Here is a 144179-nt window from a genome sequence, read left to right on the forward strand (position 1 = left end):
ATAAGTTAAATAATAGTGAATTATAGATCAAAAAATCATTCCAGTCATGCCCCTTGAATTAACCAACACACTTTGTAGTAACATATAAAAGTCTCCATACCCAACCTTCAGTTCCATTGAAAACTGTTGCAACTGACCGTGGAATAATGCATGCAACTTCAGAAATGTTGCTACTCATACCACCAATTTCTTTACATGCTGCTTGTCTACAAATTTAGCACTTATTGATGCACAGAACAATGAACCCCATCTGTTGACCATTGTAACTTTTTGCTCTTTTATTATCAATTAAATCTTTCAATTCTTTCAGTGCAGTATTGTAATATCATTTCATTGCAAATTTGCAGCACCCATAGCTTATACAATTTCGTATATGCTGTCATTCCCATGTGAAAAATAGATCACTAGACTGCCTTTATTTGTGTAAACAGCCACTGGCGCTATAAACGTACTTCATACCACAAAAAAAGAAAATAAATAAATAAATAGGGAAGGGAAACAGTGTTGACGCCATAATTCTATTGAACTGAAGAGAGTTGTGCTAACGAAAAAATCCCACACAACAATATTAAATTGCTGTTAGCACAATGTTAATGTTGTTTAAAAGTGGCACCACTGTTTTTCTTTTGGTTTGTGTTAACTACCACTTTTTGGATGCCTTTCCCCCACTCCCCTCTTTCTTCTTTTAAAATCCCGTGTGCATTATTATCACCAATATTAAGGTTACTTTCATGCATCAAACAAAATACACTACAGGAGTGGAATGTACCACCATCACTCTGCTTGCCATATCCTCCAAAAATTGATTGTAATGAATTTCACATGAGCATCTGCAACTACTTGGAGTATGATTGAATAAAAATGTGATAAAACATTGTGCCAAATGTTTCTGGACATTTTAGACAAATATGTTTCTGTCAACAGCACTGAGCGCATTTCAGAACTTCCATACATTATAGAAATCATTTGTAGTCTTTAGAAATTCCTAATCAGGAGGTAGTCTCTTGTGGAGTGATTGGAGCAGTCCCACAACACTCTGGTAGCTGACTGCGCAACCTGACTGTAAATTCTAATTTGAATGTCAGAGCCATGTCTCGATATTTTCTCCAGTTGTTAGGAGTCTGCAAGAATGTACTATTAATTTTAAATAATAATATTGAGTAGTGGTAATAATATAAGTTTGTCATCATAACCTTCAATATTAATTATTAATTTTGTTTGGGTAAATATCTACAAATACGGCAAAAATTTCGTAGGAAAAAAAAAAAAAAAAAAAAAGGAAAGACAGAGGAATGATTGCCAGAGAACAACAGATAAGAGAGAGCATCATGTATTTACAAGAGTGGTGGCAGCTCTATTAAGCTCTAAGTGGCCATTTTTCAACAGCCTTAACTTTTTGACAGTCAGTTCACACAACAAGGGAATGAAGACAACTTGTGATCAAATAAACACAATTACATGGAACTTGTTGAGGCTATACTAGTTTGTATACAATATTTTTTGGAAGATTTAATCTTTTTCAGCAAATCCTTTTTTCCCCTTTTATATAGTTATAAAGCTGCATGCAAGTCAGGCTGTAGTTAAAGTGGCATTGTAAGATTGATTCCACAGTCGTTGGCATCAGTCAAATCCTTTCATCAGTCTACTGGGCTGACATCAGAGAAAATACTCTTTCCACAATGGCATTTTGTGTGGGAATAGAAAACAAATACTCACAGTTTTAGTAGTTGGCATTTGCATCCAGGATTTTCAGCTTCCTTAAGAAAGTAAATCCACCTTCCTTCCACAGAGTGTTTAGACTTCCATTCTTCTGAGTCATGCTTTGTCTCTAAAAAGCTGTTCAGATACAAATACTCCTGAGTACAATAGTCGCATGAAATCTTCACACCATCGTTAGGTAGATAATAGTGTTTTCAGTCATCTCCCAATCTGGAGTTTCAGATAGCATTATCCAAACAAATATTTAATACTTATTAAAAGAAATAGCCTATTTCTCTAAGTAATCAAATCCTATGGTGTGGATATCAATTCTCTCTTCCTCAGATTTCAAAATTAAATCAATTATTTCCTGGTTAGGGTGCTCATTCTTTAATTTGTTCATATTCATTTTGATTGCATGCCAATAAAATTGGGAGTCTCCCTCTCATTCAGAGACCTTTGAGTGTCAATTAATACAGCTCTTATTTCAGTTACTGAGACTTTATTCTTATCCCCCATTTTTTATATTTTTTTCCAAACACAGCCAAGTTTGACTGTAGAAACATGAAGTAACAATATTAGGAAAAGGATAGTTGCTACTCAGCATATAGCGGAAATGCTGAGTCACAGATGGCACGACAAAAAAACTGCTGGTCTTTTTGCTGTCTGTAATATTGTTACGTTCCATCCTGGATTTTCCATTGCTTGAAACATGGAGTAAATTTCACTGATTGGACTACTGAAAAAAATCTGAAATTATTTAAGGTGGCCTTTCTTCAACATCAAAAATTTGTTTTAATGGAATTCAAAACTTAAGAATTCTCTCAACTGCAAGCTTTAATGACAACCACCTTGTTTTCGAGTGAGGTAGGAGAGTCTGATGATTTACATCAATGTATAAGCAGAACTCTTTCATATTCTCTGTCCTTACTGTATATATTGAAAAATAATTAAATATTTTCATGACGATTATTACTATGTTGACAGGTAAGACTCCAACAGTATAGCTGATATAGTATTGTGGAGAATATAGGCAGCGCATCTAATTCTTTCTATATTTTTTCCTAGTTCTTTTTAATATGGTGAAACACATTCAGCTGGCTGCGTCGATGAAGTCCTCTGAAGTTGGTATTGGTACTGGTATTGTCTCCACAAAAAGCGATTAATTTATCTAATGGAATTTGAAGTTTTCTTAAACTGTCTATACAAAACTTTGCAGTTGTCTCTGATGTTTCATTATTCAGTGAATCAAACTTCAACAGTCTCTGTTTCATTGTCGGTTTCAGTAAAGTATTGAACAAGTAAAGGAAACATTTTTTCAGCCTTACGGTTTGATGCAGCGGTGCCTATGTCATAAAATAAAACTCCTTGCAATTGGGTTTTATGCATTCAGGCATGGAGCATGGTGCCAGAATATTTTTAACAGTTGCTGTAGCTTTCATCCTGGCTGTATACTGCTTTACAGTGACTTTGGAGTCAGGATACATTGTGGTATTCAGTTTTACACAAGTCAAGACAACTGAAGGATTGACAATGCTTGACAACTTTATAAGCCATTGTTAGTTCTGCATCAGCACTGAGCAATTCTCCCTGGGCATCTTTTTTAATAATGAATGTAGAAATAGGCTTTAACGTCAGTGGTACCATGAAATGTGATGCCTCACATCTGCCTTACCTCCGTGAGTTACTGAGATGAAAAAGCCACAAATCTCATAAAATGCTTCCTGATCCATATGTCCTTTCTTGACAAAAGACCACTCTTTTGTGTAATCATCATCTTGCCATCCATAGGCATTTTTGTAAGCTGTAATAAGTTTATTAGATGGTAAACAGTTGGCAATACCACTTTAGTCATTGAAGTACACATCACTATATACTTCATGCCCTGTGTACCCACAGTAAACACTTCAAACATTACTAATTTGAATTCACTGTTTATATTACATTTAGAAAGAATCGTCTTATCAGATCGCTATTCAAAGGGTAACTGCCCAATTCTTCAGTGTGGCACCACTTAAATAGTTCCACCCCCATACTACTGGAGAAGTCTAGTATTTTCTCAAATGAGGGCGCTAGACCAAGTCGGTACTTACATCATAAGTACAGGATACACAACATGCAATGCCATCTGTGAGATGCAACATAAACGTGTTGACATAAATAAAAATAGTTGAGACTGGATTTACAGGCTGCACTAACAGATAGCATTACTTCGACACTGGAGCCAGGCTTGTAACAGTATTTTGCAAAATTGGGACAAAAAAATGGTTCAAATGGCTCTGAGCACTATGGGACTTAACATCTATGGTCATCAGTCCCCTAGAACTACTTAAACCTAACTAACCTAAGGACATCACACAACACCCAGTCATCACGAGGCAGAGAAAATCCCTGACCCCGCCGGGAATCGAACCTGGGAAAATTGGGACAAAATTGGGTCTTATTGGGATATTGGGAAAAGAGGGCCATAACAATGATGGTCCCAATATATCAGAATGGAGGGCAACCCTAGGAACACTACTATGGATGATGTGGGTGGGATTTTAGTGAGGATATATCTCATCTCAGAGCATGATGAAAGATAGCCAAAGTCCTGGTGAAGGATGTGGTTGAGCTATTCAAGACCAAGGTGATACTGAGTGATTAGAAGAGCACTTCTGGTGGCTGGTTAACAAGATTACTGATGTCAGAGGAGGAGATGACATGGAAGATCTATTCATGGATGAGCTGGATAGGACATCGTCTGTTAACAAACAAATTTCCTCCAGCAGCAGAAATAGCAACAGGCAAGCATTTATTGCTATTCTTTGACTGAATTACAGCTGTACCAGTCTGTAAGCAATCTCTTACTATGAGTATTAGTTTTGTTTGACTTCATAATTAGTAGCTCCAGTAGCTTAGTGTTCTGCATTACATCAAAATTGAAATTTTGTGCCTATTTGATTAAAAGTGTATTAAACATATTGAATTCTTGTCAACATTTATTTAACAGGGTAACTGTTTATTTGAAAGCAGGATCATGGATTATGATAATATCGCAGGGTAAATATTTTAAAATGGAGTGTGACCATGAACCACATTTGAGGTTTCTAGTGAAGGTGAACCATCTGTGTCCACACAGATAAGGGGGATGGGCCCACTCACTGAAATTCCTAAGCACTTGAAACTGTTAGCTAACAGACAGTCACAGATGCTGAAGGCTCAAGCTGAGATGTCGAACATGGTATCAAATACAGAATTGAGACAGTTGCATCTGTCGACCACAGTATCAGATATTGAGTCAAACAAACCCAAATCATCCCTAAAAGTTGAGAATGTGGTTACAGAACAAGACTTAGAAGCAGTGACGGCTCAGGTTTTGAATATAGCTAAAAGCAGGAAGGATTTTAGAATGAGCTTGTGCAACTGCACCTTACTCAAGAAAATTTTTCTAGCGAAATTTCAAAGGTTACTCAAGAATTTCAAGACCTGAGGACCAGGCAGGATAATCAAATAAGTAATATTATTGGTAACATTTCTTCAGGAGCCACATTGCTCAGTAGGTTGAAAATGTATTGCAAGACTCAGAAGAGATCTGAAGGGTGACTGAAGGCTGATAAAGAATGCTTGCTGTGCTATCCCAGCTGATGAATTACTGCAGACCTCAGGCACTGACTCTGACCACAATAATGCACGAGCATATGAAACATTTACAAAACAAAATCCTGAGTTAGCACAGGGTGTTCTCTCTCCAACAAGCTTACAACAGTTTCTGCCATTCTCATCAGATAAAAGAGCAATAATCCCCCATTGTTTTTATAAGAGGTTTCAGATGAGTACTGCCGAGAGTGTGGACCAGGCACCAAAAATTTAGTTATGTTGCAGGCTACTTCCAAGGCAATGCCTCTTTGTGTGCCACCGACATGATGGATACATGCAAAATGTACACAGTAACCAAGAGCGCATTTCTTGCAAATTATTGGTAATGAAGTGTATAGGAGAGATTAAAAAAGGTGGTGTTTAATCCTGAGCCATTCTCATACCAAAATGGTAACTTCAGGAAGTATTTTGAAAGTTATATGAACAGAGCACAATTTTGGGAAGAACCAATTATTCACAAAGATCTATTAAGGATATTGAAAGCCAGATTAACACAGGAAGTCAGGGAGAAGCTTATACATATGAATGAAGAAAGTGTAGAAGACTTTATGTCCACACTTGATTTCATAGACTTAATCTAAGAAGATTTTAAGTCTAAAGATGCACAAAATAATGGAAATCACCAGGCCCAAGCACTTTGGATGAATGAGCATGTAACCAGAATCAGGTGCACAATTCATATGGAAATTGACAACAGCATCACTCATATAATAATAACTGTTACAAAGGGAATAGACCAAATGGTTATAAAAATAATAAACAGAATAGCAATGGATTGAGCCTCCAACAAAATCAAGAGAGAAACATTCAATTAGAGGGAAGGTTTAACCCATTTTATGATAACAATGCAAACCAGAATTAACAACATTGGAAACGATCCAATAATTCAGAGCCACAACCCCAGAATAGTGACAAGAATTAGGGGGGGGTCGACAACTGTGATTACTGAGGTAACAGACGAACATGCTCCACAGCAGGGACCTATCTCATTAAACTAAGGCCGACCATTAGGTGCTCTGGAGGAACAGTCAGTGGTAATATGAGGAGCTTGAAAAAAAGGACAATTTCTTCCAGTACAAAGATGGGTAAAGATTGTTGACATCTACATCTACATAGATACTCTGCAAATCATACTTAAGTGCCTGGCAGAGGGTTCATTGAACCACCTTCACAATTATCCTCTACTACTCCAATCTCAAACAGCACATGGGAAAAACGAACACCTATATACAGGGCTATTACAAATGATTGAAGCGATTTCATAAGTTCACTGTAGCTCCATTCATTGTCATATGGTCACGACACACTACAGGTACGTAGAAAAACTCATAAAGTTTTGTTCGGCTGAAGCCGCACTTCAGGTTTCCGCCGCCACAGCGCTCGAGAGCGCAGTGAGATAAAATGGCGACAGGAGCCGAGAAAGCGTATGTCGTGCTTGAAATGCACTCACATCAGTCAGTCATAACAGTGCAACGACACTTCAGGACGAAGTTCAACAAAGATCCACCAACTGCTAACTCCATTCGGCGATGGTATGCGCAGTTTAAAGCTTCTGGATGCCTCTGTAAGGGGAAATCAACGGGTCGGCCTGCAGTGAGCGAAGAAACGGTTGAACGCGTGCGGGCAAGATTCACGCATAGCCCGCGGAAGTCGACGAATAAAGCAAGCAGGGAGCTAAACGTACCACAGCCGACGGTTTGGAAAATGTTACGGAAAAGGCTAAAGCAGAAGCCTTACCGTTTACAATTGCTACAAGCCCTGACACCCGATGACAAAGTCAAATGCTTCGAATTTTCTGCGCGGTTGCAACAGCTCATGGAAGAGGATGCGTTCAGTGCGAAACTTGTTTTCAGTGATGAAGCAACATTTTTTCTTAATGGTGAAGTGAACAGACACAATGTGCGAATCTGGGTGGTAGAGAATCCTCACGCATCCGTGCAGCAAATTCGCAGTTCACCAAAAGTTAACGTGTTTTGTGCAATCTCACGGTTTAAAGTTTACGGCCCCTTTTTCTTCTGCGAAAAAAACGTTACAAGCACGTGTATCTGGACATGCTGGAAAATTGGCTCATGCCACAACTGGAGACCGACAGCGCCGACTTCATCTTTCAACAGGATGGTGCCCCACTGCACTTCCATCATGATGTTCGGCATTTCTTAAACAGGAGATTCGAAAACCAATGGATCGGTCATGGTGGAGATCATGATCAGCAATTCATGTCATGGCCTCCACGCTCTCCCGATTTAACCCCATGCGATTTCTTTCTGTGGGGTTATGTGAAAGATTCAGTGTTTAAACCTCCTCTACCAAGAAACGTGCCAGAACTGCAAGCTCGCATCAACGATGTTTTCGAACTCATTGATGGGGACATGCTGCGCCGAGTGTGGGAGGAACTTGATTATCGGCTTGATGTCTGCCGAATCACTAAAGGGGTACATATCGAACATTTGTGAATGCCTAAAAAAACTTTTTGAGTTTTTGTATGTGTGTGCAAGGCATTGTGAAAATATCTCAAATAATAAAGTTATTGTAGAGCTGTGAAATCGCTTCAATCATTTGTAATAACCCTGTATTTCTGTGTGAGCTCTGATTTCCATTATTCTTTTAGGATCATCATTTCTCTCTATATATTGTATTGTACTGTGTGGTAACTGGGGACCTAGAAACGATGGAGAGGCTCCGTCCTCGCCGCAGCCGCAGTGGTCCACAACCCCACGACAGCTACCGCACTCCATTTCGCCCCTCCGCCACCCCACATTGAACCGCTCTTTCAGGGTTATTGTGTGGTTTGGCCCCCAGACTGGGCCATGAATTTTCAGACAAGGGTAATCAATGGTACTCCCACATTCAATCTGACTGCATTTGCCTTAACGTCATGCAAAAGATCATACACCAGGACTGAGTCATAGGCACTGGCTGGAGTATGGGATTTCGATAAATTTAGTTACTATTTATACGGATTCCAGACGTGTATATTGTTATCATCAAGCATTAATGTTTCTGCAGAAATGTAAACTCCTGCACAAATGACTAGCTCAACAGGCACTGTCACTTCAGGAGCACAATTTTAAAATCAAATAGTTCACCAGCCAGGAGAATGTTATTGCTGACGATCCATCAAGTTTGCCAGAGGGTTTTAATCAAGAAACAAGTTCAGAAGATTGAACACAGAAGTTCCCTATTTTGCTTATGCATGGTCAGACCAACAGAAAATACTGTCTTGAGTTATTCAGAAATTTCTCTGCACTATAAGAGCAAGATCCATGCTGGTCAACAGTAACTAGAACCTGGACCAGAACTGAGATCCTAAACTTCACCATTTCTTCAAAATTAGTAAGAATGTTCTGTTCCATAGAAAAGCAGAGAATTGGCGTGTCTGCATTCCACTAGATTATGAACAAAAACTCAGCCAGTGCACATATTTTTCATAGGGACATTTAAGACTACCGATAAGAGCATACTGGTATTTCCCCAGCAATAGGAGAAAAATGCAAAATGAAATTACGACTTGTCAGATATGTCAAAAGAACAAACCAAACAATCATGGTAGCAAAGGACCATGACAATCTGTCATTTTGGAAAAGCCTTTATTGCTTGTGTCAATGCTTATGGCCCTGTACTGAGAGCACGAGGCAGCTGCAAATATATTATTCCATTTTTTAATGTATTCACCAAGTATGTAAAACTATATCCACTGAAATCTGCAACTTGTTCACCTATTCTGAAGAATCTATTAAACGACTTTGTTCTGTGCATTGGGAAACCACAAGCAGTGTTATCTAGCAATGCAACCAAATTTACATCCTTCTTGTGGAGGAATGCCTTACCACGTTACATGATTTGTTGAATCCTTATGTCCTGATACCATCCCAAAAGTAATCCTGTTTGGAGAATCTTCTGGGAACTCAACAGATTTATGAGGACTTACTGCCAAGCAAAACAAATGAAATGGATTGATTATCTAGCAAAGTTTGAGGAGAACATCAATAATCTGCTGCATACTACAACACACTTTATGCCTGTGGAACTAACGTAGAAGACTAAAGAACAAAACAAGTGGATAAATAAGGTCCCAAAAGTTCCTATCAAGGAGAGTGCCTGGGAAGAGAAAGTACGAACTGTACATGTAAACCCCACAGAAAGACCTGTCACAGAAAAAAATTGTAGATAATAAAAGACTGAGAGTACAAACCTTTAATCGTGGAGTAAGTGCATCCCAGATCCTCAGTGCTGCCTAAAAATAGTAACTGGCAGCTTCTGTGGGTAGGGCCTTGACAAAGGATAGGGTCTCTGTCTTCATTCCCTCACAACCTCAACACCTTCTCTCCCAGCCCTTCACCTTGCCCTCCTCAACCCAGCATGACAATATCCAGAACTTTGATCATGTCCTCTCTGATGCCTCCATCCACACCACTGTCCACACTAAAACTGTCAATAGTACCTGCAGTTTGAAAGATGTCATCTCCTCCACACCAAAAAATACTTCCTACACATCCTGGCCACCCAGGGACTGTGTATCTGCAGTGACAAATTCCTTGCTCAGTATGCTGAGGGTCTCACAAAGGCCTTCACAGACAGACACTATCCCCCAGACCTGGTCTGCAAACAGAACTTCAGTGCCTTTTCCCTTCACACCTCCAATCCTTCCACCACCCCATAGAAAAGCAACAAAGGAGTGCTCCCTTTGTCAGCCAGCACCACCCCAGACTGGAACAACTGAGCCACATACTTCATGAGGACTTTTATTACTTATCATCAAACCCTGAAAACAAGAACACCCTACCCAAGATCCTTCCCACCCCTCTAAAGTGGTGTTTCATTGTCCATCCAACCTTCACAGCATCCCTGCCCATCCCTTTACCACTTTCAATCCCAGCCCCTTGCCATAGGCTTCATACCACTGTGAAAGAATCAGGTGCAAGACCTGCCCAATCCACCCATCCAGCATTTTCTATTACAGCCTGTCACAGGCTTACCCTACCCCACCTGCAAAAATGACATGGAAGACAGGTTGTTTTCTGATGATGCTGTGGTGTATGGGAAGGTGCTTGAAGTTGAGTAACTGTAGGAGGATACAAAATGAATAGACAAAATTTATAGTTGGTATGATGAACGGCAACTAACTCTAAAAGTAGAAAAATGTAATTTAATTTGGATGAGTAGAGAAAACAAACCCGTAATATACAGACACAGCATTAATAGTGTAGTAGTGTCTTGCTTGACAAAGCCACATCATTAAAATTCCTGGGTGTAATGTTGCAAAGTGATATGAAGTGGAATAAGCATGTCAAGCTTTTGGTAGGGGAGGCGAATTGTCGACTTCAGTTTATTGGGAGAATTTTAGGAAAGTGTGTTTCATTTGTAATGGAGGTTGCATATAGGATGCTAGTGACACCTATTCTTTAGTACTGCCCGACTGTTTCGGACCAGCACCAAGGCAGTTAAAGGAAGACATCAAAGCATTTCAGAGGTAGGCTGTTAGAATTGTTACCAGTAGGTTTGAAGAACGTGCAAGGGTTATGGAGATGCTTTGGGAACTAAAATGGGAATCCATGGAGGAAAAGTGATGTTCTTTTGAAGGACCACTATTGGGAAAATTTAGAGAAGGGCATTTGAAGCTGACTGTGGAGTGACCCAACTGTTGCCAAACACATTTTGCGTAAAGACAACAAAGTTAAGTTACAAGAAATTAGGGCTCATTCGGAGCCATATGGACAGTCATCTTTCCCTTGCTCTACCTGTGATGGGACAGGAAGGGAAATGACTAGTAATGGTACAGGGTACTTTCCACCATGCATATTATGGTGATTTGTGATGTATGTATGTAGACGTAGATTTTCTAATGTTCCTTTCACTGATAAATCTTATGTTTTATGTATCTGTGTGTACTATTGATTATCTATTGATAATAAGTTCATAAATGTCCAAGATCGTCATTAGGTGTTATTAAGCAATTTTATGAATACTATCTTAAATAACTTTCATATTACATAGTGTTAAGTTTTATTTCTTTTCCTAAGTGATGATGTTCACAGGAGAACTTCTGTGAAATTTGGAAGGTAGGAGACAAGGTAATGGCAGAAATAAAGCTATGAGGACAGGTTATAGCCTGGGTAGCTAAGTCAGTAGAGCATTTACCAGCGAAAGGCAAAAGACCCCAAGTTTGAGTCTCAGTCCAGCTTGCATGTAGTTTTAATCTGCCTGGAATTTCATATCAGTACACATTCATCTGCAGAGTGAAAATTTCATTCTGAAAAGATGTTCAACTTTATTAAGCAGAGAAAGAGATTCACTTCAGCATTTAAGTTAAGTTTTCTTAAGAATATCAAAGTATTAATGAAATTCAACAATATGATAAAGATCTGATGCTATTGCAAAGGCAAGACATTTCATCTCCCTTCTCAAGAGATGTAAAAGAGTATGTACATGCCTGTAGGATGGTAAAAACTAGTGCAGGTGGCATTTAGTTGGAGAGTAGTAGTAGTAGGTATCTTGTGCTGTAGATTTATTCACTGAAGGAGCCCTGCGCTCTATGTTTTCAAGTACAAACACCATTATCTTAATTATTTTGTGTTGCTAAACTGAATTTTTCTGATTTGGAAGGTGTGATCTTTTATTTAATTATTATGTAAGATGTGAAATGTGACTAACGAATAGTAAGAATGATTGAGTAAATAACAGCACACAAAGCACTTCAAGCCTCTGAACAATTAAACTGAAACTGATTAAAGGGTGTTACACAAAAATTTGAAGGAGTCCAGTACCTGTGGATGATCTACGGCTGTAACAACTATAAAGTGTTTTGTTGCTGATAAGTTAAAATGAGAATGTCATACAGCTTAACTGTTGTGTGACAAATATTTTGTGTGTGATTGGAATCATTCTGAGTACAATCAGTGACTATGGGACAGTTCATCTCCATTTCACTGATTCATATGTAATGTCTCTGATGGTTGATAAGAGTAAAAGGCATATCTTCAGATGAAACAGTAGGAATCCTGAGGTAAATTATAACTTCCGAATTTGAGAGTTCAGACTGGAAACAAAGAATTTCTCAATGTGGACTAATTCCTTCTTTCTCTCATGAAACTAGCCATTAATTATTGCTGATAAATGTTTTTGACTGATCCACGTAACAAGTGCACCTTGTCCTCCCTTGAATATCTATTGCTTTCCTTGAACACCACATGGTTATATAGCTGTGAAGGGAATCTCTATAATACTCTGTCTGAAAGTGAAGATCATGAAATTTGCATCTGGTATTGTCGCAGAATTGTCTGAGCCTCTGGTTTACACCTTCCACTCTACTCCAAAATAGAGGGCCATGATTTACCCTAAGTATGATGGTATAAATAGTGAGCTTAGCCAGCACCCTGTGTGCGACACTAGTTGCCCTCACTAAATCAGACATCTGGCTAGAGGAAACTTAGACTACACATGGTAGGAGTAATTTGTCATTACATATCCCACTATATTGCAGCTGGTTGCACCCACTGTGCTCGACAGTCGCCAGCAAAGCCTCCTCCACCTCTGACAAATGCACACACAACATAATGAGTGCGCCCTGGCATTCTTTCCTACCCTACATTGTATTTCCCTAAGAGGCTCCATTACCTGCCAAATGTTGGAGCTCCCAGTGACTAGCATATCCAGCCTCTGCACCTTCCAGACTGGGCAGGAAAATCGGCTGCTGGCCGAACATGAGAGGTGTCCTGTGCTGTCTCAGAAGTGTTTCCGAAAGTGAGTAGCACCTCATACATGTCGCTAAAGTGTAAGGAGCTAGCTCTGCAGCCTGCTCCCTGTTTTGTCTTCCACCTTATGAAGCATAAACCCATCATTGTCTGCCACTCACTCTTGAGTGAAGACAGACCATTCAGATGTTGTGGATCAGAAGATGCAGCGACAACAAGGTCACCAGGGATTCCAATGGCACCAGTGGTGTTGCAGATCTCGTCACTGGCATCCTGATGTCACTGCAGATTTTAGCGGCAGCCAGAAGCCTGTCGACTGTGGCCAACACAGCTTGCAGCAGTTTACACACAGCAGCCCATTCCCCTTGAGTTTGTTCATAATAAGCACAGATCATACCGAAATCGTACTGTGTAAAAGAATTAATACGATCTTTTTTTTTTTCAAAAAAAAAAAAAAAAAAAAAAAAAAAAGGGCAGCAGTCAGGAGTAACTGAGGAAGTACAAACAGATCTCCTACTAATGAGAAAATTACTAGACTTGCTACCGAGATTGGAATACACATAAATTGGACCACAAGATATCACTGATAAAGGAGCAATTTCAATTTCGCACAAATGACGCTTTATAAATCTGTGTTGATCTGTCTTTGTATGGTTTTCTCCCACAAGGAAATTTAATATACTTTAACTCTGAATATGCTTAGGATTTCTGCAGCAAACTGATATTAAGGATACTGGTTCATAATTTTGCAGGTCCATTCTTTTACATTTGTTAATCTCACACGAGAGTTGTTTGTGAACATATTTCAAATAAATTAAAATTTTCACAAAGACTGAAATTCGAACCTAGGTCTGCCACTCACTTGGCAGATGCACTAACTACAGTCCACCCTGCCACTGCATTTAACGTAGCTGCATGGATTACCCTCCCTAATACAAACTGTAATTCACACCTCAGCCCATCTTCATGTTCCCCATCTTAATTCATATCAGTATTGCAAAGACTCTCCAACACTGGAATAGCACTGAATGAAATGGGGATAATCCCACCGGAACCTTAGATAAAGTTGAGACTTAATATGTCTCTGGAACATCCAATGGCAATAGATACTTTGTTAAATCTCACTAAGGAACAAGAGTGGCAGGACGTTTATAGTGCCGATAATATAGATGCCAAATATAATGATTTCCTTAACACATTTTTCATGCTCTTTTACAGTTGATTTCCATTTGAACATTCTAAACATGGTAGTAGCAGTAAAAGGTAGCCTGGGTGGCTGACGATTGGGATGAGGATATCATGAAAACAAAGTGGGAATTACATTAACATGTTAGAAGTAGTCACAATCATCTACAGTATCCCATTACAAACAGTATTGTAGGATGCTTAAGAATGTTATTAGGAAGGTAAAGAGTACATAGTGTCACAATTAGAACAGCTGATTCACAGGATACAATTACAGCCATGTGGTCAGTTGCGAAGGAAGTGCGGTCAGCAGCACAAGGTCGATAATATAGTCAGTTCATAGTAAAAATATTTCTGTTAGTATTTAACATCATTTTCTGAGCATTGCTGGTGAATTAAATAAAATCTTAGTTTCTACAGGGAATCATATAACTCTTTTGGAAATTCAAACAATGGAAAATCCAGGATGGAACGTAACAATATTGTGAGAAGGAAAGTTGCAACTAATCACATAGAGGAGACACTCAGTTGCAGACAGGCACAGTAAAAAGACTCTCACAATTATAGCTTTTAGCCATTAAGGCCTTCATCAACAATAGACAGACATATGCATGTGCGTGAGCGCGCGCACGCGCCCGCACCCACACCCACACGAAGGATATGTGGTTTCAGTTGCCTGAGACTGCAGTCGAGTGTGTGTGTGTGTGTGTGTGTGTGTGTGTGTGTGTGTGTGTGTGTGTGCGCGCGCGTGCGAGCGCGTTCAAGTGGTCGTGCGTGAGCGTATGTCTGTCTATTGTTGACAAAGGCCTTAATGGGCGAAAGCTATAAATTTAGTGTCTTTTTGTTGTCCCTATCTGCAACTCAGCATCTCTTGGTAATTGCCTTTCTGAGATTGATGTCCCAAATACTCCTCTGTGGTACCGACAATGGGGAGATTGAGTCAATAATTAAATCACTGAAGTCTAAGGACTCTCATGGATATGATTAGAGTGCCTAGCATGATATTAAAGTATTGTGCTGCACATGTTAGCACTATACTTAGCCATATTTGTAATTTCTCCTTTAAGAATGGTCAGTTTCCTGAATGATTAAAGTACTCAGTAGCAAAGCCACTTTATACAAAGGGAGAAAGGGATAATGCAGACAATTTTGACCTATTTCTTTGTCATCAATGTTTGCTAAAGTTATCGAGAAGGCTGCATATGTAAGAATAATTGATCATTTTATTTCACATAATTCGCTATCAAATGTACCGTCCGGTTTTAGAAGTGGTTTAACAACTGAAAATTATATTCTCTTTTCTCTGTGAGGCACTGGATGGATTAAACAAAAGTTTTCGAATGCTAGTCATCTTTTTTGAATTAACTGAGGTGCCTGTGTGTGTGTGTGTGTGTGTGTGTGTGTGTGTGTGAATCAAAAAATATTGCTCCAGAAGTTGGACCATTATGGAATATGGGGAGTAGCTTACAATTGATTCACCTTTTGCTTTAACAACAGACATCAAAAGAGCATTATTCAGTGTTGTGGGGTCTGAGTGAGGCACGGTTAAATGGGGGTTGCCCAGGGATCAGTGCTGGGGCCACTCCTGTTGCTTATTTATATAAATAATATGCTATCTAGTATAACAGGTAATTCCAGAATATTTCTGTTTGCTGATGACACAAGCAAGCTTGGTAGTAAAGGATGTTTGCAACATCGGCTCCGTTTCAAAAAGTGCGGTTCATGACTTAAGTCCATGGCTTGTAGAAAATAAATTAATGCTTAATCACTGTAAGACTCAGTTTTTACAGTTTCTAATACATAATTCAACATAACCAGACATTTTAATTTCAGCAAATGGGCAGACGATTAGTGAAACTGAACAGTTCAAATTTCTAGGTGTTCAGTTAGACAGTAAACTGTCGTGGAAAGCCCACATTCAGGATCTTGTTCAAAGACTTAATGCTGCCATTTTTACTATTCAAACAGGATCTGAATTTGCGATAGTTTGACACGAAAAGTAATCTACTTTGCTTATTTTCCATTCGCTTTTGTAGTATGGTATTATATTTTGTGGCATCTTCCCATTCTCAAAGGATATATTTGGCTCACAAACGGGCAATAAGTGGTTTAAGTTTGCAAACCTCTTGTGGAAACCTGTTCACTAGTCTGGGTATTCTGACACTGGCCTTCAATATATACATATTCTGTCGTTTTTTGTTAACAATAACAGGTTATTCCCAAGAATTAGCACTTTTCACTCAGTTAATCTAAGCATAAATCCAATCTGCATTTGGATTGCACTTCCTTGACTCTTGTGCAGAAAGGTGCGAAGTACACTGCTGCATCCATTTTTAACAAGCTACCACAAGAATTCAAAAATCTTAGCAGTAATCCACATGCTTTCAAATCGAAACTGAAGAGTTTCCTCATGGATCGCTCCTTCTATTCTGTCGACGAGTTCCTTGAAAAATTAAGCTGATTCCTATGTTACATTGTTGATTGTCTTTTTTGGGGTTAATAAACATTTCATTTTATCTGTTTTTGCTTTTATGTTGTAATTTCATGTACTGACATGTACCATGACCTTGGAGATTTGCTCCTCAATTTGGTACTACGGAACTAGATGTGTAAAATAAAATAAAATAAAAATAAAGCATATAATTCATCACTAAATTACATTAATACTTGTTCCATATATCATGAACATATCTTAAAATTCATCTATTGAATAGGAGTTGCCATTCAGAAATTCTTTTAATTTGTTTTTAAATGTTGGCTGGCTATCTGTCAGACTTTTAATGCTATTTGGCAAATGACTACAAGATTTTTGTGGCAGCATAATTCATCCCTTCCATGCCCAAGTTAGATTTAACCCACAATAGTGAAGATCATCCTTTCTTCTAGTGTTGTAGCAATGCACATCACTGTTATTTCTGAACTGGGCTGGCTTATCAGTAACAAATTTCAAACTTATATGTATTGTGAAGGTGCTGTGAATATCCAGAGTTCCTTAAAAAAATGTCTTCTAGGTGATCTTGGGTGGACTCCGGCTATTATTCTGATTACATGCTTTTGTGCGATGAATACTTTTTCCCTTAATGATGAATTACCCAAAATTTGATGCCATATAAAAGCAGTGAATGAAAGCAGGCATAGTAGGGTAATTTACTTATATGTTTATCACCAAAATTTGCAATAACCTTAATAGAATAGGTAGCTAAACCTAACCTTTTCTTGCACTTCAATTTCTCATCAGTGCACACACTCAGATATTTTGAATATTCTACCTTAGCAACAGCTGTTCAGTTTATATTTATCAATGGTGTCATGCCATTTACTGTATATACTGTGTTTTCTCAAAATTTAGTGAGAGTCCATTTGTAGAGAACCACTTAATAATTTTCTGGAAGACGTTATTTACAATTTCCTTGACTAATTCTTGCTTGTTAGGCATGAATACTACACTTGTATCATCAGCAAAAAGAAATAGTTTTGCATCTTCATCAAATAGAGTGGTACGTCATTAATATATATTAAGATCAAAAAGGGACCCAAGACTGAACCCAGTGGGACATCATTTTTGGTACCTCCCCAATTAGAGACTCTGCTGCTTTTTGCAGATTGCCTGTACTGTTAATTTCAAACTTCTGCATTCTTCCAGTTAAACATGAATTAAACCATTTTTGCACTGCCCCACTCATACCACAATACTTCAGCTTATCTGATTAATTTCAGACAGATGACACTCATCCATTATGGACCACGCAATACAGTCAACTACATCTGCAAAAAGATCATGTTAAAGATCAACTGAATAGTTATTATTTCAAGCTATTATACAGATCAATTTTCACTACCATCTTCAATTAAAATGCATGTACTGCAGTTTGGTTTCAAACTTTGAGGTAGAGCACAGTCATAATCATATAAGTCAGAACAGTTTTGCGTGTGCGCGTGGGAAAAAAGTTTTGTATCACCCTAGTTCCCAGAACTCCTGAAGATAGATGTCAACTGTGGACATTGTATCACAGACAGTCCGACTTTTCAGAGGTGTCACTAAATCTGCCCAAAGATGTAAACAACCATGCATGAGCAGCGTCTATTAGACAGAGGGGGTCCAACAGCTGACCAGTTCCTGTCATTCAACCAGGAAGGAGGTACACGGCTCGTGTTGACCGTAGTTCAACTATGCTTAGATGGTCAATACTGCGTTTTGATCACGTCTGCATTGTTACTTTGGGCCAGGAAGGGCTCTCAACAAGAGAAGAGCCTCCTTTGCACAGATACATCCAGTCCTCCAATTCAAGACAGCAGGGGGGAGTGGAACACTACTTCTCTTCACTGAATTTTATTCCACAAATGTCCAGTGTGAGAGATCGTATCGAGAAAAAAGGCTGTTCATGAGAAGAGATCCGACCAGGGGTACATAAATGATTTTCACAGTATGCACTCACAGCATTGAGATCACTTTTAGTGTAATTTCATACAAGGAGAGGTTACGATTGGACGATTTTTCCTGGAGAAGGGGAAGGGGGGGGGGGGGGGGGGGGGAATGTGGATACATATGGCCCTGAAGTGTAATATGATGCGTTTTAGGGGATATTTACATTTGCTCAAGGGTGTTGTCACAGATGTCCTCTAGTAAATTGCCCCATGACTGTATTTCCATTCTGTAGTCACATCTTATGCGACAGAACTCTACAGTCACGCTCTCACTGAAAGACGATTTTGGTCTGTACCAGCATTTCCAATGTTTGTAAAGCCACTGTACTTGTGAGAAGGGTGTAAGGAGATATTTGAGCAGCTTTCCACTTGGTGCATACATGTGCACTGTAGAATAAGTAATGCAATTTCTCTTAGGAGGAGATTACTGAGAAGGGATGCAGCAATACAGTGAAAAATCACATAATATATTAAAACACAATTTATAAAGTCCTGTGCAAGAAATTAAAAGATTGCCTGCTTTATATCTTTGCATGATAAAGTAATTATTGAAGACTTTGTATGACCAAATACGATGGGCAGAAAATGTAACTAGACACAAATTAATGGTGTTCTACCAACAGAAAGATTATAAAATATGATTAAATTAACTATATGTGTGTGTGAAAGTTTGTGACATTATGACCTTCATATGTTACAGTTTTAACACTGAAGGTAAAACTGGCTGTTCAATATTCATAAAACATTTTATTTTACATCTGCATGTAACTTTACACATACTGTATACAAAATTATAGCTGACAACTTTCTACCACAATAAATCTGGATGTTCAAAACATATTATAAAATTTGTGAGACTGCACTTAAATAAACTGGGAATAAAACATATCACGTTATGCTGATAAATACTACACATGTGATTATGCAAAATAATTATGCATTACTTCCCACTAGTCCTACTACCTGAAACACCACTCTCTCCATTTGTCAGGCCTGCATCATCCTCCTCCTCATTATAATGAAGGGAAATTTCTGAATCACGGCGTACCTTTTTTATCAATGGTACATTGTCACTATCATTACTGCTGTCATCATTTGAACATGTTCTTTTCCTGGATGATGGGGAGTCTCTGCCATCCCTCGACTGCTCTTTTATGACATCAGTACGATCTGCAGTCCTATCTGCACTAATGGGCACACTCCTGTCTCTCTCATTCACACTGTTACCCACTTTGTTGGTTTCAGCTCCAGCATCAGAACTCTGGGGATCCAAATCATCATCAGCGATGTCTTCAGATTCAATCTTAAGTATTAATTCACTTGAGTCACTAGAAGAGTCATCTTGCTCAACGATAACTTTTTGCCAGTTCCTCTCACTATTCTGAGACGTCCTAGGGGGGATGCTGGAATGTACATTCGTTGAATCGTTCGATTCCTCATACTGACTATGAGGTCTACGCTGAGGGGACAGACGGGTATCTTCTGGGGACCTAGCATCACAAGACACACTGTCTTCCTCAGGAGGTGGCTGCTGTGGTGGATGAGACCCATCTCGGCCTGCCGGACGGTCTGCTGCATTTTCAGTACCTGGTGACTGGGATGAGGATGTGTCCCTGGTTAGTGGCCTATCTGACCCTTGAGTCCGCTCATCCCAACCTCTAGAGTCATCCTCCCCTTTCTCCCTTATCCCATTATGACACAAAGGCGTCCGTGGCCTCGATTCCCTTCCCACCTCACTTGTCCGTAAACCAGTATTATGCTCTGTTGTTGTCACTCCACCAGATTTCAAAGCAGAATTCTCTTGCTGTAGGGCAGCATTTGATTCCTTTGCTTTACGCAGTTCCTGTTGTAAAAAATATATTGTACCCTGCATTCCTTCCACATCTTCATCCAAATCTTGAAGAAATTCATCTAGTTCTGGAAAAATGCAAAAAAGAGAATATTAGGAACAAAACAATCGGGAAAAATGTGGAAGTGGGTAAATTGGATGGAGAAAAAATAAACAATAAAACATCAACTGGCATGAACACTAATTAAGCTGTATGTTTGGTGGTACAGTAGCAATTAAGCTAGTTTGAAACACTAAAATGAACACAACTGAAGGGATACCCCTGCATATCTCACAAATCCACAAGGTTTCTGTTGCAGATAAAACATTCATCTGACTCTGTTCAGCTTATATACGCCACGCAATATAGTGCTCTTTCAAAAGAATCAGCACACTTACAAAAGTGAACTGTGAAAAACTAGTCATTATACACACATTTTTCCCTATGTACTGTTCTTTGCCAAAAATAATTATCTCACTATTAAGAAAAACATTCCTAATATTACATAATACTTCCACACACAATTGCATTTTCAAGTTAAAAATATTAATTAGTCACAATGGCCTTTTATATAAAGAAATAATATTATACAATAAACCACCCAAGACAGTTGAAAGATAACTGAAACAGATTACATTTATTAAAGCAACTAAAACACAGTTCAATAATGGTTACAAGATCTAATACAGTATGTATCCGAGAGTAAGATGACCCTGAATATAACACGACCCTCTCCCCTTTTTTAAGAGGCTCCTTGAGAAAAATTAGTTTTAACATATTCTGATTAATCAGAATTACAAATTTTTATTGACATATCAAACTAAAAAGTTAACAATGCATCTACTCTAAGCTTATGCCTTTATTCACTGTCTAAATTTTGATAATACAAGGAGAAATAAAATAAAAAGAAATGGTTTACATTATCTTCACAGCCTTTTTTGTTTGCTGGCATCTGTCGTATCATTATTTTTAATCATAATCAACGTCATCCCAACACGACAGCTGTGAAACATATATCTCCATTGTCACAAATATTTGGCCATTTCTTCCAAATATGTTGCTATTTCTGAGGTTATGGTTATGGTTGGACCTGAGGAAACAACACGTTTTTTCTGAACACACAGCAGATTTCGCTTCTATACTCCTCTGAGAATGTTACTCTGTCCCTTGTTCCCAAACATACCATCTGCCAGCTGCTGCCTCATTAGCTGCGTATAACCAGTAGCTGACATACCCCCCATTGTTCTCATCATACCTAATGGCGAGTGCTGATACCATTGCTACATAAAATACGCAAGCGCGCCACTGCACCCAATCTAGACTTTTAGCATCTCCTGGAGAAAAGTATGCTATTGTTGACTATTTGTCGAATTTTACAGTCAATTTGATTACAAGTACAAAGTGATTCAGACAAACTAAAGTTTAAATGTGGTAGATGCTCGCAAAAAGCCAAAGTAAACAATATAGATTCCCATGGTTGGCAGCACGATGAAATTTGCTGCCCGTTCATCACTCTGCTCCCCCTGCTCATTACAGTTCTCAGCCAAGCTGGTGTCACTGTTCTCCTTCCAACCATTCCATAGTAAAATGCTTGAACAATAGTGAAACGTGCAGGTCGTACACAACAACAGCAACTAGTACATAAACAAAAGATCACAATCATGATTCAGTCCAATTTAACTTCGCTCAGCCTGCGATCTAGTGACGTCTGTTGGTACTACCTCCACAACATGACTTTCCACTGTAATTTATTCTTCCGATAACAACTGTAGTCAGTTCAATGCGATTTATTTCATTTGTTAGCAGTCAATTCTGGATTAATTTTCTTTCTTGTTTCATCTGTCACCATCTTGATCTAAAGATGATTAAAAGCTGGTGACATTTTTCCCCAGTTTCTACTATGTGAACAACGGCAGAATTTGTCACTTGCAACCCACATGCAAAATCATTACACTTTCTCATACCCAAATAAAATACTGACTTGGGTTCAGAATCAAGTAATGGTTTTTGGAGAACAAGATTTTCCCCTTTGAATGTTACCTTTACTTAAAATCCAGCGTAAATGTATGTATATGGTATCCACACATGTATGAGGACCTTTATTGTAAACCTGTTCAAAGTGGCTAGTTCATAGTTTCATGTGTATCCTTTGTCGTACCACTGCAAGTCAAGTGTCACGCGATTATCTGAGCGAGTACGATACTGTATCGAATGCTTCTGCATATCGAAAAATCTCAAGCCTATCGAACAAAAGCATTGTTTGCTAAGCTCTACCCTTGAGAATTCTTCAAAATAAATTTGTATGAAACCTCAGTAGACAAAACTTCAATTGTAAATATAAGATGCCCCTTAATTAACCTATTACACAATTAAAAAAAAAATTTAAAAAAATTTGTCTCAGCAGCCATAATTTAATCTGAAAATGTAAGACGACCCCGTATTTTTCGAATGACAAATTTGGGAAAAAACCTCATCTTATAATCAGGCAAAAACAATATACCAACAAAAAGAATCAATTTTTGAAAACATAATGTAACTGTACTGACAAAAAAGAGTAAATTCTTTATCTATTCAGTTACATTATATTTTAATAATGGTTAGCAGGACTATTTCAGTAATTTGAAGTACAGGTTAATTTAAAAACGACTGAAATAAAAAATGAATAACAAAATACATTTTTTGTTCTCAGGCACATTTGTACATCTTAACCCTATCTTTGTCCAGGATGATATCAACATTTTTATCTCATGATGTACAAAATCTTCACTATGAAGGAATGCAGACTCATTTTTAACAGGCAAATGAGAAGATGTGTTAGATTTGCGCGTGAACACATTGTGGTGTCACAGACACCAGTTTCTCATTAGTGGAGTTACTGTTTCTTCCTTTATTAAGCTCTTGTCAAGAATACATTATTTGATAAATGCATTTTCATTTAGCGTCATACATGTCACTACTAAATGCTGATGAATATACAGGGCGAAGAAAAATTCATGCACTCTGACTTCTTAGCGCAATTTCTCACATCCTACCAATACAAAAATGTCTTCCTCAAATTTTGCCCTGCATATATTTCGAGAAGTAAATGGATGTTAAAGATTGGCAATCTGGCAACACTGTAATCACAGGTACAGTAGCTATCACTGTCAGCATATAGCAGCAGTGCTGTGCAATTGGTTTAGTGGCTGGTGTTTTGGGTTAGCATGCAGGAGGTCAAGGGTTCGATTCTGAGTCGAGGCATATTTGTTTTTATTTGGTAAATATAGTCTGCATGGTGCGGTATCTGGCATATTAATCATCGTACAGTGATTACAGCATGTCTTTTACAAAATATTTGCAGTTGCGTACTATGAACACAGAAATGGAAATACAATTGTTTTCATTGGCAGCTTTTAAAAAAACCTTTAGTACGTTGTAGACACAAATTGTTTCACACCCGTGCATCTACTAGATTCCAAACTTGTTTTGTGTGTACCCTCCTCCAATGGTCCCACTGATTAATACCAACTATTACTCTTGCCATGTTCAGAACCATTACATTTCATTAGAGCCTTACGTCGTCAAGAGGGCTAGCAACGTGCTTTGCACATAATTTTGATGGGACCATTTGGGGGAAGGTACACAGAAAACAGGTTTGGAATCTAGTAGATGCAGTGGTGTGAAACAATTCGCATCCATGACATGCAAAAGGCATCTTTAAAAGCTGATACATGAAAACAATTGTACTTTCATTTCTGTGTATGCAGTATGTAACTGCGAATGTTTTGTAGAAGACCCATTGGTCATCACTGTATGACGACTAAGGCACCAGATACTGTACCACGCAGACTATTTTTAGCAAATAAAAACAAATAAGCCTCGACCCAGAACTGAATCTTTGACCTCCTCCATGCTAACCCACTGCACAGCACTGCTCTATATGCTGACAAAAGTAGTTAGTATACATGCGATTACAGTGCAACCAAATTGCCAGCCGTTAATGTCCATTTACTGGCCAAAATATGCACATGGTGAAATTTGGTGAGACATTTTTGTTTTGTCAGTATGTGAAGAATTGCACTGCAAAGTCCAAGTGTGTGAATTTTTCTTCACTCTATATAGCTACATATTCATTATATATAAAAACAAAGATGAGGTGACTTACCGAACAAAAGCGCTGGCAGGTCGATAGACACACAAACATACACACAAAATTCAAGCTTTCGCAACAAACTGTTGCCTCATCAGGAAAGAGGGAAAGAGAGGGGAAGACGAAAGGAAGTGGGTTTTAAGGGAGAGGGTAAGGAGTCATTCCAATCCCGGGAGCGGAAAGACTTACCTTAGGGGGAAAAAAGGACAGGTATACACTCGCACACACGCACATATCCATCCACACGTACAGACACAAGCAGACATATTTAAAAAAAAGGACAGGTATACACTCGCACACACGCACATATCCATCCACACGTACAGACACAAGCAGACATATTTAAATATGTCTGCTTGTGTCTGTACGTGTGGATGGATATGTGCGTGTGTGCGAGTGTATACCTGTCCTTTTTTCCCCCTAAGGTAAGTCTTTCCGCTCCCGGGATTGGAATGACTCCTTACCCTCTCCCTTAAAACCCACTTCCTTTCGTCTTCCCCTCTCCTTCCCTCTTTCCTGATGAGGCAACAGTTTGTTGCGAAAGCTTGAATTTTGTGTGTATGTTTGTGTGTCTATCGACCTGCCAGCGGTTTTGTTCGGTAAGTCACCTCATCTTTGTTTTTATATATAATTTTTCCCACGTGGAATGTTTCCTTCCATTATATAGCTACATATTCATTGATATTTTTCTGATCTTGACTCATGGTCAAGAACTCCTCCACATCTTGCAACAGCTAAACTCACTTTTCTCACTCCAAATTCACCTGGAGCTTACTGAAACCCGAAGCCACCTTCCTCGATATTGACTTCCAGCTTACTGCCTTCCACATTACATTCTCCCTGCCTTACAGCCTAGACATCCATGGTGAATTACTCTGCTCCGCCACTGAATATCTGAAGAACTACATTAATCATCTCAACCAGGCTTTCCTTTCACACAACAAGTGCACAAACCACCTCTTGCCCTAAAACTTGTAAAAAGTCTTAGAAGCAGCCACCTTGTCACTCAGAACCACCAAGGCATCAATAATCTACTTCGACAAGTCTATGATTTTCTCAAATCAAGCTCTGACATTAAATTCCCTCTCCTTGATATATTTCCCACATTACCCACTGTCGCCTCCTGTCACCCCATCTGACATTCCCAGATCTTGATTCCTACCCCAGGAACTAAAATGTGGGACAAGACAATCAATTTTTTGACAAAGTTCAAGAGAAATGAATCACCAGTCAATACAAGAGACGAAGACATGAAAATAGAATAAAAAATGAAAGATAGCTGATGATAACTTTACAAGAAAATTACCACATAATCAAAACAAAGATAGAAAAGAAACAACTACTAAAAGATCAAGCGAATATGACGAAGTACTCAATGCAAACACCAACACAATACATAACTGATAAACATCCTACTAAATGATCACAAATAACATTTCCCTCATAAGCATATAATTAAAAAGAAATGTGCATATATATATATATATATATATATCTCTCTCTCTCTCTCTCTCTCACACACACACACACACACCAGAATCAGGAAAGTTGGCAACACTTACAAAAGCAAATGACATAAGACATCAAAAATGCATTGAAATGTTGTTATAAAAAACATGGTGACTACACAAAAAAGTGGAGGCTTTCAATTAGTTTCCTACATGAAGAGAAATTGCATAGTTTTTAAATAATGAATTATGACATTTTTACTGTAGGTATTTCTCTAGTTTATTATAAAGAAAGTGCCATGAACTGGTTTTAAATGTATATCCAATAAGTGACCCAAAAAACCCACATAGTACTTCAGGACACACAATGAAGATGCCTTGTGAAAAAAAAACCAAAAATAGCTGGGTGGATAAATAAAACAAAAAAGTAATTAGCACCATGCAAACGGAGTTTTTCTTGTAAATACTGTAATTTATACACAGCTGCTGTGAATAATGAGCACCACAAGACACTCAGAATATGAAATACTTTCTGGAACATATCACTAACTTTGCTCCTCAGGATTACAAACTGGCGTTACCACCCATCATTGCTTCTGTATTAACTTTTAAGCATTTCACTCTGGTTTTAAAATTAGTACTATTTATAATGTCAACTCTAATAAAGGGAAGAAAGTAAGGAAGATTAGGGTTTAACATCCCACTGATGTTGAGGTCATCAGAGACAAAGCACAAGCTGAGGATGTGGAAGGATGACAAAGCAAATCATATGCTTCTTTCTCAAATGAAAACATTTTCGTATCTGCCTCGAACAATTTATGAAAATGAATGGATGGCTGGATTGGGATTTAAGCTGCTGTGCTTCTAAATGTTATTCCATTGTCTTACCACAGTGCCACACATTTCAGTTGCATAGAGGAGTACCAGTACCACCTAGTAGCTTGGAACATCAGTATCTGGATGACCAACAATACTAGCATAACAAAAGGAATTTGCGACCTCCAACACTAGAAGTTAGAAATGGGGAAAAAAATGAATATGGGCTCTTGTCTGGCTGTGACGAAGTGAAGGCTATTTCTGTTTAACAACTGTCAGATCATGCAAAACACACCACTGTATTATCAACGGACACAAACTACATCGCAATTCAATGACAAAAAGTTGCAAATGAGTTGCTAATTTTACTGGTTAGTGTAAATTGTTCTAAGAACTGACAAAATTTTAGAAGAACTTAGAAACACTTTCAAGTGCACTACATTAGCGACAAATAAGAGTAACGAAACAAAGACATGCTAATAAGAATCCAATAGGGAAAACCAAGTGCAAGAGGCTTGCTGTCTGATGAAATGCTGTGCAACTAGTCTGTATATCACAGAGCAAACACACACACACACACACACACACACACACACACACACACACACACGCACACAATGGAAAACATGAAACAGGAAAACATTGGTATCATACATTTCTTGGACATACCTAATGACAGACACTACACATGCCTGTAGTTCAAGCAAGCAATTTAAACCACAGTGTATGTAAAATTAGCATTCTGAATTTTTGGAGAAATGAAATGAAGACTATTTTAGCCAAGGAAATGTTGAAATGTGAAACTAGTCACATCACAATCATGCCAAAGGAAGCAGTATGTGAATTGTTGAAATCAATACTACTTCAGACAAAGAATGAGTAATCTAATAAGCCAATATGATAAATTAAAGAAAACTTGTCCTTTCTAAGAAACATCTGGCAAAAAAGTCATACTCTCACCAAACACGGAGAAAAAACTATCATCATGCCTATCTTAAGAAACTATTTTTTAAACCAAATAAACAAATAATTTTTTCCTAATGAGCTTCGAATACACAATGTACCATTCAATGATCAGAAAAGTCTCATTGTGTCTGAATATAGCATCCAGTCTTAATGTAACATGAAACTTGAGTTTATCACAAAACCTACATGCTGATGCAGAAAACAGCCTCGGAGAGGTAGGTAGGTAAACTCATGCTCATAAATTAAGGATAATGCTGATACATGGTGCATTTGACCTGACATCATCGCACGGTGGTAATGGCAGCAGTCCACATACACAGAGGTGTCTTGGTGCACGTCAGAGTACGGTGCAGTAAGTGTGCAGACATTTTCAGACGTGCTAATGGTGACTGCGTGTTGAAAATGGCTCAAAGAACACATGTTGATGATGTTATGAAGGGTAGAATACTGGGGCGACTGGAGGCTGGTCAAACACAGCAGGTCGTAGCATGGGCCCTCCGTGTGCCACAAAGTGTGATCTCAAGATTATGCCAACAATTCCAGCAGACAGGAAACGTGTCCTGGCGCTACAGTACAGGACGTCCACAGTGTACAACACCACAAGAAGAGCGATATCTCACCATCAGTGCCCTCAGACGGCCACGGAGTACTGCAGGTAGCCTTGCTTGGGACCTTACGCCAGCCACTGGAACAGTTGTCTCCAGACACACAGTAAAATGGACGAGTCCAGGTATAGTATGAACAGTGATTCTTGCCGGGTTTTCACCTGACATGAACCAGGAACCAGATACCAATACCGTAACGTCCTTGAAAAGGACCTATATGGAGGTTGTGGTTTGATGGTGTGTGTGTGTGTGTGTGTGTGTGTGTGTGTGGGGGGGGGGGGGGGGGGATTATGATTAGTGCACGTACACCCCTGCATGTCTTTGACAGAGGAACTGTAACAGGTCAGGTGTATCGGGACGTCATTTTGCACTAGTATGTCCGCCTTTCCAGGGGTGCAGTGGGTCCCACCTTCCTCCTGATGGATGATAATGCACGGCCCCACTGAGCTGTCAACGTGGAGGAGTACCTTGAAACAGAAGATATCAGGCGAATGGAGTGGTCTGCCTGTTCTCTAGACCTAGACCCCATGGAGCACGGCTGGAATGCTCTCGGTCAACGTATCGCTGCACGTCTTCAAACCCCTACAACACTTCAGGAGCTCTGACAGGCACTGGTGCAAGAATGGGAGGCTATACCCCAGCAGCTGCTCGACCACCTGATCCAGAGTATGTCAACCCGTTGTGCGGCCTGTGTACGTGTGAATGGTGATCATATCCCATACTGATGTCGGGGTACATGCACAGGAAACAGTGGCGTTTTGTAGCACATGTTTCGGGACGGTTTTCTCAACTTATCACCAATACTGTGGATTTACAGATCTGTGTTGTGTGTGTTCCCTATGTGCCTATGCTATTACCACCAGTTTGTGTAGTGGCACGTTGTGTGGCACCACATTCTGTAATTATCCTTAATTTATGAGCATGAGTGTAGATATCTCATGGTGAAGGTAAAGGTATCAGTCGCTGCTCCTCCAACAAAAATTTCTCTCTCTCTCTCTATCTACCTACACACACACACACACACACACACACACACACACACACACACACAGAGAGAGAGAGAGAGAGAGAGAGAGAGAGAGAGAGAGAGAGAGAGAGAGAGAGAGAAACTTTGCTGGAGGAGCAGCGACTGATACCTTTACCTTTACCGCTACACATTTAAAGATGCATAGGAATATTATTATTTTTCAGTTTCAGGTAATGATAACAATATACCTGCTCTTCTAAACGATATACATACATTACGTTATTTTATCTCTCATTAAGACAAATGAGAAAAATCTAAGGCTTGATCATAAACTATGATCTGATACAGAGCACATGGTGTTTGTTGTCAACACATGCTGCCACAATCACTTTCACAATTACAGACACATTCTTCTTGTGTATTCATTTTGATCTTATGGTTTTGTCAGTAAACCATTAACACTTGGAAATGGAAGATCAAGATCACATCAGCAATGACTTTATTAGGTATGGAACAGCAGCTTGGTTTAAAGAGAAATGGAACAGGAATCTATGTGGTCTTGCAAATTAACCATACCAGCACGTGCCTGCTAAATTTAAGAAACAATGGAAAACCTAAATCTGGATAGAAGCACGGAATTTGTAAGCCAGTCTAGCATTCTTAAAAAATAAGACATCTCAATCAGTACATAGTGTATTGCAACAATAAACATTTTTTTATTCTACATCAAGAGGAGCTTACCCACAGATAATGTAGAAGAGAGGTTTTAACTAGCTATGAGGGTGCATATGGAGGAAAGATGTATTTCCAAGGATGTGTTTGCTGCTAGTAAATACTTAGGGGAAGTGTGCTGTTCTCAGTTATACCGGGTGATCAAAAGGTCAGTATAAATTCGAAAATTGAATAAATCATGGAATAATGTAGATAGAGAGGTACAAATTGACACACATGCTTGAAATGACATGGGGTTTTGAAACTTCCTGGCAGATTAAAACTGTGTGCCCGACCGAGACTCGAACTCGGGACCTTTGCCTTTCGCGGGCAAGTGCTCTACCAACTGAGCTACCGAAGCACGACTCACGCCCGGTACTCGCAACTTTACTTCTGCCAGTACCTCGTCTCCCACCTTCCAAACTTTACAGAAGCTCTCCTGCGAACCTTGCAGAACTAGCACTCCTGAAAGAAAGGATATTGTGGGGACATGGCTTAGCCACAGCCTGGGGGATGTTTCCAGAATGAGATTTTCACTCTGCGGCGGAGTGTGAGCTGGTATGAAACTTTCTGGCAGATTAAAACTATGTGCCCGACTGAGACTCGAACTCGGGACCTTTGCCTTTCGCGGGCAAGTGCTCTACCAACTGAGCTACCGAAGCACGACTCACGCCCGGTACTCACAGCTTTACTTATGCCATTACCTCATCTCCTACCTTCCAAACTTTACAGAAGCTCTCCTGCGAACCTTGCAGCGCGCACTCCGCTGCAGAGTGAAAATCTCATTCTGGAAACATCCCCCAGGCTGTGGCTAAGCCATGTCTCCGCAATATCCTTTCTTTCAGGAGTGCTAGTTCTGCAAGGTTCGCAGGAGAGCTTCTGTAAAGTTTGGAAGGTAGGAGACGAGGTACTGGCAGAAGTAAAGCTGTGAGTACCGGGCGTGAGTCGTGCTTCGGTAGCTCAGTTGGTAGAGCACTTGCCCGCGAAAGGCAAAGGTCCCGAGTTCGAGTCTCGGTCGGGCACACAGTTTTGATCTGCCAGGAAGTTTCATATAAGCGCACACTCCGCTGCAGAGTGAAAATCTCATTCTGAAGACATGGGGTTTTATTAGAACCAAAAAAATACTAATGTTCAAAAAATGTCCGACAGATGGCGCTTCATCTGATCAGAATAGCAATAATTAGCATAACCAAGTAAGACAAAGCAAAGATGATATTCTTTACAGGAAATGCTCAATATGTCCACCATCATTCCTCAACAATAGCTGTAGTCGAGGAATAATGTGAACAGCACTGTAAAGCATGTCCAGAGTTATGGTGAGGCGTTGGCGTTAGATGTTGTCTTTCAGCATCTCTAGAGATGTTGGTCGATCACGATACACTTGCGACTTCAGGTAACCCCAAAGCCAATAATTGCATGGACTGAGGTCTGGGGACCTGGGAGGCCAAGCATGACGAAAGTGGCGGCTGAGCACACGATCATCGCAAAACGACATGCGCAAGAGATCTTTCACGTGTCTAGCAATGCTCCCCCCTCCCCCCCACCCAATAAAACCCCATGTCATTCCAAGCATGTGTGTCAATTTTTACCTCTCTATCTACATTATTTAGTGGTTTATTAAGTTTTCAAAATTTATATATCACCTGGTATATTTGAATCCCAAATCTACTGAAATTCATACGCTCAACATTCTTCTGAATGTTAAAAGAAACCTAAAAAACAAACTTCCACTAATTCTCAGCACAATTCTAGTTATGTGAAAAACTTCAACATATCGACTCATTTCTCCATAAATAGTAAGTCTTGCAAGGTATGCAGGAGAACTTCTCACAAGTTTGAAAGTTAGGAGAGATACTAGTGGAAGTAAAGCTGTGAAGGTGGGTTGAGTTGCACTTTGACAGCTATGTTGGAGGGTATTTGCTCATGAAAGGCAGAGATCCCACATTCAAGTCCTGGACCAGCACACAGTTTCAATCTGTCAGGAAGTTGCAACATGTTGATGTCCGAGATACAGAAAGAAAGCAGGTTTTTGTCGACCCTTAGTTTTAAATTTTTTGACACTGAAAGGGGTGCTTCAAAACCAGAAACAGTTTTCCTGTGTGTGTGTGTGTGTGTGTGTGTGTGTGTGTGTGTGTTGTGGAATAGGCGTATTTTGTGTTTTAAACTTCTTTGTTCACAAGAAGTATATAGGTGTCGAACAACACTTTAACAGGGTGTAATAATGTGAATTTTCATATCAAATGTAAGTAATGTCTAAATGAGTGGCTTTTCTTTACTGAAAGAACTTATACAAATTACACATACCACCAACACCACCACCACCAACTATATTAATGTTATAAGAAACATTCTGATGTCAATTTCATTTCAGGAAATTAAAAATACTTACCAGACTGGGATTTTTTCACTTCTTCACTAAAGCTTTTTTGCAGTGCTAAATCTCCCTCAAGTTTTGCAAGTCTGCCACTAGAAATCATACGTCCCAGTTCTTCATTCTCTTGATAAAGAAGCCTGCATTTGGCCATTAGCCTTTTACCAGTATTGCTAGAACCAATAATATAAATAATTAATTAAAAAGAAAAAATCTGGTTTACAAGTATGGCATACATTGTTATAGACTAAATTTTAAAACTTTCCCTTATGCACTCTGGTCATTAGTACATGTTCGATCACACACACAGATAGTTCACAAACAAGATATGAGATATAGGTATTAAACAATGTCATATATGAGTCCAAGTCAGTTGTAATATGCTTCAAAGGAAAGCGGATGGATTTGCTGGACTGGACAGTCCAAAATGGTGACTTGAACCCCCATCAAATAGCTTTAAAACAAATTAGAGCACAAACGGGTTGTCACATCAATTTCACTGAGAATCTAGGAACTATTTACAAAGTTTCAGGGTGAATGGAAATAAATTCCTCCACAACTTCCCTTGAAATTCGAACCATCTAACACCAGCAAAATAAGAACCTACCTGGAATACGCAGGACACAGTGAAACGAATGAATGTAAACTGTTCTGCAGACTGTGTATGCTGTGATCTATTCATTATCGTAAGTATCTCCTATTGTCAATAATTCTATGGGGACTCTAACATGTAGTGAATTAAATACATTTTATGACTACAGTAATCTACACGGAAGTGCCAAAAAACTGGTACAGGTAAGAACTTTCAAATACAGAGAGATTTGAACAGGCAGAATACGGTGACGTAGTTGGTAACACCTATGTAGGACAACAAGTGTCTGGCACAGTTGTTAGACCGGTTACTGCTTCTACAATGGCAAGTTATCAAGATTTAAGTGAGTCTGAACTTGGTGTTATAGTTGGCACATGAGCTATGGGAGATAGCATCTCCGAGGTAGTCATGAAGGGGGATTTTTGCCGTATAACCATTTCACAAGTGCATCGTGAATATCGGGAATCTGGCGAAACATCAAATCGCCGACATCGCAGTGGCTGGAAAAAGATCCTGCAAAAATGGGACCAATGACAACTAAAGAGAATTGTTTAACATTACAGAAGTGCAACCCTTCCACAAATTGCAATGCTGAAACACCAACAAGTGTCAGCTTGCAAACCATTCAATGAAACATCGTCGATATGGGCTTCTGGAGCCGAAGGGCCATTCGGTACCCTGATGACTGCACAACACAAAGCTTTACGCTTCATCGGGGCCTGTCAACACTAACATTGGACTGTTGACAACTGAAAACATGTTGCCTGGTCAGGCGAGTCTCATTTCAAATTGTATCGAGCGGATGGACGTGTATGGGTATGGAGACAACCTCATGAATCCAGGGACCCTTCATGTCAGCAGGGTACTGTTCAAGCTGGGGCAGGCTCTCTAATTATCTGGGGCATGTGCAGTTGGAGTGATATGGCACCTCTGATATGTCTAGATATGACTGACAGGTGACACACATGTAAGCATCCTGTATGATCATATGCATCCATTCATGTCAATTGTGCATTTTGATGGACTAGGGCAATTTCAGCAGGACAATCCGATACCCCACACATCCAGCATTGCTACAGAGTGGCTCCTGGCACACTCTTCTGAGTTTAAACATTTCCAGTAGGCACCAAACTCCGCAGACATGAACATTATTGAGCACATCTGGGATGCCTTGCAATGTGCTGTTCAGAAGAGATCTTCACCCCTCGTAATCTTACGAATTGATGGACAGCCCTGCAGGACTCATGGTATCAATTCCCTCTAGTACTACTTCAGACATTAGTCTAATACATGCCACGTCATGCACTTCTGCGTGCTCACAGGGGTCCTACACAATATTAGGCAGGTGTACCAGTTTCTTTGGCTCTTTAGTGTAAATTTCATGTGGGATGATTATGGAGCAAGAAGTCAATGTATTTTAAATTATTTGAGCTCAGTGATTTTCTGTCATTTACTTATCAAGCTGAGAGATGTTTATAAATGATGATGGCAACTATCTTTAACATTCTGAAAAAATGTCAACAATTTCATTTTGTTCAAGATATTGGATATTTTATTAATGATATCAATATAATGGAAGGAAACATTCCACGTGGGAAAAATTATATATAAAAACAAAGATGAGGTGACTTACCGAACAAAACCGCTGGCAGGTCGATAGACACACAAACAAACACAAACATACACACAAAATTCAAGCTTTCGCAACAAACTATTGCCTCATCAGGAAAGAGGGAAGGAGAGGGGAAGACGAAAGGAAGTGGGTTTTAAGGGAGAGGGTAAGGAGTCATTCCAACCCCGGGAGCGGAAAGACTTACCTTAGGGGGAAAAAAGGACAGGTATACACTCGCACACACGCACATATCCATCCACACATACAGACACAAGCAGAAATATGTCTGCTTGTGTCTGTATGTGTGGATGGATATGTGCGTGTGTGCGAGTGTATACCTGTCCTTTTTTCCCCCCTAAGGTAAGTCTTTCCGCTCCCGGGATTGGAATGACTCCTTACCCTCTCCCTTAAAACCCACTTCCTTTCGTCTTCCCCTCTCCTTCCCTCTTTCCTGATGAGGCAACAGTTTGTTGCGAAAGCTTGAATTTTGTGTGTATGTTTGTGTTTGTTTGTGTGTCTATCGACCTGCCAGCGCTTTTGTTCGATAAGTCACCTCATCTTTGTTTTTATATAGGATATTTTATTAATATTTATTTGTATCAGAAAATGTAGATCTATTGAACGTATCTGGAAAGTAATACACTATAAAGGTCTAATAAAGAGCTTTTGTATAGAGTATGTCTGTAGCAAACCTAACCTGTCTGGTGTGAATTTCCAAGCACTGAGCTCATTCTGTGTCTCTTCCAAGCGTGCCCTTGTGGACAGCAGTTCCTGGCGCAGCCGCTGAAGTAGCAGATTCACTGAAGGATCAAGAAGTGCAGTGCGCAGAGCCGTTGCTCCTGGAGCTTGGGCAGCTTTCAGCTCAGCAATCTGATTCTGGAAGATTATTATTATTATTATTATTATTATTATTATTTAAACTGATGGTATAATTATCATGCACTTGTAAAAATGAGAATGCTCATTGATTTTTATAGTTTTTTCTTGCTAAGCATGAATACACTACACAATTTCTGAGACATACTCGAAGTTTTTACTAATTAAAAAGCAAAGCAGACAGGTCTTCAAGAACCTTACAGCTGCTTATGCGATTTTCTCGAATATATTGTTTTAAGCAAAATCGAGTGGACTGGCATGTACTTATTATAGATGATACTTCAATATCATTAAAAAATATTTAGACATTTTAAATCAGCTGTCTGAAATAAAAAAAGGTATATACTGTTATATCATCAGAATGGAACCTCAGTTCCTTTCCTTCGTGGCAATAAGATTAGTTACAATTTCTCTAAGTTTTGTCAAAGCCCTAAAGAAATCAATTATTTCACAAGTTATGATTACAACCGTAAATCGAATAAAAATTTGTGACTTTGTTTACAATCTCTACAGCTTAAATTTATGGTTTACTTCAGTATGAGGAATTCTACAGGTTCTTTACATATATAAGTATCAACTAACGAGCCATTTGTGTGCACATCCACTCCAGTTACATAGCTAACAGAAATTTACACAATGTCAAATGTTGACAACTTTACTTATTCTGTTATACTCGATTAATTAGGTCTCATGGTGTAGCAACAGGATGCACTCCTGGCTGCAAATTCAATTGTAAAATCACAGTGTTACATGTGAGTATGGCAATATGGCCAATTGCATGGCATCAGAATAGAGGAGGGTAGTTGTTTTGATGCACAGCCTGAGTGGCACGGAAATTAAGATCAGGGAGATAGCCCTGGACAGAATCGAGCAACAAATGAACTATGGTACAGTACGCAACAATATGGACTTGGATACAGTAACTGAAGACCAAAAAGTTATGAACAGCAGGCAGAACAAACACGATACACATTAGAATATAAGGACAATCAAGAGAAAACTGAATTTCGGCCACAGGGAAAATAATACGAGTAGAAGGACCCTGTAGATATAGTCAGCATAGGAATTGGGAGAATGTATCTTAAGATATGATTGATTCAGTACCATGGGAAACTGATGGAGTATTAACTTCTGGTTGAACCTGAGCAGAAGTCTACACAAAAGAGTCAGTGATCCTTAGTAAGACAAATGGGATTCTAACTAGTGTAGCAGGACAAAACTGCCTATCTCAGCATCATTTTTTGGGAGTTTGTTACCAAACTACCAGGTATTGTGGAACAGTGGACTCTGAGTATTATTATTATTATTATTATTTTTTTGGGGGGGGGGGGGGGGGGGGAGGGGGGCTGAGCGGGGAGTAAGACAAAGTCTGACTTTATCCAAGGACAAATAAATGGTTTGAGGTTAGGTGATTGCAATCTTGTGATCAAATTATTGAAACCCACTACTGGACATGGGCTGCAACATAAGCAGGTAAATTACAGGTGGTATGGACCCCATCACAGATGTGCGCCATTTGAGAATAAAGTACCACTATGGATTCATAAGGTAATTGGGACAAAATTGGTAGTGACACCATCTGGATGCCCAATACAGAGATGACTTAAAGAAATTACTGAGATAGTATTTTGAGGTCTTTGAGAAGAGACCAGGTTTCTGCAATAATTTTTTGTGGCTAAAATCATGTTGTACGTATGTTTGTGTATGTATTCATACCGCTTTTATTTAGTTACGTTTAGACTGTGTTTCTAAGTGGTTTTTTTCCATATTCACTATTGTGATATTTATTTCTGTGTAAGTTTCACCTCACATATTACATTAGTTTTTAACACTGAATATTACAGAAATTGTACTAGTACCTGCAGCCACAGAAGTTGTTACCTGAATGTTAACACATTACCTCCCATCTTGTCCCTATTTCTAGATAGTGTTTCCCACATACTCCTTTCCTATACAATTTTGCTGTGAATGTCCTCATTCTTAACTTCATTTTCAGCATTGGCCTAGAGGACCACATGTCAAACACTTAAGTCTCTTCTTTTACAGTTTTCCCACAGTCCTGGTTTCACTTCCATACAATGCTGTAATCCAGACACACATTCTCAGAGATTTCTTTCTCAAATTAAGGACTATGTTTGATATTAGTAGACATGCTCTGATGAAAAAGCTTCCTCTGGCTGTGCTAGTCTAGTCCTTATGTCCTTGCTTCATCTGTAATTCATTAATCTGCTTCCAAAGCAGAAGAATTCCTCCAATTCATGTTATCTCCAATTTGTAGGTTAAGTTTATTGCTACTCTTATTTTCTTCATTGCTTCTACAAAATACAGTTGAGGAACAGGGGAGAAGGACTGCATCCTTACTTTACGATCTTTAATCTCTATTGGTGCCCTGTTACTATTGTTGGTTGGGGGTATAAAGGGACCAAACTACTGGGCCATCAGTCCCTTTTTCCTGATGCAAGCAAGGCTCAAGGTACAAAAACACCCAAAGTACATTTGAGAAAATAAAAGGGGGAAAAGGAATGGGGAACCACACCTAAAAAAAAAAAAAAAAAAAAAAAAAAAAAAAAAAAAAAAAAAAAAAAAAAAAAAAAAAAAAAACGGGTAAAACATACACCACAAGGAAAAGTAGAAGAAGGTATTAAAAACATAGATCAGATAGTCTGGGCTGGCTGATCACAATAATAGAGGATGAGACAGCCACTCTGAATCACATTAAAATGCCCACCCCAAAAAGACAAGGCGAGATGAACATATGATGGGAAAAAAGAGACCACCAAGACAAACAAATGCAAACGAAGTGTGACAGAGTTAAAATGGAGGAAGGGTGGCAGCTTCTGAGAGAAGGCTAAATGCCCACCCTTCAATGGTACGATAAATACCCCCTCATGAATAAAACGTAAAACTAAAGCTGCTGTTGAGGCATTGTTGCCCAACACCGAAGGTAGGGTGCTGGAAAGGTTAAAGGTCTGCCACATAGCGGCTAAAAGTGGGCAGTCCAGCAAGATGTGGACGACAGTCATATGTGAGCCACAGTGGCACCGAGGTGGGTCCTCACGATGGAGGAGGTACCAATGTATTAGGCGCTTATGGCCAATGCAGAGCCGGCAGAGAACCACATAGTCCCTGCGAGAGGCCTGCATGGACGGCTTCCATACATTCGTTGTCCCCTTAATGGCACACAATTTGTTGTGTGTACTAAGATTATACCATTCCGTCTCCCAAAGCTGAAAAAACTTGCGGCGTAATAATGATTGCAGGTCAGTTACGGGGATGACGATCTCCAGAAATGGTTTCCGTGTAGCCTGTTTGGCCACCCTGTCGGCAAGTTCATTTCCTGTTATTCTGACGTGGCCTGGGGTCCACAAAAACACCACGGAACAACTGGACTGTTCCAGGGCATAGGTGAACTCCTGGATGGTCGCTACCAAAGGATGGTGGGGGTAGCACTAGTCGATAGCTTGTAGACTGCTCAAGGGGTCAGTACAGAGAAGAAACAGCTCGCCAGGGCATGAGCGGATGCGCTCAACAGCACGAGAAATGGCCACCAGCTCTGCAGTGAAACGACTGCAGCTATCTGGCAAGAAGTGCTGTTCAATATGTTTCTATGAACATACGCGAAGCCAATGCGACCATCAGCCATCAAGCCATCGGTGTAAACCACTTCATGGTCCAGGCACATGTCAAGAATCGAGAGGAAGTGACAGAGGAGAGCTGCTGGGGTTAACTGAGTCCTTAGAAACATTTGGAAGGTCTAGGCAAAGCTTCGGGCTTGGTGTACATCATGGAGGTGTACATGAATGGACCTCGAGTATAGGTGGGAAAACCAAGGACTCCATTTCAGACACAAAAGATCGGACACCAACCACAATCATTAGCCCTCACCTGGGCCTCCAATGCAGGAGATGAACTGCCATGGGTGAGAAAAGGAGACAGTGAAACGGATGCTTAGGAGAACTACAAATGTGTGCAACGTAACTGGCGGGCAGTTGTGCACACCTAACCTTCAATGGAGGGACTCGGCCTCCACCACAACGCTGGTCACCGGACTCGTCCTAAAGGCTCCCGTTGCCAGTGGTGCACTGGGTCAAGTAAATGCAAAGCTGAGGGCGCTGCCGACCCATAAACCAGACTCCCATAGTCAAGGCAGGATTGAACAAGGGCTCTGTAGAGCTGCAGCAGCATAGAGCGATCTGCACCCCAGTTGGTGTTGCTCAGGCAGTGCAGGGGATTGAGGTGCTGATGATGATGATGATGATGAAGCCATGTCAATCGGGCGTCGAAAACCAGTCCTAAGGATCAATATGTCTCCACTACAGTGAGTGGTTCCTCATTAAGGTGAAGTTCTGGTTCCAGATGAACGGTATGATGCCAACAGAAGTGCATGATACATGACTTTGGGGCTGAAAACTGGAAGCCATGGGCTAGAGCCCAAGACTGCACTTTGTGGATGGCTCCCCAGAGGCGCCGCTCAACAACATTCAGTACTGGTGGACAGTACAGAATGCAGAAATCACCTGCATACAGGGAAGGTAAGACAGAATGCCCAACAGCTGCTGTTAGACCGTTAATGGCCACAAAAAATAGAGATACACTCAATACAGAGCCCAGTGGGACCCCATTCTCCAGCATATGGAGGGAACTATGGGAGGCACCAACTTGGACACGGAAAGTACAGAGCGATAGGAAATTTTGGGTAAAAATCTGAAGTGAAGCCCGGAGACCCCACTCATAAAATGTGGCAAGGATATGTCACCAGGTTGCGTCGTCAGCTTTTCGTAAATCAAAAAAAGACAGCAACCAGGCGTTGGCATATGGAAAAGGCTGTTTGGATGGCAGACTCGAGGGAAACTAGATTATCAGTGGTAGAGCAACCCTGGCAGAAACCGCCCTGGCATAGAGCCAGCAGGCCACATGACCGTCGACTTACTGTATGTCCTAACAGCTTACAAAGAAGGCTGATGGGTCGATAGCTATCCATATCAAGCGGGTATTTGCCAGTTTTGAGCATTGGAATGATGGTGCTCTCTCGCCAATGCGATGGAAAAATGCCATCACACCAGATCTGGTTGAAGATGACGAGGAGATGTCACTTTTAGTCAGAAGAGAGATGTTTGATTATCTGACTGTGGATCCGATCTGGCCCAGGAGCTGTGTCGGGGCAATGTACAAGGACACTGAGGAGCTCCCACTCTGTAAATGGAGCATTATAAGGTTCACTGTGACATTCAATGAACAAGAGGGGTTTCATTTCCATCCACCTTTTGAGGGTGCGAAATGCTGGGGGATAATTCTCCGACGAGGAGGCTCGAGCATAGTGCTCTGCAAAGCGCTCAGCAACTGCATGTGCATCAGTAGGTAACACACCATTGATGTTAATGCCAGTGACACCTGTCGGGATCTGGTACCCACAAACATGTATGATCTCCGTCCAGACATGGGAAGGTGACGTACGGTACCCAATGGTCGAGACGTACCTCTCCCAACATTCCTGTTTCTGTCTTTTTATAAGCTGACGAACGCGGGCACGGAGCTGTTTAAAAGCTAGTAGGTGCTCCAGGAAGAGTGATGCTTATGTGCTTATACCGCTTATGACGCTCTTTAATGGCCTCAGCGATTTCCAGCGACCAAGGTACTCACTTTCATCGTGGGCACCCTAAACAACAAGGGATCCTTTTTTCCGCCGCAGAAACGATCGTTCTAGTGACCCACTCAACTACCACATTGATGGTACAGTGTGGGAGAGATTAAACAGTGGCAGCAGAGGTGAAAGCTTCCCAGTCTGCCTTGCTTAAAGTTCATCTTGGTAGACGACTGGGGGAATGGCCCTTGGGGAGTGACAGGAAGATGGGAAAGTGGTCACTACCACACAAGTCATCGTGGGCTCTCCAGTGGACAGATGGGAGAAGTCCTGGGCTGTAGAGGGATAAATCAATGGCCGAGTAAGTGCCATGAGCTACAATGAAATGTGTGGGGGCCCCAGCATTTAAGAGGCAGAGGTCAAGTTGAGACAGGAAAGTTTCGACATCTCTACCTCTGCCAGTAAGCAAGGTGCCACCCCACAAGGGGTTATGGGCATTAAAATCTCCCAAGGTAGGAAAGGTTTAGGGAGGTGATGAATCAGTGCAGCCAATGCGTTCAGGGATACTGCACCATCTGGAGGAAGTTATACGTTGCAGACAGTTATTTCCTGAGTTGCCCTTACCCTGACAACCACAGCTTCAACAGGGGTTTGAAGGGGCACAGGTTCACTGCATACTGAGTTCAGGACATAGGCACAAACTCCACCTGACACTCTATTATAGTCGCTATGGTTCTCGTAATATCCCCTACAGCTGTGGAGGGCAGGGGTCCGCATTGTCAGGAATCAGGTTTGCCGGAGGGCAATGCAGAAAGCAGGTGTAAAGTTTAACAGTTGCCGTGGCTCAGCCAGGTGGTGGAAAAAACCGCAGCAATTTCACTAGAGGATGACATTATCATGAGGCTGGAAAGGCATGAAGCACGCAAGGCAGCAGGTTATGCCTCAGGGTCACCTGCTGCCACCGACTGAGTATTTGTATCCATTCCTATTGTGGACGAGGCATCAGTGAGCTTCAGGTCCTCAGGGGATGCTAAGATCTCCACCTTATCCTCAGGTGCAGAACTGGTAGGGAGTGGTAGTGTTGGGGCCACTGAAGGGTCCTTTTTCTTAGCAGACTTCTTTGTCTGCTTGCCCTCTCACTTTAGGGGATTGCTTAAGGCGTAGCGCCATATACCGATCCTGCCTTGGAGGCCGTTAAGTGGGAGATGTGTCTCAGAGCTGGATAGTGACAGATGGTGACGCGAGACTGGACGCACACGTAGTTTATGTATCAGTCGAGATAGGACAGTATTGGATAGGGGACTGTGATTTAGTTTCAATTATGCCCACTAGAGTGCACTAAAGTAATAGAATGTTTTTCATAAACTGTTCTAGTATTTTCATAAAGTGTTATTATGTCTTTTTGTGTATGTAAACTGTTATAAATGTGTTTTAGCAGTATGAATTATGCTTGAGTGTGGTTTAAGGTTAGTATGAAGATAGTTGTTTAACGAGTTATGTAGTGGGATTTAGTGTGGGAACATTTCAAAGAAGTATGGATGTGGACAACGGGGATTTTTGTAGAATAGATTTGTATAGTAAGTTTATGGTAAAGGGAAAGTTAATTCAGGTATAAATAACAATAGTAAATAACTTTATGCATAAACAAAACTTCAGCATATTAGATAATTACATTGGTAAAAAGTGCAGTCGTTAGGTTTACTATTTTGTGATTGGTTACTGATGAAAAGCACAGACTGACACGCGAGAATGTTGTTTTGCTATTGGCTGTTGAATAAAATAAAGCAATATTCTTCCTGCTCCTTTCTCTGCTGGTAGAGAAGACTTAGTGTATTCTAGAGAGGAGTCGGAGCCTAGCTATGAAACAGTTCGGACGTGTGTAGTAGTAGTTCCGATGGAAATGATAAGTTGCCGGATCTAGCAGTGTTTCACAAATCAAAAGTGTTGTAAAGTGACAGCATAATTATTCCGATGGGTTGTAGAAATTTCGGAATTTTTAAGTGAATTTTGTGACGAGAAAAACATAAATTCCGTGTGGCGTATTGATCAGGTCGTGGCTAAAAACTGTGACTGCATTAGGTACCGACAGACTTAATATTTGTCGAGCATTCTCAATCAAAAACAATCCATATTTTGTAGCTATTACGTTTTCGGCAAATGCAACACCATAAATTTGCTAACGTGAGTGAAAGGGATTGTGAGTGACTGTGTTAAGACTAGTACAGGCTTGGCAGTGATACTTGTTCACCTAAGTTTCAGAATATATTAATTAAGGACAAAATTTCCAACCTTTCATTTCATGTGAAAACTTTCTACCGAAACACGGATTAGTGACTAATTGCAGCCTGGTTCACGTCGAAGTACAGTAGGTTTCACTCGGCTTCCCTACTGATGATCTGCTGAGGCAATGTTCAAGGTAGGTGCAGGTTCATCATAAAGGGACAGATGGAACCACACTGCCGCATGTGTTGCATCGGCTGGGAAACACTAAAGCCGTAGTATTTTGAATCCGCAGTTGAGAGAAAGATTTTGATGGACTGCACAGTGAATATTAGAGAAAAGAATTTAGTGAACCGGAACTAGCAGAAGCTTGAACGGAACCCGTTTTGAGTTGCTGGAGCTGCAAGAAAGAAGATGATCCGCAATGGCTGCAGTAGCGACGGGAGCACAGCAAAGCAGCAGATGGCATCTTAGCAGTGGTGGTGAGCAGTACAACGGGGCAGCGCGGCCAGCCTACACGCGAGCGGGGGCCCAGAAACTGTTAAGGCAGCCACAGGGGATCGTACTCACAGTTTCAACACACCGAGGCTGCAGCATTCGACAAAAGATAAGTCAACTTTGTTACATCTGTGTGCTGAAAGACATGTTCTTTCAGTGTGAGTGCTTCACACACCGGCACGCCTGAACAGAGAAAAGGAGTAGATGTTAAAATAAGAGGGGATGTTTTTGATGATATTTCTATGTTATTTACAGACAGGGGAATTGAGTCTGCTTCAAGTATGTCTGTTAATGTAACTAGTGGGGATAATACTAATCCCAAAAGTGACATTAAGCATGAACTCAGTAATGATCAGTTGTGTGATGATTGACAGTGTGTGTGATGATAGTGTTGTTAATGTTACTGAATCAAATGTGGATACCAAATTTGGTATAGTTCCGGTGGAACAAGATAAACAAGAAACAATGATGCCAAAAGTGGAACTTGGAAGTATGCAGGAAATGTTTGCAGCTTTAATGGGCTCTATACAAGGAAAAACTAATTTGGCTGAAAAAATTAATAGTAAACTTGAAAAACTTGACAGTGGTTTTACTGAAAAAATTAGTAAACTTGACAATGGTTTTAATGAAAAAAATAGTCAACTTAATAGTGGGTTTAAAGAAAAACTTGAAAAGCAGACTGCAGTTTTAAAAGAAATGAGGGAAAATGAATTGAAATCATTAGAAAATGAAGTAGATTACAAAATTTCTCGAGTTGAGAATAATTGCAAAAGATCTGTCAGCACTGTAAAAGGTGAATTAACAGAGGCTCTGAAAACAGTTGCTGTTGGAAACAAACAAAGAGTAGATGAAATTAAAGAAGGTATACAAAAAGTACAGGTTAAAATAGTGGCTGTAGAACCTGTATGTGAAACTGATCACAAAGTGTTAGCCAGTAAAATCAGTTCTGTATCTGACATATGTATGAATGAAGTAACAACTGCGCCTGAACAAATGGATGAGCCTGATAAAAATGTTCTTCAGCTAATTAACCAAGTAGAAGACATGGAAAGTAGGTTGGATAAGTATGACAGTAGACTATGCCAAGTTGAAACTAACCTCAAACAGGGAACTAACAGTAGTGGGTGTAGTTTTGTGGTAGAATCATCTGAAATTTCATATGTCACTAACAGACAGGGAAGGAAGTCAGCCATGTCCTTTTCAAAGGCACCATCCTGGCATTTGCCTGAAGCAATTTAGTGAAACCAGGGAAAACCTAAATCAGGATGGCTGGACGTGGGTGTGAACCACCATTCTCGTGAATGTGAGTCCAGTCTATTATCCACTGCATCACCTTGATTTGTCCACAACTGGGATTGCAGCCAGTTGTCACTGAAAGATACTTATGACTTTGATGTACCATACTTCCTCTACATAAATTATGAAGATACATACTTCTTAAATAGGATGACTCGGCAGTTAACAAAGTTGCAAAATATAGTACTAGAACAATGTACAGAATATAATTTACCAGTAGCTGCCAGTTGTATTTAACACATAATTTGGAAGAAACCATCAGTATAGTACAACCTGTTATTTTCAAATAACTTACAGCATATTCCTGCATTTCCTGTTCCTTGGTGGCAAGTCGCCGCACCAAAACTTTCTCCCTGTGCGAGGATTCAATATGTTGCTGTCTTATACGATCCTCCGATTCTCGCAGATTATTCAATTCAGCTGAAACCAAAAATTGGAAATTTTTTTCAGTCATGAGAAATACATCACATTACATTATAGCTTGTCTTACAATAACTGAACATCTATTTATTTTCTCTCTTCCTCTCCAACCACAAAACAGATTCTGACACCAACTTTACTGAGCATTATCCAATGAATGTTTTTCTGTCTTTGTGCTTTTACTGCTATATCTTTCCTTTTTATATTGTTAAATACACTTTGTAGTGAACAGAAAATAACAATGCAATTACTCTTTGCAATGTAAAGGCACATTCAGTACAGTCATAAATAAGCATTAAATACATATTCATAACTTGAATGCGCTTAAAGATGAAATCCATTTCATGGTTCCTACATTCCTTGTCATTTATTCATGGATTTAGCACTTGTTTCCTACTTTGTAATACCTTCCTACATCCTACACATCATATTACCTAAATGAGGAACCCATATTTTTCAACTATTGTTCCTATAATTAACAAGAGAACCAGACTTTCTCAAATACTAGGGAAAATAGTTCATGTGGTTATGTCTCACTGCTAAATGCACTGCCAGTTTAAAAATCAACTCTAAGGCATCTTTAAAATCTGGAAGGTAATTTCAACTTATAATTTATCTGAAACAGACATTAACAGAACATTTCTGACTTAACTGTATGATTCTGCTGGATACAAAATATGAAACCACAAAAGTAGCTGAAGTAAAGGATTACAAAAGTAGCTTCTAGCTGAACACAATATGTTTACAAGGTATTCCAATCAGAAGGACGAAGTGCATACGTGTGAAGTACAGGTCACAAAACTCCTCAAGACACTGGCTCCTAACACCAGTCTGCATGAGAATAAATAGAATGAAGACATGAAGATATTGATAAATTTACAAATAAAAACTTACAATGACATTTAAGAAACTGTTCTAATTTTTTCCTTAAAGGATTTGACTTACATATATAGTGTCATAGTAACAATTAAGATATATTATTCATATTTTTTAATTTAGAGCTAGGTTCTTTTGCAAATAAATAATTTAGGAATGACATATAGAACCACTAACATAATGGCAGGAAAGCTAGGCATAAACTTTAAAACTTTTTTTGCTTTATATCACCAAGCACAGATAAAGGAACTAATACAACACGAACATTTTTAATCAGATAGTCAACGCTGTTTCCTGCCCTACATGAACTTGGGATAAATATGTTGAAATTACAATAAAAATAGTTTTTATAGCCTTTACCAAAAAAAGGTTTCTCCTATGACACTCAAAATGTTCTGCAGCTCCACTGAAATGCTCAATAACCTATTGCACTACTTGAATAGCCAATCCTTACATTAGAATTGCAACTTACTTCATTTATGTGTATGGTAATGTTTCACTTCCCAGCCACACAACTGCCTTCGTGGAACTGCATGCACCATGTGTGCACCAATACACATAAATGTACTATAAGACTGAAGTATGACGGCTTCCAGCTCACAGAGGATGAAATTTTCTAAGCAGGCACAGCAATCTCGAAGCCTTCATGATGTTTCAGCTTTGCACATGCACCCATATCTTGCACTGTACACCATCTATGTAGGTATCACTTAAATGCCACTTGAAAACCATATTCAATGCACTTTCACCTCTGCATTTTACCCCCAACAGTAGAACAAACAAGCACCACACTTTTGTCACAACACAAACCAATGCAGCATAACAGCAAGAGACAATGTGTTCTTCCATTTCTTGTATTTCATACACATAAAAGTTTTGCAAAACACAATAGATCAATGTAATGTAAAATTTAAAAGTATATACATATTAAACAAATTTTCAGATATATTAAATGAGTAAATATGCTTCAGCCTTTTCCTTTCTTCACTACTTATTGTATTAAATGTTCTTTGACACGCAATGAACATGTCAAAAATGGAAGGATTGTGAATAATTTTGCAAATAATACACTGAAATCCATTTCCATGTTCTCTTCAGCACAAAATGCAATTGTCACTCTATATATCTTGATTATAACGATCATACATTTAACAAAAGGTGGAAAGTAAGGGGAATACTTGGCTCAAATGGCTCTGAGCACTATGGGACTCAACATCTGAGGTCATCAGTCCCCTAGAACTTAGAACTACTTAAACCTAACTAACCTAAGGACATCACACACATTGCCCGAGGCAGGATTCGAACCTGTGACCGTAGTGGTCGCGCGGTTCCAAACTGTAGCACCTAGAACCACTTGGCCACACCGGCTGGCAGGGAATACTTATTTAGTTATCAAGAGTACAATGTATTGTTTGCAAAGTGCTGAAATCAACCGACTGATTAACCATAATTTTTAAAAAAGCACGGGTTCTCAGGAGAGCAAAAGTTGCTACTTCCAGGGAGAAAATGTGTACAAAATCCAGGCATCCTAAAAATAAGTAACTTTTCCTCTATTCATATATAGATCAACACAAAACTCTATTTCTGATGGATGTACTCAGAAACATTTTGTTTATCAGATCACCTGAGGATAGCAGTGTCAGAATCTCAGTGGTTCCTTTTCATACACTGCACACAGTTTGTTCAGAAGAAATATTGAAATGGAAAAAACATGATTCTAGGAATTTGAGAAATATGCAAATACTTTTTTACGATTGTAATTTCCTATTAAGAATAGGTATGCAAAAGAAATCTCATACTCGAAGATGAGGTACAACAAGGATACTGTGATTTGGCCTTTGTAAACTCCTCGAGTGCCATTTTTCCTTGTTTTCAAGTCATGCATTGGTGACAATAGGAAGACTGAATTAAAGGAGCACTTTCCCCAAATGAGTATGATCCCTGGTTAGGAACACAGGTGGGTCATTCCACATCAAGTGGTCTAAAACTGAAAAAAGTTCCCACCATCATGGTCTCCAATTTTCGTCAAATTTTAACTGTAGCTTTAGTCAAGTGTTGAAGTAAGTTTCCCAAGATTTCAGGCCTCTAGCTGCAATAGCTGCTGATCTAGACCCCCTTGTCTGAAGTGTACTTAGTCCGTGTGCATGCAACATAAAAAAAATGTCATATTTGGAGTCTAATAAAATCGAAACTAATTCATAAGAATGGTTAGTAAGATGCGACCCTGTACAGTTTTTTTTGCTGATTCCAACGAAATTATGTATAACATTACTCATGCAAACCCCGGTCAAATAACTCGACTCAAAGTATACTTCAAAATTTGTCGTGACACAACGCGACAAATTTTGACCAATATTAAGACTGCAATGATTTCCTTGCAGTTGAAGATATGGACTTGAACTTTTGGCCAAGCTTCATGCTTGTGCTAGACATAATGCAGCCGGATTTGCAATGATCCAGGCCATATGGTCGCCCTGCAGTATCTCTTCAAATTAGGCAGTGTCAGCACAAACGGTAAAATTTACCAAAGTTTCAAGCCAATTACTAAAAAATAGTTGGCCTGAATCTGCTTGTGAATAGTATCACCTAAAAGAGAAACTCTTGCTCTACAAGACTGACATTTGTTTTTTTTGCAACGCGACCATTAAGTACTCATTAACTCACATCAAAGTTGTTATATTTTGTATGCGCGATGCACTAATTTTTCTTCATTTCTAGGAATTTGAATCTTAATAGTCGCTTAGAATTACTGATATAATTGGATATTTCATTCGTGTTTTATTCAGTGATTGGCCAGTGAGAGATGTCAGAAGTTAATGAAGAAGAAGAATCGTTGGCCCCCTGTTCAATTGGAAAAGATGCTGCTGCATCGAAGTGCCATGTTATCTTCTATGCTAAGAAGACTGGATTCAAAGCGTTTAGTGATTTCACAGAATGTGACCAGAAATTGCTTGTTTCGCGTTCAGAAGCCAAACTTGACGAAAATTCCATCATTTGCTTCCACCATGAAGCCCTCTTCCTACATGAATATCAAGCGATGCAAAAGAAATGTTGCAATCCATTCAAGAAGAGGAATCACAATGTAAAAGCTGGACTTAGACTGCTTGATAATGAAACAGCTGCCAAACTTTGCCTGTTAAAGAAAAAAGAAGTGATTGATATAAAACCTGGTCAGAAGCTTTGCCCTCGCTGCATGTCGGCACTGAACCAAAAGCTAGAAGATTCATCATCACTATCAACCCAATCTGAACAAGATTTCACAACGGATGAAACTGAACCAGCCATCAACAAAAGTTTATCATTTATTGGTGCTTCACCATTGAAAAGAAGACAACTAAGTAAAAGAGATAAGCAAAGCTATGCAAAAAGAAAGATCTTGGATGCACAAAGTTTAATTGGGAATCAAATTGCTGCTGCTGTAGGAATCAATTACGATGAACAGCCAAGTTCAAGTAAAAGTCGCCCATGCAATAATTGTGCAGATCTTGATAATCTTATAGAAGAGTTGAAAGAAAAATGTAAAGTGTCAAATCGTAGGACAAAAGTTCAAATATTGACCTTGGTTCCAAGAAGCTGGACAATTAAAGATACGACAACAGCATTTAATGTATCAGAAAGAATGGTAAAGCAAGCGAGAAAACTGAAGAATGAGCAAGGTGTTCTAGCTTTTCCAGCAAATCGGCAAGGAAGGAAGCTTTCAGATGAAGTTGTTCAGAAAGTACATGACTTTTTTCAAGATGACGAATTCAGCAGACTTTGTCCAGGGAAGAAAGACTGTGTGCCTGTGAGAATTTCAGGAACAAAGGTGTACAAGCAAAAGCGGTTGTTGCTTTGCAATTTGAAGGAAATGTACGTGTCTTATCAGAAGCAAAATGGACCAGAAATTGGCTTCTCAAAGTTTTGCGAGCTTAGACCAAAATGGTGTGTTACAGTTGGCTCTGCTGGAATGCACTCAGTTTGTGTCTGTACAATACACCAAAATGTCAAGCTTATGCTCACTGGTGCATCAATCAATGAAGACTACAAGGAAATTCTTAGCAAAGCTGTTTGCAGCTTGGAAAACAAGGATTGTATGCTTCATCGTTGTGAAAACTGCCCTGGTCCAGAAGGTGTAGAAGCAGTTATTGCAACATATTTTGAAGATAATGACCCTGAAGAACTGATTGAGTACAAACAATGGATTCATACCGACAGGGATACTTTAGAAACAAAGCAGCTTTCAACAGAAGAGTATGTTGAAGATATTGCAGCAAAAATTTGGAACCTGTCTTGTCATCACTACATTGCCAAGCATCAAAGCCAGCACCTGAAAGCTCTCAAAACTGATTTGAAAGAAGGCGAATTCATAATACTAATGGATTTTGCTGAAAACTATTCATTTATTGTTCAAGATGCAGTGCAAGGCTTTCACTGGGAAAACAGTCAAGCAACAGTTCATCCATTTGTAGTCTACTACTGTGAAAACGAAGAGGTGCAATGTGTGAATCTTTGTGTTATTAGTGACTGCCTTCGACACGATACGATTACTGTCCATGTTTACATTGGAAAAGTAATCAATTACCTGAAGATGCAATTTTCCAAAATAAGCCACATCCACTACTTCAGTGATGGTTCAGCTGCACAATATAAGAATTTCAAGAATTTTCTCAACTTATGCTATCACAAAGAAGATTTTGAAATAACAGCAGAATGGAATTTCTTTGGAACAAGCCATGGAAAGTCGCCTTGTGATGGCATTGGAGGCACAACAAAACGGTTGGCAGCAAGAGCAAGTTTGCAACGTCCATATGAAAACCAGATTCTAACACCCAAAGATCTTTTCAACTTCTGCAATGATAATATCAATGGAATCAAATTCTTTTTCATCAGCAAAGAGGAAGTTGAAGAAGAAAAAGCTTCTCAAGAAGAAAGATTCCTGCAAGGGCACACTCTAGCTGGCACAAGAGAAAACCACCATTTTTTGCCCATTGATATGACGACAATTAAGGTCAGTAGAGTTTCTAATGATGCGACATCTTTTTTGGCCAAAATTAGTGCTGCTGAAGTAGTAGTTCAAGTCATGGATCTTCAGCCTGGGCAGTATGTTGCTTGCATTTATGAAAAGAAATGGTGGATTGGAAACATCGTTGAAATCTCAGTCGAACAGAAAGATGCTTTCATAAGCTTTATGCATCCTCATGGTCCTGCAAGTTCATTTTATTGGCCCTTAAGACGTGATACTTGCTGGATTCCAGAACAACTTATCATTGGTGTTATTCCAGCTCCATCAGTGACATCATCTGGTCGGCAATACAGTTTTCCTGAAAGCATTCTCTTGCAAATCAACGATGCTTCCAGAATGATGAAGTAACTGAGGAAGACAGGCTTGGGAACCTGCATAAAGAAACCCACAATCAGGCTTGGGATCCTGTGGTAAAGACACCCTGTAATCAGGCTTGGGAACCTGCAGTAAAGATACCCACCCGTGGCTGTTACTGCATGGCTATCGGGCGTGGCCCCTATGGCGATGGGGATGCTGGTTTTATTGTGATAACCAGTAATGGCTCAGCCATCATGGACCAACGCAGGGCACTGCGCACACAAAATATAAGATACTTTGACCTGAGTAAATAAGCACTTAATGGAAGCGTTGCAAAAGAAAAATATATCCATCTCGTAGAGCAAGAGTTTCTCTTTCAGATGATACTATTCACAATTAAATCCAGGCTGACTATTTTGTAGTAATGGGCTTTGAACTTTGGTAAATAAAGCCATTTGCGCTGACACTGCCAAATTTGAAGAGATTTTGCAAGGCGACTATAAAGCCTGGGTAGTTGGAAATCCAGCTGTATTATGTCCAGCACAAAGATAAGACTTGGTAAAAAGTTCAAGTCCATATCTTTATCTGCAAGGAAATTATTGCAGTCTGAATATTGGTCAAAATTTGTCGCATTAAGTCACGACAGAATTAGGGGTACACTTTGAGTCGACTTGTTTGACCGGATTTTGCATCAGTAATCTTATAATTAATTTCGTTTGAATCAGCACAAAAAACTGTACAGGGTCTCATCTTACTAACCATTCTTATGAATTGGTTTCAATTTTATGAGACCCCAAAAATGGCATTTTGTCTGATGTCGCGCGCATGCGAACTTACTACCCTTCAGACAAGGGGGTGTAGATCAGCAAGTATTGCAGCTAGAGGCTTGAAATCTTGAGAAACTTAATTTAGCACTTGACTAGTGCTACAGATAAAATTTGAAGAAAATTGGAGACATGATGGTGGGAAGGTTTAGACCACTTGGCATGGAATGACCCAGGTTACAAAATAAAAATTTCCACAAACGCTGAACATGAAAACCGAAAACTATTGTAAATATACTGACAATGTGCTGCAAGCAGTTGAGTTACAATTGTCAAAGTCTCAGAGGAGTTGCATTGTTTCGTGACCACCTGGTACCCACACACAAATTTTTAGTCACTTGTGACTTTCTCTTCTAGTTCCAAAATTTCACAAATCCATTATTTATAATTTCATTCAACTTTAACAAGTACCAATTTCAATACTATTAAAGAAGAAAAAGGATGCTGCAGTTTCAATTATGTGCATTATTAAACATTAGTGCAAGTGAAGCTGTCTTGCTTTCTTTCAAATATACCAATGAACACAATTAGAACCTGGACCACTACAAAACAGCATAAGAGGGGAAATGCCAGGTTCAAACTTTCAATTGGGGTGTGAACAAGTACATCTCCTGTCGACTACACTCTTTAGGAGACTTTAAAAATTTAATTACAAAGTAATCTATGTTCTTGAAAAATAACATGGTGCACTAACAGCATTGCTTCCCCAGAGGAAGCACATGTCTTAAATAAAGTTTTAACTATATATGTCAGAACGTTGAAAGAGGAACCTGTGTCATTGTCAAAGGCTGGTTTGAAGTCTACAATCTTTTAACACATTATATCACCAAACAGAATGTAGCATTGCACTATCACCAAAATAAAAAATAATAATGTTGTTATTAACTATAATAGGCAGACAATCTTCATAATGCATAGTAAGTAAGCTCTAAGTAGACATAATACCTTTTTCAATCAATTTGGTACAAGTGGTGACAAAGGAAGATGAAACTGAGGAACTTTTTAAATATGTAGGGTTACTGGTCTACAAGTGAACTAAATGATTATGCTGGTAATATTATGTGCTTGCTTCAATATTTTGTTTTGAGAGAAGCTGGAGATGCTGAGAAGGAGAGGTCCAGAAAATATCTGTGGTCTTCCAGTAATGATTTATGTGGATATACTGACACACCTAAGCCAGTTGCAGGCTTCACTTTACACACACATTATCTCGACTCATTTATCTGCCTTAGACACCGAGCAATTTAACTGATGTCAACAACTGCCTTACAGAAATGACTAGGAGGAGGAGGAGATTAGTGTTTAATGCCCTGTCAACAATGAGGTCATTGGAGATCGAACAAAAGCTCGGATTAGGAAAGGCTGGGGAAGGAAGTAGGCAATGCTCTCTATCAAAGCAGCCACCTGGCAGTTGCCTGAAGTGATTTAGGGAAATCGCATAAAACCTAAATCAGGATGGCCAGACGCAGGTTTGAATAGTTATCCTCCCGAATCGAGTCCAGTGTGCTAACCACTGTGCCACCCCATTCAACAGAAATGACTAGAAAACATCAAAATACTTTGTGCTAGAACTGTATTGCTAAACCCAGAATTTTGAAAATTGTGAATTATATCAAGGAAAAATTGTCTGGTAAGTGAGTGGTACGGGATAGTTGGAAAACAGCTGATAAGACTGGTATTAGAATTGCTTCTGTAAAATATAATTTTATGATAAGGTTTGTTTATGCTTTGAGATTTTATGATTTATGATATTCATGAGCATTTAAATGGTAATCTGAAGACAAGAAATGCATTTACATACATTATCAACATTAATTTGACCACCCTCAGACTGTTACATTGCTGCAATTCACAACAGAATGGATACACCCAACTTACGAACTGCTTCCAGAATTCCATACCCATTTGTTCAACTGTGCACAATTTACTTGCATCAAATCATGTTGCAAAATGTATGAACCACACTTATTCCCAAAAACTGACCACAGATGTTCATAGTGCAAATGTAAGCCCCCATAGAAAGCCATAAAACTGGGGCTCATAGAAGCAAACAGCCATCATCACAAAAATATTATCAACAGCATGTAATGCACTGTATATGCTTCTTTGGACATCTGTCATACACAAAGATAGTCTACTAATAGAAACAAAGTGATAGATGAACAACTGAACCAGCCTCCTGCCATCCAAACATTAACAGTTCACATTGCTCAACACCATATCTCATTCTAAAGCAGGACTGAAGGTGATCAAAGTTTGGTAATTGCTGTCTGTACACAAGAACTGGGTGGTTATAGTTAAAGAGCAGCTACTCATGAAGGTCCAGTGTGGACTGTAATTATCATAAGGCAGTGAAACTTTGTAGATATGCTAATGCGTTAATGTGGAATCGATTTATGCTGAAAAAAAAAAAAAAAATTTAAATAAATTAGTAACAATTTGGCCACCAGGTGCAAATTTGGCACTGTACAGCATCTTGTCAACACCACTGGTGGTCATATTGAACAAACTGTATAGGTGGTGCTTAATGACAAAAATTAACATTATGCCTTTCTACTCGTTTGACCTTTTCTGCCCATATCCCATTCCTAAACCATTACATATGAAAATATTTCTATACATTTTTCTTGCATTCACAATGCCTGACTTGCATCTAGTGGCCAAAATTGGAACTAACTTTTTTCCAGCATAAATCTGTTTCCCATTAACGATTTATACCAAGTTTCACTGCCATTTGATAATTGCAGCCCACACTGGACCTCCATGAGTAGCCGCACTTTGTGTACCTACTTACTACACCTAATCAAGCTAAAAAAAAATGTATCCTCTGAGTCTGATATTTGGTCAACCACAAAGACAGAAAAATAATACAGAACCTGTTGTGCAGCAGATAACTTCACAGCAACACCACAGCACAACCTTACAACACAAACAATCAGTTTTTCAGTTTTGCTATATCAAAAACTTGGGGGAGTTTCCCTGGACATATATTGCTGTTATGTACATAACCATTTGCAGTGGAATAAAAATAAATTAGTCTTTAGTTCTGGTGCCATATATATAAGGAGCTATGTGTGTGATGAAAGCTGTATAAAAGCTTGCCTACAACATATGATATGGAACCTTCAAAGGTATTTTAATCATCCAAGCACATACAATTTTGTCAATATGCATAAGCATTCAGAAACTGAGGGCAAAGAAGCTCATGAGGGATCAGTTACAGACTCACTGCTAATTAGATCATGGATGGTCTGCAGACACACAAAAATGTGTCTTTAATGACGTTCTTTTGGTATGGCAACAAAAAAGTTTACTTGTGATAGACCAGCGAACATGACACTACATCAATCCCAAAGGCTTCACCTAAAATCGAATATTTGTTCTATCAATACAATTAATTACCCAAAACTCTAAAAATTATACCATGGTTACATTCCACAATAGAGTAGCAGGGAGAGCTGCATCAAACCAGTCTCAGGACTGAAGACCACAACAACAACAACATTCCACAAACCCAAACAGTTAGTAAGAAGTAATAACTATAAATAATTAAAGTCAAAAATGGAACTGACATCAAGTTTCTGACACCATGTAGCCAGCAAAGCCTCTGCATCAACAGAAGCCTTCAAAATACTGCTTTGTCAACACTCAGTCAAGTCACCATTCAACCTAACATATACCCTGGGCTATGCTATGGAACAGTATGTCACCACAACAAAGATTTCGTATCAGCATACACTGGCTTCGCCAACTCAAAACAAAATGAGCTTAAACTTCAACAGGAGAAAATCTTAAAAATCTTTTAATCCAATGCACACATTGAACTATAATACAGGTCAATCCATTACAACAACCCACATTCCAAAAATAATGTAGATGCAAAATTGTTGTCAGAGTTCTGTTTTCTTTCTGTTTGTGCTTGTGTGACATTGCATGATACATTATTACACCCCAATAGTAAAAGACATAGGGTACCTTTAGGTGCAACCGACACCATTCATCAATGTAACATACAATAAATTTAACAAGATGATTTGTTTATTATACGTGATCCAGAAGTTTATAAACAAATATGTTGTTTCCATTTACTACTATTCTTACTCTTTGTGCTGCCTGTTCCAAAGTAAAAATCTTTGTGCAATGCTATACCACAGGGGGATGGGGGTGGGGTGGGAGGGGTATAAAAACATGTGGCCTTAGTAAGAATTTAATGAAATGGGATTTATGATTTGTTAGCTGAGAATGAGGATATTTGCAGAGTGTATCAGGATACTTTACAAAAATATAATGAACATATACCATTTGAAAAATTATTTCCTGTAAGCAAGCTACACAAGGATAGGGAGGTAAACAAAGAATCCATACAATTTTTTTTTTTAAATACCTTTCTCAGATTATTACTGCAGATATTAGTGCACACACATCCATAACACTGTCATGCTAACAAATCCTTATTGGTGGTGATAGGTTATGCAATACAACTCCATATGGTGTACTCATTAGGAGCTCAAATCCTATGTAAATCATCTACATCTACACTTTCGAAGCAAAAGATAGTGAGACCAAATACCGCTTGGACCATGAAATATTCCAATCTGCCTTCAACCTAGTCCTCACCTTTCAATGACGTGAAGATTTACCAAGAACATGACACGGTTCTGAACTGTCAGTCCCTTATCCCAGTATGAGTGTGGAGTAGAGTAGGAAGCATACAAATTACCAAAGTGGCACCCAACTGAAAGCCTTGCACCGGGTTGTTTAACCACACTGAATCACCACCACCACCACCACCACCACCACCACCACCTACACTCTACAAGCTACCTTCCTGCGTGTGCAAAAGATTCTTCTGGCACCACTATCAACCATGAATCAAGAAGAATGACTGGTGATAAGTTTTTGTTCAATTTCTAATTTCTCTGATTCTTACATCATGAATACTTGGCGAGCTGTGGGAAGATGTAATATGTTGACTGGCTTCTGGGAATTTTAACAGTAAATCTGTCTGTGAGAAAAGAAAATTATCTCGAGCACTGCCTGCCACTAGAGTTTAGAGAATACCCTCCATGATGTTATCAAGCTTACTACACAAATCAGCGACAAAATGTGTCACTCTTCTTCGGATCTTTGCTACTAATGCTGCCCAGTAAGGGTCCAAAATTGATAAGCAAAACAGTGAAATAAGTCAAACAAGGTTATTATAAACCACATCTGTCAAAGGTTAATAACATTACATTAAGATTCTTTAAACAAACCTCAGCCAGGCAATGGCTTTTCCTACAACTGGTTTCATGTGGTCATTCCACTTTGGATCACTCAGGGCAGTTACTCTCAGATATGTTACTATTGCTACTGTTTCCAGTGATTTCTCACCAACAATGTAATAAAATGATAATCCACATTTCTGTGTATTTATGTGCAATACATAATAATTACACTGATCAGCCACAACATTATGACCACTGACCTACTATCGATATAAACCCATGCAGGTGATAGCAGCATCACCTGATGATGAACCACTGTTAGTCAGACACACACATGGTGCATGTAGTATCAGTGAGCGTGCTTCTGTGTGTAGAATGGGGAAGATGTGCGATCTGACTGTGGTGAGTTCCAATTGATGTGCTGGCCCCCCAAATTGCCAGATCTGAAGGCGATTGAACACATCTGGGGTGTGATTAAATGTGGCGTCTGAGCTCATTGCCCCCCCCCCCCCCCCCCCTGCAGAATTTATGAGAATTAGGCAACTTGTGTGTGCAAGCATGGTGCCAAATCCCTCCAGTGACCTACCAAGGTCTCACTGCTTCCACACCATGATGTGTTACCACTGTTGTAAATGCCAAAGGTGGACATACCGGCTATTTGGTAGGTGGTCATAATGTTCTGCCTGATCAGTGTATTCGTGTTGAGAGCCAACTTTCTGTCCCTCTGCCAAGCTTTGATCTTCCGCAGGTCTTTCATTACGTAAGTGCAATTTCCTGGCATTTCAGCTTTCTCACCAACAACAACATTATCTGCCATCAGCTGATGCTCCACCCAATGGCGTCATTCTGTAGTGTTTGGCTACAGCATGCACTTCAGTGTGTGTGTGTGGGGGGGGGGGGGGGAGGGGGGAGGGGGGGCATTATTGTTGTTTCTCGTAGTAGGGTAGGTGTGGTGAGGGGCTAAGTATGTTCATTATGATGGCATAAGGCAAACATGGCAAGTATTAGATAAAGAGGTGACAGTGACAGCTTCTGGAACATATAAATTCTACTAGGAGTAGTCACAAGAAGAAATAGTGGCACAATGTATTGCACACAGCAGCACTGCCAGTTATCAGGGTAGGCAACAGCTGTACCTTGTGATATGTGAGAAAGATTAGTGATCCTGCAGAGTATTCTCTGTCTCTCTCTGTACAGAACACATCACATAGTTGTCTTCTTACATGTACACCTCTATGACAATGTGAAAAGCAGGACAAATCAGTTGCACTGCCTTAGACACTAATTCCCCACCATGAAGGAAAAAGTCAAGTAGTTGAAATGTTTGTTCTGGTCTAAGGAGAAATCAATCAAAACAGCTGTAGGAAGCATCTTCACATTGGCCTGAAGTTGGTTCGACAAGCTGAATATCAACACTGAAGTGCCAAAGAAACTGGTATAGACATGCGTATTCAAATACAAAGATATGTAAAATGGCAGAATATGATGCTGCAACTGGCAACACCTATATAAGACAGCAACTGTCAGGTGCAGTAGTTAGATTGGTTACTGCTGCTACAATGCCAGGTTACCAAGATTTAAGTGAGTTTCAACATGGTGTTGTAGTTGCCACACGAGCAATGGGATACAGCAACTTACTGAGATAGCGATGAAGCGGGCATCTTCCCATACGACCATTTCACGCTTGTACTGTGAATATCAGGAATCCAGTAAAACATCAAATCTCCAACATCACTGCGGCCGGAAAAAGATCCTGCAAGAATGGGACCAACGAAAACTGAAGAGAATTGTTCAACTTGACAGAAGTGCAACCCTTCCCCAAATTGCTACAGATTTCAATCCTGGGCCACCAACCATTCAACGAAACATCATTCATATGGGCTTTTGGAGTCAAAGGCCCACTCAAGTACCCTTGATGACTGCACAACACAAAGCTTTATCTCTTGCCTGGGCCCGTCAACACCGACACTGGACTACTGATGACTGGAAACATGTTGCCTTGGTCAGACGAATCTCATTTCAAATTGTATCGAATGGATAGATGTGTACGGATATGGAAACCACCTCATGAATCTATGGACCCTGCATATCCGCAGGGCACTGTTCAAACTGATGCGAGGCTCTGTAATGGTGGGGTTGTGTGCAGTTGGAGTGATATGGGACTCCTGGTATGTTTAGATATGACCTTTGACAGGTGACATGCACGTAAGCACCCTGTCTGGTCACTTGCATACATTCATTCATGTCCTTTGTGCATTACGACGGACTTGGGCAAATCCAGCAGGACAATGCAACATTCCACACTTCAAGAATTGCTAAGTGTGGCTCCATGAACACACTAGTGAGTTTAAACACTTCTGCTGGCCACCAAACTCCCCAGACATGAACATTACTGATCATAACTGGGATGCCTGGCAACATGCTGTTCAGAAGAGATCTCCGCTCCTTCGTATTCTTATGGATTTATGAACAGCCCTACAGGATTCATGGTGTCAATTCTCCCCACCACTACTTCAGACATTAGTCAAGTCCATGCTACGTTGTGTTGTGACACTTCTGTGTGCTCGCAGAGGCCAGACACGATATTAGGCAGGTGTGTCAGTTTCTTTGGCTCTTAAGCATAAATTATCCTAGCAGACAGGCAGGAAATCTAACCCAATTCTACTTAAAAATGAAGCAAGGTTAAATCTACATTGACATCTACCGACACTCTGAAAGCAACCACACAGCGTGTGGTGGAGGGTACCCTATACGATTTCTAGTCATTTCCTTTCCTGTTCCACTCGCAAATAGAGCGAGGGAAAAATGATGTCTACATGCCTCTATATGAGCCCAATTTCTTGTATCACCTTCGTGGTCCTTATGTGCATTGTATGTTGGCACCTGTAGAATCATTTGGCAGTCAGCTTCAAATGCTGGTTTTCTTATTTTTTTCAAAGAAGAGATCTGCCTTTGGTCTGAAACTGCGGCTTTTACCTTAGGGCAAATTCATGAAGCCCACAAGCATCTTGCAACTGTAACTCTGTCATCCCTGTACATACTCTCTCAAATTATTGATTTTTTGACAGTGCCTCAATGAAAAGGAAACCATACGACAAATTCAGCTACAATTAAGAACACTAATGTTTTGCATTACAATAACATGTCTTACAAAGCTGTACAATAATGAATACAGTAAACTACATTTTCTGTTTTCAATCAGTTTTAAGTAGAATCGAAATGCGAGAGTGATGATCAACAGATTTAAAAGGTTCCTTTCTTATGGTACAGGAATTTGGTACAGTACTTTAAAGATGTTCACTGTAAAGAGCTACCTATGGTACAATCCGCAAACTAAATATAAGAGCAATCACAGCAGAGAAATGGTGCAACCCCCACTACTCTCAGTTACACACAGGTTTTTGTAAATCAGCCAAGGTCCTCTGTACTTGTTCTTTTCCAATAGTGTTCATCTTGTGATGAGGGAACATCTACAGACAAGCGTTCGACACATAGTGGAACATTCAGTGATACTTAATTTGGGGTATGCCAGGAGGCATGCTTGGACAGTCTATGGTCAACAACCGTTCACAAATTTCAGGAAACCAAAGTTCAATTTGGGGCCGTGACACAAATCTTAAATTGTGATTTTAACCAGTTACAAAATTCACCTAAACAAAGGAGTTTCACACTGAACTAGTTCAGTGTGTTATAGTAGATTAAGCTAAAAAATTACACCTCCTTGCATGACTTTTTCCATATCCCTGAGATCACTCTCCATGGGATCCATGGAAAATAACTAATGTAAAGTAGGCCTAATTTACAAATTATAGGAACTGCTATCACCACTCTTTTTAAAATTAAGTTGTGAAATTAATTACAGTGATGGCTGTCAACATATTATTCCACTAGCATTACAGTTTAAAACATCTCTTGGTGATGGGTATACTTCGAATTTATGTATTTATCATGATCAATTAATATCAAAAGAACATGTCACTGGTTTGAACTACTAGGCCTATGTTCCTTAGGCAAATAACTGTGTCATTTTCAACAATGAACAGAAAGTTTATTTAACACCAAAACAGAATAGATGGAAACCTTTCTAATAATTTAGAATAACTTAATGTACTAGTTCATGATGAATGACAATGTACAAATCTGCACCCTCCGCGTAAAGTTAATACTGTAATTTTATTATTTTCAAAATATCCCAGTTCTCATATATCTGAGCCTAAAACTAATTTGGTACCAATACTGCCATCATCCTGATTGTTTCTAAACAGCTGTTACTGTATCAGAAACATAATTGTCTATGCAACTTTAAGACAAGCAGGAAAAATACAGTTTCTTTAGCTGAATATGTCAAATTAATGTGGTAGGAAAATGTCACTCAAATTACACATACAGTGGATGACAGTTCAGCTGTCAAACTGCTCCTTGTTTTGTTTCCAAAATTCTGAGTTCCACATTAAACTTCAATGGATCAGTGACCATGAAAGTTCATCATATAATACTAATTAAGTGAACACACCACTGTGAACCCATTACAATCAATATATTTCTACATTGACCACTGTCATATGCAGTCCAACTGAAATCCAATAAATACAGTTACAAAGAAATATAACTTTACACTGACAGCTCAAATTGTGAAGGAGACTTTACATCCTGCACTGGATGGCGAACTTTTCTTTTAAAGCAATTACCTTCACAATAAATGCCAACTCTTACATTCAAAATATTTTGCAGTAACACATAGAATGAATAAGGCAGTCATCTGCCACATGATTAATAACGTCAGTTCACTCAAATCACGACAAAAGCTAATTCCCGACAAACTTCAAGTAAAAAAAAAAATTCAGTTTCAGACTATGCATCTACCTTCCTGGTTTGCTACTTGAGATTCAAGTACATCGACGTACGAGTCCAGTTCTCTCCAATTTCTTACGAGTTCTTCCCGTGTTATTGATTCCAACTGCTGATCACTTAATTTTATTCTTCGACTGTGGCGCCCATGAACTCCAGACGCTGGAGAGGTTAGAATAACGCCTCCTTCGTCTGCCATTATGGATAACCTGTGTGAAATGGCGAAATTAGTTCATGAGCACTAAATAATTTGTTGGGTAGAAAAGCATTCCTTATTACGTTCATGGTATATTTGCCGTGGCATTAGCAAATAATGAAATATAGGGTCTGTATTTGAACACCCACACTCTCAACACAGCAGAATCACTTTTATGCTGCTAAACTGCAGATTTTATCCATCACTGGTGCATCATGTCAGCTCTTCGATAACTTTATTCGTAGTTATAATATACACGATACACACAATCAAACACACCAATCATTAAACTATATCCATTTTCTTCCCTCTTTTCCAGTCCAAAGTAAAAAACACACATTTGGATAGTCAGAGATCAAACAATATTGAAAACATAGGCAAAGATAAAAAACGGAAGAAATCTTGAGCAATATTTGAGCTGAGTCATTCATATGTTCTTTCCAATACATTAGCGCAGCCAATATTAACTTATAATACGTAATCATAAATATTTTGGGAAATCTGCCGTAGTCGATAGTAAATCCTTGGCTGTCCCTAGTGTATATCTTTACCGTTGCACTCTTTCGTAATCGGTCAAGTGACTGTCGAACTCAAGTCTGAGTGCGGAGGACGAAAGGAATAGAGTGGGGGAAGGTGTAAGATCGAAGGTGGTAGGTTTTGCTTTTGTACTACAGTGATACCGATTTCGCTTGAATATTAAAAATGTTGGCATGTCGGCGGTCTGCCTTAACATTCCTAAGGTAAGACTTACTGGAAACTGCAGAATTGCGTAATACAGCGGTCAAATTTTTTCTGTGGGTGCCAATGTTTGATGTGTCGAAAATATAATCACTATTAAATCAATAGTTCCACAACACTTGGAATGATGAGTCCCTGTCTTTTTTTTAAAGTCTGTTGCAGCATTGCTATTAAATCCATCGTCGTAGGGAAATATCTATGAAGAACGTAGGCCTATATATTGAGACGTTACGTCTGTTGCTTGCTTTCGTGCCGGTGGCAATGCAGAGTAGGACCTTATTTCACTCAATAGAGAAATGGCAATCTGTGCGTCGTGTCAAACATTTTGTCAGTAGGCAGGGGGAAGGCACTCTGCGAGACAGAATTTCATTAAACCTGAACGCCTACTAAGACTACTGAAAATTGTAAAAGTCCGAGATTCTTAGTTCACGGTTGGGCAAAGGGCGAGGTCCCAACTTGAGCAAGAAAACTATTGATTAAAGACCTTCTATATTTAAGTATTTAGTTTGACGCGTAATGTTTTATAGTTCGGTGGAGCCTCTGGAAACTATTTGATTCCTTGCACTAAAAGCTTCTGTATTACCTAATATAAACATTTAATAGTCTGGGACAAAGAATTTCTCATTTTTGACTTAAGATAAGAGCAGCTTGTGCTTCTCTCAAGGTTCAGCCAAGAACTGAGAACGTGGCCATTTGGACAGTTACATGGAATTATGTGTTAGATGGGCTGTATTGCAATAAATATTCAGGGGAGGTATGAGAAATCTTAGGTGATCACTCTACTACAGTGCGTGTAAAACAAATTGAAGCATCACATTGTAATGGTCCCATCTTCTGGCAACACGCAAACACTGCCTGTCTTCTTGCACATGATTAGTAAATACCCCCAAGAGAGGGTCGACAGAAGCGTCCGATCCCACGCGTCGGCTTTACCCGTGACATAAGGGTGTTGTCGTGTGTGACGTCATGACGGCGCGGAGTTTGGTTTGAGTGTGGCTGTCTCCAGTTCTGTTTTATCTTATTTTATTTACTTTTCTGATCTGTTCGTTCTATCCCGTGAGATTTTTTTTTAAAAAAAAGACAAAAAACACTAATCAGCTACTGAAGCATCTTTATCTTCTATGGGTTGCAGGGGTTACGACCCCTGGGGAGGTGGGTGGATATTCAATCATGGCTGTCTTCACTTACACGTTGTAGCTACGCAAGGCGTCTAAATTTGTTTATATTTAGTTTGCCCCCCACCCAAAACACCCCATTTCCCGCGCTTGTCCCGTTAGTGTCATTAGGCTTCTTGTGGAAAGTGTGTGTGTGTTTGTTTTTGTTTCCGCCATATTTGTGACGTCATGGGTCAAAGCAGACGGGTGGGATCGGACGCTTCCGTATTTCCCCAAGAGAAGCTAGCAGAGCCTGTTAGTTGCACTGTTTGTTCAGTTAGTATCTTATTTTTGTACTTGGAGAGAAGTGTTGTTAAAACACACAAACTGGTTAGGTAAAATTCAAGGCAAAGGTTCATAATATATTTTGTGATGACTATCAGTTCAGCCTCCACCCCTTTCCAACCCTTCTTCCTGAAGAAAAACGTAACTGGGACCCATTGTGACTTACGGAGTTCACAGTTATATTATTTTGAACATTGTGAAACTCTGGACTGAATATGGCTGAGGAAGATTAGGTATTTAATAGCAGAATAATTTGGTTCAGCAACATCTGAGACACTACTATAATACTCTAACAGCCACGCCAGTGTGAAATATATATATATATATATATATCTCGCTCTCTCGCTTTCTCCCCCCCCCCCCCCTCTCTTTTACGGGAATGTCATTATGGGTCTCTGTCAATGAAACTCAGAAGTGGTAATCTCCTCTGTGTAGTCATTTAACTCCTAGGTGCTCTGCATGAAGCCCAAAACAGTTGTCAACACTGAATCAGTGTGTTGAAGATTATATCATGCACTCTGTGCCAATCTCCTTGGTGCCAGCTGGAGCTTCCTCTCTCCCTCCCCCTCCCCTCTTTCCACCTCTTTAAATACAGCACAGAAAATTGCCATACACAGTGTCTGAAGGGAAGGTTTAGATACTGTAAAGTGGAATGCTTCATATTTCCTATACTGTATTTTGAACTAAAGTGTTAAAAACAATGCAGCAACCAAGCATTACTAATTCTTCTGCTACACCATTGAAATGTGTATATCTGAAGCAAACACTCGTTGGGGGCAGTTCAGGTAAATGTACGTGCATGCGCTCTATAATGGTTCCTATGTCTTCAACAACTCCCAGACAAATAAATGCAATACTGAGACAATCATGAAGCATATAACACACAAATGTCCCATTCAAAAGAGGCATTTCATTTAAGGAGAAAACCTGCAAGAAAATACTGGTATAGGTGTAAAGTGGCTGGATAAAGAAAAATATTGGCCAAGATCAATCTGTCACCACAATCAGGTTTTTTGCTTTCACGTTAGTTCACTCCACCAATTAATAAGCAAACTGTGAACATGTGTACCAAAATGTGATTTCACAGCAGCCATTAACATTGTCACTGATCAATGCCTGTGACTCATATCGAATATTTCTCTTGACCTGTGTGGCTGTAGTGTATCTTTTGGATACTATCACACTTTTCTATGATGTAGACAAAGTTTCAGAAGTAGATATTTGTGAGTAAGAGCTGAGAAGTCGTCTTGCCACTCCAAGCAGTAGACATTGCACCCAACCACAGCAAAGACAAAGGACAAAAGATTTTGGATGCCGTTTATCATAGTGACATTTTTTTCTGGGGTTACGTTACAAGCATCCTATCTAATTTTTGTACTAAGGTTGATGTTTTATCCCCTTTCCATCCAATACTAATTCTTCAGGACACAATAGACATATAATTTTGATTCATTCTGCAGTCATTTGTATATAAACCAGCTGTCCACCCTCATACAGAGTGGTTAAATATCCAATGTGAATAAAGTCCCAAGATCCATTGCCAGTTGAGTGAAACACACATCTACTAAGATACGGTTACCTGACGTCACCAGGAGAGCAATCTTTTATTAAGAAAAATATAATCTTCTTGTTAAAGAAGATTTCTCACCTAAATCACATAATTACATGTAAGGACTACTAGTTTCAGCAAACCTTGCCATCTTCAGTTCGTCAACAGGCATCAAACATTGTGCCACTACATAGTGCACCGTCATCTAGTCATGAACATATAGGCACTAAACTCGTTGGAACAGAAGCATCAGTGTAGTGTCATACGTCAAGTAATACAAACATAACTGTGTTAAACACAAAATACATCTGGTATACTTAAGCAAGTGATACAAAAGTTATTAATAAAATACATTTGGTACAGAAGGTATTACTTGCTCTGTCCAAATCAGCTGTTAGCACGGAGGGAGCAAGTAACCCCTTGTGTGTCCCAAATGTATCTTGTTAGTGACTTTTTTGTTTACCACAGTTATGTCTTTATACTGGTACTTGACACTACACTGGTGCATTTGTTCCGGCGAGTTTAGTGCCTATATGTTCATGACTAGATGAGTGCACTACATAGTGGCACAATGTTTGATGCATGTTGATGAACTGAAGATAGCAATTAAAGTTTATTGAAACTAGAAGGCCATACGTGTAGTTGCTGTGATCTGGGCAACTAAAACTTCTCTACATAGATGGCGTGCACACACACCTCATATTGGTGTTGGAGTAGTCTCCAGCCTAACTGCAAGAAAAGCTTAAGGCAATTTTGTAGGTACTGGGTTATGACCCGTACTCAAAACAATGATTTTACATTAATACTTTTGTTGTTTTATAATGGGAAGAAGTACTGTAATTTTAACGTGTTAACACATACCTTAACAAAGAAATTCACGAGACAATTATGCGAGTTGAAAAGTTATATTATTTTCACTTCCAGTTTCAACAATTCAATATGCAACCTTCAAGTCCCATATGCACTTCTCAAAAATGATCAGTATTGACATATGTTTCTAGATGTCATGAATTCTCAAGTGCTTCTTTCAAAGACTTGACTGCAGATGGGATATTAAATTGCCAAAACTTGTAGTGAAAATAAAATAAAATAACTTCTTAAAAATGGCTGTTTGGCTAATTTCTTTGTTAAACAATTGACCGGCTGCTGTCCCGTGTTCACAATGGATCAACAGAGACTATTTGCACAGAGGTTGAACCAGATGTCACTCTTGACTGTGCAACCACTTCCATAATTGTGTCATAAAGATTTTTCCTCCTGATGAATGTACTGTATTTGATACTGAATTTTGTGGGATGATGACCCATTTCTCAATATAGAAGATGAGGTAGCTGATAGTGGCGAAAGAGGCTTGTAAGAAGCAGACTGGGGCTTATGTGCTGTCCATCAGAATTTAGTTACCTTGCCATGTACTGTTATTTGTCAATCGGATATTATATTTCCTTGAGAGGGATAATAAACTGAAGACTATAAGAAGATAATGAGTAACATTCATTCAGCCATCAAGAAGACTGAGTCTTTCTGATCAAGAAGGTGGAGTCCTTCTGATGCAGATTCGTGTTTACTTATCACTGACGTTTGTCTTTCTTATCAAGCTAGATTGTTTGAGTATGTATGGTGCACTTCTCTCTCTCTCTCTCTCTCTCTCTCTCTCTCTCTCTCTCTCTCTCTCTCTCTCTCTCTCAATTTAACAGAGCTGCTATTCTGGGTCATCCAAAGTGTTCAGTACGAGGTGTCAGCTTTGACCATTGACATAATGACACTGTGGCATCATATAGGAGCATTGTACTTGAAAGTTGGTGTTGAGCAGAGGGTCTTCCGTAGATGGTGATTACTTGAGGTGATACTGTCTTACGGTAAATGTCAGGGATGTTGTGTGAACTGGTGTTTGTGAAAGTTGATTGAGTGTATCATTTGTGTGATTGATCTAACAATAAATTATTGAGACATTTTTTGACAGCGGAGATGACTGATATGACATGCAGAAATATGGTGTGTTGGTGCAATATGTCAAAAATATGGAAAACCTATGGAAGTGGTTAAAATTACTCCTCACAGTTGTAATGGTTTTAGGTAACGGTGTCAGGAGCACAATATGTGAAGATGGACACAGGGCAGAGTGGTTGTAATTTAATCTGATTCCAAAAACACCTGTACCTTTTAAAAAAAAATTTAATGTACAATATGTTGCTTAATTAGTCTTACACAAATTAAAAAAGAGCTATCATATTAAGTTTTCTTGCGATATAAGAAACACAGTTAAAGAACACTTACGCTTCCAGAAAAAAAGGAAATAAAAAAAAACACTTGAACTCCATGTAAACTGGTAAAGTACAATTAACACAACTTTTTGGAAGCATGTGCAAATTTATATAGATCTTCACTAATTTTTTTGGTCTTTTCTCTCCAAAATTATTTGGGGGATTCCAGCGTCATGGATGGGATAGTTATGTTTTTCAGCAGTCAACAGCGTAAATAACAAAAAGTCAAAACAGAAATAAAGTAAAGATTGATTGATTGATCGATCATACGAATCGTTGTCTTACCTTGCCTTAAAAACTTTGCCACAGGTGAGGCAGCGAATAGACACAGCATTGGATGCCCATCAACACTTTACAAAAACTCTGCAAATTATGTCCTCATTTTCTTTATAAAACATTGAATTCACACTATTAAAACAATTCTCAATGTGATGAAATATCAATAAATGTAGTATTATTAATATTTACTTACAAAAATTGCAATTGAAGACCATCTTGTGTGGGACAAGGAATTGTCAGGGGTGGAACTTGTGAGGTAGAATCTGTTCTTACTAATTAAAATTATATTAATTTATAGATTAATCAGAAGATGCCGTATTTAGGTGTCACTTCCTATTTAAGTAGTCTTGTAGGAAACTTTTGCTATCTGTAAATATGATAAGTTTCAGTACAGTATTACTATAAAGTCAAGAGTGCTTACATATTTTAATTAAAAAAACTTTGCAGATTACTACTCTTCCACTTTGCAAATTGTATAAATTTCCTGAAAATTCATAATATAAGGAACTCCACAGATGTTTGATGCATAGATTTGGGGAAATAGCAAGACGTTGTTCCAACCTGATGTGGGATACATCCACCTCGTCAACTTTGAACACCTTTACTGATTGCCCTAGATACCTCATACATATAATCTGTATTTCTAACAATGGAAAATCCAGGATGGGATGTGACAGTGTTATGAAAAGGATAGTTGATAATCAGCATATAACTGAGATGCAGTGTGTAGCAGTGTATGATGGTAGAAGCAACTGGACGGTGGGAGTTAGGCAGGAGGGTGGGGAGGGGGAGGGAAATGGGTGCATTGGTGGAATAGACGGCTGTGTAATGCTGGAATGGGAACAGGGAAAGGGTTAGACGGGTAAGGACGATGACTAACAAAAGTTGAGGCCAGGAGGGTTATGAGAACTTAGGATATACTGCAGGGAGACTTCTCACCTGCACACTTCAGAAAAGTGGGTGTTAATGGGAAGGATACAGGTGGCATATGCTGTGAAGCAGTCATCGAAATGAAGAATGTTGTGTTCTGTGGCACGCTCAGCAACGGAGTGCTCCAGCTTTTTCTTGGCCACAGTTTGTTGGTGGCCATTGATGCAGGCAGACAGCTTGTTGGTTGTCATTGCCCACATAGAACACTTCTTTGAAGTTTAGCTTGTAGATCATGACTAGTTTCACAGGGATGGGATAGATGATGTTTGTGACCGGACTGGAGTAGGTGGTGCTGGGAGGGTGCATGGGACAGGTCTTGTATCTAGGTCTACTATGGGGATATGAGCTATGAGACAAGCAGTTGGGAGCAAGGGTTGTGTAGGGATGGATGAGGATATTGTGTAGGTTCAGCGGGTGGTGGAAACCCACCATAGGAAGGGGTGGGAAGGATTGCGGGTAGGATATTCCTCATTTGAGGCCACAATGAGAGTTATTCAAACCCTGGTGTTGAATGTTATTCAGCTGTTCCAGTCCTGGGTGGTATTGAGTCATGAGGGGAATGCTCCTCTGTGGCCTGATGGTGGGACTTTGAGAGTTGGTCAGTGACTGGAGAGATAAGGCATGGGAGATTTGTTTTTGAACAAGGTTGCAGGGGGGGGGGGGGGGGGGGAGTAATTATGGTTTGTGAAAGCCTCAGTGAGTCCCTTGGTATATTTTGAGAGGGACCACGCATCCTACAGATGCAATGGCCACAGGTGGCCAGGCTGAATGGAAGGGACGTCTTGGTATGGAATAGTGGAGGCGTTGCTGGTGGTTGGTAGGTTTGATATAGATGAAGATACCGATGTGGCCATCTTTGAGGTGGAAGTCAATATCAAAGGTGGCTTGCTGGGTTGAATAGGATTAGGTGAAGCAAATGGGGAAGAAAGCGTTGAGGTTCAAGAGGAATGTGGATAAGGTGTCCCCACCCTTGATCCTTATCATGGGGATGTCATCAGTGAATCTGAACTAGATGTAGGGTTTGGGATTCTGGGTGTCTAGGAAGGGTTCCTCTAGATTGGCATAGGATGGTGCCACGTGAGTGCATGTAGCCATACCCTCGATTGGTTCATAGGTGATGGCTTCAAAGGAGAAGTAATTGTGGGTGAGGATGTAGTGGATCATGACAATTTGGAAGGAGATTGTAGGTTTGGAATCCATCGGACTTTGGGAAAGGTAATGTTAAATAGTGGTAAGACTATGGACATTGGGGATGTTAATGTAGAGGAGGTGCTATCACTAGTGACGAACAGGGCACCATATGGTAAAGGAAAAGGAACTGTGGAGAGTCTGTGGAGGAAATGGTTGGTATCATTTATATAGGAGAGTAGGTTACAGGAAATATGCTGAAGGTGTTGGTCTACAAGAGCAGAGATTCTTTCAATGGGGATACAGCAACTGGCCACAATGGGGCATCCTGGGTGGTTGTGTTTATGGACTTTAGGAAGTATGTAGGAGGTAGGAGTGTGGGGAGTGGCAGGGGTAAGGAGAGAGATGGACTCCGGGGAGAGGTTCTGGGATGGGCCTAAGGTTGAGGATAGACTGGAGATCATACTGGATTTCTGGAATTGGGACACTGAGGTAGGGTTTGTAAGTGGATAGATGAGCACTGATGGCATTGTTGCTGTCCTTCAGCTGGAAACGTATATCCAGCAGCTGGTCTATGCGGTAGCATAAAGTTCACTACTGTTTCGTTTAACTCATCATCTGTGCAATCCACCAGACACACACACACACACACACACACACACACACACACACACACACACACACACCTTCTCAGGTTGTGAATCTGAATATTATCCTGATGTTTCTGAGGTGTTGGCCAAACGAACAAAATTTCTTCTCTCTTGCTCTTTAAAGTGCATGCAGTATGAGTTCGCCCATCTGAATTCCTTGTTTGGACCATTCTTCTTTTTTCTGCTCATGGAATTCTTTGATTTCCTCTTTGGACAAAAGAATGAGGGCAGTGGATGTGTAAGATTTCACGACTCTCATAAAATCCTCAGCATTCTGAGTCACAGCTGTATTTGGTCTGGAAAGATTGTTTTGTAGCATGATGCTTCAGTAGGCCTCCTACACCATCACAAGGCCCCATCCCATGACCAGTAACACTGTATACCCAGTCAGTTGGCTCAAGCGACTTACTCAATTCAAACAGCTGGTAACGATTTTTAAAATGACTAGGAAAACCATCAGATATAATGATGATCTTCTCTGCCCCTGTTTGCAGTTGAAGAATTGCACATTGCTAGCAAAGCATGTGCTGAGTCATGTCCTGTCTCATCACATATACTTGTGGTCTTGGTTTGAAACAATGTCACTCCTGTAAAAATCGAAACCGGGTCATTACTCCAATGATACTTTTGTACATCTTGTGGGAGAATTACAGGCTAGTTCTCAGCAAAATCACAGTGAAGCTCTGAACATAATTCTTGAGCCTGTACATACCCTTTCACTTCTGCAATGCGTTATAGATGCAATTTCTTCAGATGCCAGTGTGTTACTGCTTTTACTGACCATTTACCAAGTTCATCAATGAAACTGTCAAAGGCAACAGTTTTCTTAATTAGTTTATTTTCCTCCCGTGTCGCACATGTAATTTCTGCAAAGTTATCTGCCACTTCTTCCCTTTCCAGAGAAACACCACATTTTTGAAACAAAAGTGTCTCACCCTTTACGTCACAGACTACTAGTGATTTCACACTCCCATCGAAGGCGTCGTTTGTTACATGCTCCAGTAAGTTCTTCAAACTTTACCACACAAAGTTCAAAATTCGTGCTGTACACACATAAACAGACAACTCTAGGTGGGTGTGGAACTACCCACTTAGGTTTTAGTGCATAAAATTTTGATCTTGCAACATGTGAAGTTGTATAGTTGCTCTTATAAATTGCAAAAGTTTCTTTAATACTGTGAGTCATATAGGTCTTCACTGTCACTACTTTTTGACCTTCAACTGTTACAGTTATAGTGTCTTTTTTGTTAGCACTCTGGCGAGAACAGTCCCATTTATCTTCCAGATAAAATTACTGCACTATTTGAACTTGAGCTGCTTTCACAGGATGACCATAATAGGGATCTGGTCTTCCAAAGACTCCTTTGACAGACCTCACATTTCTTGATTTGTCTACCATGTACTTTGATACTTATGGAACGTGATTCAGAATTGTTTCCTTTGAACGTGTCTCTGGAACAGTACTTAAAACTTGCACTTTTCCACTGTAGTATGCACAATATTAAACAGCTGAATTGATATTTGTGAAAAATACCTGGCAAGAGGAGCAAGAGTGCTTTGGTTCATTTTCTTCTGAAGGTGGAATTTCTACTTTGAAGAGTGTGGTCAGTTTTGCTGTAGTGTATTCATCCATAGCTTTAGTAATTTCTCTGCACTTTCTTGAGCCATAGAGCTTATGACTCGATTTCACTGACCACGGTTTCTTAACAGGACTAAAACCTGCCTCTGTAGTTGAATGATTCAGGATATTTAATTCTTCCTATATTGATGCAAAATCTGCACCATGCAAGGCTTCACCTTGTTCAGATACTATCATTGTTGTTGTTCTGTCAAAACATTTAGAACACACAAAGTCATCATTGGAAACATCTTCACTTTGGAACAGAGTCTTCAAATGAGAACACTTATTCCCAACCTAAACAACGTATGTTTGTTTGTCTTATATATCACTCTTTTATGGATATGCAAATAGTCAGCACACTTCACTCTCCTGTGGCCCCAGTCGGAAGACATTTCAAACAGTCCTTTTCACAAAACACACTGCAACTGTGTCAGCTGGCAAATTCCTCAGAACTCACTGGATGGTCTCAGATTTCTTAGAAGCCTCGACAGTAAACAAATTAGTACAGTGTGTAAACTTTTAGATGGCAGACCTCTCCCTAGTCCTGAATCGGTAGAAGTCGGTAAACGTCGGGAGGGTTTGGTAGGCACGCAGTTTCGACTGCTGCCAACATTACGTAGCTGACTGTGTTGTACAAGGTAGCCATTGTCGTCTACTTCGTTATTGTTTTGCGCTGTACTGTTCTGCGTGTTTTTATTGTGCTAAACATTATCAAAATGAGTGAAGAGGCAGTTGCTGGCCCATCTCGGGAGTCGCCAACAACCCCTACCGGTAGGCCTACAGTTAGAAGGAAACCAGTATTACGTAGTGATGCTCGCAAAATTATATTGCGTGTGATTGAATGCTGGTAAAGAGAAAGGGAGCAGAAAAAATTGCTTCACCCCATTTACAAATCTTCAGTGAGAGCTGCTACATACACAGGACAAAGCATGCGTAGCATTGGAAGATTCAAACAGTTTTCCAAGAATCATCCTGGCGTATCACCACAAACGCCTGGCAAGAAAAAGTAAGTTTCCATTTCAGATATTTTGTTCGCGATCACTTTGAAGAAGCCCCCTATTTCGTCCGAATTACCTTATATTTCATTTTTCCTTGCTACCGTATTGCTTTGTATGGAAACACCACTGGTTACTGTATTATTTCGAAACACATTCATATTACAGTACATTTCCAAATTAAAAAAAAAAAATACATGCAGTGCAGAAGACATTTTCTTATAAATCTTTCTCGCTCTTTTAACTTAGGAAAAGAAGTGGAGAAATTGAAGTAATGATTGATGATTTCATTGCAATCGGATGAATGGTTTGTGAGCGCGTAGTAGACAAACATACATACATTCATTTATATATATATATAGATTTTAATGTACATGACGATTTCAGTTTCGTTTACGAACAACATTTAAAGCGAGTTTTACTTCCAAGCCTTTCGTCTGCTTTCGTGTAAGCATGACGCGCAATTTGTAGTGCCAGCACTGCAACTGGTAGGCGTGCCTTGTCCCCCCCCCCCCCCCCCCCCTCCCTCCACCCCCGGCTCCTCTCCCCTCACCAGCCAATGCTTCCTTCCTCCTCTCCCCGCACTCCCCTCACAACTCTGCCATCTTACAGTTAACACATTGTACTGAACAACTACAATACAGAAACCTTCAATGAACAACCATGAAAAAGAAACTGACAAGAAACTACACAAGTGTAAGAAATAACTGCAACAATGAAAGTGAAAATAAATAACTGCAACAATGAAAGTGAAAATAAATAACTGCAACAAAGAAAGTGATAAGAAATAACTGCAACAAAGGCAATAGAAATAAACATTGTAACAAAGAAATTAGTAATAAACAACTTCATTGAAGATATATATTACCCTTGAAAGTTAAAAAGAAAAAAGATTTTTTAAAATAAAACCTGTCAAACTTAAAAGTGAAAGCTCTCCTTTAGGGGGAATATAGTACTACATGGTAGTAATCGACAGAAAAAAAATCTAACTTTTCTGGATTGACATTTCTGAAAACAAAAGTTTTCTGTAAATTATAAAAAAATTCCAAAGGAGACAATAAAAGAAGTTTGACAGATATGTCCAAACGGAGGATACCATTGTAATCATAAAGCAATTATCTTTCAAATAAAAAGAAAACTCTGACAAAATATCGAGAATTGTTACAGAGCTAAAACATTTTAGAAAAATTTCCGAAATTCACATCTCCAAAATGGTGTTCTGAGTGTCATCTTTGGAGGTCGGTATCTCGGGACAGGAATAGTTTTGGAGAAAACAAAAAAATACTTATTTCTTACTTACTCCTGAATTGTAACATATGCTAAATTCAGTAACATCTGAGACTATGAAGGTAACCCCACCCCCTGCCTAGAGTGATACGGATTATGCCAGTACTGTTCTTGCTACATCTCCCTTCACGAAGGACATGGCCAAGCAGCCATGCGACCTCAGATTCAGCATCGTGATTATAAAATCACCCAATGTCGTGGCAGCATCCTCGTCTCCTCCTCCAGCTGTGAAACTCGCCACCAAACTTTCACGTCATGGGGTGAAGTCACCAGCTACACAACTGGCAGGCCAGAAAGGACAGAAGAAATACTTCCATGAAGACTTCCTTCATCACTCCAACGAACCAACATCTGAGCCTTCTTCTGCCAACCGGAAAGGCTTTAAGAAGTCAAACAAAGACAAACGGTCTTCTCCTTCACTGACTCGGATATCCTGTTTGATGGTGTCGCCATGTGATACCCTCGCGCAGCTGACCTCCATGTCACCGGTGCGCACCACCAACCATTTTACTGCCCTGAACCCCAGAGACCAACAGAAGGAGAATGCAGACACCTCTGTAGATCTCATGGAGCTGGATCCTTCAGCCCCTGCCCCCTGTACCAATGAGTTTTCAAAGGCTGGCACTCGGCAGCCACTGAGGTGACACCCCTTCATTTTTTCCCACTCCCTTTTTTCGTCATGACTCTCCTCCAATGGAACGTTCAGGCCTTTGATCCAACAAAGAGGTCTTACAGCTGCCCTTGGAATTACAGCGTCCACTTATTCTCTGTGTCCAGGGAGCAAAATTGTGTCCTCACAACCGGTTTGAGCTCTTGCATTTCTTCCTGGCTGCTTTGACCTCCCTCCCCTCGCCCGCCCCCTCCATGGATAGTATTCCGTCCCATGGGGGCGTCATGCTGCTCATCCAGGCTGATGTTCGTAGTCAACCCATCTCCCTGACTATCAAACTGTTGCAGTCTGCATTTTCTTTCCTCACTTGACCTTTTCCCTTCGTATCGTTCACAACCTTCCATCATTTGGAGTCAACGGGCCAAACTTCCTCCAGCTTATTCACAACTCCCTTGTCCTATTGTGCTGTTGAGGGACTTTAATGCGTTCACCTAAACTTCATCCCCTTAATGTGGCAGCACATACGTTCCTTTCAGACTCCATGCACACCTATTCCTGTTTGGACCTCTCATTCTACACTGCCCAGCTTGCCCATTGTTTCAAGTGGTCTGTTCTCTCAGACACATACTTGAGTGACCATTTCCCATGTGGTGTCCATTTGCTGACTCCTATCCCACCTACGTGCACACCCAAGTGACAGCTTACTAAGCCAACTGGGAGCTTTACCCCTCCCTGGGGATCAACAAACATTTCCCCAGTTGTGATGACCAGGTAGAATAACTTACAAATGTTATCCTTAGCACCACAAAACATTCCGTTCGTCGCATTTCTTCTTTACTTTGCCATATCCTGGCCTCTTGGTGGACTGAGACGTGCCGCTACACAATCCACCCGTGGAGACATGCTCTCCACATTTTTAACTGTCATCCTGCAGTGGCAGACTGCATTCATGATAAACAGTTGTGTGCACAGTGTCATCGCATTCTTCAGTATAGCAGAAAAGCTAGCTGGATTTCCTTTACTAATGATTATAAAGCTGATAGCACTAATCACTTTGACCTCTGTCGGTCAGTAGATAATAAGGGCAATGAAAGCAATGTTGTACGTCCTTTCACGCATGTATATTAAGCCCGTTACATTATTTGACCTTTCACGTCAACAGCTATTAGAACATAAAGGTTGTTTGTCTGTTCCATGCTATAAGCATTCACAGACCTCACTTGATCAAGCCTCATGATTCAGTACCTCAAGTACCTGATTTTAAGAAACTAGTTTAGCTTTAGGTTCTTTTTACACTGTTTTGGTTCGTATCCCATAACACTATTCAAAATGACCTCTGTCAGTTGTTAGATATTAAGGGCGATGAAGGCGACGTTGTGTGTCCTTTCACGCAATTACATTAAGCCTGTCATACTGATTTGGCCCTCTTCTGGTCAATAGCACTTAGAATTTAAGATAGTAACTTTACACGCTTATCCAACCATAGTCATCAAATACTATCACCATCCCTAAGTAATTGAAAAATGGGTTATTCATCCCCCATATATTTAGCCTGCTTCTAGCTGATGGTATTTTGTCTGTCCTGCGTGCATGCATTTTGACCATCCGTGGAATTTGCTATCCCACATATATAGTTTAAGCCTATCCATGTTCTATAGTTCTATAAAATTGTCCTCGAGCTAGGACATTATACGTACACACGCATTAACTTCCTGCGCGTTTGACCTGGTCATCAGATCACTTTCGTAACACATTTTATGCCAATCACATGGAAGAGGACAATTTCTCAGTTTGCACATGCGTGTTCCTTTCTGACATTCTCACAGCCTAGCTGCCTACTCCACTTCAGGCGATACCCTTCTCTTCTCAGAACCATGAGTGCTACAGTGCCGCCTTTACTATGAGGGAATTAGATCATGCTATCATTTAACAATGAACTTCCGCCCCAGGGCCAGATGATGTTCACATTCAGATGTTGCAGAACCTTTCTCTAGCGGGCAAGCACTTTCTGCTTTATACGTACAACCACATCTGGGCAGAGGGCACATTTCCCAGATGCTGGTGTGAAGCCACTGTCATAACCATACCTAAACCAGGTAAGGGGACACACTTTCCTTCTAGTTATCATACCATCTCTCTCACCAGATGTGTTTGCAAGGTGGTGAAACATTTGATTCATCCCTGGCTTGAGTCTCGCAATTTACTAACCACTTCACAGTGTGGATTTCTAGCCTGCTGTTCTGCAGTTGACCATCTCGTCACTTTTTCCACCCATATCATGAATGGTTTTCTGCGGAAGTACCGGACTGTGACTGTGTTTTTCGATTTGGAGAAAGCCCACAACACCTGCTGGTGGACTGGTATCCACCATACTCTCTACATGTGGAGCCCAAGAGGCCGCATGCCCAGTTTCCTTCAGAAATTTTTATATGACGGAGTTTTCATGGTATGTGTGGGTTTTGCCTTGTTGGACACCTGTATACAGGAAAACGGCGTGCCTCAGGGTTCTGTCCTGAACATCATCCTCTTTACTATTGCTGTTAACCCTATTATGGCGTGTCTCCCGCTGGGCATTTCCGGCTCCCTTTTCATTGATGATTTTGGGACCTCTTGCAGTTCTCCATGGACTTGTCTCCTTGAGCAGCAGCTTTAGCGACGTTTGGATTGTCTTTACTCATGGAGCAATGACAATGGATTTCGCTTTTCCAATGACAAAACCGTTTGTATCAATTTCTGATGGTGCAGTTGGTTTCTTCCACCATCTTCACATCTTGGTCCGGTTGCTCTTTGTTTATTGACACTACGAAATTCCTGGGGCTGATGCTTAATAGGAGACTCTCTCGGACCTCCCACGTGTGTTACCTGGCAGCTCACTGCATGCAGTTTCTCAGTGTCCTACGTGCACTCAGCAGTACTTCCTGCATAGTGTATTGGACCACCCACCACTGTTTGTACCGGTCCCTTGTCCATTTGAAACTTGATTGTGGGTGCTTATGCAGAAGCTGCCAAACTACTGCTGTCATAATGTCGTGACTTTCTCGTCAGCAGGTAGGCATGATGTTTGACTACCATGCATGGCCACCCATCCTATACCTTCTTCTTCTTCTTCTTCTTCTTCTTCTTCTGCTGCTGCTTCGATGGTTCCTTTGATCGCCAGTATGGGGTGCGTCCCTCTTCTGTGTTACTTCCTGGAGTCCGCTTTCGGCACCTGCTACGGTGGCTTAACATCACACTACGTGCAACTTTCCCAGTTGGTGTGAACCCGTCACCACCTTGGCTTTGTGAAGCTGCCCATGTTAACCTTGGCCTTCATTCGTTTCTGAAGGACACTAATCCAGCCTCAGTCTATCTCCTTCAGTTTCATGACCTTCGCATGGAACTTCACAATGGTACCTATGTATACACTGATGGCTCCCGGACTGACATGACGTCGGGTGTGCCTTCATCATTGGCATGCGTGTCTTTCGATATCAGCTTCCGGCCCACTGCTCCGTATTTACAGTTGAGCCCTTCACCCTGTATCAAGCCTTGGAGTACAGCCAGTGACAGAGCCTTTTCAATTGTGTCCTCTGCTCAGACTCACTCAGCGCCCTTCAAAGTCTTTGTGCCCTAAAGCAAAACTAAACCAAAACGTTGTCCATTCGAAACTAGACTACAGGTGTTTCGTTTATGCCTTTGCATGTCCGTCCCTCTTCCGCTGTCTGAATACTATCCATCATCATGGCATTCGTTTGGCCACTGGTGCCTTTAGACTAGTTTGATTGAGAGTCCATATTCAGAAGGTACCGAACTACTATTGTCATCCCACCGTGACGGCCACCCATCCTATGCGTCCTCTGATGAATCCTTTGGTCGCCAGTATGATGCGCGTCCCTCTTGTCTGTTACCTCCAGGAGTTCACTTTTGGCTCTTGTTCTGGCAGTTTAACTTCACACTACCTGCCTCTTGATGGGTGTGAACCCTTCACCACCTTGTCTTCTTAAGGTGGTCCAAGCTCACTTTGGCCTCCTTAGCTTTCTAAGGCTGTACTCCAGCCTCACTCAATCACCATAAGTTCCACGACCTTCACGTGGAACCTCACGATAGTACCTTTGTGTACTTTTATAGTTCTTGGAATGACTATGGTGTCAGGTGTGCATTTATCATATGTGCAGATTATTTTCAGTATTGGCTTCCGGAATGTTGCTCATTATTTACAGCAGAGCTCTTTGCCTTGTATCACACCACGCACTACATCCAGTGACAAAGGCTTTTCAAATGCGTCATTCGCTCTGACTCTCTTTGTGCCCTTCAGAGCCTCTGTGTGCTGTACACCATCCATCCCTTAGTGCAATGAGTCCAGGAAAGCTGTCACTTGCTCAATCTTGATGGAGCCACTGTGATTTATGTTGGTCTGGTGGGAAATAAGGCCGCTGACACTGCTGCCAAGGCTGCAGTCCTCGTACCTCAGCCCACTAGTTCTTCCATTCCCTCTGATGACCTTCATGTTGCCATCTGTCTGCAGGTGGTGTCACTTTAGCATCACCACTGGTCCTCCCTTCATGGCAACAAGCTCTGGGGAATTAAGCCTCTCCCAGCAGCTTGGACGACTTCCTCCCGGCTCTCTCTCTGTGAGGAGATAATTTTAGCTAGGTTGCATATTGGGCTCAGTCTTTTTAGCCATCGCCATTTGTTAAGTGGTGCTCCACCATGACTATGTGCTCATTCCCTCAACCTTTGGCAGTTTGCCATTTCCTGATGCAATGCCCGTTTTTTAACCACTTATATTCTCATTTATGTTTGCAGTCTGAGTTATCGACTGTATTAATGAGCGATGTGCGGGCTGTCGACTGCGTTTTGCCTTTCATCCATCATAGCAATATGGTGAAGGACATTTAATCTTTAGTTCAGGAAACTTGTTTCTCTGTGGCGTATTTTATGGACCTTTCTCCTAGTATCTGTTTTTAGCTGTCTCTCCTTCCATCAATTGGGTGTAATGCATACTCAGTTTTAACTCCCTTTTTGTCTTTGTGTTTATGGTTGTGACATTGGCGCGAATGACCCAAGTTTTTGCATCCTAAAACAAAAACAAAACACACACACTTGCACACTCAAACACAACTCTTACATTCTGCATGCTACCTAAATTCCATAAACCCAACCACTCGGGACATCCCCTCACGACTGGTTACTGCGCCACAATATCTGATTTCATAGGCCAACACCTTCAGCCTAGTTCCCACAACCTACCCTCCTATATAAAAGATACCAACCATTTCCTCTGCAGACACTCCTCAGTTCCTCTTCCTTTACAATATGGTGCCCTGCTTATCACTATTGATGCCACCTCCATTTACATTAACATCTCTGATACCATGGCCTTACCACTGTATAACACTAAATTTCCCAGTTTCCAAAATATTCCAAACCTTCAGCCACCTTCCTAGTCGCCATGACACTGTATCTTCACCCACCCTTACTTTTCCTTTGAAGGCATCACATACAAAGAAATCTGGGTTACAGCTACATGGCAGCATCCTATGCCAACATATTCATGGACCATCTAGAGGAATCCTTCTTAGATGTTCAGAATCCCAAACCTCTCACCTGTTTCAGATTCGTTGATGACATCCTCATGATTTGAATTGAGGTTGAAGACAACCTATCCACATTCCTTTAGAACCTCAACACATTCTTCCCCATTTGCTACACCTGGCCCCACTCAACCTCAGAGATGGCCACATCAGTATCTCCATCAATATTAAACCTACTAACTACCATCAATACATCCACTTTGCTAGCTGCCACCCATTACATATGAAGTAGTCCCGTCCATATAGCCTGGCTACCAGTGGCTGTTGCAATTGTAGTGACGAATGGTCCCTCTCGAGATATACCACGTGTCTCACTGAGGCTTTCACAAACTGTAATTCCCCCCTGCGGGTCTGGGGTAAGAATAGGCCCGAGGTATTCCTGCCTGTCGTGCGAGGCGACTAAAACGAGTTTCAACCGTTTCAGCCTTCCATGTGATGGTCCCCCTTGGGGTTTGACCTCCATTTTTCAAAATTCTACAGAAGTACGAGCCTTTTGGGGAAGGACACCTTACGTGGTGTACCACTGGTCCTAAGTGCACTAAGACCTTGGCACTCAGCATTGCACCAGCGTTGTAACCATACTCACTATTCCTCAAATTGGGCCTAAACGCCTGATGGGTTGTCCAAGTTACGCCCATAGTGCATCTCCATCTGCACCAGCGATCATGATGGACTTTCCATGGCACCAGAAATCCAGCACAGTAGCCAGCCCATTGTGGTGGGGTCATCATGTACCCTCTAGGTTGTAGCCCCCTGACAACACAGGGATCGTACTGCCGATACCTGAGCTGCACCCTCCCCACGTCGGCCAAGGAGTAGATGCCCGTCTCCTTGGGGCATCAGGACTCCCGGCAATGGTCATCCTGCCAGGTGGCCCTTGCTGCGGCTGGGTGGCGCCCGTGGGGAGAGCCCCTGGTCGGAGTGGGTGGTATCGGGGCGGACGTTTCGCAGATGAAACGTCAACACGTATCAGGTCGCTCTGCGGCCGAGTCTTTCAAAAGAAAAGGTACCGTTTCTAGTTCTGGTTCTCCTGCCCTTTCCCCCTTGGCCACTCCATGGGAGGAGGGACAGGCCCGCCGGCTTGGGGCGAAGTACTTCCCCCGCTATTTGGTCTGTTCTCGAACCGATGGGGGGACATTCGCCACCTCCAAGCCCATGTTCTTTGTTCAGCACATTGAGGACATCTTCGGGGAAATCGAGGCTCTCAGCAAGATGCGTTCAGGGTCCGTTCTTATCAAGACCACCTCCGCCACACAGTCGGCGGCGCTCCAGGCGTGCGACCGCCTAGGGGACATCCCAGTATCCATTGTCCCACATCTGGCACTAAATAGGACGCAGGGGGTTATTTTTCATCGTGACCTCCTGCTACAATCTGATGAGGAGCTCAGGGCCAACCTGGAGCGCCGAGGCGTGCATTTCGTCCGGCGAGTCCAGCGCGGCCCCAAAGACCGTCGCATCGACACCGGGGCCTTTATCCTCGCCTTCGAGGGGGACGTTCTCCCGGAAAAGGTAAAGGTGATGTGCTACCGGTGTGACGTGCGACCTTACGTCCCGCCTCCTATGCGCTGTTTTAGGTGTTTGCACTTTGGGCACATGTCGTCACGGTGTGAGGCTGAGCCCCTTTGTGGCGATTGTGGACGTCCTCTTCGTGAGGAACATACATGCACCCCACCACCTCGGTGCAGCAATTGTCCTGGCGTCCACTTGCCTAGATCCTCAGACTGCCCCGCATATCAGAAGGAGAAGAAGATACAAGAAATCAAAACTTTGGATCGGCTCTCTTATTCTGAGGCCAGGAAGAAGTATGACCGCCTCCATCCCGTGCCATTGACCACTTCGTTTGCCTCAGTAGTGTCCACTCCTTCCGCAGTATCCTCACCCCTATCCTGTCCCCCCTCCGCCTCCTCCGCCCATCCGGGGGCTCTGCCTCCGCCTCCGCCTCCCAAATCCCTCCCTTCCAAATCCTCCTCCCCCGTGGCCCCCACTCCCTCTGCCCCAGGGGCCACCCTTCCTCCTCCTCCTCCTCCCCCACGCCACCTGAGAAGCGATCCTCTTCTCAGGCGACCATCGGGGAAACGTTCTGGACCCCAGCTTCCGAGGTCCGGCGTTCCAAAACGGACCCCGCGCGTGAGGACCTTCTTCGGGTCCAGCCCACCATCCCTGTGCCTCCTCGGCCTTCCAAGAAGGCCTCCAAGAAGAAGTCTCTATCCCCCTCTCCACCCCAGCGCGTTTCGTCTGACGCGCCATCCGTGAGTCGCTGCTCCCGGCCGTCCTCAGTTTCGCCGGGACGCTCTGCTGCCAGGCGCTCAGCTGGCCTTTCGTCGGCAAATGATGCTGCCCCTCCTACACAACCAGGGACAGTGGCCGCAGCTGGCGACGAGTCGATGGAACCGGATCCGCCTCCCGTCGGTTGTAGCGTTGTTCCCTCGCACCCTGGCCCTCCGCAGCCGTCGATGTGACCAGCTCTTCCCCCGTCTCGTTCCCCCAACTTTTTGACTAGCGATGGCGTTCTTTCATTGGAACATAAGAGGTATTCGATCTAATCGGGAGGAATTACAACTGCTCCTCCGCCTGCACTGTCCGCTCGTCCTTGGTCTCCAGGAAACCAAGTTGCGCCCGACTGACCGTATTGCCTTTACCCACTATACCTCGGAGCGGTATGACCTCACCCCTGTGGACGGTATCCCAGCTCATGGTGGGGTCATGTTGCTCGTTTGGGGCGATGTCTATTACCGTCCCATCCCATTGACCACCCCACTCCAAGCAATAGCTGTCCGCATTACTCTTTCTGCTTTTACTTTTACAGTTTGTACCATCTACACTCCACCGTCATCTGCTGTTAGTCGGGCTGACATGATGCACCTGATCGTTCAGCTTCCCCCGCCGTTTTTATTGTTTGGCGACTTCAATGCCCATCATCCCCTTTGGGGCTCTCCTCCATCCTGTCAAAGAGGCTCACTCTTGGCGGATGTCTTCAAGCATCTCAATCTTGTCTGCCTCAATACTGGCGCCCCGACTTTCCTCTCGGACTCTACTCATACCTACTCCCACTTGGACCTCTCGATCTGTTCTACCACTCTTGCCCGTCGGTTCGAGTGGTATGTCCTTTCTGACACCTATTCGAGCGACCACTTCCCCTGTGTCGTTCGTCTCCTGCACCACACCCCATCCCCACGTCCTTCGAGCTGGAACATACTGAAAGCTGACTGGGGACTTTACTCCTCCCTGGCGACCTTTCCGGACCACAATTTTCCCAGTTGTGACAGTCAGGTCGAATACCTCACGGCTGTTATCATCAATGCTGCCGAACGTTCCATTCCTCATACTACTTCTTCTTCACGTCGCGTTTCCGTCCCCTGGTGGAACGAGGCTTGTAGGGACGCTATCCGTGCTCGACGACGTGCTTTACGCACCTTTCGCCGCCATCCTACGTTGGCGAATTGTATTGAATACAAACGACTCCGAGTGCAATGCCGTAGGGTCATCAAAGACAGCAAAAAAGCTTGTTGGGCCTCTTTCACCAGCTCCTTTAACAGTTTTACTCCCTCTTCCGTCGTTTGGGGTAGCCTGCGCCGGCTGTCCGGCATTAAGGCCCACTCCTCGGTACCTGGCCTGACCTCAGGTAATGAGGTCCTTGTTGATCCTGTGGCTGTCTCCAACGCCTTTGGCCGCTTTTTCGCGGAGGTTTCAAGCTCCGCCCATTACCATCCTGCCTTCCTTCCCAGGAAAGAGGCAGAAGAGGCTCAGCGACCTTCCTTCCACTCGCTGAATCTGGAAACTTATAATGCCCCCTTTACTACGCGGGAACTCGAACGTGCGCTTGCCCTGTCCCGGTCCTCTGCTCCGGGGCCAGATGCCATTCACGTTCAGATGCTGGCACATCTTTCTCCGGCGGGCAAAAGCTTCCTTCTTCGTACCTACAATCGCGTCTGGACCGAAGGTCAAGTCCCCATGCGTTGGCGTGACGCCGTTATTGTTCCTATACCCAAACCCGGGAAGGATAGACACCTTCCTTCTAGTTACCGCCCCATTTCTCTTACAAGCTGTGTCTGTAAGGTGATGGAGCGCATGGTTAATGCTCAGTTAGTCTGGATTCTTGAATCTCGACGGCTACTTACTAATGTTCAATGCGGCTTTCGTCGCCGCTGCTCCGCTGTTGACCACCTTGTGACCTTGTCGACATTCATCATGAACAACTTTTTGCGAAGGCGCCAAACGGTAGCCGTGTTCTTCGACTTGGAGAAGGCTTATGATACCTGTTCGAGAGGAGGTATCCTCCGCACTATGCACAGGTGGGGCCTACGCGGTCGCCTGCCCCTTTTTATTGATTCCTTTTTAACGGATCGAAAGTTTAGGGTACGTGTGGGTTCCGTATTGTCCGACGTCTTCCTCCAGGAGAACGGAGTGCCTCAGGGCTCCGTCTTGAGCGTAGCCCTTTTTGCCATCGCGATCAATCCAATTATGGATTGCATTCCACCTAATGTCTCAGGCTCTCTCTTTGTCTATGACTTCGCGATCTACTGCAGTGCCCAGAGAACATGCCTCCTGGAGCGCTGCCTTCAGCGTTGTCTAGACAGCCTCTACTCATGGAGCGTGGCAAATGGCTTCCGGTTCTCTGAAGAGAAGACGGTTTGTATCAACTTTTGGCGATATAAAGCGTTCCTTCCGCCATCCTTACATCTCGGTCCCGTTGTTCTCCCATTCGTGGACACAACTAAGTTTCTAGGGCTCACATTGGACAGGAAACTGTGTTGGTCTCCACATGTCTCTTAGTTGGCGGCCCGTTGTACACGTTCCCTTAATGTCCTCAGAGTTCTTAGCGGTTCATCTTGGGGAGCGGATCGCACTGTCCTGCTTCGCTTGTATCGGTCCATAGTCCGATCGAAGCTGGATTATGGGAGCTTCGTCTACTCGTCCGCTCGGCCATCCCTCTTACGCCGGCTCAACTCCATTCACCATCGGGGGATACGTCTTGCGACCAGAGCCTTCTACACTAGTCCTGTCGAGAGTCTTTATGCTGAAGCTGCCGAGTTACCATTGACCTACTGGCGCGACGTACTGCTGTGTCGGTATGCCTGCCGGCTGTTGTCTATGCCCGACCACCCCTCTTACAAGTCCTTCTTCGCCGATTCTCTCGACCGTCAGTACGGGTTGTATGTGTCTGCCCTGCTGCCCCCCCGGAGTCCGCTTCCGTCGCCTGCTTCGACAATTGGATTTTGCCCTCCCTACCACCTTCAGAGAGGGTGAGAGCCCGACACCACCTTGGCTCCAGGCTCGGGTTCATATTTATCTCGACCTCAGCTCACTCCCGAAGGAGGGTACTCTGGCTGCAGTGTATTGCTCCCGGTTTGTCGAACTTCGCGCTCGACTTGCCGGTCACACCTTTATTTACACCGATGGCTCCAAAACTGACGATGGTGTCGGCTGTGCCTTTGTCGTCGGGGCCGCCACCTTTAAATACCGGCTCCTCGACCAATGTTCCAGCTTTACGGCCGAGCTTTTTGCTCTCCATCAGGCCGTTCAGTATGCCCGCCGCCACTGCCATTCATCGTATGTACTCTGCTCTGACTCACTCAGTGCTCTTCAGAGCCTTGGAGCTCCCTATCCGGTCCATCCCTTGATCCAACGGATACAGCAGTCCCTCCATTCTTTCGCTGATAGTGGTGGTTCTGTCAGCTTTCTGTGGGTTCCCGGACATGTAGGAGTGCCTGGGAATGAGGCTGCGGATGCTGCAGCCAAGGCTGCAGTCGTCCTGCCTCGGCCAGCCTCCCATTGTGTCCCGTCATCTGACGTTCGTGCGGATGTATGTAAGAGGCTTGTGTCGTTGTGGTGGGATGCTTGGTCATCCCTCCAAGGAAACAAGCTCCAGGCAGTAAAACCGCTCCCAACTGCTTGGACAACATCCTCCCGACCATCTCGGCGCGAGGAGGTCCTTCTGACCAGGTTGCGGATTGGGCATTGCCGGTTTCGCCAACGCTATCTGCTCTCCGGTGACCCAGCCCCGCAGTGCCCTTGTGGTCAGGCATTAACAGTGCGCCATGTTTTATTGTCGTGTCCCCATTTTAGTCAATTTCGTGTTGTCCTGTCCCTGCCATCTACTTTACCGGGTGTTTTAGCTGATGACGCTCGAGCAGCTGCTCGTATTCTGCGTTTTATAACTTTAACTGGCTTGTCCAAAGACATTTAACCTTTTTACTTATTTTATCTGCATCTTTGTCAGGTCCTTCTGGTGTCCCCCCCATCCCCTTGAGTTTTACCAGATTCCATGTGCTCTCACAACAGTGACTGGGCGCTAATGACCTCAGCAGTTGAGCGCCCTTAAACCCAACCAAAAAAAAAAAAAAACTGTAATTAACCCCCCGCAACATTGATCAAAAACAAATCCTATGCCTTCTCTCCAGTCACCGACCAACTCTCACCAAAGTCCCACCATCGGGCCACAGAGGAGCATCCCCCTCATGACTCAGTACCACTCAGGACTGGAACAGCTGAATAACATTCTTCACCAGGGTTTGACTATCTCTCATTGTGCCCTAAAATGAGGAATATCCGACCCACGATCCTTCCCACCCCTCCCACAGTGGTATTCCAACGCCAATTGAACCTACACAATATCCTTGTCCATCCCTATACAACCCCTGCTCCCAACTGTTTGCCTCGTGGCTCATATCCCTGTAGCAGACCTAGAGGCAAGACCTGTCCCATACATCCTCCCACCACCACCACCACCACCACCACCACCTACTCCAGTCCAGTTACAAGCATCACCTATCCCATCAAAGACAGGGCTACCTGTGAAACCAGTCATGTGATCTACAAGCTAAGCTACAACCATTCTGCTGTGTTCAACGTGGGCATGACAATCAACAAGCTGTCTGTCCGCATCAATGGCTTCCGATAAACTGTGTCCAAGAAACAGCTGGAGCACCCTGTTGCTGAGCACGCTGCCCATCTTGATGTCTTCATTTCAGTGACTGCCGTCACAGCCTGAGGCATCTGGATCCTTCCCACCCACCAGCTTTTCTCAACTGTGCAGGTGGGAATTCTCGCTGCAATATATCCTATGTTCCTGTAACCCTCGTTTCCTCCATCTTACCCATTTAACCCCTTCCAACACAACACAGCCCTCTGTTCCACCAACACACCCATTGTCCTTTCACTTCTCTCCTTTTCTCTTACTCCCCCTCCGCATTCTGCCACCCATCTGACAACCAACCCCCTCCCTCCCGACTTGCCTAGCTGCCCTACCCTTTATCCACCTTGTCCCTGGGTGCTCCCACAAGCAGCACTTTACTATCCCCCCACCCTTACCCTGCTGTCCCTCCCCCTCCTTGCCCCAACCCCCTCCTCAGGTCGTCGTCTCTCTCTCTCTCTCTCTCTCTCTCTCTCTCTCTCTCTCTCTCTCTCTGTGTGTGTGTGTGTGTGTGTGTGTGTGTGTGTGTGTGTGTGTGTGTGTGTGTGAGAGAGAGAGAGAGAGAGAGAGAGAGAGAGAGAGAGAGAGATCATACACTGTGAGATCAAAAGTATCCGGACACCCCCAAAAACATAAGTTTTTCATATTAGGTGCATTGTGCAGCCACCTACGGCCAGGTACTCCATGTCAGCGACCTCAATAGTCATTAGACATCGCGAGAGAGAGCAGAATGGGTTACTTCTTGGAACTCATGGACTTCGAACGAGTCAGGTGATTGAGTGTCACTTGTGTCATACATGTTTAAGCAAGATTTTCAAACCCCTAAACATCTCTAGGTTTAGTTTCCGATGTGATAGTGAAGTGGAAACGTGAAGGGACACATACAGCACAAAAGCGTATAGGCCGACCTCATCTGTTGACTGACAGAGACCGCGGGCAGTTGAAGAGGGTTGTAATGTGTAATAGGAAGACATCTGTGCAGACAATCTCACAGGAATTCCAAACTGCATCAGGATCCACTGCAAGTACTATGACAGTTGGGTGGGAGGTGTGAAAACTTGGATTTCATGGTCGAGTGGCTGTTCATAAACCACACATCATGCTGGTAAACGCCAAATGACGCCTTGCTTGGTGTAAGGAGTGAAAACATTGGGCGATTGAACTGTGGAAGAACGTTGTGTGGCGTGACAAATCATGGTACACAATGTGGCGATCCGATGGCAGGATGAGTGTATGGAGAATGCCCAGTAAACATCATCTGCCAGTGTGTGTAGTGCCAATAGTAAAATTCGGAGGCAGTGGTGTTACCGTGTGGGCGTGTTTTTCATGGAGGGGGGTTCCACCCCTTGTTGGTTTGCATGGCACTATCACAGCAGAGGCCTACACTGATGTTTTAAGCACTTTCTAGCTTCCCACTGTTGAAGAGCTGTTCGGGGATGGCGATTGCCTCTTTCAACATGATTGGGCACCTGATTGAGATGCACGGCCTGACGTGGAGTGGTTACTTGATAATAACATGCCTGTGATAGACTGGCCTGCACAGAGTCTTGACCCGAATCCTATAGAACAACTTTGGGATGTTTTGGAACGCCGACTTCGTACCAGGCCTCACCGACTGACATCAGTACCTCTCCTCAGTGCAGCACTCCATGAAGAATTGGCTGCCGTTCCCCAAGAAGCCTTCCAGCACCTGATTGAACATATGCCTGCGTTAGTGGAAACTGTCATCAAGCCTAAGGGTGGGCCAACCCGTATTGAATTCCAGCATTACCGATGGAGGGCGCCGCCACGAACTTGTAAGTCATTTTCAGCCAGGTGTCCAGATACTTTTGATCACATAGTTTATGTGTGTGGTGCCTATTTCTTATGAAGGCTTTGTTGGTCAAAAGCTTACTTTCTGACAGTCTTATTGTTGTACCTTCCTGCAACTCAATATGTTTGCTATATGCTGAGTGGCGGTTACTCTTTTCATTGTATTGTCACATTATCTGTATTTCTCAGTTTTCTCCAAGAAAAGTCCTCTGTGCAGTTGCACAGTTGTATTTGGCTGATATCTTGCATTTTGAAACTCGAACAAAAAGTTCTTGGCATGATCTTGTAGACATGGGATTCTGACCTGTAACATGTCCAAGATAATTTGTCTACAAGTCTTCAAATTATAGTTGTTCATCACTCATCTCAGAATTTGTGTAGATGAGAGAGTATACTCCAGGTGTAATTTGAAAAACTTGATTTCAATATGTGGATATTTGTACTTAAAAAAAGAAAATCTTCCTTTACTGTCATATTCATGTAATGTTTCTGCAAACTATTTTGCCAGCTGCTGGGCCTATATAATAGACTTGATATCCTTCGTACAAGGTAACAAAATCACTTGTGAAAAAGTATTGTATTCTGAGCAGATTAATACCTGTAAGTTTACAAGGTGTTTTCTTGTCTCCTAAGAAAATCCACTTGCTACCTTCTAGGCAGGCTTTCCCATACAAGCTGATTTTTTTGAGTGGCTGCAAGGAAGCACCTTCTGTACGCGAGAAACTACATGGCGGGGGCTGAAGACATATGACCATACCTGAGAAGCTCAGGTCACCAACTCATCTTCGCTCACTGTGGATTTTAACTTAAGCCTGTACTTCCTTTTCATTTCAGCTTTGTTCTTACAATGTTCAATTAAAATTTTTTGAAATAAGATGCCTTAGTCTTCATGTTTTCCCATCTTTTTCTATTATTGTCTCTTTCTTTATTTTTATGGATAAGGTGTCTTTCCTGGCATCTTTCTGAACTTTTCTCAAAGTTCTCTCTGTTTTGTGCTGACATTGTTTTTCCCATTTTCTGAATAAATAAGAAGTCATTTTTGGTTAAACCGTTAATTCGCTTGTTACACCAAGCAATGTAACTTAAAAATACCGAGTGTTAAATGGTTTAGATTTCAGTAATAATACAAAAAAAGTGTCCCAGATGGGATATACTTACTTTCAACACTTATATGTAGTTATTTGCACATTAAACACTGCTTTACTGGTCACTAGATGTATTTATTGGGTTTTCTCATTCCCAAGCTAAAGTCAAGAGAATTAAAATAAGTCTGAGGCTCAGTTTCACATGGAATCAGCCATTTATTGATTTTGGCCAAACATGTCTGTAGGTGGAGAAGAATTTCTCAGTAGATGCAGTGCCGGTAGGGAAAGAAATGAGGCACTAATAAGGTAGTTGTAAGAATGGGTTAGTGTTTTTAGTAACTTTATCACAAGAATTTGAATTTAACTGTTTGTCAATACAAAAAAAAAAAAAAAACCAAAAACAATACAACCCATAAAAACCCAATTTTATACACTGGTTTGGGTTTTTAAAAAATATCCATGGTTTTCTCAGCTCTGATTCAAGAGTAAACTGTTTTCTAAATAAATTTGACTGGCAGGTTACAATGTTGTTTGCACGACTTAATGCGTTTTTGCTTGCTTGTCTGAGGGAAAGTGGTGTTATTTAGTCTTATTTATTTTTTGTTATTTGGTTTGTATATTGACTGGAGCTGCCTCCCCCCCCCCCCCCCCCCCCCTGCCCTTTCTCCATCTTCCTCACTAGCCTAGGTATTTTGATTTTATAATAAATGTTTTGATACATGTTTGGTGGGAACTGATTATTTCATTTCAGCTTGATGGGTAATTGATGTTGATGATACCAGATATATCTTCACATTGGCATGTTACAGGTTTATTTGTATGTATGGTTAGTTGGTAGGATGAAGTTTAGTTTAACTATATTGTTTGATTGAAGGTAACATTACCAATTGTATTTTTTAAAGAAAAGTGCTGTAACTACCAGTCTCGTGTGTGCACCACTTTTTACTTCGCACGTGAAGTTTATGCTTGATTCAGCCTCTAGAGGCCACCTGACCTGCTAACATAATAGCAGTTGCGTGTGCAATATGCCAGGTGCACCTCCTGTTGGAACTGTTGGCTGTATAGGCCATTAGTTAGTTGTATATTGCTAACTGTATTGTACCTTGTCTTCCCTGTGTGTGAACTGTTTGAGTGATAAATTGGCATTCTTGGGTTAGAACAGAATGATTTATCATATGAGATTAATGGATTCTTTTTTAACTTTTATATTTGTTCCTTGTTTCAGTGGAGTTGGGGGGGGGTTGTCATATTTGTGTTTAAATTATTATGAATATATTTTTTATGATTGAATTGCTGTTGTCTAGTGTTTATTACAGTTGCATGAGACTTACAATTTTCAGTTTACTGAATGATTTGGTGCGGCTTGTTATGAATTCATCTCCTGTGCCATCCTCTTCATCTCAGAGTAGGACTTGGATGCAGTGTACTCTGTTATTTGTTGGATGTATTCTCCTACAATCGTTACCCTTTACAGCTATCACTAGTACCATGGAAGTTTGCCCCTGATGTTGTAACATCTCCTGTCATTCTGCACCATGTTCTTCAGTGTTTTTCTCATGTTTCTCTCACTGCTGATTTTGTGTAAAACCTCATTTATCATTCCTCCTAATTTTCAGCATCTTTCTATAGCATCCACCACATCCCAGATGCAGAACTCCTTTATTTTCCTGTGGTCCATGATTCATTTCCATATAATGCTGCATTCCAAGCACACACCCTCAGAAATTTCTTCCTCAAATTAAGGCTGTTGTTTGATTCTACTAGGTGTCTTTTGTCCAGTAATGCATTCTTTGTGTGGCTAGTCCATTTCTTGTGTTGTCCTTGCTTTGCCTATCATGTTATTTTGCTTCCAAGGTATCAAAATTCCTTCACTTTGCAAACTTCTTGGTCCCCAATTTCGATAGCAAGTTTCTCACTAATCTTGTTTCTGCTATTCCTCATCATTTCATCTTTCTTCATAACGCACACAGTCCACAGTGGATGCTCCGTGACTATTCATTCCATTCAACAGATCCTGTAATTCTTCCTCACTTAGCAGTTTCATCAGTAAGTCTTGACATTGATATCCTTTCCTTCAGTGTAGAGAACGGACAGTAGGTGAGACAGACTGCATCCAGTCTTACTTTGTTTTTAATGTGAGCATTTTGTTCTTGGTATTCCATCCTTGTTATCCTTCTTGGTTCTTATACATATTGTGTATTACCAGTCTTTCCTTATAGCTTACTCCAGTTTTTCTGAGAATTTTGCACATCTTGTTCTATTTTAGGTTGTCGATTCCTTTTTCTAGTTTGAGAAATCGTATGAAAATTTCTTTGAGGTCTCTCAAGTCTTGCTTCCATGATCAAGCACAACGACAGAACTGCCACTCTGGTGGTCATTGTATCCTCCCTAAAGCCAAATAGACCATCATCTAACTGATCCTAATTTTCTTTTCCTTTGTGCTGTACATTATTCTTGCTAGCAATTTGGATGCATGAGCTGTTAACCTGGTAGCTCTATGGTTCTCGCAATTATCTCTCCTCGCTGTCTTTTGGGTGGTATGAATAATTTTACATCCTGTCTCACAGATTCTTCACATCAACTTCAGTAGTCATTTGGTTGCTACTTCCCCCAGTGACTCTAGAAATTCCAAAAAATATTCTGTGCCTTATTCCTTATTTGATCACAGCTCTGTTAAACTAAGACTATAATATTGGATCCTTCTGTATCCGCCCCCATTAAATCTTCTATCACATCATCAGTCAAGACCTTCCACTCAGAGGCCGCCTGTGTACACTTTTCATTTAGTTGATCACTCCTCTGTTTAACAGTGGAATTAATCTTGCATTACAGATGATAAAAGCCTTTGCTTTTAACATCACTTTTTTTTCCATGTTGTCTGCAGTCTTTTCACCTTGGCTTCCCTACTTTTCCTGTTTATTTCATTTGTAATTGACAAATATTATTTCATTTCTGTCCTGGATGAAGATGAATATGCGATACTAGTAGTTGCCTTTGACCAGTGACATAAGAAATGTGCAACAAATGCTGTGAACAATATGGCAGCTGCAACATGATATAATTACCAATTCCCTCCCCATCTCTCCACCTTTCCCCCCAAGGTGCTAAGCTTACAGACCAATCTGTCACCACACCAGGTTTTCTGCTTTCACATTCGTTGGCTTTGACAGCTAGCAACTGAACTGTGAAAATACACACTAAAAGGTGAGGTCACATCGCCCATTAAATTGTCACAGGTCAAAGCCACAGACTAGTATCAAATATTCCTCTTGCTCTCCTTTCTTTCCATAATCATTTTTATATTTCCATCTTTCATCAATTAGTTGAAGTTTTTCTTCTATTACCTCTCTTGTGCCTATGTATACCATCTGTCCAGTGATTTCTTGGTTGCCATTTTGGGTTTGCAGGAATTGCTTGTGTCTGTCATTTTGCTGATGCCATGGGTCAAAGCCAGTACCCAATAGCGAATGTTTCGGTATTTCAGTCACTCTAGCCAGGACTTAAATTTACATTGTAAGCTAATAAATGTAATTAATGTGTTCAAGTTTTGCTTAATTTTTGTAATTAACATTTCTTGGCTTAAATATGTTGAGTTTGTTAGAGTAAGCAACAACTGGGAAACTAATGAAGGGTTGAGGTGAGATTTCAGGATGTTAGCTCATTGTCATCACAGGAGGACAGTAAAGGTAGCAATGCCTTTAGTAGTTGGAAAGTAGTTCCTTTTACATGCCTAAAACAAACTTGATGAAGACATTTGTATTTCTGGTGTAAGAGAAATGTAACTGGACTCTTATTTTTCAGATATAATGCAAATGTGATGTCTGCTGAGAAACGTCAAAAGCATACTTTACCAGATTTGCCATATGATTACAATGCATTGGAGCCAGTCATCAGTGCAGAAATCATGAAACTTCATCATTCCAAACACCATGCAACATACGTAAATAATTTGAATGTTGCAGAAGAGAAACTTCAGGAAGCGAAGGCAAAAAGTTTGTTGACTTACTGCAGAAGTGAAGTAATATTCCAAAATAAATAAATGTAGAATCAAACTTAGTTTGTTGGTTTCAGATGATATTAGTACAATAATAAGCTTAGCCCCAGCACTGAAATTTAATGGTGGTGGCCACATCAATCACACAATATTTTGGCAAAATCTGTCTCCATGTGGTGGCAGTGCAGAAGGTGAGTTCATTACACACTTTATTATAGTATTACCCCTGCTATGAATACCTGCATCTTGTGTGTGATAGCATTTCTGCCTTGTGACTAACATATGCAGTGTGTTATGTAACTAAATCACACTCCTTACCCTCTCCCTTAAAACCCACATCCTTTCATCTTTCCCTCTCCTTCCCTCTTTCCTGATGAGGCAACAGTTTGTTGCGAAAGCTTGAATTTTGTGTGTATGTTTGTGTTTGTTTGTGTGTCTGTCGACCTGCTAGCACTTTCATTTGGTAAGTCACATCATCTTTGTTTTTAGATATAAATCACACTTCAGTATTTCATGATAAGTGAACAGTATAGAATAAATTTTTCCGCCCCTTGCTGTGTGGTAAGTCACTGTACTATGGTGTAATTGGGTTCAAATCTGCATCTGTCCATTCAGCCATTGGTTTCTGTAGTTTTCTTAAAGTACTTCAGCATGTGCTGGAATGATTTCTTTTGAAAGGTCGTGGTCAATTTGTTTCCAATTCTTGTTTGACTGAGCAAGGGCTGTTATACCTAAACTTACCCAATTTCCTTTTTGTTGTTTTTGCCATTGTAGAGTTTCAGAAAATATATATGATGAGAGGATACGCTTGTGGGCTATTGTAATAAATACTTTTAATTTCTTAAGATTATTTGAAGAACCATGGACCTTGCCGTCGGTGGGGAGGCTTGCGTGCCTCAGCGATACAGATAGCCGTACCGTAGGTACAACCACAACGGAGGGGTATCTGTTGAGAGGCCAGACAAACGTGTGGTTCCTGAAGAGGGGCAGCAGCCTTTTCAGTAGTTGCAAGGGCAACAGTCTGGATGATTGACTGATCTGGCCTTGTAACAATAACCAAAACGGCCTTGCTGTGCTGGTACTGCGAATGGCTGAAAGCAAGGGGAAACTACGGCCGTAATTTTTCCCGAGGGCATGCAGCTTTACTGTATGATTAAATGATGATGGCGTCCTCTTGGGTAAAACATTCAGGAGGTAAAACAGTCCCCCATTCGGATCTCTGGGCGGGGACTACTCAAGAGGATGTCGTTATCAGGAGAAAGAAAACTGGCGTTCCACGGATCGGAGCGTGGAATGTCAGATCCCTTAATCGGACAAGTAGGTTAGAAAATTTAAAAAGGGAAATGGATAGGTTAGAGTTAGATATTGTGGGAATTAGTGAAGTTCGGTGGCAGGAGGAACAAGACTTCTGGTCAGGTGACTACAGGATTATAAACACAAAGTCAAATAGGGGTAATGCAGGAGTAGGTTTAATAATGAATAGGAAAATAGGAATGCGGGTAAGCTACTACAAACAGCATAGTGAACGCATTATTGTGGCCAAGATAGATACGAAGCCCACACCTACTACAGTAGTACAAGTTTATATGCCAACTAGCTCTGCAGATGACGAAGAAATTGAAGAAATGTATGATGAGATAAAAGAAATTATTCAGATAGTGAAGGGAGACGAAAATTTAATAGTCATGGGTGACTGGAATTCGAGTGTAGGAAAAGGGAGAGAAGGAAACGTAGTAGGTGAATATGGATTGGGGCTAAGAAATGAAAGAGGAAGCCGCCTGATAGAATTTTGCACAGAGCACAACTTAATCATAGCTAACACTTGGTTTAAGAATCATGATAGAAGGTTGTATACATGGAAGAACCCTGGAGATACTAAAAGGTATCAGATTATATAATGGTAAGACAGAGATTTAGGAACCAGGTTTTAAATTGTAAGACATTTCCAGGGGCAGATGTGGACTCTGACCACAATCTATTGGTTATGAACTATAGATTAAAACTGAAGAAACTGCAAAAAGGTGGTAATTTAAGGAGATGGGACCTGGATAAACTGAAAGAACCAGAGGTTGTACAGAGTTTCAGGGAGAGCATAAGGGAACAATTGAAAGGAATGGGGGAAACGAATACAGTAGAAGAAGAATGGGTAGCTCTGAGGGATGAAGTAGTGAAGGCAGCAGACGATCAAGTAGGTAAAAAGAAGAGGGTTAGTAGAAATCCTTGGGTAACAGAAGAAATATTGAATTTAATTGATGAAAGGAGAAAATATAAAAATGCAGTAAATGAAGCAGGCAAAAAGGAATACAAACGTCTCAAAAATGAGATCGACAGGAAGCGCAAAATGGCTAAAGAGGGATGGCTAGAGGACAAATGTAAGGATGTAGAGGCTTATCTCACTAGGGGTAAGATAGATACTGCCTACAGGAAAATTAAAGAGACCTTTGGAGATAAGAGAACCACATGTATGAACATCAAGAGCTCAGATGGAAACCCAGTTCTAAGCAAAGAAGGGAAAGCAGAAAGGTGGAAGGAGTATATAGAGGGTCTATACAAGGGCGATGCACTTGAGGACAATATTATGGAAATGGAAGAGGATGTAGATGAAGATGAAATGGGAGATACGATACTGCGTGAAGAGTTTGACAGAGCACTGAAGGACCTGAGTCGAAACAAGGCCCCCGGAGTAGACAACATTCCATTGGAACTACTGACGGCCTTGGGAGAGCCAGTCCTGACAAAACTCTACCATCTGGTGAGCAAGATGCATGAAACAGGCGAAATACCCTCAGACTTCAAGAAGAATATAATAATTCCAATCCCAAAGAAAGCAGGTGTTGACAGATGTGAAAATTACCGAACAATCAGTTTAATAAGCCACAGCTGCAAAGTACTAACACGAATTCTTTACAGATGAATGGAAAAACTAGTAGAAGCCGACATCAGGGAAGATCAGTTTGGATTCCGTAGAAATACTGGAACACGTGAGGCAATAGTGATCTTACGACTTATCTTAGAAGAAAGATTAAGGAAAGGTAAACCTACGTTTCTAGTATTTGTAGACTTAGAGAAAGCTTTTGACAATGTTGACTGGAATACTCTCTTTCAAATTCTAAAGGTGGCAGGGGTAAAATACAGGGAGCGAAAGGCTATTTACAACTTGTACAGAAATCAGATGGCAGTTATAAGAGTTGAGGGACATGAAAGGGAAGCAGTGGTTGGTAAGGGAGTGAGACAGGGTTGTAGCCTCTCCCCTATGTTATTCAATCTGTATGTTGAGCAAGCAGTAAAGGAAACAAAAGAAAAATTTGGAGTAGGTATTAAAATCCATGGAGAAGAAATAAAAACTTTGAGGTTCGCCGATGACATTGTAATTCTGTCAGAGACAGCAAAGGACTTGGAAGAGCAGTTGAACGGAATGGATGGTGTCTTGAAGGGAGGATATAAGATGAACATCAACAAAAGCAAAACGAGGATAATGGAATGTAATCGAATTAAGTCGGGTGATGCTGAGGGAATTAGATTAGGAAATGAGACACATAAAGTAGTAAAGGAGTTTTGCTATTTGGGGAGCAAAATAACTGATGATGGACGAAGTAGAGAGGATATAAAATGTAGACTGGCAATGGCAAGGAAAGTGTTTCTGAAGAAGAGAAATTTGTTAACATCGAGTATAGATTTAAGTGTCAGGAAGTCGTTTCTGAAAGTATTTGTATGGAGTGTAGCCATGTATGGAAGTGAAACATGGACGGTAAATAGTTTGGACAAGAAGAGAATAGAAGCTTTTGAAATGTGGAGCTACAGAAGAATGCTGAAGATTAGATGGGTAGATCACAACTAATGAGGAATTATTGAATAGGATTGGGGAGAAGAGAAGCTTGTGGCACAACTTGACCAGAAGAAGGGATCGGTTGGTAGGACATGTTCTGAGGCATCAAGGGATCACCAATTTAGTATTGGAGGACAGCGTGAAGGGTAAAAATCATAGGGGGAGACCAAGAGATGAATACACTAAGCAGATTCAGAAGGATGTAGGTTGCAGTAGGTACTGGGAGATGAAGAAGCTTGCACAGGATAGAGTAGCATGGAGAGCTGCATCAAACCAGTCTCAGGACTTAAGACCACAACAACAACAACAAGTGGTCTTACTTACTTTCATTCAGTTGTACGAGCATCTTATGGTGTGAGATAACTCTGTGCTGATAGTAAGTGGAACTTTTACAGAAGCCAGAAGCTATCCTGAAGAGATTCCTTGCAGTTACCTGTTAGTCAGTTTTTTTTAAGGTTTAAAGTGATATAAGATGTGCCAGAGGAACTTATTAGAAGTAGGTATTAGATTAGAAGTGATGGGGACTTTGGTGTCTCCATTGTATCTGCCAGAAGAATCACTACTTGTATGTTGGTTATGTTCAGCTTGAAGTGACATGCAGGAGCTACATTTATTGATAAATACAGCTTTTTCTCTTATTAAATTTCAAAATGAAAGAACTGAAGATGTTTTTCATTGAGAACACTTGTATACAGTGCACACTGTCTCCAAGTGGTACCCCACCTGTTGTAGTTTACAAGTGCCGATGAATGAAATAGTGATACCATAGATGAGTGGCTGTACGGAGACAGTTGAAGTGTGTTGGAATGATTATACTGAATGGCTGTGGAATTTAGATTGAAATATTCATTGTCATAAGATAAAGCAATTGAGCATTAAGGACTGCTTTACTGAAGATTGAGGATGTGTGCAGAAGAATTGCATATTAATGCAATGTAGTTTTAGAATGAATTGGTATGCTGTTAGCTTATTTTAAGTTGTATTATATTTAAACTGGAGGTGAAGATGCAATTTTCCTGAATTATTTTAGCAGAAGCTACCACCTTGAGAGTAAATGTATCAGTGTTTTTTAATTCAGTCATGGGAGAAGGTACATGGATCAATGTTGTTAATAATAATGACATGTTCGATACATTAATAAACATTGATGCACCTACCTTCCCCCATGATTTGATTAAAAAACATTGATCCACTTACTCAGTGTGCTCACACATATCAATTGCATAGCAACACAGAGCAGAGAAATGTTTCACTGCTTTTTTGAATGTATCGTGAGTTGCAAAGCTGTCTTTGGTTTACTGATACTATCACAGTTTAAATATCTGTGACACAAACATGGAGCAATCAAATTTATAATTCTTGTTTCCAGCAATATTTCACTCTTTCTTCCAAATGTATTACTTCAAAGCATGTCTGCTACTTGCTGTTCTCTCATTGGCTGCATAACACAAACAGCTGCCACATCTTCTTTTGTTCCCATCATACATGACGGGCAAGTGCTGACAGTGCAAACTATCAAATGTGTTAGGAATGGAGTAGCACTTACAACCATCTAACAAGGCATAAGAACACTGTTTGTAAAAGGCTCTTAACTGACAGAGAGCAGAGACAGTTGTCACAACTTGTCAATAACAATGGTTTCAAACATGACAGGAAATGGACATTTGGAGGTTGATACCTTGTAACAGGCTCTTCCTCACGACGGCACATCTTCATTTGGCTAAACAACACACAAATTGAGCAGCAGCTGAATTGATGCATGTAGTGTGGCATTTGAGTTACAGTTTTGTCTCTTTCGAAATCATGCAAGATATCAAGAGCACCAACAGCCCAAATATTTGTTTGACCTGCAGAGAGTGGAGGGTGTAGTTCAGACTTATTGACCCACACATTCAGGTTACTTTGAATGTGAACCAGGATGTTTCTCAACATTTTGGTGACCAAGTACTGGCCTTTCTTCTACATCTTCATGATGAGTATGCTGTCAACATTCCCATCTTCCAAGAGGACAACAGCCTTGTTCACAGGCTTCTGCTTTTACATTCTCAGTTTGACAAACACTCGGGCATCCCATTGCACAATGTCCGGCACATCAAATAACTTGATCTGAATCAAACAGAAAATGTGTAACTGCGAGTAAAATGTTGCAATTGTCATCCTCACAATTAAGTTCATATCATTCATTGTGAGCTGAAGCTACAAGAAATATGTCTAAGATGTATATCCAAATGTTTAAAATCTGAAATTCCATGTATGTGCATGGAAAGATCTGTTGCACTGGTATGAGATGAGATGGATTATTAGCATTTTTTAGTATATAGTTGAAAGAGATAAAAGTCAAATACAGAGAGAGGGTCAGAGCATAGACTGCTGCCACAGCATGTTTCCAAAATGTAAACTGCTAATACAAAGATTTTGAGGCAGTCAGAATGACTCTACTGGGAATGCAAAGAACCTGTCTGAAGAGCATCACATAGCCAGATAAGAACCATGACTATTGAGGCATTTATATTTATCTAGAAGAATGTCTATGGGACCAATATTCATTGTTTTCTGATTATCAGTATTTTTTAATCAAGATTATCACTTTTCTGGGGCAAGCATTAGTTATTGCAATCAACTGAGATCTGCTTTGCATAAAATAATGCCCTTTGTGACAGCCTCAGAATATAACTGCTAGTTACCTGCAGTGTCTAAAGTTTCATTGTACTATTTAGGTTTTCAAGCTTTTGTGGCCATTGTCAAAAACAGTGAAGTCTTCTCAGTTGTTATACTGTTTTCTTCTTCTAAAAATAATAAAAATAATATACATACTTATGGGATGGCCATAACTCCTCTTCAGGAGGTACAACTCAAAACACACAACAATGGATATTAACTAACTTTCCTAGCTTTTTGAGATAAGAGTTCCTTCTTCATAGAGGAAAGAGGAACTAATTGTGTTGTGGTAGATTCACGCAATGCCTCGTTTTTTCATGTGGTAGTGCAGACACTATTGATAATGGGTTTGTCTAAGCAAGATACTGATATATGTAATGCAATTATAAGACTGGCGATAATGTTTTATTACATAGAAACTGATTAGTCATGATCAATTTGAACTACTAAACTTGTGTTTATGAACAAAACATATGTGGTCTGCGACTTTGTGTTTTCAAGGTGCAACGACTGTGCCATTAAATTTTGGGTATGCGGTTTCACATCTGGATCTGTGGCAGTGGTGCCCAAGTTGCACAACTGAAGTATCAAGTTTGCATTGTGATCTCTGCCACTTAATAATTAGCTGTGTGGTTAATAGTTTTAGTTTCCTTTTTCTTTTTATCAGTTTGTAACATTTGCGATCGGTAATAAAGAATTCTGTACGTTCTGGAACTATGTGCTGTAATTTATGTGGATGTTTTATGAAGTCACATTACTGATGATCCCATTTAAAAGTTTTCATACTGTTCAGCAGGCAGCATAAATAGTGAGCAGCCAAGTTATGAATGAATGAGATACTGAGCAAAGATGGCTAGCACCTCTACACTGTTGCTGAGGAAATTAGCAGGCTACATAATGTAGTAAAAGCTTTGGAACTTGTCATTCAGATAAATACAAGTGTGAAACCTATATAGGGCAACAAAGACAGTGTGAATTCAATGAGACACATGTATTGCAACACAGCGGATACTTTTGACAGAGTGCAGGATGATGATAAGCAAGATTAGTATCTGCAGGCTCAGGTAATACATATAACTTCATGACCAGCTGTAATGGTGACTGCTATAGCAGAGACAAGGTTACAGTGTGAATTCATCAGTTTCAGTATTTATCCCCTGCAGCACTTGCAACTGTTGCTGCTACCGCACACACCTTCTCAATAACACGCATAGTTTGTGGTGATGGAAAACATATTCTGATAACAGAAGTTGACAAGTGACCACAAGCAGTTCACCTTGGTTAAAAGCAACTTAAACCAGCAAACCACAACATTAACATTATAGTGCATCCACTGGCACACTGGCAGGGACCGTACAGCAAGCTGAAAGAACAACTAATCTCCTGCCGCACAAAGTCTATTGAGCTCAGAGTCAGGCAGGTGCTATATCAGGAAAAGCAAGATGAAAGAACACAGTTGGTGTCCTGGCGACACCTGCTTAACTTGTTAGACAGCTACGCAGTTTCAGAAAGTTACTTGTTACATGTTTGGCTGTAACTACTTCTGGCTCCAAAGCAGATTGCATCAGCAGTATATGAAGAGAGATCATACAGAAAATTACTGCAGGCTGCAAATAGAGCTTGTTGCTCTCAAGTCAACTTCAGTTACATTGTCGGATGTGTCAAATGGAATCAACTGCAATCAGTCAAACTCAACTGAAACTAAAACACTGGACTGTGTTCAATATCACTACTATTCCCATGAAATGTTTCAGATAAGATCAGGGTCTTAAGAACCACAATGGAGGCACTGATAAGGCATTTATTCATGCACCAGCAATGACAATTCTCAAATTACAGAAATAGAGATTAGTTCCAACAAGCAATGTTGACCCCCCCAGGTGGCTTGCTTCTAAATGGCAGGTTTGTACGTGGCTACCTTGAGGCCCCAGCCTTTGCAGCATCTTTTCCCTTCCATGCTGCATGTCTATCTACTTGCTGTTCTTTTTCCCCTTCCTGGGGAACATGTCTGGGATGTTTTTGGAAATGTAGCCTGTCGGCGTTTGAGGTTCCTCTTTTCATTCTTCCTCCCAGTGCACTCCTGAAGGCCAGCCCATGTGTTTGACGCTTAAGAGGTGAGTGCATAACGTGTACTTCCCAGCCCTGGGTCGACAGGTAGAGTTCACACGTTCCCCCTGGCACAGGCCAGGTCTAGAGAGGGGTGACTGCCTGAGTTCCTACCTTCCCAAATTGCTGATTGGTCCCTCTGTCAGGTGTTCGGGCGGTGTGACCTGAGGTGTGAACAATCACCTAAGGTGAGTGCACCCCCTTCTGAAGGGGGCCCCCCAGTTGGAAGGAGTATGCCATCGGAGACACTGGCAATCGTGGGGAATTTTTTCACAATGAGCCAATCATCTTCACAGTCAGTGACTACAAAATGTAAACGAAATAGGGCTATTGATTCAAAGACCCTCTGACCTGCACCACGGGTCCTTGTGGATTCATGTACTTAAGATGGTCAGCCTTTTGCTGTGGAAAAAACGTTTATTATTCAATTACTGGCCCTGTAGAATCCTGCTCTTATTTACGCATGGCACTTTGCCTTTGGAGACCACTTCTGATTCTCAAGCACAACAACTGCTTGCAGCTTCACACCTCCATGGCTGTCCTGTTTGTGTCAAGGCCCATTGAATGCTCAATTATTCCCATGATGTTACACTAGACTGCTTGATGCTCTGACCATGGCAGAAATCCAAACATACTTCTCTGATCAGGGTGTCATTGCAGTACATCAGGTGATGAAAAAAGTAGATGCCTCCTTAGTGCCCAAACTCACTCTCTCTCTCACACACACACATTTGGTAGGGTGGTTCTTCCATCAAAGATCAAAGTAGGTTATGAAGTTATCGCAGTCAGGCAGTATATTCTGAACCTGATGTGCTGCTACCAGTGTCATCCTTACAACTGCACTCTAGGTTCTTTTCAACAACCAGCCATATGTGTATCATTTGGTGGGATGAGGGATGCCCATGTGGGCAATTGTTCAATCTCCTTTTCCCCACTGCACCAACTGCAATGGTGACTGTGCTACCTCCTCCCACGATTGTCCCATGTATCTTGATCAGCTGGCTGTCCAGGAGATCCGAGTGAAGGAAAAAGTGCCTTACCTGGTCGCTCACAAGTTGTTGGCTAGTTTGAAACCAAATTCTACCATCTGGCACCTACAGTACTGTTCTTACTACATCTCACTCCACGGAGGACATGGCCACGCAGACATGTGACCTGAAATTTAGCATTGCAGTTGAGAAACCTCCCTGCATCATGGCAGCATCCCCGTCTCCTCCTCCAGCTGTGCATCTAGCCACCAATTTTTTGTCTCATGGATCAAAGTCACCAGCTACACAACTGGCAGGGCAGAAAGGACAGAAGGAATACTCGCATGAATACTTCGTACATTCGTCCAGCCAACAGACATATGAGTCTTCCTCTGCCAGTTGGAAAGGCTCTAAGAAGTCAAACAAAGGCTGATGGTCTTCTCCTTCGCTGACTCGAAGATAATCCTCAACGGTGTCGCCACTAGATATCCTCACCTGGCCGACCTCCGCGTTGCCGGTGCGCACCACCAACCATTTTTCTGCCCTGGGCTCCACAGGCCAACTGAAGAATGCTGGACACTTGTGTAGACCTCACGGAGCAAGATCCTCCTGCCTCTGTGCCCTGTAGCAGCGAGTCTTTGAAGGCTGGTACTCGGCAGCCACCGAGGTGATACCCCTTCATTTTTTCCTCATCATGACTCTCTTCCAATAGAATGTTTGCTGTCTTTGATCCAACAAAGAGGATTTATGGCTGCTCTTACAATTGTAGCATCTACCTCTTGCCTTCGGGAAACAAAATTGCGTCCTCAGGACTGCTTTGAGCTCTCGCATTTCTTCCCAGTCCGTTTTACCTTCTCCCCAAGGATGGCAATCCATCTCATGGGGGAGTCATGCTGCTCAAATCGGATGATGTTCATAGTCAACCCATCTCCCTGATTTATCTGCCTTCAAGCTTTTGCAGTATGCCATTTCCTTACTCACTTCACCTTTTCCCTTTGTACCATTTACATCCCTCCATCATTTGATGTCACTAGGTTTCCTCAGAAACTGTCAGAGAGGTTTCCTCTTGACTAACCTTCTCAATCAGCTTAACCTCCTCTGCCTTACACAGGAGCACCCACGTTCCTTTCAGACTCCACATACACCAATTCCCGTTTGGTCGTATTGGGCCTATCCTTCGCACTGCCCAGCTTGCCCATCGTCTCAAGTGGTCTGTTCTCTGACAGGTACTCGAGCAACCATTTCCCGTGTGCTGTCCATTTACTAACCCCTATCCCACCTACGTGCACACCCATGTGGCAGATTGCTAAGGCCGATGGAGGCTTAGTCCTCCCTGGGGACCTTCGATGAACAACATTACCTCAGTTGTGATGACCAGATAGAATATCTTACAAACATTATCCTTTCCACTGCAAAATATTCCATTCTTTGCACTTCCTCTTTACCACACCGTGTTCCGGTCCCTTGGAGGACTGAGGTGTGCTGTGACGCAATTCGTGCGTGAACACATACTCTCCACATTTTTAACCGTCATCCTATGATGGCAAACTGCATTCATTGCAAACATTTGCGTGCAGTGTCCTTGCATTCTTTGCTATAACGAAGAAGCTAGCTGGATTTCAATTGCTAATTCTTTTAACAGTTCCACTCCCTCTTCCGTCATGTGGGCCAACCTCCGACAGCTCTCTGGGACCAAGGTCTGTTTTCCAATTTGTGGCTTGACAGTAGCAGACATCATTGTGGATCCTACTGATATCTCCAACACCTTGGGCTGCCATTTTGCGGAGACTTTGAGCTCCTCCCATTATCACCCTGCCTTCCTCTATTGGAAACAAGTAGAGGAAGTTCTGGTGATAGCCTTCCCTTCTCAGTATCACGAGTGTTACAGTGCTGCCTTTACTGTGAAGGAGCTCAATCATGTTCTCTATTTATCCCGATTCTCTGCCCCAGGGCCAGATGATGTTCACATTCAGATGTTGCAGCACCTTTCTCTTGCGGACAAGCACTGTCTGCTTTATACGTACAACGGCATCTGGGCAGAGGGCATGTTTCCCAGATGTTGACGTGAAGCCACTGTCATACCCATATGTAAGCCTGGTAAGGACAGACACGTTCCTTCCAGCTACCACCCCATTTCTGTCATCAGCTGTATTTGCATGAAGATGGAACATATGATTCTTGACCAACTGGCATGGTGGCTTGAGTATAGCTATTTACTAACCACTGCACAGTGTGGATTTCGAATGCACTGTTCTGCCGTTTAGCATCTCATCACTTTGTCCACCCATACCGTGAATGGTTTTCTGCGAAAATCCCAGACTGTGGCCATGTTTTTTGATTTGGAGAAAGCGTACAACACCTGCTGAAGGGCTGGCATCCTCCATACCCTCTACACATGCGGCTTCCAGGGCCACAAGCCTCGAGTTTTTAAGGTACGTGTGGGTTTTGCCTTGTCAGACACATATATCCAGGAAAACAGTGTGCATAAGTGTTCAGTCCTGAGTGACGTCCTCTTTATCGCCATTAACCCTATAATGGCCTGTCTCCCGCCGGGCATCTCCAGCTCCCTTTTTGTTGACAAATTTGCCATCTATTTTAGTTCTCCACGGGTTTGTCTCAGTGATCGGTGTCTTCAGTGGTGTCTCGATTGTCTTTACTCATTGCGTTGAGAATGACTTGTTTTTCCACTAACAAAACTGCATGGATTTCTTGCGGCACAATTGGTTTCTTCCAACGTCTTTACATCTTTGGCCTGTTGCTCTTCTGTTCGTTGAAACTTAGAAATTCCTGCTGTTCATGCTGTATAGGAAACTTCCTTGATCCTCCCACGTGTGTTACCTTGCAAACTGCTGTATGCGATCCTTCAGTGTTCTGTGTGTCCTCTGTGGTACTTCCTGGGGAGCAGGAAGATTATGGGTGTTTCGTTTGTGAACCTGCCCGACCATCCGTCTGATGCCTTCTTAATATTATCCACCATCGTAGTATCTGTTTGGCCAATGGTGCCTTATACATATCGCGACTTTCTCATCAGCAGATAGGCATGCCATTTGATTGCCATGCATGGCTGCCTATCTTTTGCATTCTTCTTCGATGACTCCTTTGACCACCAGTATGGGGTGCGTCCCCCTTCTCTGTTACTTCCTGGAGTTCGCTTTTGGCTCTTGCTCCCGCTACGTGCAACTTGGTGGGTTTGAACTCTTCACCACCTTGGCTTCATCAGTCCATGTTCACCATGGCCTTCATTTGATCTGAAGGACACTACTCCAGCCTTGCTCTATCGCCTTCAGTTTCACGACCTTCATGAAGAACTTTGCGATAGTATCTCTGTGTACACTGATGGTCCTCGGACTGACTGTGGTGTTGGGTGTGACTTCGTCATTGGCGCTGATGTTTTTCAGTGTTTGCTTCAGGAACACTGCTCAATATTTACAGCCAGCAGACCTCTTCGCCCTGTATCAGGCCATGGAGTACACCCAATGACACAGGCTTTTCAATTGCGTCATCTGCTCAGATTCTTAGTGCCCTTCAAAGTCTCTGTGTGCTGTACACTGTCCATCCCTTAGGACAATGGGTCCAAGAATGCTGTCACTTGCTAGCTCTTGATGGAACCACTGTCATGTTTATTTGGTCTGACAGGAAACAAGACTGCTGACACTGCTGCCAAGGCTGCAGTCTTCGTATCTCAGCCCACTAGTTCTTACATTCCCTCCAATGATCTCTGTGTTGCCGTCTGTCAGCAGGTGGCATCACTTTGGCATCACCACTGGTCCTTCCTTCATGGTAACAAGTTCCAGATTATTGAGCGTCTCCCAGCAGCTTGGGCGACCTCCTCTTGGCCCTCTTGCCGCGAGATCATTTTAACTAGGTTGCATATTGGACACTTTTTAGCCATCGCCACTTTTTAAGTGGTGCTCCCCCATCAATTTGTGCACATTGCACTCAACTTTTGACAGTCCGCCATTTACTCATGAAATGCCCTTTTTGTAATTGCTTACGTTCTCGTTTGTGTTTGTTGACTGAGTTATCAGCCGTTTTAGCAAACAACGCGCAGGGTGTGGACCACATTTTACTTTTTATCTGTTTTAACAGTATCACGAAGGCCATTTAATTTTTAGTTCTAGACCTCCATTTCTATGTGACGTATTTTATAGACCTTTCTCAACATCCCTGTTTTTGGCTGTCTTCTCTTCTGTCGATGGAATTGATGTATAGTCGTTTTTAACTCCTCTCTTTGTCTTCATGTTCTGCAGTTTTGACATGGACATTTATGACTCTACTTGTTTTTGCACGATAAATATAACAACAAGAAGCAATGTTGAAATACGAAACATGAGACCTGCGGGAAGACTTGTGTGAAGTGTGCTGGTATCATAAGTGTTGTGGCCAAGATGCCACTAAATGCACATCAGCATGTGTGTACCTAAAGGACAAAGGTGTCTGCAGCAACAGTGCCGTGTCTACATGCCATTGACAACACCCACCCTTGCATGCATATTCTACCATGTTGAAATGTGTATGCATCAGACAAACATAGCAGTATGAGGTTCTCTGTAGACACTGGCTCCAACATCAGGAGACTCCCTGTCAGTCATGCATCTCGGAACAAATAATATGTTCAACCATGGTTGAGTGCAGTTAATAATTCATTAATCAGCACCTCTGGACAAAAGGCGTGTGCTATCGCTGTGGTTTCTCCAGTCAGTTCATGTGGTCTTTTGTTATTGCCAATATCTCAGAACCTATATTAGGCACAGACTTCTGAACACATTTTGTGCTAGCATTTGACATAAGGGGGCATGATTGTTTCACTTAATGGTCAACACTGCAGTGTCAGGAAGTTAAGGTCAATTGACTTACGCAGTGTTACAGAGAACTGACAATACATTCCCATTGAAGGAATGTAAATAGCTGAAACATAGAAGCCGTAAGACGAGTGCACAGCAGAATCAGCAAACGTGTTGCAAGAACAGGTTCACTCTAAGGAAATCAAACACAATACAAGACACAACATCCATACGACACCAGAACAGTCCATCTCACCACATGCACACAGAATCATGCCTGAAAGGCACGAAGGTGGTTCATGGAGACTAGGTGGAGAGTACTGGGCATCAAAAAAAGAACAATCCTGGACAGGTACCTGGTACCCAACAAAGACTTAAAGTGTGCAGAAGTTTTTTGAATTCTTGACTGTAAAACATCATATAATCAGTACCAGTAGCTGATAATGACATTCTGAATTTTGTGGACTGGCAAGACAGCCAATCCACGAGGACGGGAGGCCGAAGGGCATGCGTTTAAGCTCACGCAGGCTGGCGTGAGGTCTGGAAAATGACAAGGAATTGAGACTAGCAAAAAAGGTACGTAGCTTCTGGATACTTAACTTTAATCCATAATTGGTGAACATCGGTCTGACGGTACATGCATCACAAGATAAATAGCAATTGATAATGGCGCCCTGCTAGGTCGTAGCAAATGACGTAGCTGAAGGCTATGCTAACTATAGTCTTGGCAAATGAGAGCGTATTTTGTCAGTGAACCATCGCTAGCAAAGTCGGCTGTACAACTGGGACGAGTGCTAGGACGTCTCTCTAGACCTGCCGTGTGGCGGTGCTCGGTCTGCAATCACTGATACTGGCGACACGCGGGTCCGACGTATGCTAACGGACCGCGGCCGATTTAAAGGCTACCACCTAGCAAGTGTGGTGTCTGGCGGTGACACCACATTCCTCCCCCACAAATCGGCGTACGGTTGTTTTATAAGGCTTCCGCCCGCTGTGGGGAGGACCCCATGTTGACGTATGCGACGAGGTGGGGAGCCTAACAACAGGCGAGGCTGTGCCACCCGCACCCTGCCATTCGGTCCGAGGGGAGCTAGGAAATGCCTGAAAACCTAGTCCAGGGCGCACGCCAACATGCGGTGTATGTGCCCGTAGAGAGACAGGAGGGGCCGAAGGGTCGACCTCCATCGGGTCGCAGCACCCGACGGGCGAAGACGCCATGTGGTCAGGAGCGGGCAAGAGTTCCATGTCGGAGTACAGCTGGTCACGGGAAGCGATCGGCAGCGCGTGACCTAGGGAGGCGCCCGGCGGTTGCAGCGACGCGTCCACTGCAGGCGTCGCTGGCGGGAGAACAGGCGGCGGCGCGTCGCCATGAGGCAAAATGGAAGGCAGCGTCGGTAACACCTGGGGCTGAGGCGAGCCAGTAGATGGGTCCCCAGGGCGCTGACCGGACGGCACCGTCGCTGAAAGCAGACGGGGAGCGGCAGAACCCAGGCGACGACAGAGCCGCAGCTGATTGAGATGCCGACGCATCTCACCAGAGGCCCCCAAAACCAGATACATAGCGCGGCCGAGGCAGCGAAGAATGCGCCTTGCGAGCCAACGCCGTGAACCTCGATAGTTGCGATAGTATACAACGTCGCCTGGGGCAAAAGCAGGTGTCTGCCGCTGCACAGGAACCTGATGCGGCGGATGTAGCAAAGACATCAAGGTGCGATGAGGGCGGCCGTGCAACAACTCAGCCGGCGAGCGACCATCTCGGGGCTGAGAGCGATACGAGGACAAAAAGAGCAACGTCGCATCCTCCCGAGAATGAGACTCTTTTCAACTTCAACATCTGTGACTTGAAAGTCCGAACCAATCATTCAGCGGCACTGTTTGACTGCGGCGAAAACGGCGCGGACGTCAGATGTTGAATACCATTGGCCTTGCAGAATGACTGAAATTCTGCGGACATGAATTGTAGGCCATTGTCGAAACAATAGTCTGTGGAAGACCTTCAATGCAAAAGATAGCGGATAACGCTTGGATGGTGACAGAAGACGTCGTGGAAGACATCCGGACAACAAAAGGAAAATTACTGAATGAATCGACCAGAACCAACCATCGAGCATTCCAGAATGGACCAGCAAAATCGATGTGTAAGCGTTGCCAAGGGGAAGTGGCTTTTGGCCATGCAAAGAATTTCCGCGGTGGTGCGAATTGTTGTTCGGCACACGCCATGCAAGAAGAGCACATATTCATAATCGCGGCATCGATTCCGAACCAAGTACAGTGCTGACGAGCAAGTTGTTTCGTTCGCACTATACCCCAATGTCCTTGGTGGAGAAGCTGTAAGACAGAGGACTGTAACGAACGTGGGACCATGACCCTGGATTGATCATTATCAGAACGCAACAGCAAAACACCACGTCGAACAAAAAGTCTCTCCTTGTGAGCAAAAAATCGGCGAACCAACGGATCCCCGATCCGTGACTTTGACAAGGGCCATTGCGTAGCAACAAAACGCAGAACGGTAGCAAGGACAGGGTCTGCAGCTGTGGCTGTAGCTACACGACGAAAATCAATCGGAAACGATTCGACCACGTCGACGGTTTCAGAATCAATGCACATGCAAGCAAGTTCGGAGGAATCGAATGCTCTATCCTCAGCAACAGGCAAACGGGACACAGCATCGGCGTTTCCGTGCTTAGCAGTGGACTGATACAAGATATTGTAGCGGTACTGCGACAGGAAAATAGACCAGCGAATGAACGTCTGTGCTGTATGTGGAGGTACAGGCTTGTTCGGATGAAAAAGGGATGTCAAAGGTTTGTGGTCTGTGATGATGGTAAAGTGATGACCATACAAGAAATCATGAAACTTCGTAACACCAAATATGTGAGCCAATGCTTCTTTCTCGATCTGTGAATAATTTCTTTGCGCAGACGAGAGCAATTTGGATGCAAAGGCAATAGGGCGATTGTGCGAACCATCTTTGTGCGCAAGCACAGCACCGATCCCGAAATCCGATGCATCCACCATCAACAAAAGAGGTTTCTGGGGATCGAATGGTGTAAGGCAAGTACGGGAAAGCAACGCCAATTTCAACTGGCGAAAGGCACATTCGCATTCTGTCGTCCAGACGAACGGAACACCTTTACGGCGTAAGCGATGAAGCGGAACTGAAATGGAAGAGGCGTGGCGCACATATTTATGATAGTAATTGATTTTTCCCAGCACACTCTGTAGCTGCTTCAAATTCTGCGGCGAAGGCAAGTCTTGTATGGCACGGAGGTGCTCTGGACTGGGATGTATGCCTTGGGCATTGAGTACATGGCCCAGGTAGGGTAAGTCCCGAGCAAAAAACACACATTTGTCCTTCCGCAAGCAAAGACCATTTTGTCGCAAGACCTGAAATAATGTTCTGAGATTGGCTAAATGTTCTTCTTCCGTCTTTCCGGAGATCACAATATCGTCCAGATAGTTTGCTGCAGTAGGGACTGACACACAAACAGTTTGTAAATATTGCTGAAACAATGCAGGGGCGGATGCATACCCGAATGGCAGTCGTTTGAATCGGTACAAACCAAGATGCGTGTTAACCACCAAAACACGCTGGGATTCTTCGTCCACTGGTATTTGCAAGTACGCATCTGCTAGGTCCAACTTCGAAAAATATTTACCCGGGCACAGTTTGTCAAAAAGACCTTCCGGGTGGGGTAAAGGAAAAGTGGCAATCACTAGTTGTGGATTCACTGTTGCCTTGAAGTCCACACAAAGTCTCAATTTTCCGGAAGGCTTTTGCAAAATTACTAAGGGTGATGCCCAGAGAGAAGCCTGCACACGTTCAATTACACCTTGTGATTCCAAATCGTGTAATGTTCTTGCGACCTCATCACGCAACGCATGGGGAACATTGCGCGCTCTGCAAAATTTCGGTTGCGCGTTTACTGTCAGTTCCAAATGTGCTTTATAGTTCTTAGCGCAACCAAGGCCCGGTGCAAAAATGTCTGGAAACTCTTCACATAGACGAGAAACACTGTCTGAAGGCACAGTCTGGTTCACTGATAGGACCCAATTTTCTATAGACAAGTTAAACAACTGAAATAAATCTAAACCAAACAAGTTCACTGCAGAAGAAGAACGAAGGACGTAAAATGACACAAGTTTTGTTTGTCCCTTTTATGTTGCAAGAAGGCTGCACTGTCCTAACACAGGGATCGCTTGTCCTGAATAACTACTTAACTTAACATTTGCGGCACGCAACGGAGGGGTGCCCAGCTGTTTGTACGTGTCTTGATTGATCAAGGAAACTGCAGCACCGGTATCAAGCTGGAATGGTATCACGTTGCCATTAATGTCCAAGTCTACAAAAAGTTTATTGTCCTGCTGACGACAAGAGCGACTGTCTCGTGCAACGTGAACTGACACTGGTACAGAATCACTTGCGACTTGACGGGATTTCCGGCGATGTCGACGCACACTGTTTGTGGGATGAACACAGTCACTGGTAGAGAGAGTGGCACTGGGCGGAGTGGAATGAACTACATGAATTTCCATGGGCGAAGGTTCACGAGCCTGAGTATTCTGGGTTCGATTCCGATTCCAGCGCGAAGCAAAGTGCCTGGAATGGTTGTGAGTGTCCGTTCTGAGCTTTTTCTGGCAAACACTTTGAACATGTCCTTTTTTATTACAGAAAAAGCAAATATCTTGGCGTGACGGGCAATTCTCACGCGAATGTCTAGTAGCACACCGCGGGCATGATTTTAGCACTGCATTTGCTTGCTTGAGCGGCACACGTGGCTGAGAGCTTGGCGGCTTTGGCGCGGCCGGGCGCAAGGGCTGTTTACTGTTCCGTGCAGCTCGCCCGGCGGGCCGGTTAATGTGGCACACTGCTGGTGAAGTTTCAAATGATTCCTGAGCAAAGTCAAGTGTGTCCTGCCGATCCAATATGTCTATCACTTGTTGAAGGGAGGGATTGACTAGTTTCAAAATCTGTTCCCTTATACGTACATCAGAAACGTTCTGTGCAATTGCATCACGTACCATTGTATCTGAATAAGGGAGTCCACATTCACACTCAAAAGCACAATCCCTAGTAAGGCCTTGCAAAGTTGCAACCCACTCCCTATTAGTCTGACCGGCCGTACATTTTGTACGAAAGAAGGTATACCTTTTCGCAACTACATTGGCTGATTCCTTGAAATATGCATCTAATGCAGACAACATTTTGTCGTAGGACAGAGTTGCTACGTCGCGTCGGGGAAATAATTTCACTATCACACGGTACGTTTGGACGCCTACAAATGCTAACAAAAAGGGCTGCCGCTCATTACCTTGAATTCTGTAGGCGGCGAGATGGAATCCAAATTGGCGTGACCACTCCGTCCAGCTTTCCAGTGCAGCATCAAAAGGACAAAAAGGTGGTGCAACTGCGTGTTGTGGCTGCGTGAGCGGTGAAGCGGCAGCTGCCGCATCGTTTTGCATTGCACGTTGACCCTGGACGAGCTGTCCAAGTGCATCCAGTAAGGCCTGCGTCTGCTGGTTCTGCAAGCGATAAAATTCGGACAGTACATCTGGAGATTGTGGCAAAGCCATGACACAAGTAAATTAGGGCAACAGCAAGACGAATGCAAAATCCTCGTCATCAAACTGTTGTGACTTGGCAAGACAGCCAAGCCACTATGAGGTAGCCGAAAGGCACGCGTTTAAGCTCACGCAGGCTGGCCTGAGGTCTGGAAAATGACAAGGAATTGAGACTAGCAAAAAAGGTACGTAGCTTCTGGAATACTTAACTTTAATCCATAATTGGTGAACATTGGTCTGACGGTACATGCATCACAAGATAAATAGCAATTGATAATGGCGCCTTGCTAGGTCGTAGGAAATGACGTAGCTGAAGGCTATGCTAACTATAGTCTTGGCAAATGAGAGCGTATTTTGTCAGTGAACCATCGCTAGCAAAGTCGGCTGTACAACTGGGATGAGTGCTAGGACGTCTCTCTAGACCTGCCGTGTGGCGGCGCTCAGTCTACAATCACTGACAGTGGCGACACGCGGGTCCGACGTATATTAACGGACCGCGGCCGATTTAAAGGCTACCACCTAGCAAGTGTGGTGTCTGGCGGTGACACCAAACTGAAAATGGTGGTGATTACACCATTCAGTTTATTCAGATTTTTATTTATCAAGTATAGTGGGGGGGGGGGGGGGGGGGGGTAGGAGTATAGTGCTTCAAACTCAACAAAACACCAATTAATAGAAATGCATCTTACAAATAGGGTGATAAAAGTTGTCTGTTGTCAGGCAAATAACACACTAGATCCCTTTTATGTATGAAACATTATGTGCTTTGACTAGCTGGTATCACTTTCAAAAAAAATACACACACACCAAGAGCATGTGTTTGTTGTACTTTTGATAGTTTAAAGTGCATTTGAAAAATAAAACACCATTTGAATGAATGAGAGATACAGCTTTTATCACAGTTCCTTTTTCCTAGCTGAATAAACAATGTGGAGGCCAGGGTGCCTGTTACCTATTTGTGTGTTTCTGTCGGCCATATTGGATATTGGCTCCTGAAAGCAAGTAATGGTCAACTCATCTGACTCTGTGAATTTAACTATTTTGTAAATGCCATTCTTCTTGGAGTCAATGCTTGAATCCTCGTGCTGAGTATTCTTCAGGAATTATTCAGCTGACTCGTTCATTTGTGTGTGAAAGCTGCTTTATTTTTGTAGAGAAAATATGTAAACTTTGTCTCAGTGCTGTGTTTCCAGTGGGTAGATATATTTTTCTCTGTGTGTTGTAAGATAGCTGCATGTGGTATAACATTCTGACTGCTGTCTTTATCCTGTCACATTTTCTTTCCACCATCTCGGTTTTTCAGCTCATATGTCAGGTATGGTTATATACTGAAGCATGTAATAAGTGTCATAATTATTGTAATGTTGTAATAGTAGTAAATAACTGCAACATTCTGTCTTTCATGCTTAAAGGTGAGCTGTTAGAAGCAATAAAAAGAGACTTTGGATCACTGGAAAACATGAAGGCAAAGTTATCTGCTGCTGCTGTTGGAGTACAGGGCTCAGGTTGGGGCTGGCTGGGCTACAATAAAGAAACACAAAGATTGCAGCTGGCTGCATGTGCAAACCAAGACCCTCTACAAGCTACTACTGGTAGGTCTTGGCTAATAAGTTTTGTTAAAGTAGAATGTGGTAATTTATTTTGAGTTAGTGGCATTCAACTTATTTAGGAGATAGCCTTAACAAAGTATCAGAAGTTTCACATTCTCAGTGTGTTTTTAAGTAGCATATGTTAACTTGTGAAAATATTAATTTTTATATATACTGCTGGAGATTGCAATGAGCAGATGAACTAGTTGAGTAATTAATAGTGAATATATCATTCAGTTACAGTGAGAAAGCACTTTTGAAATATTGTTTGTACCTGGTTCTAATTGCTGTTTACTGATTTCTTCTCAGGTCTGATACCTCTGTTTGGTATTGATGTTTGGGAACATGCATATTATTTGCAATACAAGAACGTTAGAGCAGATTATGTAAAGGCTATTTTTGATGTAGTCAACTGGAAGGATGTATCTGAAAGGTACGCAAAGGCGAAGTGTAGCTAAGACTGTCTATGGGCATGTAAGAATTGCCATAGTATTATTCTGTATGTTTCTCATCATCAACTGAACTGATGTTGCTATATGCATTTTGTTATTTTTGTCTTACCTATGTACACAGTCGTCAATACAATGTGAACACATTTGATTTTTATATTGAGAGAGTAGTGTATGTTGGTAACGTTATGTAAGATGATACACACGTGCCGAAGGCTCTGTACAGTGTAAAATAAAATTTACCTTTATGCAAAAATAAAGTTTCATGGGATATTTAAAAATATGTTGTTCAATGTTTTTCTTTTTTTTGTCATTACTTTCCTTACATGGTATCATACCAATTCATCCAAAGGTGTATTATAAGTCTCACTAAGAAATATTTGTATTCAGTCTGCTGCAAGTCCTCTCTCAATTGAAGCAATCCTTTAAATCAAACTTCCAGCTTCCATTCCGCATATGCAGGGATAAGGGCACCTACAGGCAGAGGTGAGAAAACAGCTTCTGAGCAGGCAGCCAGACAGTAGCCTATGGGATTCTAGATCTGGGCTGAGTGCCAGCAGATGATTGGGCAGACTGCACATGTATGGGCAGTCAACACTTTGCACAGAACAATACTGGCTTTGGAGTTAACTTACACTGAATAAATTAATACAATTATAAAGTGACATGTTTAACAGAAAAATTCAACCTAAGTAAAAATACTAGCATTTTATTGTATTTGTGAAACATGAAATTTCTTTTTACTTGCAAGTTACAATTCACAAAATATTTCACATCACACCTTTCTGCAGTTATATACTTTATCGAAAATGTTGTTGGGGAAATTCTTCTGTGTGAACATTGTCGTACCATTGTAACAAATTCATGTAGCCATGATACCTGTGTTTGAGCACACTGCAATTTTGTAAACCAATTGTTTCTAATTGCATTTCCAAAGCCACAGCATTTGGTCTAAATAAAAATGTTTTTTGACAAACAACAAAACGTGCCTGGAGGTAAGGAAATGCATTCAACAAAATTGAAGTTCTCTATAACAAGCTCCTTTTCAAATAGATGATTTTTTCCATGAATGTATTAACTTTTTGCATACATTAATAATCAGTACAACCTTCCCTTTAAGTCTCATTACATCAGAGAACCTCCCGATGAGTCATGGACCTTGCCGTTGGTAGAGAGGCTTGCATGTCTCAGTGATATAGATAGCCGTACCATACGTGTAACCTCAATGGAGGGGTATCTGTTGAGAGGCCAGACAAATGTGTGGCTACTGAACAGGGGCAGCAGTCTTTTGAGTAGTTGCAGGGACAACAATCTGGATGACTGACTGAACTGGCCTTGTAACATCAACCAAAATGGCCTTGCTGTGCTGGTACTGTGAATGTCTGAAAGAAAGGGAAACTACAGTTGTAATTTTTCATGAGGGCATGCAGCTCTACTGCATAGTTAAATGATGATGACATCCTCGTTGGTAAAATATTCCAGAGATAAAATAGTCCCCCATTCGGATCTCTGCCTGGGGACTACTCAGGAGGACATCGTTATCATGAGAAACAAAACTGGTGTAATACGGGTCAGAGTGTGGATCCCTTAATTGGGGGTTAGAAAATTTAAAAAGGGAACTGGATAGGTTAAAGCTAGATACAATGGGAATTTGTGAAGTTCGGTGGTAGGAAGTACAGGATTTCTGATCAGGTGAATACTAAGCTAAGAATACAAAATCAAATAGTGGTAATGCAGGAGAGGGTCTAATAAAAATAAATAAATAAACAGGAACATGTATAAGCTACTATGAACAACATAATGAACACATTATTGTATCCAAGATAGACACGAAGCCCATACCCACCACAGTAGTAAAAGTTTATATGCCTGCTAGCTTCGCAGGTGAGGAGAAGATTGAGGAAATGTATGAGGAGGTAAAAGAAATTATTCAAATAGTTAAGAGAGATGAAAATTTAATAGTCATGGGGGACTGGAATTCGACAGCAGGAAAAGGAAGAGAAGGAAAAGTAGAAGGTGAATATGGACTGGGGCAAAGGAATAAAAAAGGAAGCCGCCTGGTAGAATTTTGCACACAGCATAATTTAATCATAGCTAACACTTGGTTTAAGAATTATCAAAGAAGGTTGTATACATGGAAGAGACCTGAAGACACTAGAAGGTTTCAGATTAATTATATTATGGTAAGACAGAAGTTTTGGAATCAGGTTTTAAATTGTAAGACATTTCCAGGTGCAGATGTGGAGTCTGGCCACAATTTATTGGTAACACCAGCAAGCAGTTCCTCGCACATTTCAGCATGGGTCTATTTCTGATCTTCAGTCAACAAGCGTGCGAATTCTGCACTGACACAATGCATCTCAAGCTTTTCACTCAAAATTTGATGGCACAATGCTATGCCGATGTCCACTTCCTCAGCAACTTCCCGAACAGTTACATGACAATTTCTGCGAATCACAGCACAAGTGCTGTCCACATGGTCATCATCTGTTGATGTGGAAGGACGTCCAGACTTGGAATCATCACAGACCAATATTCTGCTCTGTTGAAAACCTTTAAACTACTCGTAGCACTACATGCAACTCATACAATCCTCCCTGTATGCTTGGATAAGAATTTGAGATGTCTCTGTGAAAGCTTTGCCAAGTTTGTAGGAGAATTACACACACACACACTCTCCCTCCCGACAAGCGGGCTGTACATATGCTTACTTCAGCGGCTGTGGTTCGGTTGTTAATTGCATCTAAACTGGCTGCTAGGTGCGCTCAGTAGCTGCAACATGCTCTCTCTGCTAGTTGGCACGCTATTTATTTTTGAACACACCTTGTATATCACTAGGGGTAAGATGGATGGTGCCTACAGAAAAATTAGAGAGACCGTTGGAGAAAAGAAAACCAAGAGCTCAGATAGAAAACCAGTCCTAAGTGAAGAAGGGAAAGCAGAAAGGTGGAAGGAGTATATAGAGAGTCTATATGAGGGAGATGCACTTCAGGGCAATATCATGGAAATGGAAGAGGACGTAGATGAAGATGGAGACGGGAGATATAATACTGCGTGAAGAATTTGACAAAGCACTGAAAGACAAGTCAGAACAATTAGCCAGGAATAGACAACATTCTGTTAAAGCTACTGATAGCCTTGCGAGAGTGAGCCATGACAAAACCCTTCCATCTGGTGAGCAAGATGCACAAAACAGATGAAATACTCTCAGACTTCAAGAAGAATATAACAATTCCACAGAAAGCAAGTCCTGACAAGTCTGAAAATTACCGAACTATCAGTTTAATAAGTCATGGCTGCAAAATACTAACATGAATACTTTACAGAAGAATGGAAAGACTGGTAGAAGTCGACTTCGGGGACAATCGGTTTGGAATTCCAGAGAAAGGTAGGATCACGTGAGGCAATACTGACCCTATGACTTCTCATAGAAGACATGTTAAGGGGAGGCAAACATACATTTATAGCATTCATAGACTTAGAGAATGCTTTCAACAGTGTTGACTGGAGTACTCACTTTCAAATTCTAAAGGTGGCAGGAGTAAAATGCTATTTACAATATGTACAGAAAACAGATGGCACTTGTAAAGAGTTGAGGGGCATGAAAGGGAAGCAGCGGTTGGGAAGGGAGTGAGACAGGGTTGTAGCGTATCCCCAATGTTATTCAATCTGTATATTGAGCAAGCAGTAAAAGAAACAAAAGAAAAATTTGGAGTAGGAATTTAAGTTCAGGGAGAAGAAATAAAAACTTTGAGGTTTGCTGATGTCATTGTAATTCCGTCAGAGACAGCAAATGACTTGGAAGAGCACTTGAATGGAATGGACAGTGTCTGCAAAAGAGGATATAAGATGAACATAAGAAAGCAAACCAAGGATAATGGAATGTAGTCGAATTAAGTCGGGTGATGCCGAGGGAATTAGATTAGGAAATGAGACACTTAAAGTAGTAGATGAGTTTTGTTATTTGGAAAGCAAAATATCTGATGATGGTTGGTTTTATTCGAGAGGATGTAAAATGCAGTCTGGCAATGGCAAGAAAAGTGTTTCTGAATAAGGGAAATTTGTTAACATTGAGTATAGATTTAAGTGTTAGGAAGTACTTTCTGGAAGTATTTGTATGGAGTGTAGCCATGTATGGAAGTGAAATGTGGACGATAAACAGTTTAGACAAGAAGGGGATAGAAGCTTTCAAAATGTGATGTTACAGAAGAATGCTGCAAATTAGATGGGTAGATCATGTAACTAATGAGGAGGTACTGAATAGAACTGGGGAAAACAGAAATTTGTGGTACAACCTGACTAAAAGAAGGGATCAGTTGGTAGGACACATTCTGAGGTGTCACGGGACTACCAATTTAGTACTGGAGGGAAGTGTGGGGATAAAAATCGTAGGAGACTAAGGTGTGACTACAGTAAGCAGATTAAGAAGGATGTAGGTTGCAGTAGTTTCTTCGAGATGAAGAGGCTTTCGCAGCATGGAGAGCTCCATCAAACCCATCTTTGGACTGAAGACCACAACAACAACATGTCAGAGAGAGAGAGAGAGAGAGAGAGAGAGAGAGAGAGAGAGAGAGAGAGAGAGAGAGAGAGGCAGCCTTTTAGAAAATATGGGTAAGCATGTAGAAATTGGAACATCGATATTGCATAGAAAAAACTGTATTTAAAATCATGTAAAATGGAAAGTAATTTTTTTGAAGGCTGTGCAAATTGTACAGAACATGCTTTGGCAATCAGATTACTCTAGCTGAGTTTTTGGCATTAGTTCCCTTTCTAGTGCCAAACTCCTAACTTTTTTCTGTATGTGTCTCCCTTGGCCAACTGGTGGTGTGTTCTGACACAGATGATATTAAGGTGTGATTCCTTAGTTGTGTCATTTTCCTGTCACTTATCACCCTAACTTTACTTTACCTGGACCTGTAGAGTTGTAGTAAAGTTCTCTTCAAGTCTTACTTCTTTAGTGTGTACAAACCATTCAGGACGCACAAGGCAGTAAAATGCCATTTACCATCTGTACATGTAACTTCGTCGCGAGTTTTCAAATGAAAATATTGTGGGTAAGTAGTGACCTGGTCATTATCTCACACTATTAGGCAGCAGTCTATGTCAAGGATTCTCGTGAGGCAAAAATTTGAGAACAAAATATAACAGTAATGACATATGCATCATAAAAAAATAACAAGACTCTGGAGGGACCTCGAAAGGGTGAGAAAGGATCTATAAGCCACAATATGGGATGCCCCTGGATCTGTGAAACTGACTACGATGAGAACATGCTGAAACCAATCAGGTCACATCATCCTGCATAACAATGAGATGTACCCATACACAGTGTTAATAAATAAGAACACAAAGAGTCTTTTGCAAAAGTGGTCTGCATATGTCTTCAGTCGTGTGTTATATTCAGCCTGAACATAGATTTATATCCGGGGTATCCACATGTATGCTTCCTCCAGCAGCTGAGGAGAGGGGGAAGTTGAACAGCTATATGAAGACATTACCAAAGCGAAAACACAGAAAGACACATTTTATAACAATCATGATAGATGTCCAAAAATGGAATAGCAAAAAGATAGATACCCCAAAGGCTCAGCCAGCAAGCAGGTTGCCAACCATAGTTGCCTGTGGTCAAATAAAGTGCAGACATGTCTCTGATCAAGATATCTGAATGGTGATTGTTGGAGAGTGTCGGCTGCTCTGCAGCAACATGAATAGTAGTTCCAATGATGACAAACAGTTGCTTTTAATTGCACTCTTCATAAGAGAATGAATAAAGTTGCTGAACCATATTAATAATAGACTAGCAGACCATGGAGAATTTCTCTGTATTTGCAAGGAAATGTGCACTTGTTAAGACAGTTTCTTAAGTTATTTTCGTAATTTCACCAATAATTTGAAATGTGACAGAAGCTCATCAGACATAAAATCTTGACTAATTCCTCATCAGCTGTGCATCATTAACTATCTAGTCAAAAGATGGGAAGAGAGAATAAGACATTTCATAATTTTATTTAATAATCCTCCAAAATAGCATTGCGTTATTGCTATGTTCAAGCCTAGTCTCTGCAAAGGATGAGTTATGACATACAATTGCTGTCTTTGAGAGTGCAAGCATATTATCAATTGAACTATATGTTACACAATATATTATGCAAGGATGTATTTATTTGTAAGTAAATTAATAGCTGTTTGATTCAGACTTGCACCTACTTCCTTTCATGTTGTGCACTTTTCTATGCTTTTTATATTTGGTGTAATGTGTATCAGAAAAAAAAATTTTCACATTCAAATCAATTAGTCTTTCAGTTTCTTCTGACATTTCTCACACTTGCCTGCCACAAACTGCCAGCTATTTTCCATAGGCAAGAGCAGTCTAGTTTGAGCACCCATCTTATGTTTGATGACTGTAGTGTAGAATAGAGAGACCATGGCAGACTGCAGCCACTACATATTTTTGACAAAGCCTTGAAAACATAGTATAGACTTAATCCTAACAGAAAGGAATATTATAAAGATGTTTACTGAACAAGTTTAACGCTGGTAGTGATCAGACTAATTCAGCCAGTTTTCACCTTCAACCTTAACTAAGTGGGCTCGCAATTAGCAAAGAAGGAAATTTCATTTCTGACCTAATGTGAGTGACATATGCATCATTCCAAAAAGCTCTTTTTGGAAGCTTGACTGAATGGAAAATCAGACATTATTAGAATTTGATGAACAGCCTGAAAGAATAACTGTATATTCAGGAGATGGCAAAGCTGACCTTTTCTCAGAAACAAAACTACAACAGTTGGCTTCCCATTGGCACCCTCCGCCTCACTGAAGAGACAATTGAGAGAGAAATGCAGCTAAGTATAAAGCTATCAAAAACACAAACGGGAATAAAATAAAGAAGAATGAGAGAGAAATTTTACCACCATCAAATCATACAAACTATAGAATATTATTTAATTCTTTTACACTTTACTTCATTGAGTTCGAGAGATCCAATCAAGGAGGAGAATTTTCTGGGTTGTCTAAAGAATCAGGGTATAAGGTAACAAAAGACAAATACATCATTGAAACATAATTTTTGAAATGAATGTAGGATTTCCAAACCCCCTGAAAAGACTTCTGCAGAAGTAAGATTATGGGATATTATTACTACCCATTTCTTCTGAACACTTTATTTACTTTAGGTGGACTGCTCCAGAAACAAATCAAAGCACAAATTTTGCAATCCAGAATGGAAACCAGAAGATTTAACCTTCTGTCGGGCGCGGTGTTTGTCGCAGCGAGATTGGGCACGGTGTATCAAATTGATCACACCATTTATTCACGTGATCATCTATTAAATTCTGTTCACAAAACATATTATAAGTGCCAAATATATTTAAAGAAAGACAAAGATGACATACGAGCACAACTGCAGTAGAAATATTCATCATTCAGATTTCTTATCGTCCATGTTGGGCTTTAGTAACAAATGATAAAAACGTCGCTTTTTCATTTGCTTCTTTATTATATTTCACTAATAAAACACATTACATATGACAATTATCTTTACAGAAAGGCTATTATGAGACTGGAGCAGAACAACAATGGTATTACAACTCATTCATTTGTTTCATCGTCACTTTTTGACTGTGGTAACAAATGCGGAATTTTTCCGCATTCAGAGCAAAAAGGTTCAATGTGTATCAAACAGATAGGCTTCTGACAAATTTTGCTACAATATTTTGTCACTCTTTTTTTTTCTGTGCAGGTATTACACCTTTTCCTCTTGATCCCAGTCCCTTGTTCTTCGTTTCTGCTTGTGTCTTCTGCTTCTTCTTCACACGTTGGCCTATACTGTTGTAACCAAGGTTGAAGATCTCTGTGAATTCCTGAGGTGTCCAAGCATCTACAAACCAAGTGAGGTAGAACTAACGCATGTGAGAGTTGCTTCAGGAATCCTTTTCTTCGGATAAAATTCTCGTTGTTGCCATAGTAAATTACTTGTGAATTGATTTCACTCATTTTGATCATTGCAAAAAAATATGACCATGGGCCAATGGTACACATTTCTTGCTACATTGTATGAAGTGGTCAACTTATCTGTAGTGTCAACTCCACCTTTGGTGCTATTGTAAAATGTTACAATGTATGGCTTCTGTTTATCTCCAGTGTCAGCATCTACTGAATTATCTTCATGAGAACTTCCACTTTTTAGGAACGTAAGAAACTAGAGTACAGCCTTTCTTGAAGCCAAAAAGTGAACTATGGACAGCCCTGCCTTTACTGGTGGCAAACTCCAGAGGAATCTCACCCTTGTTTTTCTTCATCGTCCCAACAAAAGAAAGATTTTTTCTTCTTAGCTCTTCTATCAAACCAATACTAGCAACCCAATTGTCTGCTGTCACATTTCGACCTGACTGATAAATTGGGTCACATAGTCGCAGAACAACATCTGAAGGTTTATTGCTAACATGGTACAATCCTTCTGGCTGCAGCCCAGCATATATTTCCAGATTATAGAGATAAAATACTTGGGAATCCACAAGAGCATATATCTTAATTCCATATTTGTTTGGTTTGCTAGGTATGTATTGGCGAAAACTGCACTTTCCACGGAATCCTTCAAGTTTCTCATCTACTGTAACGTTTTCTCCGAGGGTGTAGGATTTCTGGCAATTCTGTACAAACAGAGAAAATATTTCCTGAATCGCTGTTATCTTGTCTAGTCTTCTCCTTTCATCGTGAGTCACACAATTGTCAAATCCAAGGCACCGCATGATGAATTTGAAATGTTTTATGTTCATAACGAGACGAAATTTTTCAATTCCATCCCCCATCACTTCCCCACAGATCTTCTAAGCTTTGTCTGTTACTTTTATTAACATCAGCCAGAAACAGAAGACCAACGAAAGCTTTTAATTCAATAATATCTATAGGTTTTACATCTCTCTCTCGCTGAAAAGAAGCTTTGATGCTCTCAATATACTGATTGGTGTACAGAACTACACTCCTGGAAATTGAAATAAGAACACCGTGAATTCATTGTCCCAGGAAGGGGAAACTTTGTTGACACATTCCTGGTGTCAGATACATCACATGATCACACTGACAGAACCACAGGCACATAGACACAGGCAACAGAGCATGCACAATGTCGGCACTAGTACAGTGTATATCCACCTTTCGCAGCAATGCAGGCTGCTATTCTCCCATGGAGACGATCGTAGAAATGCTGGATGTAGTCCTGTGAAACGGCTTGCCATGCCATTTCCACCTGGCGCCTCAGTTGGACCAGCGTTCGTGCTGGACGTGCAGACCGCATGAGACGACGCTTCATCCAGTCCCAAACATGCTCAATGGGGGACAGATCCGGAGATCTTGCTGGCCAGGGTAGTTGACTTACACCTTCTAGAGCACGTTGGGTGGCACGGGATACATGCGGACGTGCATTGTCCTGTCGGAACAGCAAGTTCCCTTGCCGGTCTAGGAATGGTAGAACGATGGGTTCGATGACGGTTTGGATGTACCGTGCACTATTCAGTGTTCCCTCGACGATCACCAGTGGTGTACGGCCAGTGTAGGAGATCGCTCCCCACACCATGATGCCGGGTGTTGGCCCTGTGTGCCTCGGTCGTATGCAGTCCTGATTGTGGCGCTCACCTGCACGGCGCCAAACACGCATACGACCATCATTGGCACCAAGGCAGAAGCGACTCTCATCGCTGAAGACGACACGTCTCCATTCGTCCCTCCATTCACGCCTGTCGCGACACCACTGGAGGCGGGCTGCACGATGTTGGGGCGTGAGCGGAAGACGGCCTAACGGTGTGCGGGACCGTAGCCCAGCTTCATGGAGACGGTTGCGAATGGTCGTCGCCGATACCCCAGGAGCAACAGTGTCCCTAATTTGCTGGGAAGTGGCGGTGCGGTCCCCTACGGCACTGCGTAGGATCCTACGGTCTTGGCGTGCATCCGTGCGTCGCTGCGGTCCGGTCCCAGGTCGACGGGCACGTGCACCTTCCGCCGACCACTGGCGACAACATCGATGTACTGTGGAGACCTCACGCCCCACGTGTTGAGCAATTTGGCGGTACGTCCACCCGGCCTCCCGCATGCCCACTATACCCCCTCGCTCAAAGTCCGTCAACTGCACATACGGTTCACGTCCACGCTGTCGCGGCATGCTACCAGTGTTAAAGACTGCGATGGAGCTCCGTATGCCACGGCAAACTCTGCTGACACTGACGGCGGCGGTGCACAAATGCTGCGCAGCTAGCGCCATTCGACGGCCAACACCGCGGTTCCTGGTGTGTCCGCTGTGCCGTGCGTGTGATCATTGCTTGTACAGCCCTCTCGCAGTGTCCGGAGCAAGTATGGTGGGTCTGACACATCGTTGTCAGTGTGTTCTTTTTTCTATTTCCAGGAGTGTATAATCGACAAAATGTCATCTATGAGGCAATTCCAACATTCCAAAGGCATTCTCAATGCTTTCGCCGCACCTATGGGACCAGGTAACTTTCGAATAATATTGTAGACTCTGAAACGTACTCTCTGCGATGGTGGAACTTTATTCCATTTTGTCTCTTTGTCCCTTCCAGTATAATAATGCTGGCTTTCTTCAAGTACTTCCTCGTCGTTTTCACTGTCGTTTTCCTCTGTTTCTGAATCTTCCTGCCGAACCTCAACTGCATCGTCACAATCTGTGTCTACTTCATCTTCAAAATCCTCTTGAACTTCATCATTATCCTCTTCGAACAACATTTTTTTTATTTCTGCAACATGATTTGGGTCAAGGAGGTTGTACGTCTTACTGTAGCCTGCCATGATCAAGTGTCTCACACCTAAAATGATAAAATTCCTATAAAATAACGCAGTCAGGCGCAGTATATCAATTTGATACCTGATACTCAAACATTCTTAACTGACAATTGAACAGTCCAAAAAGAAAATAAGTGCATTACACATTGTATATTAACGTTGTACTACTTACTAACTTATGTTGATAATCAAAGAAATGAATTGTTGAAATGCAACATGAACGGGCGCAGTGTATCAAACAGATCAATCAGCACATACATCAACAACGGAGCAGTCGTATCGACACTGACGCACACAACAATGACAAGCGTTCGGAAAAGGCTAGCTACTAGCGAGTAGGCGTCAGTGCTGCCACTCGTTGACAAATAATTTACAGTACTTTGAGGTGCATCAATTTGAACCCGACAGTAGGTTAAAGTAATAAGTTAAGAACAAGGAAGGACAAGTCTGTCACAGCCAAGCAAGATATTACTTTCACTGTGATTCTACTGCACATTTCAGCTATTGGTGCACCATATAAACACCACCACCACACACTCAGAAAGGTAGATAATTCTTTGTTCAATGTGGAAAACAAGAGGGTTCCAGGTGTGCATCAGGTTACAAGTGAAATGCTAAATCTAGGAAGAAAATATGTCTCAGAAGCTATAACAATATTCATAAATAAATGTGTTAAATCTGAGAGCAAACCAAATACCTGGAAAAATGCTATAGTAGTAGAAGAGGATGGAGAAAATCTTAATGTATCACCCAGTAAGTCTTCTAACACATCTTTACAAGCCTCTGGCTGAAGCTATAACCACCTGACTCACCGAGCAACTGCAGTTCTACCAACCATTCAAACAAGAAAAGTTTCACCAATTTTTTTCAATAATTTACCCCATTTGGACCGTTTGACTTCCCCTCGAAAAAGTACATTCAACACAGCAGCAATATAAATGTAGCATTCATTAACAGCCAAAACACAATTGATTGGAGGGATATGTTGACAATCATGATAACTCTTGAGAGTGCCAATATCAGTTAGAAGTATAGATTATTCTTTGATCACATTTACATAGAAATGATAATTACTATCAGAATAGGTAAATACCTCAAAATTGACAGTACTTCAGTAGATAACAGAGTTTTCCTGGGGATGCACAATAACTTCAAAGTTGGCTAGCCCAGCTGTGGAAGATGTATTCAGAAGCATGGACTTGGGTAATGAGAGAGATTAATATTGATGAGCAGTACCTGAAACACCTATAATTTTTTGAAGTTAGTGTGCTTATAAGGCCTGGCAGAACTAAAAACAGTGATTCAAGATCTGAAAGTTGCCACTGTGACAATGAGTCTGCAGATGAAATAGGAAAAACTCCAGTCCTAAGTCCAGACACCTACACAGTTAAAATTGGCCATGAAGCTATTGAAGCTCTTTCTGAATACATTCATAGTGGCATTAAAATTTAGTTATGGAAAGCCAACCAAACTGCAGAAATTCTATGAAGAATGAGTCTGAGTGCTTCAGAAAGCTTCAGTTAATTCTGATGAATAGGGATGTTCAGAGAAACCCAAACACAAAAAGCCTATGTGTCTAAATAATTCAGGAGTAAAGGAGACCACACCCCAAATAGCAGAAGCAGCGAGTGTGCCCCTATAGCATGTCAACTGGACCCACCTGTGCTCTACCAGTTATTGGCCATCTAGAAACATTGGCTCCTACTAACAAGAGAATTCATTAATTCCAGTGTGCACAATGCAGAGGTGCATGCTGGTCATTGTCTTTCTTCCTTCAGTGAGTTGGAGGGTGCTGGAGGAAAGCCTGCTCATTTTGTTTTGGAGATGAGACTGTCTTTACAGTCTCCTTACTCTTCAAATTCATTCTCTCTCTCTCTCTCTCTCTCTCTCTCTCTCTATCTATCTATCTATCTACCTATCTATCTATCTCTTTCCCCCTCTCATCCTCACCCTTTTTCTTTTTTGTTTCTAGATAGTTTGTTGAAAACAAAAGCAGCACTGGAAGGTGTTAGAAGACATGACTTAGTGAACATGACTCGGACATAACTAACTGAAGTGGAAAAGTGTGGAAGAGGCCTTCATTCAGATGTGGGTAGATAATGCCTAAATAAAGAAGGTGCTATTGTAGCTGAGATAACTGTTCACTAACCATTGAGTACTATTGTGGGTATTGATGTCAGTACATCTTAAAAACTAAAAAGCAGATTCTATGCAATATTTGCTTACAGAAAAAAAGAAAAGACTATACTAAAACTCAAAACAATAGTTTTTAAACTGAGGTCAGTAGAAAGAAAAACTTCCAGAATAAAAGTTTAGCAGGACAATGTGGGGAAACAGATTATCATGCTGTCTTTTCAAAGATTGCATTTAAAATTACTGAGTAGCAAAGATTTTTCTGAGAGTGGAGTTATGGAAACTAGTTAAAAATTAAAACAACCTACAAGGTATCAGGTGGCAATAAAAGGTAGCTGCAAAGAAACTAAATACACCTAGAAATGCTGAAGTGGGAAAGTGTGGGGATCACTGCTTACACGTCAGTCATGCAACGAGCCAACTTTATTGCCATACCTATGCACTACTTTGATACAAGGAGCTATGGTGAGGGGAATTAATAGAGTATGTCTGACAATTAGCATATTTATTTGTAGTAAATCAGTACATGACCAATTGACAATAAGTTCTGTTCGTAATGTCTGTGCCCTTCTCATGTCCGTCGGCCGTCGTAATTTAATATATTATTATTGTTATTATTATTTTTTGATTGTTGCCGACTTACGTGGTGGGCCTTAATAAAAATGATATTTCCTTTAATTTTGATTTGCGATTAAATGCTTTCCTGAAGTTCTCCTTTTTAACAATATTAATCCCAAATTATCTGTTATGTTAATGAATGTTAGACTCGCTGAATCTTAAAACATGAGCATATAAGTTGAACAATATAATAAACTTTTCATATTAATTTCCTCGGCTAGTCAGTTCACTTTAAAGCAAGAAATCTTTAGTTATTAATTACAATTGCGGCCCACACACGCGCGAGAGTATTTTTCTTACCTCCATTAACCATTGTATTGTAGTCGGAGTCCTGGCTCTGGCTGTCGGCTATGGTACTGAAAATAAGAATCTTAAAGCTACGTATTTTCTGCAACGTCGGGCGGCTGTGGAGAAAAATTAATATTATGTTAATAGCGGGCGAGTTTTCCGCTTCCGCTAATTTTTCATGAGTTAATATCGCCACGTAATGGCGTTGTTGGCTGCATCGGCCGCTGCGATTGTTGAACTGTAAATTACTTGAATGCAGGTTAATTCAAGGAAGGCGGACATGAAATCGGGATCACCTCTTACAAATTAAAAGTGCACAATAATATTAAATGAATATATTATATGCTTAACTCATACAAATATGCTTACATTTGCCAGCACACGCAAGATGTCCGTCTACACACAACCAAGACAAGAGAAGAAGTGAAGATGACTAAAAAAATTAACAAAAGAGCGTATCTTGTCATCTCTTTAGATCATTTTGTTATAAATTATTCCTTTCCAATCGAAACCTACCCAGAGAAATCATTATTTTACGGCTACATGATAAAAATATATTATTCAATTTTTAAATGTCTCTCCTTTATAAATACTGTTTTTTAAGTGTTTTCGTAATATAGCACTGGGGACGCTATACCCTGTTCATCATAGTAATTGGTACTTGCACAACTAATTCAACTCGAACACTAATCCTCGTGGGTACACACTCCTCAGTGATACAAGTGTGTTGCTGGATTGTGTGAGTACGGGAAAACATGGGCACATCTTCAAAACAAACAGCTTTGTGCTCAACCCGTGGGGTGCCATATCTTTTGTGGGCACAAGAAAGACAAAATGAAATGGACGTCATCAAATTAACTTTCATAAGTTTTGGTGGGGAGCTCGCATTAAGCTCAACCTATCTTGCCTGCAGCCAGAATATTCTGACTCAAGAACATCCTTCTGCACAGTACTGTTCGTCAGCTCACATTGCTTTGTTTGCCTCACTTTGTTTGCCACACTGTTGCCAGAGTATGGTCTAACAGTAAATCTATGCACCAGTAATTGCTGGTTGCCACTGGCTTTAGGCTTGTTGTAACTGTAATTCTGCCATTCACACATTTCTGTGATACAGCTGGCACACAGATCTACCCTTGGTGGTAAGAGAAAGTGCAGGCAATCAGGCTGGCACTGTCATATGTTTATGATCAGCCTGCGGCTAGCATATGTTTAGGATTTGTGCACTTTGTGGTGATTCCGTGGTGATTGGGCAGCAGCCTGTGACATCAGTACGCAGGGTCGCTGAGTGCACTTTGGGCGTGTCCTCGCACAGCTAGCTAATGACAAGCAGCTCTGACTGCAAAATGTCCATAGTAGTATGAGACTGTGAGGCCTCCGAGAACACCAGTACAAAAACAGAGTCTGGCTGACAGTTAAGTATTCAAGAACTACACTGTTTGCAACACAAAACAACACGAATGTTCAAGTTTTTATGAGCTGCACTGTTCAGAGTTCACTGACGCATTCTGTGGCAAAGTATGACACGGGCCTTGATACCTGATAAAGCTGTTGTGTCTATACTGTATGAAGTATCTATACTCACATGAGTACAGTCTTGTTCCTATTGAAACACAGATACTAGAAGTGCGATGGTCAAGCCTGGTTCATAGAGGATGATGTCCAGAGATCAGTGGAAAAGTGAACACAAAAATTGGCATGGAAATTAATCCAGTGTCATAGCCCTATGCAGTGGAGGCACAGGGATGCAAAGTGGGTCCAGAAGCTGCAACAGACAAGAAGCCAGTGAAGTGTGAGGTGATGTATGGAGCTCTACTGGAGACAATTTGCTGATAACACAGCACACTGGAGGCAGAGTCCCTAGGGAAGGCACAGTTGGAGCATCAGATTCTAGTTTGTTTGCTGGCTGGGGTGCATGTGGGCTGTGTTATATGGTGGGCCATTGTTATGATGCAGCTTGGGCATTTGAAGTGGATGTGGCGGCCAGTGTAAGTGACATAGTGCACCAACAGCTGTGGTGTGGTTGCCTAGGTGCTGGTCTGGACAGTTGTACTGGCTGACTGGGTGAGATGGGTGAGGATGAGGTGCCCGTGGCTCCATGGTGACAGTTTGTGGCATCCATGTGTCAGTGTCAGCTTTGGGTGTGGGCTTATCCTCAGCGGTGGCAGAGGAAGCGTCGTTCATTGACAGATCTTGAGGAGTGGCTGGAGTGATCAAGATGTAAACTGGCTTGACTTGGTCTATTGAGACTGAAGTCAGCCTGCTATTGTATTCCACACTGAGCACTCTTTCGCTGCGGGTGATCACATGGTACAGTCCCAAGTACAGTGGATAAAGTGATTGCTGTACCACTTCGGTGCTTCGATGTGCAACCTGGTGTATGTGCAGCTGTGGAGATCAGCATGTACATACACTCTGCCAGTGCCATGCCATGATGCTGAGGCATATGAGGCAGTTGAACTTCCTCAATATATTACAGGGAATGGCATCCATAAATGAGGTCGGCAGGTGAAGTGCTGATCTTTTCCTGTGGTGTTACAGGGTGAGGAGTACTAGCAGCAGTGCTTCAGTCCAGGCAGTGTTGTGGCCAGTTATGGAAGTTTTCAGCGCAGTTCCGGACTGAAGCACCTAGAACTGCTTGGCCACAGTGGCCAGCTGGTGACATCATATCCTTGCCACATTGTATGAGTGGGGTCTCTGGGGCCCACTCCCGATTTTTATCCAAAACTTCCTGTTGCTCCATACTTTCCATGTCCAAGTTGGTGCCTCCCATAGTTCCCCCCATATTCAGGAGAATGGCGTTCCGCAGAGCTCCATATTGAGTGTCTCTCTTTTTGTAGTGGCCATTAATGGTTTAGCAGCAGCTGTAGGGCCGTTGGTCTCACATTCTCTGTATGCAGATGACTTCTGCATTTCATACTGCTCCTCCATCACTGGTGTTGCTGAGCGGCACCTACAGGGAGCCATTCACAAGGCGTAGTCATAGGCTCTAGCCCATGGCTTCTGGTTTTCAGCCGCGAAGTTGTGTGTCATGCACTTCTGTCGGCGTCGTATCATTCATCTGGAACCAGAACTTTACCTTAATGATGATCCACTCACTGTAGTGAAGACATATCAATTCTTAGGACTGGTTTTCGATGCCCAATTGACTTGGCTACCTCACCTTCATCAACTTAAAAAGAAGTGCTGTCAGCATCTCAATGCCCTCCACTGCCTGAGCAACACAAATTGGGATGCAGATCGCTCTACACTGCTGCAGCTTTACAGAGCCCTTGTTCAATCCCACCTTGACTAAGGTAATCTAGTTTGTGGTTCAGCAGTGCCCTCAGCATTGCATTTACTCAATCCAGTGCACCTCTACGGCGTTCGCCTAGCAATGAGAGCTTTTAGAACAAGTCCAGTGGCCAGTGTCCTGGTGGAAGACGGAGTCGGCGCGGCTCGGCTCTGAGCGCTATGGGACTTAACATCTATGATCATCATTCCCCTATAACTTAGAACTACTTAAACCTAACTAATCTAAGGACATCACACAACACCCAGTCATCACGAGGCAGAGAAAATCCCTGACCTCGCCGGGAATCGAACCCGGGAACCCGGGCACGGGAAGCGAGAACGCTACTGCACGACCACGAGCTGCGGACAGAGACGGAGTCCCTCCATTGCAGATCCGATGTGCACAACTGCTCGCCAGTTATGTTGCACACATTCATAGTTCTCCTGAGCATCCAAATTACCATCTCTATTTCCCATCCACGGCAGTTCATCTCACGCATCGATGGCCCAGGTCAGGGCTAATGATTGTGGTTCGCATGCAATCCCTTCTGTCTGAACTGGAGTCCTTTCCTTTACCACCCCTACTTGAGGCCCATTCATGTACACCTCCATTGTGTACATCTCAGCCGAAGCTTTCTCTGGACCTTTAACATGGCCCTAACGACTCCATTAACCCCACCGCTCTCTCCTGTCACTTCCTGTCAATTCTTGATGTGTTTCGGGGCTCTGAAGCTGTTTACACCAAAGCCTTGATGGTTGATGGTAATGTTGGCTTTTCCTATGTCCACAGAGGTCATATTGAACAGCATTGCTTGCCCGGTGGCTGCAGTGTATTCACTGCAGAGCTTATGGCCATATCACGTGCACTTCAGTACATCTGTTCCTGTTCTGGTGAGTCGTTTCTTCTCTGTTCTGGCTCCCTGAGCAGCTTACAAGCTATTGACCAGTGCTACTCTCGCCATCCTTTGGTAGTGAACATCCAGGAGTCCATCTCTGCCTTGGAACGGTCCAGTCGTTCAGTGGTGTTTGTGTGGGCCCCAGGACACGTCGGAATCCCAGGCAACGAACTTGCTGACAGGCTGGCCAAACAGGTTACGCAGAAACCGCTTCTGGAGATGGGCATCTCTGAAACTGACCTGCATTCTGTCTTAAGCTGCAAGGTTTTTCAGTTTTGGGAGACAGAGTGGCATAACAGTATGAACAACAAACTGCATGTCATTAAGGAGACTGCGAATGTGTGGAAGTCTTTCCTGTGGGCTTCTGGCAGAGAATGAATTGTCCTTTGTTGGCTCCTTATTGGCCATACGTGGCTAACACATGGCTACCTCCTCTGTCATGAGGACCCACCTCAGTGTCACTGTGGCTCACAAATGACAGTTGCCCACCTCTTGCTGGACTGCCCATTTTTAGCCTCTCTCCAGCAGACTTTTAACTTTCCCAGCACCCTACCTTCGGTGTTGGACGACAATGCTTCAACAGCAGCTTTAGTTCTATGTTTTATTTGTGAAGGTGGGTTTTATCACTTGATCTAAGTTTCAGCACATGTCCTTTGTCTCTCTGTGTCCTCCCCCCCTAGTGTTTTTAGTGTGGAGGTTTTAATGTGTTGCAGAGTGGCTGGCTTCTCCTTTTTATTCTCACGTTCAGCCAGCCATGGTAATCTGCTTTCTTGTTTTAATCTCTTCTTCCTCTTTCTTTCATCTCTCTCTCGTTTTCTAGTCCTCTTTTGTTCTTTATAGTGTTTGTTGCCTTTCTGTCATTCTTGTTGTATTTCCCTCCTTTCGGCATTGTGCTCTATGTCTCGTTTGTTTTCTTCTTTTCCTTGTATGATTTTTTTAACAGGAACAAGGGACCGATGACCAAGCGGTTTGGTCCCTTCCCCCCCTTTTAAACCAACCAACTAAAACTAATCACAACAATTATGTTACTAGCCACAAGTGTAGTCTGCGACTAAATGTGGTAGCCAGCACATGAAGTAGCAGAGTGTTGTGACAACACTGAAAAGAATGATACTTGTGATCAACAGATCACTATAGTTATTGCTGTGTTAAATGCGCTGCAAAGGACTAGCTCTGTAAATAATTCTGTAATTCCGACACAAATGTGGCAAAGCACTTTGGTGATCAAAACAACCGTGAGGTTCAAGATAGGTTTACGTACTTATTTTCTCTACCTTTCTTGGCAGTTGTCAGATGTAAAAAGCTTTATCTTCTTAAATTATTCTTGTTGTTATCACTGTACAGAGCAATCCAAGAAATTGCTGCTCAAAGACATTTTGATCTGAGTACTTGTGCAGTCCAGTTTTAATATGCCTATAAGTGTTAGAAAGAAAATTTGGGATTTCCTCACTTCCCAAAATTGTAAAAAGAGATTGTCACACATTGAGTTTCCAACTTATTCCAGAATTAGAAGCTGATAACAAAATAATTGACAAATTTTTATCATAGATAGTCACTATGCAATTAAGTGAACATAAGTTGCATAATGATCACTTCTGATTTAGTCTCTGTAGCTCATCATTAGATGACATTTGTTACTATCAACTTCCTGTAATCATATACTGCATATCGATAGCATTCGAAACACATTCAATATGCAGCTAAGTTGATGTCTCACATAAAATGTTAAGCACTTTAGACTTAATCTATTATGCACTATGTAGAAATTAATTATACACTCTCTTAGACAACCTGGAAGTAAATCAGATGTTTTCAACATTTATGTAGACCCAAGCTGCTTGCAATGTTTCCTGATGTTGTTGAAGAGTGTGTAGTGAATGATTCACACTGCAAAAGCTAATGACTGAGGTGGCTCAATAAATTCAGTTACACTGTAAACCCTTTAGTTGAGATGGTTCCCAAGTGTTGAAGTGTGTTAACATGTGGAGATTTTGAATATCAGAGCAATATTCTTGACATGCTGACGGTGCGTTTGTATTTCTCAAAGTTTCTACCCATTATCTTACTAAAAAAAATCTCACCCTTAGCAAGGAAAAGAACCTGATAAGTGGATGGGTGAACATGTACTATGAGGATGGATTTGCAGCCAGTTCAGCTGAGAGCATCTTTCCCATGGTTCACTGATGTTATATATTGCCCTTACCATATTATGTTCTTTCAACAAGTCCATCACATAAAACAAAAATCCTGACTCAGAAAAGGAGACTACCATTTACCGATCAAAAAGAGTCATGTTTTCATAATTTGGAGCCAATCAAAATATTTTTTGCCCATCTAAGATTGTCATCAGGGGCACCTTGACTTTTTGGAACCCTATATGGCAGAGCGTTTGCTAAAATGTTGTGTTGAACCTGAGTGTGATTATCTCCTGTTTGATTTGGGTGCTGAAATCTTCAACTGTAGATTACCATTGTTCTCATTTGCTGATCAAATTGATGTTGCTATGGAAAGTAAATGTCAAGCCGAGATCCACAATTTTAAGGACAAATGTTCACATTGTTATGCATTGCCTGACAAACAAAGAGAAGCGCCCAGAAGACCTGGTCAGATGTCAATATTACTCTGCACCCATTGTACACCATTGGCAAGTATGTAAATGTTTAGAGTTGCAATTCTCTGTGACAGGTAGAATGGCCACCAGGCTGCATTAGTTTCATTTGTGTTTATTGTTATCAGGCCTGGTAGGATAAATAAGGGCCCTGAGTAAACCCCACTCAGACCTGAAAATCTATTATCACAATGTCCAATCCTTGAGCAACAAAACTGATGACTTAAGCATTTTGCTGACCAGTGAACTCAGTGACATCTCAGTAGTATGCCTAGCAAAGCACTGGCTCTGCACTGATGTAGTTAAGTTAATCTCACTACCAAACATCAAATTGTGTGAACACTACTCCAGATCAAATGATGGACATGGTGGGGTTGCCATCTTCATCAAACAACAAATTGAATATAGCCCACTTCCTACCCTAAAGGAAATAGGAACAGACAAGATCTTTGAATGTGCAGCTATAAAGCTTACAGATCTAAATCTAATTGTAGCTACAATTCACCGTCCCCCTTCCAGTAGTATTAATGATTTTCTGTTACAAATGGACTTGTTTCCATCCAGTAGAAACAGGATGTGGTTATATGTGGTGACTTTAATATAGACTTTCTCACCCACAACAGAAACAGGGAAACATTGATTAACATCGCAAAAACTTATAATCTGCATGGCCTTGTAAATGAGCCCACTAGAATAACACCCACATCCAAAACAGCTCTAGATCAATTTTTTGCAAATAGAAATAAACTTAACCCAACTAGAAGTATACAATGCAGGATTCAGCGACCACCAAGCTGTCATTCTAAAGGTCGATGTTAGCAAAGATACATCAAACCCAGTCCCACCTAAAACTTTATGAAGGTTTTCACCCAAGAGAACTTGAACAAGCTAAATGCCCTCCTTAGCAAAGAAAAGTGGACGGAGATGTACACAGCCAATGATGTCAACATGAAATTCAACATATTTCTTGACAAAATGATCCACCACTTTGAAGAGGCCTTTCCACAAAAACCAGTAAGAATAAATAATAATAATAATAATAGAAACAAGAGTTGGATTACACCAGCTATAAAAATCTCTTGCAAACATAAAAGAATACTCCACATTTTATGTAAACAAAGTAGTGACTCCCCCCAACTAACAGAATACTATAAAAACTACACATGTATCCTAAGAAGAGTGATAAGACAAGCAAAAAGGATGCAAAATGATGAGTACATTGACAAATCCAGCAATAAAGTAAAAGCAATGTGGAATATCATAAAAAGGGAAAGAGGGGAAATGAAAGCTTCACGCACGAACATAGGAATCAGACCCAACAATGAATCTATATCTAATCCCGAAGTTGTGGTGAACTCTTTCAACAATTTCTTTATGAGCATAGCTGAAAAATTAGTCAAGAATAATCCTAACACAAATTACTAACCAGAAAACCAAAAATATCACACATGTGCAGAGTCAATCTTCATTACCAAAGTAACTGAAAATGATGCAAAAGCCCTCAGAGAGTTAAAAATTCATATTCAGCTGGAAGTGATGGTATCCCAGCAGCTGTAATCAAAAATTGTGAACACACAATTGCTGAGCCATTAACTCACCTCTGTGACTGTTCTTTCCAGGCAGGTATCTTCCCTGAAGCTCTGAAACTTTCTAAAGTAATTTCTGTCTTCAAAAAGGTGATAATAAAGATATGAATAACTACAGGCCTATCTCAATCTCACTCCGCTTTCCTAAAGTTTTTGAAAAAATAATGTACAAAAAAATGATGGACTTAATTGAAAAAAAGATTTACTAAGTTTAGCTCAACATGGGTTCAGAAGCAACAAATCTACTGAAACTGCAGTATATGATTGCATAAATATGCTATTAGAACTGTTAGATAGAAAACAACCCATAACAGGCATACTTCTGGATCTGTCAAAGGCTTTTGACACTGTTGACCACAAAATATTACTGGAAAAAATAGAACACTATGGTATCAGAGGAACTGCAAACAACTGGATTGCTACATTCCTAACCAATCAGATGTAGAGAGTCAATATGAAATACACTAATAGACAAAACAACTCAATAACTGAAATAGTATCAAGTAATAAAACTGGTGTTCCACAGGTGTTCCACAGCAAGGTGTTCCACAGGGCTCAGTATTGGGACCCCTACCTTTCTTCCTGTATATTAATGACTTGAGCCTTAATGTTGATGCACACAAAACAATAATATTTGCTGATGACACAACTGTACTCCTCAAAGAGGAGAATACAGAGGCTGTGCAAAAAGCTGTGAACTTGGCCACTGAATAACTCAGCAACTGGGCTAAAATCAACAGATTAAATATCAACACCAAAAAGACAGCTTCCATGAACTTTCACACAACACAAAATGCAAATTCCTTTCAGCCATTTGTCACTGTAAATAACCAGCCAATAGATACCGACACTGTTTTCAAATTCCTGGGTCTGTGGGTTCAAGATAACCTGAAATGGAATACACATACAGGAAAGGTAAATGCCAGGATTTGTACTGGCTGTTATGCATGGAGTGTACTGAAAACATGTGCTAGCCTGAAAACATTAACCAGCACATACTACGCTTACATACAAGCCCACCTAAAATATGGTGTAATATTCTGGGGAAATTCTCCAACTGCTCTGAGCACATTCAGAATCCAGAAGAGAGCAATGAGGATTATTACTGGGAGCAAACCCAGAGACTCCTGCAAACCCATCTTCATAAAGTTGGAAATCTTTACACTGCCTTGCCTCTATATTCTCGAGACTCTAAAATTTTTCAGAAACCACATAGTGCCAACTGACCCCAGAGTCATAAAAAATAATGAAATACATGAACACAACACCAGGAAAAACGCAAATCTGCATATTATACGTACAAACACTCAACTGCATAAAAAGGGAGCTTTCCGCATGGGCCTCCAACTGTTCAACAATCTTCCCACTAGTATTAAGTCCATCGAAGACAACATAAAATTTAGGAAAGCCATGAAGTCATATTTGTTGTGTCACTGTTTTTACTCTGTAAATGAATACTTAGAACAGTAATCTTGCTATTTGTGTTAAATTGAAAATATTGAGCAATATAATACATTAGGATACTATAGGCCTATGTTAATATATGTTAACAATGTTAACTGATATTTTCTGACATCTGCAACACACTGTGTACCATTAGATCACACACGGAATAAATAAAAATAAAAAAAAAGAATGCTGAATGATCACTGTGAAGGACATGGAGATGTCATGTACTTGTGTGAGACAGTGTCAGCACTTGAGAGAATTTTGAAGGGACCTCTTTGTGAGTCTCAATTTGGCTAGCTGGTCAAATCCTGCAATATCTAGATTTGTGTGGCATTTGGATGTACAGGGGCCCAGTGTTGGACTCCATGGGAGTGTGAGGGGAGGCATACTTGTTGTCAAGGCTTCAGGTAAGTATGTCTGACCACTGAAAGGGAAGCCTGTGCACCTAGCACACTGTAATCCCTTCACAGCTGCACTTGGCATCAGAGAACAAGTAATGGACTCTCTGCAACTTTCTGTGTTGTTCCACTCCGTGGCAGCAGCTAGACTAGGATATCACCATCCCATGTGCGGGCTGCTGTCAACACCATTACACAAACAGCTATGTTTGGAGTCCTGTCATGATTGGGATACATGGACTGATAACAAATGATGGTGTACTATGTTTAGTGACAGATCTCAGTTCTGCATTAAATTGGATGACCATTGTCAGTGAGGATGTCAGCAACCTCAGCATAAGGTCCATTCTTCCCATGTTTTGGAGAGGCACAGTGGTGTAACTCTTGGTGCCATGGTGTAAGGAGCCATCAGGTCAGTGCTTGTACAGATTGAGGGAACTCTTATGTGACAGTTGTGTACGTCACGGACAGCCCACATCGTCATATGTTACCTCTTATGTGATAATATCATTGTGCCATTTCTCAACAGGATAATGCTTGTTCACACATGACACATGTCTGTATGAACTGTCTGCACATTAATGAAGTACACCCATGGCCAGCATTATTCTCAGATCTGTCCCCAATAGAACATGTGTGGGACCAGCTCTAATGTCAACTTCATATCAGTGCCAGTATCCAGGATACTGAGGGCCAGTTACAATAGCTGATAGCCAGCTTGCCTCAGATGAGGATACAACCAAATCAGTACAAGCATTCACGCCATAGAGGGTGTAACATCATACTGATAAGTTGGCTAATACTGCCATGTTCTTTACAAGTTTGACTCCATTTTGTAATCACTGAGATAATGTGACATATCCTCTCAGCTGATGAAGCTTCATTTTGTTTCCTCCTTCCCTTCTGGGTGTTTCATTTTTTTGTCTGGCAGTATAATTAGTCCATATTCATTATGCTTTCATTGAAACAAGATGAGAACTGTTATGAACTCTGCCATTTCAGAGAAACTATTTCTCTTAGTTCAAATGCTGGTGATCATGTCCTTTTGAACATTTCATATGATGTATCTATGACAACGTACAGTTTTTGTATATATTTAAATTGCTAACACAAATTTAGTTACAGGAGATAACCTGGGGTAGTCTGTAAATACCTTGAGATCTGGAGGGAAAAAAGGGGGTGATTACAAGACGAGTTCTCTTAGCTTCTGCCAGCTTAATTATGCAGCTTCTTTTCTACACGTGGTACTGCTTTTAAGCTGAGCAACTCTATGGAAGGTTGGGTAACCAACCACAGAAGCAAACTGAGTCAGTTAATAGACAGGATTTGCATGACAGTAGAAGGCAATTGGAAACCACCACTGAAATAATCCCAAGAAAACCCAATGACTTTACTCACTTGAAAATATTCTGGAGTTTCAAGTGTTCCCCATTCAGATATTGAGGAGGGGGAGGAGGGGAGGGGATGGTCAGGGATCAGGGTTCAGGGGTCAGATTGAGAGAAGCCTCAAGAAGAGTATGATGATGCAAGGAGGAGTACTGTTATGAACATATAAGATCCAGGTGTCATGAAAACTGGATGTAGTCAGAAGCAAATGGAGTTAATTGGCATCGACATAAATAGGGTGGGCTGGTAGGGGAAATTTTGCTTTGGATTACTACATGGCATACTATTCTGAACAAGAGAACAGCAGCCTTCATAGCAGTAACAAAGTAAGTAAAACTACTCTGAATCAGATTTCAAGGTCAACCTCTTAACTTTAGAATAATTCAAGTTTACATGCCAACCATTAATGCTGAAGTTCCATGCAGATTTGCAAGAACTGCTGCTGTTGACACCAAGAAGGATCTTGTCTTCATAGTTATAGCCTGGAACATGAAAGTGGGAAATAAAATTGTAGATGGTGTGAAGGGAAAATTTGTTCTCAGTGCAACAAATCAAACAGGACATAGGCTTCTAGAATTCTGCCAAGACAATTCACTGATTATTGCTAACACACAGTTACAGCTATGCAAATGATATCTATCACATGTTTATTTCACCAGACAACCAATAACATAATCAAATTGATTACATACTTTGTAATCAGAGATGGAGCAGTGCTATCCACTTACCTACAGCAGAACCTGAAGTTGACTGTGGATTAGACCAGGAGGTCTTAATTGAAAAATTCTGGTTAAAACTGAGGGATTACAGATATGACTTTAATAGCATACTTTCTGATTATACAGTAGAGGCAAGGAGCAGGTTTCATTACAGTTAGAAGACAAAAACCCAGAAGATCTGTGGACAGAAGGGTCTTATGCTCTCAAGAAGGCAGCAGAAAAACACATCCCCCAGAAAAAGGATAACAAAAAGACCAGGTGGTTATCAGGTGAGGCATTCCAATCTGCAGAAGAATGAAGGAAAGCAAACATGAAAGGGGATGGATCAGCAATGTCTGAATTTTGAAAATTAGCTAGAAGGGACAAGACTATTGTCTAAAACTGAGCGAGGTGGCGCAGTGGT

General features: G+C 41.4%; 2 protein-coding genes across 3 annotated transcripts; one reads left to right on the forward strand and one right to left on the reverse strand.

The window, feature by feature from the left end:
• Nucleotides 1–19365: 19365 nt before the first annotated feature.
• On the reverse strand, nt 19366–63169 carry LOC124596600 (pre-mRNA-splicing regulator WTAP-like). 2 transcript variants are annotated; one of them, XM_047135803.1, is made up of 6 exons: nt 62975–63169; nt 62645–62838; nt 45451–45575; nt 35382–35560; nt 32499–32653; nt 19366–20555 (listed from the first exon to the last, which is right to left on the reverse strand). In XM_047135803.1, the coding sequence occupies exons 2-6, from the start codon at nt 62826–62828 to the stop codon at nt 19579–19581; spliced, it is 1620 nt and encodes a 539-aa protein (XP_046991759.1). In that variant the 5' UTR covers nt 62829–62838; nt 62975–63169; the 3' UTR covers nt 19366–19578. The 2 variants fall into 2 exon arrangements, with proteins under 2 accessions (XP_046991759.1, XP_046991760.1); XM_047135804.1 differs by lacking the exons at nt 62645–62838; nt 62975–63169 and adding an exon at nt 46924–48404.
• Nucleotides 63170–63446: 277 nt separating this feature from the next.
• On the forward strand, nt 63447–117917 carry LOC124596601 (superoxide dismutase [Mn], mitochondrial). Its single transcript, XM_047135805.1, has 5 exons — nt 63447–63565; nt 95497–95687; nt 95767–95880; nt 117009–117188; nt 117495–117917. The coding sequence occupies exons 1-5, from the start codon at nt 63528–63530 to the stop codon at nt 117641–117643; spliced, it is 672 nt and encodes a 223-aa protein (XP_046991761.1). The 5' UTR covers nt 63447–63527; the 3' UTR covers nt 117644–117917.
• The last annotated feature ends 26262 nt before the right edge of the window (nt 117918–144179 follow it).

The sequence above is a fragment of the Schistocerca americana genome, chromosome 2, assembly GCF_021461395.2.
Source record: "Schistocerca americana isolate TAMUIC-IGC-003095 chromosome 2, iqSchAmer2.1, whole genome shotgun sequence".
Taxonomy (NCBI): domain Eukaryota; kingdom Metazoa; phylum Arthropoda; class Insecta; order Orthoptera; family Acrididae; genus Schistocerca; species Schistocerca americana.

Excerpts from the sequence above, each read along its gene's own strand:
- LOC124596600 (XM_047135803.1), bottom strand. The coding sequence starts at position 62,828 with ATGGCAGACGAAGGAGGCGTTATTCTAACCTCTCCAGCGTCTGGAGTT. Across the intron at positions 45,576-62,644 it reads TCAAGTAGCAAACCAGGAAG|CTGAATTGAATAATCTGCGA; the intron begins GTAGATGCATAG and ends TTTTGGTTTCAG. Across the intron at positions 32,654-35,381 it reads TGGAAATTCACACCAGACAG|CAATACTGGTAAAAGGCTAA; the intron begins GTTAGGTTTGCT and ends TATTGGTTCTAG.
- LOC124596601 (XM_047135805.1), top strand. The coding sequence starts at position 63,528 with ATGTTGGCATGTCGGCGGTCTGCCTTAACATTCCTAAG. Across the intron at positions 95,688-95,766 it reads TCAGGAAGCGAAGGCAAAAA|ATGATATTAGTACAATAATA; the intron begins GTTTGTTGACTT and ends TGTTGGTTTCAG. Across the intron at positions 117,189-117,494 it reads CCCTCTACAAGCTACTACTG|GTCTGATACCTCTGTTTGGT; the intron begins GTAGGTCTTGGC and ends ATTTCTTCTCAG.